The 144,179-nt window shown below is 43.4% G+C and overlaps 7 protein-coding genes across 7 annotated transcripts; all 7 read left to right on the top strand.

Moving 5' to 3' along the window:
* Nucleotides 1–30,645: 30,645 nt before the first annotated feature.
* Nucleotides 30,646–54,894, top strand: LOC124044402 (collagen alpha-3(VI) chain). Its single transcript, XM_046364051.1, has 8 exons — nt 30,646–30,866; nt 39,666–39,780; nt 42,713–43,309; nt 47,603–48,196; nt 48,506–49,141; nt 49,279–49,869; nt 50,294–50,623; nt 54,890–54,894. The coding sequence occupies exons 3-8, from the start codon at nt 42,799–42,801 to the stop codon at nt 54,892–54,894; spliced, it is 2,667 nt and encodes an 888-aa protein (XP_046220007.1). The 5' UTR covers nt 30,646–30,866; nt 39,666–39,780; nt 42,713–42,798.
* A 5,587-nt stretch (nt 54,895–60,481) lies between these two features.
* LOC124043754 (collagen alpha-3(VI) chain-like) lies at nt 60,482–68,957 on the top strand. The gene is made up of 12 exons (XM_046362681.1): nt 60,482–60,555; nt 60,867–61,466; nt 61,603–62,199; nt 62,309–62,920; nt 63,232–63,831; nt 63,968–64,564; nt 64,674–65,285; nt 65,597–66,196; nt 66,333–66,928; nt 67,038–67,649; nt 67,961–68,560; nt 68,697–68,957. The coding sequence occupies exons 1-9, from the start codon at nt 60,495–60,497 to the stop codon at nt 66,734–66,736; spliced, it is 4,683 nt and encodes a 1,560-aa protein (XP_046218637.1). The 5' UTR covers nt 60,482–60,494; the 3' UTR covers nt 66,737–66,928; nt 67,038–67,649; nt 67,961–68,560; nt 68,697–68,957.
* Nucleotides 68,958–69,652: 695 nt separating this feature from the next.
* LOC124043755 (collagen alpha-3(VI) chain-like) lies at nt 69,653–77,555 on the top strand. Its single transcript, XM_046362682.1, has 11 exons — nt 69,653–70,012; nt 70,323–70,922; nt 71,059–71,654; nt 71,764–72,375; nt 72,687–73,286; nt 73,423–74,019; nt 74,129–74,740; nt 75,052–75,651; nt 75,788–76,384; nt 76,494–77,104; nt 77,415–77,555. Exons 4-10 carry the CDS (start codon nt 71,841–71,843, stop codon nt 77,075–77,077), a joined length of 4,125 nt encoding a protein of 1,374 aa, XP_046218638.1. The 5' UTR covers nt 69,653–70,012; nt 70,323–70,922; nt 71,059–71,654; nt 71,764–71,840; the 3' UTR covers nt 77,078–77,104; nt 77,415–77,555.
* Nucleotides 77,416–86,191, top strand: LOC124043757 (collagen alpha-3(VI) chain-like). The gene is made up of 12 exons (XM_046362684.1): nt 77,416–78,014; nt 78,151–78,747; nt 78,857–79,468; nt 79,779–80,378; nt 80,515–81,110; nt 81,220–81,831; nt 82,144–82,743; nt 82,880–83,475; nt 83,585–84,196; nt 84,507–85,106; nt 85,243–85,838; nt 85,948–86,191. The coding sequence occupies exons 1-5, from the start codon at nt 77,492–77,494 to the stop codon at nt 80,916–80,918; spliced, it is 2,736 nt and encodes a 911-aa protein (XP_046218640.1). The 5' UTR covers nt 77,416–77,491; the 3' UTR covers nt 80,919–81,110; nt 81,220–81,831; nt 82,144–82,743; nt 82,880–83,475; nt 83,585–84,196; nt 84,507–85,106; nt 85,243–85,838; nt 85,948–86,191.
* Nucleotides 86,192–90,924: 4,733 nt separating this feature from the next.
* LOC124043756 (collagen alpha-3(VI) chain-like) lies at nt 90,925–95,291 on the top strand. Its single transcript, XM_046362683.1, has 6 exons — nt 90,925–91,284; nt 91,596–92,195; nt 92,332–92,928; nt 93,038–93,649; nt 93,960–94,559; nt 94,696–95,291. Exons 1-6 carry the CDS (start codon nt 91,224–91,226, stop codon nt 95,097–95,099), a joined length of 2,874 nt encoding a protein of 957 aa, XP_046218639.1. The 5' UTR covers nt 90,925–91,223; the 3' UTR covers nt 95,100–95,291.
* Nucleotides 95,292–98,765: 3,474 nt separating this feature from the next.
* LOC124044400 (collagen alpha-3(VI) chain-like) lies at nt 98,766–103,479 on the top strand. The gene is given in 8 exon segments (XM_046364050.1): nt 98,766–99,288; nt 99,685–100,020; nt 100,130–100,741; nt 101,052–101,651; nt 101,788–102,144; nt 102,147–102,383; nt 102,493–103,103; nt 103,415–103,479. Coding segments are annotated over 7 exon segments (3,249 nt in total). The 3' UTR covers nt 103,077–103,103; nt 103,415–103,479.
* Nucleotides 103,480–103,484: 5 nt separating this feature from the next.
* On the top strand, nt 103,485–143,837 carry col6a3 (collagen, type VI, alpha 3). The gene is given in 41 exon segments (XM_046362680.1): nt 103,485–104,013; nt 104,150–104,746; nt 104,856–105,317; nt 105,320–105,466; nt 105,777–106,376; nt 111,742–112,368; nt 112,579–113,175; nt 113,357–113,968; nt 114,197–114,531; nt 114,713–114,791; nt 114,903–115,048; nt 116,017–116,109; nt 116,272–116,325; nt 116,719–116,790; nt 116,918–116,944; nt 117,866–117,910; nt 118,209–118,262; nt 118,390–118,452; nt 118,712–118,777; nt 118,989–119,042; nt 121,899–121,934; nt 122,576–122,638; nt 122,974–123,036; nt 125,464–125,526; nt 125,929–125,991; nt 128,118–128,168; nt 128,440–128,475; nt 128,830–128,892; nt 129,150–129,212; nt 129,737–129,769; nt 129,893–129,929; nt 130,154–130,659; nt 130,943–131,051; nt 131,384–132,085; nt 132,325–132,433; nt 132,569–132,612; nt 132,795–133,061; nt 136,806–136,889; nt 142,186–142,242; nt 142,674–142,790; nt 143,042–143,837. Coding segments are annotated over 41 exon segments (7,860 nt in total). The 5' UTR covers nt 103,485–103,490; the 3' UTR covers nt 143,083–143,837.
* Nucleotides 143,838–144,179: the final 342 nt, after the last annotated feature.

The following is a 144,179-nucleotide window of genomic DNA, read 5'->3' as shown; positions in this document are numbered from 1 at the left end:
CTGCTCATCATGCAGGGGTTGTGTGTGGGGGAGGTGCAGTCATGCTCCCCATTGATGTCACACAGGAAGAGGTGTAATAGAGCCTGAGATTGGTCATGCATGGGAAAACTCAGAGGAATATTCCAGAAACTGCCTTCATTCCGAAAGGATATGAAAATGTGTCGATCACGTGTTTGGCTGTGTTAGTAAGCTTTTTCATTGAAGTGGGTTTTCACCAAAGAAACACTAAATCCAACTGAATTCATTTCAAAGAGAAATAATTGAATAATGATTCTTGGACTAAACTGGCATGTTCCTTGACATTTGTCTGTTTGTGTTTTCTAACGCATAAGTAATACTTGCATTCATATATAAAGTACATCAAAATAAACAACATCAGTTTAGACTGATTTTATATTACCCTATCCTATTTAAAGTACTATATGTGTTGTATCATTCTACTTAAATATTATTATGATGGTTATCACTCATGTAGATCATGCAATTACCGTATAGCACGTCCATAATTCTTGATAAAGATGAGCAAAAAAGACTGTAAATAAATAATACAGCTATATTGTAAGCTCAAATACACTCGCTCATAGAAAGATATTTTGTTTAATAAGTAATACAACAAATCTAAAAAAGATAGGGGTCAAAACTATTGGCAGTGAGATGAACATTGCAAAATCTGGATTTTGTGGTGAATGAACCATTTCTTTATGGAGTTTGGTGTGTACTTGGTCTTACTGTCTTGCTGGAAGATTCACTTGCGGCCAAGTGTCAGCCTCCTGGCAAAGTCAACCAGGTTGAGCTCTCAAGGTAAGAATATCACTGTACTGTTTTACACCTGTTGTATCCTGTGCACATGGCTAATAACCTGTCTAAAATATCCTGGTACTTGGTAGAGTTCATGATGTCGTTGACCTTAACAAGTGCATCAGGACCAGTGGAAGCAAAACAAACCCATATGGTAAGGTCAACGGCATCATGAACTTTACCCAGTACCAGGACATGAAACACATATGGAATCATGTAGTAACCAAAAAAGTGTTTACATTTTTTTATTTTATATTTGAGATTCTTCAAAGTAACCACCATTTGCCTTGATGACAACTTTGCACACTCTTAGCATTCTCTCAAACAACTTCATGAGGTACTCACTTGGAATGCATTTCAATTAACAAGTGTGCCTTGTTAAAAGTACATTTGTGGAATTTCTTTCCTTCTTAATGTGTTTGAGCCAATCAGTTGTGTTGTGACAAGGTAGGGTTTGTATACAGAAGATAGACTTATTTGGTAAAAGACGAAGTCCATATTATGGCAAGAACAGCTCAAATAAACAAAGATAAATGACAGTCCATCCTTACTTGAATTAAGACACGAAGGACAGCCAATCCGGAAAATGTCAAAAACTTTGAAAGTTTCTTCAATTGCAGTTGCAAAAACCATTAAAAACGTGATTCCATGTGTGTTATTTCATAGTTTTGAAATCTTCATTATTATTCTACAATGTAGAACATTTTTTAAATAAAGAAGAACCCTTGTATGAGTAGGTGTACAAACTTTTGATTGGTACTGTACATACCGTAGAATGACATTGTCAGATGTTTATTTATATGCATTTGGTACAGAGTATAATGTATGATTTGACAAAGTGACAACCTTATTCTATCCGGCTCATCAAAACAATGTGCAAGAAGTTGGGCTATTGTATTAGTAGCTAGCAAGTGTGCATCACTGATACAGGGAATAGTTGCTTTCCTTGGCTCCCTACAGAAAGCTTTAGAGCCAACTGTTATGTTGGTTGTCTATTAACCAGCTAGATGGGATACTTGTAATCATTACAGCTAGGTTGGTCCAGCTGCTTTTTGGTGTGATTACAATTCGCAGAGTGTGGGCTGTGCCAGAGACCGTATGGGCCGTGCACATGGAGGAAGGTGGAGATGTGAATATGTCGGTATTCGAAGGGTGTAACTGAATTAGCATTTCTGCACTAGGACAGGAATTAAGTCAAAATAGTGACAGCATCTTCCTCTGGGGTGGCCCTTTAATGTGATTTCCAATCTTCTTAATTAATGGTTCAGCTAAGAGATGTTTGTGCTTATTCAACATTTGGAACCATGCGGGCAGCATGTTGTTGAAATGTGTTTGCAAAAATGAGTGGGTGTGTCAGTTCCAGAACATACAGTAGCTAGCTACATTAGTGAATAATGGGGAAACGCTAGCTAGCTTTACCACCCTGTGTTAGTATGTTTTACTAACTAAAAGGGTGACTGCTTTGAGTCTGAAATTGGGAATTGAATTTGAATGGTTTGAATATGATTATTTGTCAAATCCATTAAAGAAAAGCCAAACAGAAAAATGTTCCTCTGTGTCACGACTTCCGCCGAAGTTGGCTCCCCTGCCTGTTCGGGCGGTGCTCGGCGGTCGTCGTCACCGTCCTACTAGCCACTACCGACCCCTTTTTCGTTTGTCTGTTGGTTTTGTCTTATTAGTTTCACCTGTGTGTATTTTAGTTTAATGAGCGCCCTTATATTTAGTAGGTTGTCCCGCCCTTGTTTTGTGGGGGATTGTTTTTTGTATTCATGTTATTTGGTGGTGTTCATGTGTTTTATTCTCCGGATTATTTTGGTTCTGTGTTTGGGCTAGAATATTTATTCACCCTGTGTGTTGGGTTGACCGTCGTTTTGTGCGCCGGAGAATAAACTGTCTATAACTGAAACCTGCTCTCTGTGTCTGATTCCACCCACCTTAGTAATTCGTGACACTCTGTCTACTTATTTCTCCTGGTTTGCCAATTATCTGCAAAGGTTGTTACATTGTAATTACGAAATAATAAAAAAAATGTCACTAAAGGTAGACTCAGCTAAATAGCGTTGCCACGAGTAGCACCACATATATTGAGATGAGTGAGATGCAAGACTTAGCTCTCACACAGTCACACACAGTATCTGTGCTGTTGCACCAAAACAGCTGAGTTAGTTGCTGCGGAAATTGGCCTACTATGCTGTTAACTTTATGTATCTGCTTTCTACTGGGTAAGTACATTGCAAATATACACTGAGTGTACAAAACATTAGGAAAACATTTTTCCATTACATAAACTGACCAGGTGAATCCAGATGAAATCTATGGTCCCTTATTCATGTAGTCATACATGAGTAAAAGTAAAGATACCTTAACAGAAAATGACACAAGTCAAAGTGAAAGTTACCCAGTAAAACACTACTTGAGTAAAAGCCTGAAAGTATCTGATTTTAAATGTACTTAAGTACAGTGGTAGAAAAACTATTTAATTGTCATAATTGAGTAAAAGTTTGAAGTGAAAGTAAATGCTATATATCAAATTCCTTATGTTAAGCAAACCAGATGTCACGATTTTCATATTATTTTTAATTATGGACCGACGGGCACACTCCAACACTCAGACATTACCAAACACAATATTTGTGTTTCGTGAGTCCGCCAGATCAGAGGCAGTAGGGTTGACAAAGAGTTATATTCATAGATGCTATAATTCTGTCCTGCTTGAGCATTCTAAATGTAATGAGTACTTTTAGGTGTCAGGGAAAATGTTTGGAGTAAAAATAACATAATTTTCTTCAGGAATGTAGTGGAGTAAAAGTAAAAGTTGTAAAAAATATAAAAGTAAAGTACAGATACCCCAAAAAACTACTTAAGTAGTACTTAAAAGTATTTCAGTACTTTACATCATTTTCATGCTCATTAAACCATTCAGTGACTCTTCGTGCATTATCACCTTATGGGGGCATAGCCAAAGTAGCTAAAATAATGGTTAAAATAGCCTGTCCAGCATTTTACATGACCCTAAGCATGATGGGATGTAACTCAGGAACCACACCTCTGTTTAAGCACCTGCTTTCAAAATACTTTGTATCCCTCATTTACTCAAGTGTTAGAAATTACATACCCAAATCTTCTATCTCAGGACCTGAAGCAAGGACATGCATTTTCTTGATACCATTTGAAAGGAAACACTTTCATGTTTGTGGAAATGTGAAAGTAATGTAGGAGATTACAACACATTAGATCTGGTAAAAGATAATACAAACCAAAAAATATGCATTTTTTATTTTTTGTAAAAATGTCATCACATTTGAAATGCAAGACAAAGGCCATACTTTCAGATTGGAGTCTAGGTGTAATTTAGATTTCGTCCACCAGATGGCAGCAGTTTGTGTTCAACGTTTCAGACTGATCCAGTGAAGAATTAAATTACTGCACAATTTTTGTATCAAGTCTGCCAGGAGTTTTCCCAAATGTGCCAAATTGGTCAATTGATACATTTTCAAGTACATAACTATATAAAACATACAAAAATGCTATGGTAATAAAATATTAAAGTTTACACACTCAAAGGAATGTCATACATGATGGACCATTAACTTATACACTAACTTTCACACATCTAGATGGCCGGGCGGAGTGGGTGTGGAGCCAGAGACAGCAGTGGGGTCAAACTGTAGATCCCCCAGTTCCTGCATTTGAACATAAAATTGATTTTATCCAACAAAACTATGCTACATTTTTATCTCTGGGACCTTCAGGATGACAAATCAGAGCAAGATTACTGAATTTCCGGTCACAACTTGCAGGCTTGTTTTCAAATTGCTGTGCGTTTTGTTGCCAACCTATTTTGCTACCTGACAACTTTACGGGTTTCACTTTTTAATTACCGTTCATATATTTATTTTTTCCTCGACTTTTTCACTCCGGACGCTTTATCTGGACACGATTCGTCAGGACCTCCAACAGCCGAAGCTAAGTAGTAACATTAACATGATGCCTTCTAATTGCAGCCGCTGTGCTCGCCTTACGGCGAGGATAGCTGTACTGCAAGCCCAGCTTCAGACGCAATCGTTAGGCAAGGGTAATTTCAGTGTAGGAAAGGATGAAACAGCGTCTGTGCCACCAGTAAGTACAGATAGTAGTATAAATCCCCTGGCACAGTCCCCGCAGCCGGACAACTTTCTCACGGTTTCTGGAAGGAAATGCTGTAGGAACGCTCAACCGGTGTCGATCATTCAGCAGACAGAAACTTTCAACCGGTTCTCCCCATTAAGCAGCGGGTCGGTGTCAGAGGCCGAGTCTTCTCTGGTCTCTACTCCTCCCGTTACGGGGTCTGAGACGCCGAAGCTTCCCACCATTAGCTCTGACAAATTGAAAACTCTAGTCATTGGCGACTCCATTACCCGCAGTATTAGACTTAAAGCGAATCATCCAGCGATCATACACTGTTTACCCGGGGCAGGGCTACCGACGTTAAGGCTAATCTGAAGATGGTGCTGGCTAAAGCTAAAACTGGCGAGTGTAGAGAGTATAGAGATATTGTTATCCACGTCGGCACCAACGATGTTAGGATGAAACAGTCAGAGATCACCAAGCGCAACATAGCTTCTGCGTGCATATCAGCTAGAAAGATGTGTCGGCATCGAGTAATTGTCTCTGGCCCCCTCCCAGTTAGGGGGAGTGATGAGCTCTACAGCAGAGTCTCACAACTCAATCGCTGGTTGAAAACTGTTTTCTGCCCCTCCCAAAAGATAGAATTTGTAGATAATTGGCCCTCTTTCTGGGACTCGCCCACAAACAGGACCAAGCCTGACCTGCTGAGGAGTGACGGACTCCATCCTAGCTGGAGGGGTGCTCTCATCTTATCTGCCAACATAGACAGGGCTCTAACTCCTCTAGCTCCACAATGTGTCATGCGGGTGAAAGAGGACCCAAACGCGACTTAACAGAAACAGAGTTTATTAAAGTCCAAAACGGAATAACAGAAATCCTCTAGACTCGTAGAGGGGAAACAACTGGAGAAGCGGCCACAGACTGCAGGTCGCTTCGGGTAGGCGCAGGCCGTAGTCGACTGAGACACCTGCTCACACGCAGCATCTGATGAAGGCACAAAACACGACAGGACAGGGTGATACACAATCACGGCAAAAAACACGACAGGACAGGGCGAAACGCAATCACAGCATGGTGAATACAATACAAGGAACCGACGGAACAGGAACGGATCACAAAGGAATAAATAGGGACTCTAATCAGGGGAAAGGATCGGGAACAGGTGTGGGAAGACTAAATGATGATTAGGGGAATAGGAACAGCTGGGAGCAGGAACGAACGACAGAGAGAAGAGAGAGCGAGAGAGTGAGAGAGGGAGGGGAGAGAGAGGGATAGAAGGAGGGAAAGAACCAAACAAGACCAGCAGAGGGAAACGAATAGCATGGGGAGCACAGGGACAAGACATGACAATAAATGACAAACATGACAGTACCCCCCACTCACCGAGCGCCTCCTGGCGCACTCGAGGAGGAATCCTGGCGGCAACGGAGGAAATCATCGATGAGCGAACGGTCCAGCACGTCCCCGAGACGGAACCCAACTCCTCTCCTCAGGACCGTAACCCTCCCAATCCACTAGGTATTGGTGACCCCGTCCCCGAGAACGCATGTCCATAATCTTATGTACCTTGTAAATAGGTGCGCTCGACAAGGACGGGAGGGGGGAGGGAAGACGAACGGGGTGCGAAGAAAGGGCTTAACACAGGAGACATGGAAGACAGGATGGACGCGACGAAGATGTCGCGGAAGAAGCAGTTGCACAGCGACAGGATTGATAATCGACCTGGGAGACACGGAACGGACCAATGAACCGCGGAGTCAACTTACGAGAAGCTGTCGTAAGAGGAAGGTTGCGAGTGGAAAGCCACACTTTCTGGCCGCAACAATACCTTGGACTCTTAATCCTGCGTTTATTGGCGGCTCTCACCGTCTGTGCCCTGTAACGGCAAAGTGCAGACCTCACCCTCCTCCAGGTGCGCTCACAACGTTGGACAAACGCTTGAGCGGAGGGAACGCTGGACTCGGCAAGCTGGGATGAGAACAGAGGAGGCTGGTAACCCAGACTACTCTGAAACGGAGATAACCCGGTAGCAGACGAAGGAAGCGAATTGTGAGCGTATTCTGCCCAGGGAGCTGTTCTGCCCAAGACGCCAGGGTTTCTGAAAGAAAGGCTGCGTAGTATGCGACCAATCGTCTGATTGGCCCTCTGCTTGACCGTTAGACTGGGGATGAAACCCGGAAGAGAGACTGACGGACGCACCAATCAAACGACAGAACTCCCTCCAAAACTGTGACGTGAATTGCGGGCCTCTGTCTGAAACGGCGTCTAACGGGAGGCCATGAATTCTGAATACATTCTCAATAATGATTTGTGCCGTCTCCTTAGCGGAAGGAAGTTTAGCGAGGGAATGAAATGTGCCGCCTTAGAGAACCTATCGACAACCGTCAGAATCACAGTCTTCCCCGTGCAGACAAAGGCAGACCGGTAATGAAGTCTAAGGCAATGTGAGACCATGGTCGAGAAGGAATGGGGAGCGGTCTGAGACGACCGGCAGGAGGAGAGTTACCCGACTTAGTCTGCGCGCAGTCCGAACAAGCAGCCACGAAACGGCGCGTGTCACGCTCCTGAGTCGGCCACCAAAAGCGCTGGCGAATAGACGCAAGAGTGCCTCGAACACCGGGATGACCCGCTAACTTGGCAGAGTGAGCCCACTGAAGAACAGCCAGACGAGTGGAAACAGGAACGAAAAGGAGGTTACTAGGACAAGCGCGCGGCGACGCAGAAGAGAGGAGGGGATGTGCGTGAGTGCTTGCTTAACCTGTCTTTCAATTCCCCAGACTGTTAACCCGACAACACGCCCATAAGGAAGAATCCCTCGGGATCAGTAGAAGCCACAGAAGAACTAAACAGACGGGATAAGGCATCAGGCTTGGTGTTCTTGCTACCCGGACGGTAAGAAATCACAAACTCAAACGAGCGAAAAACAACGCCCAACGAGCTTGACGGGCATTAAGTCGTTTGGCAGAACGGATGTACTCAAGGTTCTTATGGTCTGTCCAAACGACAAAAGGAACGGTCGCCCTCCAACCACTGTCGCCATTCGCCTAGGGCTAAGCGGATGGCGAGCAGTTCACGGTTACCCACATCATAGTTGCGCTCAGATGGCGACAGGCGATGAGAAAAATAAGCGCAAGGATGAACCTTATCGTCAGACTGGAAGCGCTGGGATAGAATGGCTCCCACGCCTACCTCTGAAGCGTCGACAATGAATTGTCTAGTGACGTCAGGAGTAACGAGGATAGGAGCGGACGTAAAACGTTCTTTTAGAAGATCAAAAGCTCCCTGGGCGGAACCGGACCACTTAAAACACGTCTTGACAGAAGTAAGAGCTGTGAGAGGGGCAGCAACTTGACCGAAATTACGAATGAAACGCCGATAGAAATTAGCGAAACCTAAAAAGCGCTGCAACTCGACACGTGACCTTGGAACGGGCCAATCACTGACAGCTTGGACCTTAGCGGAATCCATCTGAATGCCTTCAGCGGAAATAACGGAACCGAGAAAAGTAACGGAGGAGACATGAAAAGAGCACTTCTCAGCCTTTACGTAGAGACAATTCTCCTAAAAGGCGCTGAACACGTCGAACGTGCTGAACATGAATCTCGAGTGACGGAGAAAAAATCAGGATATCGTCAAGATAGACAAAAACAAAAATGTTCAGCATGTCTCTCAGAACATCATTAACTAATGCCTGAAAAACAGCTGGCGCATTGGCGAGACCGAACGGCAGAACCCGGTACTCAAAATGCCCTAACGGAGTATTAAACGCCGTTTTCCACTCGTCCCCATCTCTGATGCGCACGAGATGGTAAGCGTTACGAAGGTCCAACTTAGTAAAGCACCTGGCTCCCTGCAGAATCTCGAAGGCTGATGACATAAGGGGAAGCGGATAACGATTCTTAACCGTTATGTCATTCAGCCCTCGATAATCACGCAGGGGGCGCAGAGTACCGTCCTTCTTCTTAACAAAAAGAACCCCGCCCCGGCCGGAGAGGAAGAAGGCACTATGGTACCGGGAGGCAAGAGACACAGACAAATAATCCTCGAGAGCCTTACGTTCGGGAGCCGACAGAGAGTATAGTCTACCTCGAGGAGGAGTGGTCCCCGGAAGGAGATCAATACTACAATCATACGACCGGTGAGGAGGAAGGGAGTTGGCTCGGGACCGACTGAAGACCGTGCGCAGATCATGATATTCCTCCGGCACTCCTGTCAAATCGCCAGGTTCCTCCTGAGAAGTAGGGACAGAAGAAACGGGAGGGATGGCAGACATTAAACACTTCACATGACAAGAAACGTTCCAGGATAGGATAGAATTACTAGACCAATTAATAGAAGGATTATGACATACTAGCCAGGGATGACCCAAAACAACAGGTGTAAACGGTGAACGGAAAATCAAAAAAGAAATAGTCTCACTGTGGTTACCAGATACTGTGAGGGTTAAAGGTAGTGTCTCAAATCTGATACTGGGAAGATGACTACCATCTAAGGCGAACATGGGCGTAGGCTTATCTAACTCTCTGAAAGGAATGTCATGTTTCCGAACCCATGCTTCGTCCATGAAACAACCCTCAGCCCCAGAGTCTATCAAGGCACTACATGTAGCACCCGAACCGGTCCAAGACGTTTTCGTCTTTTGAGCTTCTAGTCATGAAATCTATGCAGCCTACTCAATCACTTTTTATAGCTACTGTTTACAGGCCTCCTGGGCCATATACAGCGTTTCTCACTGAGTTCCCTGAATTCCTATCAGACCTTGTAGTCATTGCAGATAATATTCTAATCTTTGGTGACTTTAATATTCACATGGAAAAGTCCACAGACCCACTCCAAAAGGCTTTTGGAGCCATCATCGACTCAGTGGGTTTTGTCCAACATGTCTCTGGACCCACTCACTCTCACAGTCATACGCTGGACCTAGTTTTGTCCCATGGAATAAATGTTGTGGATCTTAATGTTTTTCCTCATAATCCTGGACTATCAGACCACCATTTTATTACGTTTGCAATTGCAACAAATAATCTGCTCAGACCCCAACCAAGGAACATCAAAAGTCGTGCTATAAATTCACAGACAACACAAAGATTCCTTGATGCCCTTCCAGACTCCCTCTGCCTACCCAAGGACGCCAGAGGACAAAAATCCGTTAACCACCTAACTGAGGATCTCAATTTAACCTTGCGCAATACCCTAGATGCAGTTGCACCCCTAAAAACTAAAAAAATGTCTCATAAGAAACTAGCTCCATGGTACACAGAAAATACCCGAGCTCTGAAGCAAGCTTCCAGAAAATTGGAACGGAAATGGCGCCACACCAAACTGGAAGTCTTCCGACTAGCTTGGAAGGATGATACCGTGCAGTACCGAAGAGCCCTTACTGCTGCTCGATCGTCCTATTTTTCTAACTTAATTGAGGAAAATAAGAACAATCCGAAATTCCTTTTTGATACTGTGGCAAAGCTAACTAAAAAGCAGCATTCCCCAAGAGAGGATGACTTGCACTTTAGCAGTGATAAATTCATGAACTTCTTTGAGGAAAAGATTATGATTATTAGAAAGCAAATTACGGACTCCTCTTTAAACCTGCGTATTCCTCCAAACCTCAGTTGTCCTGAGTCTGCACAACTCTGCCAGGACCTAGGATCAAGAGAGACGCTCAAGTGTTTTAGTACTATATCTCTTGACACAATGATGAAAATAATCATGGCCTCTAAACCTTCAAGCTGTATACTGGACCCTATTCCAACTAAACTACTGAAAGAGCTGCTTCCTGTGCTTGGCCCTCCTATGTTGAACATAATAAACGGCTCTCTATCCACTGGATGTGTACCAAACTCACTAAAAGTGGCAGTAATAAAGCCTCTCTTGAAAAAGCCAAACCTTGACCCAGAAAATATAAAAAACTATCGGCCTATATCGAATCTTCCATTCCTCTCAAAGATTTTAGAGAAGGCTGTTGCGCAGCAACTCACTGCCTTCCTGAAGACAAACAATGTATACGAAATGCTTCAGTCTGGTTTTAGACCCCATCATAGCACTGAGACGGCACTTGTGAAGGTGGTAAATGACATTTTGATGGCATCGGACCGAGGCTCTGCATCTGTCCTCGTGCTCCTAGACCTTAGTGCTGCTTTTGATACCATCGATCACCACATTCTTTTGGAGAGATTGGAAACCCAAATTGGTCTACACGGACATGTTCTGGCCTGGTTTAGGTCTTATCTGTCGGAAAGATATCAGTTTGTCTCTGTGAATGGTTTGTCCTCTGACAAATCAACTGTACATTTCGGTGTTCCTCAAGGTTCTGTTTTAGGACCACTATTGTTTTCACTATATATTTTACCTCTTGGGGATGTTATTCGAAAACATAATGTAAACTTTCACTGCTATGCGGATGACACACAGCTGTACATTTCAATGAAACATGGTGAAGCACCAAAATTGCCCTCGCTAGAAGCATGTGTTTCAGACATAAGGAAGTGGATGGCTGCAAACTTTCTACTATTAAACTCGGACAAAACAGAGATGCTTGTTCTAGGTCCCAAGAAACAAAGAGATCTTCTGTTGAATCTGACAATTAATCTTAATGGTTGTACAGTCGTCTCAAATAAAACTGTGAAGGACCTCGGCGTTACTCTGGACCCTGATCTCTCTTTTGAAGAACATATCAAAACCATTTCGAGGACAGCTTTTTTCCATCTACGTAACATTGCAAAAATCAGAAACTTTCTGTCCAAAAATGATGCAGAAAAATTAATCCATGCTTTTGTCACTTCTAGGTTAGACTACTGCAATGCTCTATTTTCCGGCTACCCGGATAAAGCACTAAATAAACTTCAGTTAGTGCTAAATACGGCTGCTAGAATCCTGACTAGAACCAAAAAATTTGATCATATTACTCCAGTGCTAGCCTCTCTACACTGGCTTCCTGTCAAAGCAAGGGCTGATTTCAAGGTTTTACTGCTAACCTACAAAGCATTACATGGGCTTGCTCCTATCTACCTCTCTGATTTGGTCCTGCCGTACATACCTATACGTACGCTACGGTCACAAGACGCAGGCCTCCTAATTGTCCCTAGAATTTCTAAGCAAACAGCTGGAGGCAGGGCTTTCTCCTATAGAGCTCCATTTTTATGGAACGGTCTGCCTACCCATGTCAGAGACACAAACTCGGTCTCAACCTTTAAGTCTTTACTGAAGACTCATCTCTTCAGTGGGTCATATGATTGAGTGTAGTCTGGCCCAGGAGTGGGAAGGTGAACGGAAAGGCTCTGGAGCAACGAACCGCCCTTGCTGTCTCTGCCTGGCCGGTTCCCCTTTTTCCACTGGGATTCTCTGCCTCTAACCCTGTTACGGGGGCTGAGTCACTGGCTTGCTGGGGCTCTCTCGTGCCGTCCCTGGGGGGGATGCGTCACCTGGGTGGGTTGATTCACTGTTGTGGTCGGCCTGTCTGGGTTCCCCCCACCCCTTGGGTTGTACCGTGTCGGAGATCTTTGTGGGCTATACTCGGCCTTGTCTCAGGATGGTAAGTTGGTGGTTGAAGATTTCCCTCTAGTGGTGTGGGGGCTGTGCTTTGGCAAAGTGGGTGGGGTTATATCCTTCCTGTTTGGCCCTGTCCGGGGTGTCCTCGGATGGGGCCACAGTGTCTCCTGACCCCTCCTGTCTCAGCCTCCAGTATTTATGCTGCAGTAGTTTATGTGTCGGGGGGCTAGGGTCAGTTTGTTTATCTGGAGTACTTCTCCTGTCCTATTCGGTGTCCTGTGTAAATCTAAGTGTGCGTTCTCTAATTCTCTCCTTCTCTCTTTCTTTCTCTCTCTCGGAGGACCTGAGCCCTAGAACCATGCCCCAGGACTACCTGACATGATGACTCCTTGCTGTCCCCAGTCCACCTGGCCATGCTGCTGCTCCAGTTTCAACTGGCCTGGGCCCTAGGACCATGTCCCAGGACTACCTGACATGAGGACTCCTTGCTGTCCCCAGTCCACCTGGCCATGCTCCTGCTCCAGTTTCAACTGTTCTGCCTTACTATTATTCAACCATGCTGGTCATTTATGAACATTTGAACATCTTGGCCACGTTCTGTTATAATCTCCACCTGGCACAGCCAGAAGAGGACTGGCCACCCCACATATGCTCTCTCTAATTCTCTCTTTCTTTCTCTCTCTCGGAGGACCTGAGCCCTAGGACCGTGCCCCAGGACTACCTGACATGATGGCTCCTTGCTGTCCCCAGTCCATCTGACTGTGCTGCTGCTCCAGTTTCAACTGTTCTGCCTTATTATTATTTGACCATGCTGGTCATTTATGAACATTTGAACATCTTGGTCATGTTCTGTTATAATCTCTACCCGGCACAGCCAGAAGAGGACTGGCCACCCCACATAGCCCGGTTCCTCTCTAGGTTTCTTCCTAGGTTTTGGCCTTTCTAGGGAGTTTTTCCTAGCCACCGTGCTTTTACACCTGCATTGTTTGCTGTTTGGGGTTTTAGGCTGGGTTTCTGTACAGCACTTTGAGATATCAGCTGATGTACGAAGGGCTATATAAATAAATTTGATTTGATTTGATTTGATTTGAATGTACACTACCGTTCAAAAGTTTAGGATCACTTAGAAATGTCCTTGTTTTTGAATGAAAAGCAACCTTTTTTTGTCCATTAAAATAGCATCAAATTGATCAGAAATACAGTGTAGACATTGTTAATGTTGTAAATGACTATTGTGGCTGGAAACAGCAGATTTTTTTATGGAATATCTACATAGGCGCACAGAGGCCAATTATCAGCAACCATCACTCCTGTGTTCAAATGGCACGTTTTGTTAGCCTTTTAAAATGATAAACTTGGATTAGCTAACTGATCATTAGAAAACCTTTTTTGCAATTGTTAGCACAGCTGAAAAATGTTGTTTTGATTAAAAAAGCAATACAACTGGCCTTCTTTAGACTAGTTGAGTTTCAGTAACATCAGCATTTGTGGGTTCGATTACAGGCTCAAAAACAGAGAACTTTCTTCTGAAACTGATCAATCTATTCTTGTTTTGAGAAACGGAAGATCTCGGTCAACGCTGGGTACTACTCCCTTCACAGAACAGTGCAAACTGGCCCTAACCAGAATAGAAAGAGGATTGGGAGGTCCCGGTGCACAACTGAGCAAGAGGACAAGTACATTTGTAACGTCGTTCGTCTGTTGTTTGAAGAGAGTCAGACCGAAATGCACCGTGTAGGTTACTCATGACTTTAATGAAATATATCGTGGTACATGAAAATAACTGATATAAGAAAAACAACAAACGGAACGTGAACTAATTACAGCCTATCTGGTGACTAACACAAAGATAGGTACAAACACCCACAAAATACAACGCGAACTCAGGCTGCCGAAATACGGTTCCCAATCAGAGACAACGATAAGCAGCTGACTCCAATTGAGAATCGCCTCAGGCAGCCAAGCCTAACTAGACACACCCCTAATCAACACAATCCCAATACTACAAACCCTAATACGAAAACACAACATATAAACCCATGTCACACCCTGGCTTACCCAAACATATACCAAAAACACAAAATATAATGACCAAGGCGTGACAGAAACCCCCCCCTAAGGTGCGGACTCCCGGACGCACCTCAAGAGCATAGGGAGGGTCCGGGTGGGCGTCTGTCCATGGTGGCGGTTCTGGCTCGGGACGTGGACCCCACTCCATTAATGTCCTATTTCCTCTCCTTCGCGTCCTGGGATAAGGGGCAGCTCGGGACCGAGGGGCAGCTCGGGACCGAGGGGCAGCTCGGGACAGAGGGGCAGCTCGGGACAGCTCGGGACAGAGGGGCAGCTCGGGACAGAGGGGCAGCTCGGGACAGAGGGGCATCTCAGGACAGAGGGGCATCTCAGGACAGAGAGGCAGCTCAGGACAGAGGGGCATCTCGGGACAGAGGGGCAGCCCGGGACTGAGGGGCAGCTCGGGACAGAAGCAGCCCGGTACTGAGAGGAAGCCTATTACTGAGAGGAAGCTCAGTACTGATAGGAAGCTCAGGCAGGTAGTAGGCTCCGGTAAATCCTGGCTGGCTGGTGGAACTGGAAGATTCAGGTTGTCTGGCCGATCTAGAAGATCTTGGCAGACTGGCACTTCTGGCGGATCCTGGCAGACTGGCACTTCTGGCGGATCCTGGCAGACTGGCGACGCTGGGCCGACTGGCGGTGCTGGGCAGACTGGGAGCACTGGGCAGACTGGGAGCACTGGGCAGACTGAGAGCACTGGGCAGACTGGGAGCACTGGGCAGACTGGGAGCACTGGGAGCACTGGGCAGCCTGGGCAGACTGGAGACTCCGGCAGCGCAGGAGAGGAGAAAGGCTCTGGCTGTGCTAAACAGGCGGGGGACTCCAACAGCGCAGGAGAGGAGAAAAGCTCTGGCTGCGCTAAACAGGCGAGGCGCACTGGACGCGCTGGGCCGACTGGGAGCACTGGCGGCGCTGGACAGACAGGAGACTCCGGCAGTGCAGGAGAGGAGAAAGGCTCTGGCTGCGCTAAACAGGCGGGAGACTCCGATAGCGCAGGAGAGGAGAACAGCTCTGGCTGCGCTAAACAGGCGAGGCGCACTGGAGGCCTGGTGCGTGCTGCTGGAACTGGTGGTACTGGATCTAGGACACGCACAGGAAGCCTGGTGCGGGGAGCTGCTACCGGAGGACTGGTGTGTAGAGGTGGCTCTTGATAGACCGGACCGTGCAGGCGCACTGGAGCTCTTGAGCACCGAGCCTGCCCAAGCTTACCTGGCTCGATGCCCACTCTAGCCCGGCCAATAGGAAGGGCTGGTATGTGTTGCAGCTGGCTCTGCACCCGCACTGGAAACACTGTGCGCTCCATAGCATAACACGGTGCCTGCCCGGTCTCTCTAGCCCAACGGTGAGCACAGGGAGTATGCGCAGGTCTCCTACCTGGCATAACTATTCTCCCCTCTAGCCCCCCCCCCAATACATTTTTTGGGGTGACTTTCCGGTTTCCAACCACGTCGCCGTGCTGCCTCCTCATACCTGCGCCTCTCCGCTTTAGCTGCTTCTATTTCCTCCTTGGGACGGCGATATTCTCCCGGCTGCGCCCAGGGTCCTTTTCCGTCTAATTCCTCCTCCCATGTCCAAATCTCCAAATGGTGCAGTCTCTCCCACTGCAACTGCTGAAGCGAATCCCAGGCGGGCTCCTGCACTCGCTCTGGGTCGGCCGCCCACCTGTCGATTTCTTCCCACGTCATATAATCCATGCTTCTGCTGTCCATAACATCCTCCTTCAGATCCTGCCAGTTCACACGCTGCTCGGTCTGTGAGTGGTGGGTGTTTCTGTACCATCGTTAGTCTGTTGTTTGAAGAGAGTCAGACCGAAATGCAGCGTGTAGGTTACTCATGACTTTAATGAAATATATCGCGGTACATGAAAATAACTGATATAAGAAAAACAACAAATGGAACGTGAACTAATTACAGCCTATCTGGTGACTAACACAAAGACAGGTACAAACACCCACAAAATACAACGCGAACTCAGGCTGCCTAAATACGGTTCCCAATCAGAGACAACAATAAGCAGCTGACTCCAATTGAGAATCGCCTCAGGCAGCCAAGCCTAACTAGACACACCCCTAATCAACACAATCCCAATACTACAAACCCCAATACGAAAACACAACATATGTCACACCCTGGCTTACCCAAAAATATACCAAAAACACAAAATATAATGACCAAGGCGTGACAACATTAGAGTGTCTAGCTTAGAAACAGATGCCTCACAAGTCCTCAACTGGCAGCTTCATTAAATTGTTCCCGAAAAACACCAGTCTCAATGTCAACAGTGAAAAGGCGACTGCGGGATGCTGGCCTACCAGGCAGAGTTTCTCTGTTCAGTGTCTGTGTTATTTTCCCCATCTTAATCTTTTATTTTTATTGGCCAGTCTGAGATATGGATTTTCTTTGCAACTCTGCCTCGTTTCTAAGTGACCCAAAACGTTTGAACGGTAGTGTAAGTACATTCAATCCACAATGTAACTAAAATGGTTATACCTAATGTCCTCCTGTCTCCTAATTTATACTGCTTAGCCCGTTGTCTGAAAAGGTTTTACATTGTAACTACATAGTAATTGTAAAGGTTATACCCTACTGGGTTTCACTTTACATTAAGTTGCTTGCTCCTGGGTAGACACATGATAATTACAAGTATATCCTATGTAAATGCATTGTTGTTATATTACACTTGATTCGGTATAGCCTTTGAGGTCATAACAGAAATAAAAGAATTAAAAATAACCGGTAGTTTGGGCCTCCTGAGTGTCACAGCGGTCTAAGACACTGCAGTGCTTGAGGCGTCACTACAGATCCGGGTTTGATCCCGGGCTGTGTCACAGCCGGCTGCGACTGGGAGACTCATGAGGCGACGCACAATTGGCCCAGCATCGTCCGGGATAGGGGAGGATTTGGGCGGCCAAGATGTCCTTATCCCATCGTGCTCTAGCGACTCCTGTGTCGGGCCAGGTGCATGCATGCTGACATGGTCACCAGTTGTACAGTGTTTCCTCCGACACATGGCTTCCAGGTGTGTGTCAAGAAGCAGTGCGGCTTGGCATGGTCTTGTTTCGGAGGACGCATGGCTCTCGACCTTCGCCTCTCCTGAGTCCATACATGAGTTGCAGCAATGGGACAAGACTATAACTACCAATTGGACATCATGAAATTGTGGAGAAATAATAAAAATGACCGGAGTTAATGACAGGGGGACACCTTGTTACAATTGTTGTTACCAGGTCCTAGACTATTTATCAACCCTGGTTTTACATGAGTATTTGATGGTAGATGCACCTTGTACTTTACATGCAATAAGGTCAGGTTTTGGTTAGAGTTCTTTACATGGTAATTCACAGGTGACTTTCAAGCATGTAACTACAAAACATTAGATACATAGTGGAACAAGAAGGTGTAATAACATTTGTAATTACAAGTAGAATAACCTTCATCTAGTGGATGTGTAATTACACATTCCTTGTTTAATAACTTAAAGTGCTGCAAATGTATTACTATGTAGTTACATAATAACTGCTATTTTGTTACCTCAGTTATTACGTTGTTCCCCCTTAATGTAAAGTGTTATCCTTTGAAGAATTTGGCATTATGACCTTAAAGGGTAGTACATCTCAACATACAACAGGAGGGTTTTAATGTTCAAAATCTGAAAACATACCTGGATCATGAGTATGAAGCATGTTTTCAATTCCTGCTCTCTATATATAAAATCGGATGTCTGTAATTGGGACCAGATTGCACCCATCTGTTGTGTGCGTGCATGTGTGTGTGAGTGCATGCATATGTGTGTACGCATGTTTGTGGATGTGGGTGTGTTAGTGCGTACATGCATACAAGCTTGCACATGTGTGAGTTTATCAAAACACATTGTGATCCCCTTTGCTGGGATGATTAAATGGTGTAACTTTCAATAAAACACACATGATGATGCTTCAGGTTCATATGGCCACTAGTGACGTAACACTGTTCGAGTTGGCTCTCGGCAACTATGACTAAAGAGATGGTTTATTTTAGAAAAAGGCCTTGGATGTTTTTATTTGTGGGCCACCCTCGCTTCATGTAAGGTGAGGGCTGGATCTTGATTATTTTGTCTGCCACTATTGCTCCCGACTTGTACTGTTTAACCATCACAACTAAACTGAAAGTTCCATTTTGAACGGATGCCAACTGCCGGCTGGATGCAAGGCATTGCTACGAACATCTATTATCAGTGGACCATTGGATACAGACCATGGGTGAAAGTAAGGCAGTAGGATCTGGTACGGCATCCTGGCAAAGTAAATAGTGGGGTTACACTGGTAAAACATGAACCTATCGCAATAATCAAAACAAATTGTAGGCTATTACACCATTATTTCTCATTACTGCTTGTCGGAGGCATGAACATTGAGCGAACAGACTTGAAAATGGGTGGTATAGTCTACGCTCCAAAATACGCTGTGGATCGACGAGAATACTGACATTTTGCCAAGGGAACGATGAGTAGCCGACACCAAGACCCGCTTGGGGACACATACATTCTGGTCAATTAACAACCGCCCAATGTCATTACGCGTACCGGGAAGAAATCGGGAAGAAATCTACTTTCACCCCTAATACAGAATGTAACCTAGCAGATGGTGGAAGGTATTCTTAGGACTTCTGCAGCTAAATTGCTCATGCAAACCCTTGAACTATACAGAAAAACTCTTGAAACAATACGGGTGGTACTGACAGTCGTCCAGAATCAAGCATTAGTGACATTAGTAGGGAAAAAGATTGAGCCACAGTGAAATACAGTACATTCCCATTGAGATCAACAGGTTTCACTCTTCTTTCGATTAACCCCCATAAACTGGTGATTTTCACTGTGTCCTGGATTCAGTTAACTTAGGGCTGAAATTCCGTTAACGGGGTCGACATGACAACAGCCAGTGAAAGTGCAGGGCGCCAAATTCAAAACAGAAATCTGATAATCAAAATTCCTCAAACATACATGTATCTTATACCGTTTTAAAGGTAATCTTGTTGTTAATCCCACCACAGTGTCCAATGTCAAATAGGCTTTACAGTGAAAGCACCACAAACAATTATGTTAGGTCACCACCAAGCCAAAGAAAAACTCACTTTTCCAGCCAAAAGGAGGAGTCACAAAAAGCACAAATAGAGATAAAATGAATCACTAACCTTTGATAATCTTCATCAGATGACACTCATAGGACTTCATGTTACACAATACATGTATGTTTTGTTTGATAAAGTTCATATTTATATAACAATATCTGAGTTTACATTGGCGCGTTACATTTACTAGTTACAAAAACATCCAGTGATATTGCAGAGAGCCACATAATTTTACAGAAATACTTATTATAAATGTTGATGAAAATTCAAGTGTTAGACATGGAAATATAGATATACCTCTCCTTAATGTAACTGCTGTGTCAGATGTAAAAAAAACTTTACTGAAAAAGCAAACCATGCAATAATCCAAGACGGCACTAAGAAAACAAATAACATTTTCCGCCATGTTGGAGTGAACAGAAATCAGAAATTACATTATAAATATTCCCTTACCTTTGATGATCTTCATTGTTAGGGCGTTAGTACACATATCCAAACGCTCGTGCAGGTCATGCATAACTTCGGACAAAAACTTCAAAAAGTTATATTACAGGTCTTAGAAACATTTCAAACTAAGTATAGAATCAATCTTTAGGATGTTTTTATCATAAATCTTCAATAAAGTTCCAACCGGAGAATTCCTTTATGTGTAGAGTAGCCATGGAAAGCAGGTCGATATCATGTGAAATGTGCAAGACCAGGAAATGGCTCTCTGCCAGTAACCTGACTCATTCCTCTCTCATTCAGCCACACAACACAGTAGAAGCCTCATTCAAGTTTATAAAGATGGTTGACATCTACTGGAAGCCCTAGGAAGTGCAACTTCATCCATATCCCATATCCCTGGGTTGAAAATCGACCAACCTCAGATTTCTCACTTCCTGTTTGGATTTCTTCTCAGGTTTTTGCCTGCCATATGAGTTCTGTTCTACTCACAGACATCATTCAAACAGTTTTAGAAACTTCGGAGTGTTTGTATCCAATACTAATAATAATATGCATATATTAGCAACTGGGAATGAGGAGCAGGTCATTTACTCTGGGCACCTCTGGGCACCTTTCATTCAAGCTACTCAATACTGCCCCTGCAGCCATAAGACATTTTCACAAGAAATTTGTGGTGTGGTTTTAATGACTCCAACCTAAGTGTATGTAAACTTCCTACTTCAACTGTACATTTCAAAACATTAACATGTGGTGTTTAGGTGTGTATCTATCAGTTACACATACAGTAGATCACATGGGGGAGAGGCATTGTGCCATGAGGTGTTGCTATATATTTTTTTGATACCAGTTTTGCAGTTTTGAGTTCCATTCACTCATGGCTCTGTATAATACTGTACGTTTCCTTGAATTTGTTCTGGATCTGGAGACTGTGAAATGACCTCTGCTGGCATGTCTGGTGGGGTACGTGTGTTTCTCAGTAATATGGGTAAAGTATCTTAGTGGTGCAGCGGTCTAAGGCACTGCATCGCAGTGTTGCAGCGTCACTACAGCCTGGGGTTTGATCCCAGAACCTGTCACAACTGGCCGTGACTGGGAGTCCCATAGGGCGGTGCACAATTGGCCCAGCATCGTCCGGGGTAGTTGAGGGTTTGACTGGGGGGGGCTCTTTTTGGCTCATCACGCTCTAGCGACTCCTTGTGGCAGGCCGGGCGTCTGCAGGCTGAGTATAGACGTCAGTTGAATGGTGTTTCCTCCGACACATTGGTGCAGCTGGCTTCCGGGTTAAGTGAACGGGTGTTAAAAAGCGTGGTTTGACGGGTTATGTTATGGAGGACGCATGACTCGACCTTCCCCTCTCCCAAGCCCTTTGGGGAGTTGCAGTGATGAGACAAGATTGTAATTGGATCTAAATAGGGAAGAAAACAGGGGTAAAATAACAATAAATACATAAATGACGCAGTCAGTCTTTCACCAACTCTTAGCCAAGAGAGACTGGCATGCATAGGATTCATATTAGCCCTCTGATTACAATGAAGAGTACGACATGCCGCTCTTTTCTGGGCCAGCTGCAGCCTAACTAGATATTTCATTGCAGCACTTGACCATGCGATTGTAAAATAATCACAATAAAATAAAACTAGAACCTGCAGGACTTGCTTTGTGGAGTGTGGTGTGATAAAAGCAGAACATCTCTTTATTATAATTTATTATTATTATTTATTAAGTCCCAAACTTATCTCAGCTTGCTGGTCACCATTGCAGCACCCACCCTCTCTGGTCACCCCCAAAACCAATTCTTCCTTTGGCCTCCTCTCCTTCCAGTTCTCTGCTGCCAATGACTGGAACGAACTACATCAATCTCTGAAACTGGAAACACTTATCTCCCTCACTAGCTTTAAGCACCAGCTGTCAGAGCAGCTCACAGATTACTGCAGCTGTACATAACCCATCTATAATTTACCCAAACAACTACCTCTCCCCCTACTGTATTTATGTATTTGTTTTGCTCCTTTGCACCCCATTATTTCTATCTCTACTTTGCACTTTCTTCCACTGCAAATCTACCATTCCAGTGTTTTACTTGCTATATTGTATTTACTTCGCCACCATGGCTTTTTTTGACTTTACCTCCCTTATTTCACCTCATTTATACTATTATAGCTGGAAACGGCTGATCTAAATATTCATACAGAGGCCCATTATCAGCAACCATCATTCCTGTGTTCAGATGGGCGGGGTGGAAATATTTGAGTTATTAAGTTTGAGTTTAATTAAAATTAAAAACATGGTCCAAAGTGCTAATTTCAGGCACAGCGGATGGGGATAATATGATATATTGCTTATACAATATGCTCAGCTATATATATATATATCAGTGTGATGTTATTTTGTTTCTGTATCCATTTACCAAACTAAAATATAACATTGGATATATATAAAAAAGTAGATATATAGTATATATTGGTCAGTAAAGATATAAGACCAACCAAAAGTAAAAATAGCTCAAATATTTCTGACACACCCCTGAACCTATAACGCTGCCTCCTGCACTTAGATTTACTGTTGCGTTAGGTTTATTAAAATAGAGCCCATAGTGTAATTAGGAGTTGCTCTCATTGCAACCCCTTTTAACGCATGGCATTTACCGTAAGTGCTCTTGTGTTGGGTCTGGTGTGAGATCCATTGGCCACGTCACTCGTCTGTCCAATGAATGAATAGTATTTTTAATACAAACACAAAACCCTTTAACCACGGATCATCTGGAGGGCCTGGTGTCTTTCCAGAATGTCAATGTTTAATCCTTTTAAAAATGAGGGGAATCAAAGGAAATGGGTTCACTAAGAGATGGATTGCAGTTGTGCCTGTGCTCCCCATGTGCACAGCACATTTCAAGCTTATTCGTCGTCAACAGGAAACTCCATCAAAGATCTTGGGCCCGAGCAGCATTTTTTCCAGCCTTCTATTTTTTTACTTGGACGGCTGTCGGGATGTCTGCTTCCCATTTAACCATTGTCTTTTAAATATTTCTTTATTTTTTGGGGGATCATAGAGATGAGAGGATGCCATCAATAAGAGCAAACCAGTCAGTTTCACCGACACTAAGCTCTGTAGCATTTACTCCCCCAATCTAAGATACATTTTGGAGAATAAGAGCTCTTACTGACATCATTTTTATTTGCTTAGAGACGTCTCACGTATATGATGGACTAGCTTTTGTTTTCCTTCAGTCAAATTTACAACCGTTGGATATCTGAAGGGCTTTGAACGAAATAAGAGAGGATAAAGTGGACGGCACATGTCAAACGTTTGATTTATGACCCTATGTCCGGATGACGTGTGCATGCCCATATTTGGGCATCCTGTCAGGACATCCTGGCGGGAAGTGATCACGTGCTCTAGGGAGTGCCTATATTTGGGCATCCTTTCAGGACATCCTGGCGGGAACTTATCACGTGCTTATGCCCATACAGTGGGGCAAAAAAGTATTTAGTCAGCCACCAATTGTGCAAGTTCTCCCACTTAAAAAGATGAGAGAGGCCTGTAATTTTCATCATAGGTACACTTCAACTATGACAGACAAAATGAGAAAAGAAATCCAGAAATTCACATTGTAGGATTTTTAATGAATTTATTTGCAAATTATGGTGGAAAATAAGTACGCTCTGTCAAATTGAACAGGCCCTGAGCGGTACAACTCTCCCCGGATATGCAATAGTAGAACTGGTCTGCGGACGCAGTGATCTGAAGGCCATAAGAATAGCTTCAATGGCATATAGCCTTGACTCCAAAGTGAGAATTTTAGCATGTGAACAATTTGATAGTGCAAATGCGACAAAATCTGTCAGTTCATATGTATTTTCCAAAGCATGCAAGGATGTAAACTTTTTATGCTGGTGTTTAGCTTTAAATTGATTGATTATCCCGTATTCATAAACCTTATGAATAAGCTGGACAGTCTTTTCCAAAATCGTGAACAATTACGGTGCTGGCCGCGTCTATCCTTAAGACATTCCCAGGACCCACATGCCCGACGGCGGATCTTTCCCTGGAGTGAAAACTTACGGAGCTTTGATGGAGTGTGCTAGAGAGCCAGGCTTGGCGTTGGATGCAGGTCAGAGCTAACCAGGCCCTATATCTGTAAGAAAGGAATACTAAAATTGGTTATTTAATTATAACGGTTTTTAAACTGAATGTACTAAATATTTTGAATTAAATAAATGTTCAAATCCGAATTTCTCACCCCAGAGGATGTGGGGCTAAAAAGTCAAACACCCCAGAAAGAATAGAATATGTCAAGACCAACCCTTCCCCTACCCCGGTCTATAAATTTACATCGGACACCCCACCAAGCTGCTACCCCTGAGGTGCTATGAAACATAAATGCAATACCTGCAAACATAATGTCTCAATATCACCACCTGTAATTCACGGTCTTTGTTCTCTAAAACATTCTGGGGGTACTCCAGACCCATTTTATGGCATACCGGATATCGTCCGAAAAAACGTCACCCCATGCTCTGTAAGCACATTCCGTACTATCTCTCATTAGGAACACGACCGTGGAACGAGTCTATGGAAAACAGATACTTTCCACTCTGTTTACACGGCCGTACCCTAACTCCACACACCCGACCAACAGTCCAGGACAGATAAAATCCCTCTTAATGGCGCTTTCTGAAGGTGAGTTCATGAAAATAATATATTTTAAGATCTGGAGTCGGGGAATTGTTTGAATATTATTGATATTATTGGAATATTAAACTGAAGGTATATGTGTTTTAAACCGGGGACACCGATTTTTAATGTCAAATGCACGTATTCTTATAAAATAAAATAAATGAAATTGTGATATAAAATTATATATATATATATATATATATAGTCAGAAGTTTACACACTTAGGTTGGAATCATTAAAACTATATATATGTGTGTATATATATGTGTGTATATATATATATATATATATATATATATATATATATATATATATATATATATATATATATGCGTGAAGTTTACACACTTAGGTGTATAAAACTATATATATGTGTGTATATATATACACACATATATATATATATATATATATATATATATATATGTTTTAATGTTTTAATGATTCCAACCTAAGTGTGTAAACTTCTGACTATATATATATATATATATATATAATTTTATTTTATAAGAATACGTGCATTTGACATTAAAAATCGGTGTCCCCGGTTTAAAACACATATACCTTCAGTTTAATATTCCAATAATATCAATAATATTCAAACAATTCCCCAACTCCAGATCTTAAAATATATTATTTTCATGAACTCACCTTGCAATACCGTGTATGCGTATATATATATATACATACATATATATATACACTCACACACACACACCACCATTCAAAAGTTTGGGGTCACTTAGAAATGTCCTTGTTTTAGAATGAAAAGCTATTTTTTTGTTCTTTAAAATAGTATCAAATTGATCAGAAATACAGTGTAGACATTGTTAATGTTGTAAGTGACTATTGTAGCTGGAAACGGCAGATTTGTTTATGGAATATCTACATAGGCATACAGAGACCCATTATCAGCAACCATCACTCCTGTGTTTCAAGGGCACGTTGTATTAGCTAATCCAAGTTTATAATTTCAGAAGGCTAATTGATCATTAGAAAACCCTTTTGCAATTATGTTAGCACAGCTGATGTCCTGATTAAAGAAGCAATACAACTGGCCTTCTTTAGACTAGTTGAGTGTCTGGAGCATCACCATATATGGGTTCGATTACAGGCTCAAAATTGCCAGAAACAAAACCCTTTCTTCTGAAACTCGTTAGTCTATTCTTGATCTGAGGAATGATGGTTATTCCATTCGAAAAATTGCAAAGAAACAAAAGATCTCATACCACGCTGTGTACTACTCCTTTCACAGAACAGCACAAACTGGTTTTAACCAGAATAGAAAGAGGAGTGGGAGGCCTCGGTGCTCAAATGAGCAAGAGGACAACGGCTGAATGCCCCCTTTGGTTCTCTAGAACAATTCCCATTCCAGCTCACACCACCCTCATCCAGCCATCAAGATGAGAAGTGAGCATCTTAAGCACTTTTTGGCACACTCCTATTCCCAATAAATGACAATATGAGAGGTGAGCTTCTTAAGCACTTTTTGGCACACTCCAATTCCCTATAAATGAAACTCCTAATCTACTGGTTTATAGAGGCAACGGTACAAATGGAACTGAATCCTACCGCAGTGAACAATATTCATGCGGAAGCGCAGCTGTCCAGATATCAGAAGCCTGTCCAGATGCATTTTCGCCATTTAGTTAGGAGATTTGGTGGATTTCAGAAAATGAACAGTAGCAAGGGAGGGTTTGTGATATTCCCACCTGGGCTTCAAAATAGTGTCCAAAGAATTGGGTGACATAACGTGCTGCCCCTCCTTATGTTACACATTAGAGCTGTCTATCATGTTATGCTCTCTTATATGATGCAAACACATTAGTGTGATTTTCCAGCTCAATGCCGTCTTCGGTCAGTTGACTAGTGGGTTTTATGTGGACTGATATGTTTGTCTTTGGCTATACAATTACAGTATACATTAACTATTCAGTATCTGTGATTTGTGTTCATTACAATAACTATTTTTTGTTCAATAAACATACAAATTCTAATTTGATATTGGAGTGGCATATTTTCCAGGCTGTATCACAAAAATACTCCGATTGGGAGTCCCATAGGGTGGCGCACAATTGGCCCAGCGTCGTCCGGGTTTGGCCAGGGTACGCCGTAATGGTATATATGAATTTGTTCTTAACTGACTTGCCTAGTTAAATAAAGGTTAAATACATATTGTTTTTAACAATACATTCAATTAAACTTGGGTTGGTCCCCCCAAGGCTTCTCTGACTCACAGGCATTTTATCAGTTAGTGATTATGGAAACAACAAGACATGTCTTTCTAAAGTATAGTAACCGACAAGGAACAAACCACAATCCACAGAAATTAATTGATGATCATTTTACTGCTGTGCATGGGAGCGCTTCAAATTCACATTGGTGGTCTCTCCACAGCAAGGAAAACTGTGCTAATTAACCCATTAGAGTTTTACCACCATAAACAACTCATCATTAAATGTAAATGTATCATTTGACCGGAGCGAGTCTATCACGTTTTCTTACAAAATGCTCTCTAGTTGTTTCTCTCACAATCCGTGTCTCTTGCATTTCTCTCTATCTCACTCCATGAATCCAAAACAAAATGTCTTTCTGCTTATCTTTCTTTCTCCTGAGAGCTTATCCTTCTCTCCTCCGAACTGCTCTGGAGAGGTTGAGGGAGGAATATATCAAATGATTTCTGAGTTCATCTGTTTTTGTTTTTAAGAGGGAGATGGGGGAAGCCAGGTTTTCAGAATGTGGCATTGAACTTGGTTTTTGAGCAGAGAGTTGAGAGCTGTTTATGTATCCCGGGAGAATCCATCTGTAGAGGCCATACTGAGCCTTGTCCCTCTGGTCCAGTTGGGGCCTCAAGGCTCAGAAGAGCCCTAAAAGCAGGGTGTGAATTATGGAGGAGCCAAGGGGCTCAGCTCCTCTCAATGAGACATTAGCTCCCCTACATGCAACAAAAGTGGGGGGGGTCTCTAAATAATATTAATTTAACCAATCTCCTTGTTTAAAATGTAGTGGTAAATGGTTTATAGGGGTACATTTTACAATAAAAGCTTCCAAATGAAACAGACAACCTCACCTCTCTGTCATTGTTTAAACCATTTATTTCTATGTGGCTGCTCAAACTGTCTCCCTGTTCACTCAGTAGTGCTTCATTTTGGCCTCAGCTGAGCTCCTTTTAAATTCATAGATTTTCCTTTATACTTCCATTTTTTTTAACATGAATTCTTGATAAAAGAAAGCCTTTATTCCAATGCGTTATAGATTTATCAGTTGATTTACCATTGTTTGCTTTTGTCAGTCAGCTGTTTCGAGCGCTCTTTGTTTTGTTTTTCAGGTGCGTGCGCGGGTATTGGTGTTCTCCATGCCATCCGTGGCCAGAAGAAGTAGACCATGTGTGTTAGGGTGACCATCCCATTTTTCCAGGAACGAGTTCAGCCCCATTTCAGGTGTCCTGACTTATCAGGCTACGAAAAAATGTTTGTCAGCAAGGCGCATTGATTAATGCAGGCCTAATCAATGGCAATCGCAAAATGTCATAAAGCACAGTGTTTGGTGTTTTGTAAACAGAACAGGCTATTTTCATTCATCAAATGGTCCGAGTGTATATGTACATCCTAGTATTTGGGAGTGGACGAACATACAGAGGTAGCCTACTTTTTGAAGTGATTTGTTTGACAAATGTGTTCATGCCACATTAAAATGTTGTAATGGGTCCATGTCTTTGAACCACAGCACAGGCTGAAATGTAATGTGACATCTGATCTGTTCTACCTATATTTATATGTCCCTGCTGGAGTTGGCCTATAGAGATGGCCCCTACTTTTTGTCCTCGGCGGCTTGATGAAATGGCCACCGGTGAGGCGAAAGCTATAGAAGACCATGGAAAGGTCGTACATTTGTCCTAAGAAGAGGTCAGATTAGTTCAAACTAATTATTAAGGGTCAATTTGGTTGATTCGTGAGAGGTTCAACGGCAAGATACAGTACTTGCAGAATGGGCCCTTTAACACATGCTGACTTAGCCCTAGACAGCACGAATACAAGGTCTCAGGTAAGGCCAAACTTGAGGAAGATCATGGGACAGTTGTACATTTCCCCCTGAGATCCACAGCAGAGTTAAAAAACAGTCCAAGCTTTTTAAGGGTCATTTTTGTTGATTCATGAGAGACTGCCGCTTGGCTCAGCAGATTGTGAAGAAACAGCAATATCTCAATTCGACACAGCATGAAGGCACAAAGTCAACACATATCAATCAATTAAAAGGCCATAATTACCCTTAACGTTGACATTGCATACATTGTTTTGATGTGGTGCCAGAACGACCCATAATGTACTAGCCCAGTCATATTTTGAAGGCCTTTTCTGAGTATGGCAATGTTGCTTGTTGTGGAGGAACTGTGGTTTTACAGGGACCACAATGCGAGAGGATGCATGTTTATTAACTACAACTATTAAATCTGAAGTGAAAAGCTTGCACAACTGCTGAGTGAAAACGTAGTTAGCCTACATCTGTTTGAAATGTAGGGCCACTGTATCTACACAGATTAAAAATATAAACACAACATGTAAAGTTGGGCCCCATGTCGCAAGGATTTGTACACACTTCCTGGAAGCTGAAAATGTCCCAGTTCTTCCATGGCCTGCCACTCACCAGACATGTCATCCCATTGAGCATGTCTGAGATGCTCCATATCGACTTGTATGGCAGCGTTGTCTTGATTCCGCCGATATCGAATAATATCGCACAGCCATTGAAGAGGTGTGGGAAACCATTACGCAGGCCACAATCAACAGCCTGATTGTAACGAGTGCGCTGAGAGTCTGGAAGCAAGTTCAGGGACTGAGTGTTTTAATGACAAAAATGTAACATTATACAAAATAAGAAAACATGCAGAAAACTGAAGAGCTCTCCAGTAGGTGTACCAAAATATTCAAGGGCTATTTTCTCAAAAGTGGCATTACAATTTTATTAACCTTCAATGATAATTACTTTCCCATTGTTCCTCAACTGTAGGTTGGTATACCATTTTCTATCTCTGGGTCTCTACTTTTATACATTGTAAAAAAACACAATTTCAAATTTTACTACGAGACCGAATCAAGCCGGTCGACCACATTTTCGAAAACTTTTACTTCACTACATTCCTAAAGAAAATAACACACTTTTTACTCCATACATTTTGAATGCTTAGCAGGACAGGAAATTGGTCCAATTCACGCACTTAAGAGAACATCCCTGGTCATCCCGGCTGCCTCTGATCTGATCTGATCTGGCAGACTCAATAAACAACAAATACTTTATTTGCAAATAATGTCTGAGTGTTGGAGTGTACGCCTGGCTATCACAAACAAATAAAAACCTAGAAAAGTGTTCCATCTTGTTTGCTTAATATAAGGAATTTTAAATGATTTATACTTTTTTCTACCACTGACCACCACATGCCAGTTACTTATCTGAAACTGCTTGCAGACTTTACTCAACTGTGACATCGCAAACAAAAACAGAGTAAAGAGTGATGGAATAAAGACTGTGGAATAAAGATAGTTCAGCTCAGGGTAAGTTTGAAACTCTCTCGGACTGTTTTAAAAGGTACTTTTCTCACGCTGTTTATGTGTTGTTGTTTATCCAGATCTCTGAATAGCCAGATTATCCAATAAGGGTCCTTTAGAGACGGAGGAAGAAGCGGAAGGAGGGAGGTGAGAAGAGAATCTCACTCCAGGTTTGTGACATCATATTCCCCACTGCTTCCATCCAGACCAAACAGGGCTGTGCATCTGTTTTTTATTTTATTTTAAGACCCCCCCCCCCCCCCCCCAATATTTCCCTGTTTCCCCTCTTTGGAGAACGTGGGAGGAGGAAAAGAGGAGTGGCAGTGCTCCAGAAGCTTGGGAGTTTGTCCCGTCTCAGCCTTAGTCAGAGCCACAGATCCTCTGCAGAGCGATCGAGAGGGTGGCAGTCTGTCTCTGAGTGCTTCGTTTCATTGTGTGCCATTGTTCCCAATAACAGCGGATCCTCTGCAATCATCCCCATCTCCACCTCGCTCATCTGCCTTCCTTCGGGAGGAGCTGGAGAAGCCAGCTGCACAGAGGGGAAATACCTGGAGGATAATGACCTAAAGGCCTTTGTCATTTTGCAGAATTTGTTTTACCAAAGACTGTGCAATAAAGATAGTTCAGCTCAGGGTAAGTGTTAAACTCTCTCGGACTGTTTAAACGTGACTTTTCGAAAGTAGTGAACGTTGGGAGTTGTTGTTTACTGGTGAGAGCATGTTTTTGCTAGTTTTTGCACAATGGATCAAGCACACTTGATATGTTATTTTTGTTCTAATTTCTTTGCATATTTTCAAGCATTAAATTTGACTTGTATGTGTCTGAAACTGGCCATGGTATGGCATCTCATAAATGTGAGCATGCAAGCCCATAATCATAGTTTTCTTCTGACATGTTACCTTTAAGCTCATAAATATCAGACACCAAGTGTTTGAAGGCAGAGTGATACCTATACTTAGAGGGTGAGAGGAGTGGAAGAGTTAGAGGTGAGACATAGTTACAGTGGGGGGGGGGAGTAGGAGTGCTTTAGCGATGCAATGCCACAGGACATGTGGAGAGCAGTACAAAGAGGTGACAAGGCGTGTGTCTGCTCTCTATCTTTACTGGATCAGAAAAAGCTGCACTTCTGCATCTAAAATACATGATCTCTGCAACTCTGCATTGAGTGCTTGTTTTAAATTAGTTGGGATGTGAGGGTAGTTTGCTCACTGTGGAAACTCAAAGTGAGATCCAAGTGGAGATAATTTATCTGACCAGAGTTGTGAACATATAAGGTACTGCATTCCACAAAGTGGTGCAGCCACGCTCCCCTCCACAGACATGTGGTGCACAGGTTTTTGTATTAATTCCGATGTAGCATTAATTTAAGGCAGGGGGGTCAAACTCATTCTATGGAGGCCCTAGTGTCTGCAGGTTTTTCTTTTCAATTAGACAAACAGGTATGGGGAGGTCCTTACTAATTAGTGACCTTAAGTAATAAATCAAGTTCAAGGGAGAAGCAAAAACCTGCAGCCGCCCGGCCCGCCGAGGAAAGCGTTTGACACCTGTGATTTAATTTAAGGCTTAACCTTTTCTACAGGCACATCAAAACAGCAGCATGGACTGAAATGTGTGTTCTTCAAGAAGCTCATGTCAATGTGTCCCAGAGTCACTTGTTCCTTAATTGTTGATGTTAATGCGCATGTTGTCTTTTTAGCATTTGGGCTTTTAGCATAACATAAGTGGCCCCCAATAGCTGTTTGTTGAAATAAATATGTTCCTGAGTGATAGAAATGGCTCGACATAGACTTATGATTCCAGCGTGCTAAGTGTGTCCCTACATTGGCGTTTGAGCACCACCAATCGGTGGTGGTTGAGTGTAGCGATGTTTTCAGCTCGGTCTCAGCTATAAACCACACCCTCTGGAGTGAATGGGAGAGTGGAGAGTGTGACGAGGGAGTGTTTTCCACACCCCCGGCCAGATGGACTGTGGGAGTTTGGTCCTTCAATATGAAATCCAGAGTCAGGGAAAACCAGGTGGGCATCATTAACCTTTACCCTCACCCTCAAGAGTGAAATTATACATGAGTATTTTTGTGTGTGCTCAATCTTTACCATTTCACTCCAGAAAATGTACTCCCATCACAGTTGTACTCCCACAGGCATTTAGGGAAGCTCTTATCATAAGACACCAGCAGAGCAGCATAAGGAAAATTCGCAGTGAAGGAGTTGTTTTGTGAATCAGCCTAGCTAACCTTTATTGCTCTATGCTCTCCAGCAAAGTCACTGTTTTTTAGACACTGCAGCACATAGACCTTTGGGGGTTTTGCGGTCATTTTATAAGGCCCACCTGAAAGAGTTGTCCCCAAGGTAATGTATTTCAGAATGAACATTTGCGCCAAGTTTCACGACTTCATGATTCACTTCAACTGATGCCATTACTCTTTTGAATGATGAATGTCTAGATGAACTATAGATTGTTGTTCCAGGCTACGTGTGCCATTTAAAAATTGATGCAGTTCTGTACTTGAGCTGTTCTTGTCTAATTTATTTTAAATGTAACCTTTATTTATCTAGGCAAGTTAGTTAATAACAAATTCTTATTTACAGTGAAGGCCTACACCAGCCAAACCCGGACGACGTTGGGCCAATTGTGCGATGCCCTATGGGACTCCCAATCACGGCCGGTTGTGATACAGCCTATAATCAAACCAGGGTGTCTGTAGTGGCGCCTCAAGCTCTGAGATGCAGTGCCTTAGACCGATGCACCATTGAGGAGTAAAAAAATTGTAATATTATGTTCTGAATTGTGTCATGTTTTGTGTAGATCCCAGGAAAAGTAGTTGCTGCTTTTGCAACAGCTAATGGGGATCCTAATAAAATACCAATTAGATGATAACATGTATTCCAATGAAAAAATAGGTAATGTGCTGTAGAAAGGAGTTACATTGTAACATTTAATTCATAAAGCCTTGCAGTCATCACAAAATCTTGAGAGGCCATATGACAGGCCTCGTATTCACAAAAAAACTCAGAGTAAAAGTGTTGATCAAGGATGCTCTCTAAAAGGCATGACTGGTTCTAGATCAGCTCTCCTACTCTGAGACGTTTTGTGAATAAGGGCCCAGATTTTGACAATGTGCGAAGAACATCAACCTTGTTGGTGATTATCACCTACTTACAATGCAGCCAGCCTGAAGCATTAGGACTGTTGCCTGTCCACCTGTCCTCTTTAACCTTTATCATTGATCCTATCATATTCTTCCAGGCGGTGGTAGGGGCGTTTTGGCCCGTGTGGCCCAATATGGCCCTAAGATTGGTTAATTCAGAGGACAGACATCAGGGCTGCGTTCAGTACCTTTTATGTTCTGGAATGTTCAATTGAATGGTAACGGTGTTGTACTGAATGACCTGTTGAAAAAATGGGGAGGGGACGGGGAGTTATGGGTTGGGGAATGCTGTCAGCAAGGCCACTGTCCTTTAAATATGTCACTCATTGCAACAAGCTACACCTTACCATACCCACCAAACAAGTGCAAACACACCTCAGACTGTTTAAGAACATACAAGAACGTATTGGGAAAATGTGTTGTTCAGTACAAACCATTCTGCAACGTAAAAAATGTTGAAGCCAAACTGAGCGCACCTCAAGTGTTCTTAGTTGGCACAGTTGAGGGTAACATTGAGAAATGGAATACACAAGCAGACATTTCATAGGGGAAATAGCAATATCAATTCTAGACCTTCAATTTCTATCTGAAACTTTTCATCTCTTAGTTTTCTGTTGTGCAAGCAGAGTACACCTCGTGACTCATTGTAGCAGAGAGGCTTGATGAAAGACAGGGCTCCCTCTTAGAGTTGTAGGTTCTATACAGTAAGATAATGTTTGGGGAGCTGCTGGTGTAGTGCTAATGTGTGAACCCTACGTTACAGCATAATTTGTGGGTATGCTATGCACACAGATGTTTGCACACTGGAAGAGAGCATGGGGTTTGTGTGTTTAATGTCTTTGTTTATTGGATCTGTTTAGTGTCGGCCAACATGATATCATTGAAAAGCGTCAATCTGATATGTTTGCAAAAATATATTATTCAAGAAACATGAAGTTCATGTGAATACATTGCATTTAATGGGGAAGATCAGCGTCACAATCTTAAAACCTACAGATAGGCATCACAGACATGATACTTAAGTTAATACATTGTATTCAAATTGGGTGTCACGTTCTGACCTTTATTTCCGTTGTCTTGTCATTATTTAGTATGGTCAGGGCGTGAGTTGGGGTTGGCAGTCTATGTTTGTTTTTCTATGATTTTGGGATTTGTATATTTCAGCCTTGTATGGTTCTCAATCAGAGGCAGGTGTCATTAGTTGTCTCTGATTGAGAATCAGACTTAGGTAGCCTGGGTTTCACTGTTTGTTTGTGGGCGATAAATACAGGGAAATTCTTGAGGGAAACTTGTTTCAGTCTTCCAGAGTTTTGAGACTGGGACGAAGGTTCACCTTCCAGCAGGACAATGACCCTAAGCATACTGCTAAAGCAACAATCGAGTGATTTAAAGGGAAACATTTAAATGTCTTGGAATGGCCCAGTCAAAGCCCAGACCTCAATCCAATTAAGAATCTGTGGTATGACTTAAAGTTTGTTGTACACCAGCAGAACCTATCCAACTTGAAGGAGCTGGAGCAGTTTTGCTTTGAAGAAATGGCAAAAACTCCAGCGGCTGGATGTGCCAAACTTATAGAGACATATCCCAAGAGACTTGCAGCTGTAAATGCTGTAAAAGGTGGCTCTACAAAGTATTGACTTTGGGGGGGGGGGGGTTGTAAGGCAACAAAATAAGAAAAATGGGGGTGAATAGTTTCGCAATCCACTGTATATAAAGCATATGTCAAATGTTTGGACACACCTACTCATTCCATTTTTCTTTATTTCGACTATTTTCTACATTGTAGAATAATAGTGAAGACATAAAAACTATGAAATAATACATATAATACAAAAAAGTGCAAAACAAATCAAAATATATTTGAGATTTGAGATCCTTCAAAGTAGCCACCCTTTGCCTGGAAGACAGCTTTGCACACTCCTGGCATTCTCTCATCGAGCTTCACAAGGAATGCTTTTCCAACAGTCTTGAAGGAGTTCCCACATATGCTGAGCACTTGTTGGCTGCTTTTCCTTCACTCTGTGGTCCAACTCATCCCAAACCATCTCAATTAGTGATTGTGATTGTGGAGGCCAGCTCATCTGATGCAGCACTCCATCACTCTCCTTCTTGGTCAAATAGCCCTTACACAGCCTGGAGGTTTGTTGGGTCATTGTCCTGTTAAAAAACAAATGATAGTCCCAATGAGTGCAACCAGATTGAATGTCGAATCGCTGCGTAATGTTGTGGTAGCCATTCTGGTTAAGTGTGCCTTGAATAAAAAATACAAAATAAGGCTCGCTGTCAACTGCTTTTATAGTAAGCCTTGAGATGGTACCATCCAGGACATCTAGAAGGGAGTGTATTTTATACCGAACCCCTCCCTTGAGATGTCGTAGAGGCTTCTCAGGGTGCCTCTACATCACAATTTCAATTGGTAGAGTTTAAACGCTCAGGGCAAAAAGAGTTCGATTTACTATACCGAACAAAAATATAATTGCAACATACAACAATTTCAACAATTTTACTGAGTTATAGTTCATATAAGGAAATCAGTCAATTGAAATGAATTAATTAGGCCCTATTTTATGGATTTCACATGGCTGGGCAGGGGTGCAGTCATGGGTGGGCCTGGGAGGGCATACGTCCACCCACTTGGGAGTCAGACCCACCCACTGCGGAGCCAGGCCCAGTCAATCAGGCCCAGACAGTTTTTTCCCCACAAAAGGCGTTCGTTACAGACAGAAATACTCCTCAGGTTCATCATCTTTCCAGGTGGCTGGGCTGGTGTTGTTCACACGTGGTCTACAGTTGTGAGGCCGGTTTGACATACTATCAACATTTTCTAAAATGGAGGCAGCTTATGGTAGAGAAATAAACATAAAATTCTCTGCCAACAATTCTGGTGGATATTACTGCAGTCAGCATGCCAATTGCGCGCTCCCTTAAAACTTGAGACATCTGTGTTATTGTGTTGTTTGACAAAACTGTACATTTTAGAATGGCCTTTTATTGCCCCCAGCACAAGGTGCACCTGTGTAAGGATCATGCTGTTTAATTAGCTTCTTGATATGTCACACCTGTCAGGTAGATAGATGTATTATTATTAAGGAAAAAGGCTCATTAACAGGGACGTAAACAAATTTGTGCAGCACATTTGAAATAAGCTTTTTGTTCGTATGGAAAAATTCTGGGATCTTTTATTTCAGTTCATGAAACATGAGACCAACACTTTACATATTGCATTCATATTTTTGTTCAGTATATATACACTGAGACCAATAAATTAATGACGTTCTCTCTTATGTAACCATACCAAACGGAACATATCATACAAATATGAGTATCCCAGATTTACATTGCTGAGTTAAATAAAGGTTTAAAAAAATAATAATAATAAAAAAAAACATTTACTATATTACATACATTCTATAAGACCAGGCTGTTGCAACGAACTGGCAAAATAAAGACCAGAATTGACGTGTTTCACTATAACTAAGCCGAGAAAATGAAAGTTACTCTTTAAATTACTTATCTATGTGAATAGATCTGAGGGTGAGTAAAACATGTCACATTTGCTCCCATGATACAGTACCTGAATTTTACCCATTAGCATGTAACTTCCCAATTTTTCCTTCTTCTCCATTAACTTTCAATAGTTCTTTATATCATCACACACACTTTCCTCACCATAATCTGTGCGTCATTGAGCTGCCCTCCACTGTGATTTGGCTGGAGTAGATGCCAGAGCACTGTGTGAGTGCACTTAGATCGTAAAATGAACTCCCCTGGGGCTCAACTATGGGCATATGGCTGCGCTCACCTTCATCATTATGTTAATAGTGGATACCTTCCCAGTCATGGGCCATGTATGCCTGCCAAAGATATTACATTTTTTTGTCCCCTTTCCTTTGGTGACAGCGTTTATTTGTCTATGCAAGAAAATTCCTCATTGCCGAACAGCTCAGTTGCCAGTTGGAATTGTAAATATGGGTTTACGGTGAAAGAGAGCTGAGGTTGGGCATTGTGTCACGCAGAAAACAGCAAAGTCAGCACATGGTGCTGTATTTAGCTCTTTCTGCACAGAAATGTCCGCAGCATGACATTATCAACAGAAATTCCATAGTTTAGAATACCTATTGGGTGTGCTAAGGTTTCCACCATACAGTATCTATGCAGGCTTACTATTACATTTGAACTCTGTGTACATTAATGGGTCTACAACAGCAGCTCTGTGTGAATGGTGCTAATATGGGACCCTAACGGGGAAGTGCTCCGGCAAGTTACCCACTACTTTATGGGGATCTAGTGATGCTGCACTGGTGTGTGTGTGTGTGTGTGTGTGTGTGTGTGTGTGTGTGTGTGTGTGTGTGTGTGTGTGTGTGTGTGTGTGTGTGTGTGTGTGTGTGTGTGTGTGTGTGTGTGTGTGTGTGTGTGTGTGTGTGTGTGTGTGTGTGTGTGTGTGTGTGTGCGTGTGCGTGTGCGTGCGCGTGCGACTTGTTTAAGAATGTGAATCTCAGCTTGGTCAGCAGCGTACAAGGCATTTGATTACTGTTTTTTGTAAACATTTTCAGAGGTCCAATAAATTCCTGAGCTCAGCCAATTTGGCGTATGTCCTTCAGTCATGGCATACTATATCTGTTTTCGGGGCTCTAAATTAAACATTTAATTGGTAGCACTGGTGCACCTAACTTAGAAAAGTTAGGAGCACACATAAAATGTGTATATATTTTTTTTTATGTATAGCCTACATTTGGCCTATATGAATCATATTTATTCTCCAGAAGAAGATACCACTTTTGATTTATTTCTGTGCCACCAAATGTTTGCATTATACTGGTAAAGTTATTAGGTTGATAGTCGGGCTACATGATATGGACAACAAATCGTATTGTGATTTGATTTGCGATATAGGAATCATAGTATAGAATGATTATTCAAATTCTATGGTTGGTGTTGTTTGGCATGACAACAGATGAACAAGCCAGGTAGGAGTTATGACAAGGTAGGAACCAAAGTTCATTTTTTGAATTGTGGCTTGGAATATCCGATTCCATATGCTTTATGGCTGTTCAGACTGCTGGAAAAATAAGAAATTCTATTTGAGTTTGCAAACAAAATGGGATGAGTCACTTCAAACTGCCAATGTGAACAAGGCTTTATTGTGTAGTCTATTTGAAACTCTCTCTGGGTTTGGCCTTAATCTTACTTTGGCAAAACAATCCACAACTGTTGCACACACTCTTTCCTATGAACATTTGATCGGAACAAAGTTTGTCTGCTTGATCTTTCTCTGGACTTTTTAATTTCCCTCGACGACACTTAACATCACAATAAGGGGAAGCTGGACTAAATATAGAACACACAAACCTCACCGTGAAACTGGACTCTCCAGTCCAACAACCATCCTAAGAACACAACTTTTATAAGATGGAAAATATCCTCCTCGCCAACAGTAGATAATTAGCAAAGTAGACTGGCTGTTTGAATAGGTGGTTTTGATCATGCCATTAGGCTCTACAAGTCCAAGTTCTAGCTCCAGTTCGAGCTCAATATCACCTATGCTGCTACTTATTTGGACAGAGAAATGAGCCACCAATGATAGCACTCTAAGAGAGACATAAACTAACCGGAGTGTGGCTGTTGTTTTGAACCCTTAACTGGAGGTATTTGCTGGCAAGTGCCTGTTGTTGGTGTGGATAAGGGAGAAATGCATTGAAAACCCCTTTCTTAGACAGCTTTGCAGGATTGGCTAGTCCAAGCTGACGTCGTGGTAGCAGTGGATCCCATATTTCTGCACATAGTTCCATGTGATGGTAGTATGAGGTCTTTTTTTCTCCAATGGTGTGTTGAAGAGTAAAACATAACTGTAAATATGTTGTTGACATTAGGTATTTGCTTTCACCGTGTGATGACCGTGGAACATTGAGGCAACCAAAAGCAACAACTTAATGTAGTGTTCCGCTAGGCTTCATAATGTCCCTGTCAGAATGACAAAAACTCAGTCTTGTAAGTTTTTCTATTTTGAAATATTTGCTCATTTTACGATGTTGATGGATTATTGTGTTGTATTGTACTTAAATAATTAATACTCAGATTATAAAGCATTGGTGATGGCAATGTTAAAGGTAAACTGACACACTTAGGACTACTTCACAAAAATGCAACATTCAAGTCTTCTATTACTTTACCTACTATGATGTCTTTTTTTTTCAATTATACCTGCCATAGAGACTGTTACCTGCTGTGATGCTGAAAAGAACAACAACCTTCCATGACACTTCCTGTTCTATTTCATTTGCAGGTGTTACTTTTGGTGTTGGGTAGAAGATGAGGAAACACCGGATGTTAGCGCTGTGCGCTCTTCTGGGGCGTACTTTCTGCAGGACTGCTGCCCAAACTTGACGCTCAAGAGGAAGGTAAAGCTTGGCTAGGTTTCTATTCTCAGTTTAACTTGTGTTGCCCTGTCTTAGGCCCCTATCACTTCACATACCCATTGATCTTAGTAGCACCTCGAAGCCTCATTTGTAACTGTGACTTATTCAGGTTATGGATAAATCGGTGGATCTGTGCAAGTGCTGTTGAGGATGGTTCTTGTTATTTTCAGCACAAATTAGTCAATTGGCCAAAATGTTAGACATTTAAGAAAAAATGAGGAATGACAATGATGACATTTCTGAGCACTGCTTTTAAACTGGAGTTGGATTGATATGTATGGGTTGAGGTTCCCCCTTTCTTGAAACAAGAAAAGTTTGGGTACAAACTCAAAGCTGTCTAGTTCCCAGCAGGAGGTCAAAGGTAGAGTGATTCCTGAGTAGACCTCATGTTGAGCTTTTCTCATGGTGTGAATGAGAAAAGCTCAACATGAGGTCTACTCAGGAGTCACTGTAGCCTTAGAGTCCTGTGTCATGTTTTGGATCCCTGGCCTTGCAGTTCCGCCTCTTTTATGATAGCCTTCTGGCAGGTGAGGTGAGCTAAGGTGTACTGCCTTAATATTTTAGCACCAGTTTATAGCCTATTTTACATGGTACATTAACAGGGTCGTGATTGCAGTCATACCACTGGACTTGGCCTCTTTTACAGCTCGGTGAGAGTCCTCAAAACCGCGTTTCTTCTTTTGAAGATTGCGCACAAGGGCTGGCCGCCGATATATACTTTCTAGTGGATTCGTCCTGGATCATGGGACAAGAGAACTTTCAGTACGTCCGACAGTTTCTGTAAAGTGTTGTTAAAGCTCTGCATGAGGATGGCGGTTTTCCCTCGTCCAGTACAGTGGTTCGCCCAAAACCGAGTTCCAGCCGATCAGGTACCCATCTCCGCTGGGGGCCCTGGCCCACATCCGGGCCATAGCCTACTGGGGAGGTGACACCCACACGGTAGCGGGCAGCCGTACAGGCGAGGGCGTGACCCATGTGGTGGTGGTCTTGACAGACGGTCGCTCCCAAGATGCAGGTACTGTGGCTGGCCCGTGTGAAGGTGTTTGCGGTGGGGGTGCAGGACACGGTGGACTGGGAACTCAGGGAGATGGCTAGTGCGCTGCAGGACACACACGTGTTCAGCGTAGACTCTTTCCTGGCCCTGCGGGGGGTAATCCAGGATTTAGTGGTGGTGTGCTTGTGCGGCGCAGTGACCCAGGCCGGGGGATGCCCCTGTGGTTGTCGAAGCCAAAGGAATGCCTCGAGATGTGACGGGTACCAACAAGTGGCTTGTGTCACTACCATACTAATGCCTACATTATCATTAAAAAAGAAAGCAGCTGCGAATGTGTGGCCATATCTGGATGGAGTCCTGTAATTAACACGATTAAGGGGTATTTAACACAATAACCCTCATTCCACCGTCCGGCACCCATTAACATCACTGTTTCTCATCACGTTTAATTTGCCTGTAATACTTTAAGATCACCACCCAGGTTTGCAGGTGATTGACACTGCTAATACTTTTCAGAAGAGGGCTTTTGATGGCACTGGTGGCTGCTATACCTCTTACAAGCCAGATCAACCAATTTATAAAGCTTGTGCATGAACTGAGAACAGGCCATCTCAGTCATTTGGAATACCCAGCGCCTTTTTTATATGGTAAAGACAAATCACCATTAGTTTGACGTTTTAATTCGCTACAACAGCATTGACTATGTAAAAGTTACAAGTAGGATCTTCAAACAATTCGACATTCGTGGCAGACTGTTACAGGCGGACAATAATCTATTCACATTATACAGTAACAGGGTATAAACTTCAATAATCTCTTTCTTTGTCGCTCTCTCTCTCTTTTTCTCTCTATCATCTAACATGCATAGACATTTAGAACACATTCAGTCCACGATCTTTGCTCTACAGAAATCATGTAGCTTCTTTTGCCTCATTGAGAACAAATCTCCATATATTAGGCCCTTACGGCGTAGACCTTTGAAAAAGTGAATGAAGAGCAGTGACAAATAGCCTCCCAAATCACGGAGAGCAGCTTTTAACGATGGCTGACCATCCACCCACTGCTTGTGTGTCTTGTTTTTTGTTGTTGTTGTGTGCGTTTAGGCTATGTTTTATCAGTTACTGTCTTCATAACTGTGTAAAATATGTGCATAATATTCTACACTTGGAACAGTAATGAACCTGGCCTGGACTCATCCTTGACTTGCAGCAGAGCCTCGTTTTAATCCAGTATAATATTGACAGGGCAAATGTAGTGTGATATCAACTGAGCAAGTAACATGTAACAGCTTGGCACAATGCACAATCAAATGTTATAGAATAGTTATTTATTCTCTTGATTAACAGTAGAGGCTCTTAAGCATCGAGGATGGGCCACAGGGTCATGACTGGTACCCAGTATATCTGAGGTCTGTAACATGAGTCTGCATGGGGTACCTGAACTCAATGGAGTCATTTTTGGTGCATTATCACAGAACCCGAGCTGATATAAGACAGATAAAAAGGAGAAACGGAGCCCTTTGACAGTACTATGAAATTATGAGTATTATGAGTGTATAATGAGTACAGTGCTTCAAAGCTATTTTGTAATGTTCTGTTGATGTCGCACTGCCCTAAACATTTTGGGAAATTATCATAAACAAGCAAAAAAATACATTAATGGAGTATTATATAGCAAGCTTTGGGGGTCATCCTCAGACTAATTTGCAACCATTATCACTTAAGGTTAACATGTATTCACTCTTTGGTTCAGCCTACATGCAGTATAATGTGCTTTTGTGATGTTTTTTAATGATTGATTGTGTTCACCATGAATGTTACATTCAATGATGTACCAGCACATTATCCTTCTCCCTCTTTCTCTGTTTTAATGCTTTCACGTTGCATTTTTCCCCTGTTTTATCTCTCTCTCCCTTTTAAGCACAAGAGTCAGCTGACCTTGTACTCTTAATTGACGGATCTGAGAATGTTGGAGCGGCCAACTTCCCCCGTGTGCGCGATTTGGCTATGAAAGTCATTGAGGGCCTTGATGTGGGCAGGGACACAATTCGGGTGGCCGTGGCTCTGTACAGCGCGGACCCCGAGGTTCAGTTCTTTCTAAATACCTATGAGAACAAAGCCGCTGTCCTGGATGCAGTGAAGGCCATTCAGTTCACAGGCAACAATGAGGCTAACCTTGGAGCCGCCTTGGAGAAAGTCGCTGAGAGCCTGTTGAGTCCGGCATCAGGGGGCAGGGCAGAGGAGGGGGTGCCCCAAGCTCTGGTGGTTATCAGTGCTGGACCGTCCAATGACGATTTCAGTGCGGGTGACCGGGCTCTTAAGGCAGCAAGCGTTATCACGTTTGGCGTAGTGGTCGGCGGCACGGCCACCGCCGAGCTGGAGACTATCGCCACAGACAAGAGCTTTGTTCTATCGGCCCCCGATTTCAGGGCAGTGGCAAGCATGGGTGACCAGCTGCTACCATACATTAACGGGGTGGCCCAGGGTACCATTGTCGTTCTGAATGAATTCACAGAAGGTAGGTAACTTCCATGCAAGGTGGGAGTGGGTTGAGGGTGCATGGAACATTTTTATTGTGTGTGTGTTGTAGCTGATTGCATACTTTAGGTACTTTAAGAATGATAAATTGCTAACACTTTACATGAAATCAAATCAAAGTGTATTTGTTATACTCAGTTTTGCAGACGTTATCGCAGGTGCGATAACAATCCAACAGTAAAACAAATTGCAACAAATTAACATATCAGAACGAGGAATATCAGAACGAGCAATGTCAGAGTCCGGAATATAAATATGTACACTATATAAATAGCCATGACTAGAATAAAAGATATACCATATAAAGAGGGTAAAACAGTATTTAAACATTATTAAAGTGACCAGTGTTCAATGCCCAGATACATAGGGCAGCAGTCTCCAAGGTGCAGGGTACAGTACCAAGTGGTAGCCGGCTAGTGACAGTGTCTACGGTTCAGGGCAGGGTACTGGGTGGAGGCAAGCTAGTGATGACTGTTTATCAGACTCTCTGGCCCAGCTGTGATGCATATGTACAATCTCCGCCTTCTAGATGGTAGCAGGGTGAACAGACCGTGGCTCGGGTGGCTGAGGTCCTTGATGATTTTCTTGGCCTTGATATTCTTGAAGGGGGTATACATAATGCTGTCATGACACCTTACCTGCATAAGCGTTGCAATAACACTTTATTCAACATTATTCAAGAATAATTCCCTAATAAGTCCCTTAGAATAGCTTTTAAGTTTGTTCATTCGTAAAATGGAAACCTGTATACGCAGGACCCAACCCCCTGACACACCACAGGGTTAGCCTAAGAGCATTAGCTACCCGTTGCTTATGCTTTGCTCAAGACCACAAATGGCAACACAACAACAAGTAATTTAAAGACCCAATATGTAGACATTATTCTAAATGCCTCACATATTAATCGTAATAAGACTATGCAATTAACCAATTAAATTAATTATCCGACTCCATAAGATAAATAGCAATTTGCAAGAACACCATAGTTAAGTTACAGTAATAGGCCATAAAGAAATGTCTGAGAGTGGAATTCTAAGTACAAATGTATTTAATTACTTTGCAAAATGAGTGGATTCACATACGGAAGAATGTACTCTGGTCAGATGAGACCTAAATGTAGCTGTTTGGCCATCAAGGAAAATGCCATGTCTGGTGCAATCCCAATACCTCTCATCACCCCGAGAAAACCATCTCCACAGTGAAGGATGTTGGTGGCAGCATCATGCTGTGTGGATGTTTTTCATCGGCAGGGACTGGGAAACTAGTCAGAATTGAAGGAATGATGGATGGTGCTAAATACAGGGAAATTCGTGAGGGAAACCTGTTTCAGTCTTCCAGAGATTTGAGACTGGGAAGGAGGTTCACCTTCCAGCAAGACAATGACCCTAAGCATACTGCTAAAGCAACACTCGAGTGGTTTAAGGGAAAACATTTAAATGTCTTGGGATGGCCTAGTCAAAGCCCAGACCTCAATCCAATTGAGAATGTGTGGTATGATTTAAAGATCGCTGTACACCAGCGGAACCCATCCAACTTGAAGGAGCTGGAGCAGCTTTGCCTTGAAAAATGTGCATAAACCCCAGTGGCTAGATGTGCCAAGCTTATAGAGACATACCCCGAGAGACTTGTAGCTGTACTTGCTGCAAAAGGAGGCTCTACAAAGTATTGACTTATTTTGGAGGGGGGGTGAATAGTTATGCACACTCACATTTTGATACAAGGTTGTAAGGCAACAAAATAGGAAAATTCCAAGGGTTCTGAATACTTTGTACAAGGCATTATTCCAAGCATTATCAGAGAAAGAGACAAAGAGAGACAAAGAAACCATGGCTTGTGCCATGGCCAATAGTTCATTGGAGGAAAGAAAGAAAAACAAAAATAATCTCACCACAGTAGGTCAGAAACGAAATAACAATTAATTTAAGAGCCTTTTACAATCATCTGAGTTGTTTGGATTCAAAATCTGAGTTGTTGACCAATAGCATTACTGTAAAGTTAATCTCCAATCACATATCAAACCTACAGAATGTCACTGTTTCTCAGAGGTGAGAAAAGGGGGGTTGGTAAGATCAACACAGAGAAGGCTGAATTCCTGAGAAGACAATCAAACTTTTTGCATAGACTGTTGACAGATAAGAAGAGTAAATTTGGGGGCTGCCCTATATATGTAATTGTGAGACAGCAGGTGCTTGAAATTTGGGGTTTGAGGGTACACTCCTTACTTATCTCAATTGAATATATTAATCAAATTTTTATATTGAAATAGTGGTAGATAACATTTCACAAATAGGACAATGCATTGTAATGAAATGTATGACAAAAAAACAGATAGGTTAGCATCCTGACTTGATTTCTAACTTAAGCCAGATTGATAATAAAAAAACAAACCTAACAAGTGCACAAGCATTACAAAACGTAGTTTTAACTGAATACTGAAATACCGCAGTTTAGCCAATTTGGCTATTTAGATCATGTGTAATCAAACTAGCTGACCTACAAAAGAGCAACATGATAACGTAGGTTTTGTATAGTTTAGTTACTGTAGTTGGTTAGATAAGCTTGTTGTCCCACTTGGATATAACAGTAGATGTCCGCGTATATACGGTTAACTGGATCTTTACTTTACTGACTTTATTGTCCCCATGGTGAAATGTTGTTGCAGTATCATGTACATGTTAAACGTGGTGTTAACATACTGTAGAGAACAAATTGGCAATACAAAATTCATAACAGTTACATACAGTATATTGTATACCAATGAAAGAGACTTCCCTGATGGCCTTACTGGGTGGATAGGAACATTAGCCTGAGCTCTTTAGGAGAGATATGACACCTGACAAAATGTATTGTCTAATTCTGTTTTTCCTGCTGCGGGGGGTGTGCCCTATACCTACACCCAGAGTGGAGTAGTTCAGTCCAGGTACAGGGGGTGAGTTGGGTGTAAAATTATTTTGTGAGCCTTGATGGGGAGCCTGACCTCATCCAAGCCTGTCTGTTTGAATCTCAGCATATTTTTCTGTCTGACGGTGGCTTTGCCAAACCAACAAACATTACACAAAAATGGTAAATGCTCTCAATGAAGATTTGGTAAACAGAGTCATTATAGTACAGTCAACATTAAAAAACTTTTGTGAAAGTACAGATCTACTGCAAATCTTTTCACCTCTTCCTGTGAAGAAATAACATTTTATTAGTATTACACAATTACACTCTTCTCCTAAACTAGTTTCATACACTGGTGGAAAAAGTACCCAATTGTCATACTTTAGTAAAGGTTAAGATACCTTAATAGAAAATGACTCAAGTAAAAGTGAATGTCACCCAGTAAAATACGACTTGACTAAAAGTCTAAAAATATTTGGTTTAAATATACTTAAGTTTTAAAAGTAAATGTAATTGTTAAAATGTCCTTAAGTTTCAAAAGTAAAAGTATAAATAATTTCTAATTTATTGTTTGTTTTTTTACATTTACGGATAGGAGCACACTCCAACAGGGTAGCCTAGTGGTTAGCGTGTTGAACTAGTAACCGGAAGGTTGCAAGTTCAAACCCCCGAGCTGACAAGGTACAAGTCTGTCGTTCTGCCCCTGAACAGGCAGTTAACCCACTGTTCCCAGGCCGTCATTGAAAATAAGAATTTGTTCTAAACTGACTTGCCTAGTAAAATTAAAATAAATAAAATAAAAAACACTCAGATTTAATTTACAAACAAGCATTTGTGTTTAGTGAGTCCACCAGATCAGAGGCAGTAGGGATGACCAGGGATTTTATTTTGGACAATTTTCCTGTCGTACTAACCATTAAAATTTAACGAGTACTTTTGGGTGTCAAGGAAAATGTTATTGCATAAAAAGTACATTATCTTCTTTAGGACTGTATTGAAATTAAATTTGCCAAAAATATGAATAGTAAAGTACAGATATCCCAAAAAACGACTTCAAATAAGTTTTACTTAAGTGCTTTACACCACTGGTAGCACACCATAAAATTAATCTAGAACACCTCCAAAATGGTACCATTCTGTAATTCCCAGAATGCTGTGCAGCTATGTTTACACAGATGTTACACCTTTATTAATACAGTATGAATTCTACAATCCATTTTTTGTGTGCCTTTCTTAAACATGGCATGCTTTGTGAATGCATTCATTCATGTTAACTATGGCATTAATTCATTAATCACATCTGTACTTAGGCTACCATTATTAAGTTAGCATAATAGTTAGCTTTTATCAGGGCTTTCTCTAACATGTGTAATTGTATTTTCTCTTTCAGCCTTGGAAGTGGGAAAAAGGGACATCATTTTTCTCATTGACAGCACTATGGGTGCCACAACGATCAACTCTCTTCGAGAGTTTATCAAAAGGTTTGTTGACACCATGCCAATCGGACCGGACCAGGTGCAAGTAGGTGTGGCCCAGTTCAGCAACGCTGCCAGACTGGAGATAGACCTGAACTCATATGGATCCAAGGAGGACCTGAATGCGGCTCTGGGAAGACTCAAGCCAAGACCGGGACAAGTGGTGAACATCGGGGTGGCCCTGGACTTTGTGAGGACCAACATGCTGAGGGCTGAAAAGGGGAGTCGTATTCAGCAGGGTGTGCCCCAGCTGGTGCTGTTGATGACCAGTAAAAAGTCCAGTGACAGTGTGGGGCAGGCTGCTGAGGCACTGCAGCGCATGGGGGTTCTGACCCTGGCCGCTGGCTCTAAGACTGCCGATGAGCAGGAGCTGAAGCAGATTGCCATTGATGAGAATTTGGTGTTCATGCTGAAGGACTTCCGCATATTGCTTCGCAACCCAAGGATGATTGTCTCTCTCCTCTCCACTCTATCTGGGGTTGTGGTGACTGAGGAACCCACAGAGCCAGGTAATGCTCCTCTCCTATTGTTACTAGGATTCATACTAGCTACTTACAAAAAATGTATACCTCACATGTCCGGTGGCATTTTCTTACCCCAAGACTCTAAAAGGCACAGGTATTAAACTCATTCCATGGAGGGCCGAGATTCTGCAGTTTTTCACTCCTCCATTGTATTTGATTGATCAATTAAGGTCACTGATTAGTTAGGAACTCCCCTCACCTAGGGCTTTATTCAAAATCACTGACATCTAATAGTTGTAACTTGAATATTAGAATAGATGTAATGATAGTTTTTTCCTCCCCTTTTTTCCCCAGTGGTTGATATTACAACAGTGCAGACCCAGCGAGTAGTCAGAGACATCGTCTTTATGGTGGATGGCTCTAGCTACATTGGGGGTGCCAATCTTCCATATGTGCGGGATTTCATTGTCGGCGTGGTAAACCTGCTGGACGTGCGGCCCGACAGGGTGCGCATTGGGCTTATGCAGTTTGCAGAGAACCCAAAGATCGAATTCTACCTGAACACACACAAAACAAAGCAAGATGTGCTGGCTAGAGTTGATCAGCTCAGGCTAATGGAAGGATCTGCTTTGAACACTGGAGCGGCTATGGATTATGCCCTCACCAACATGTTCCAGGCCTCGACTGGGTCACGTAAGAGGCAGGGTGTCCAACAGGTTCTTCTCCTGATCACTGGTGGGCCATCCCAGGATGAGGTTAAGAAGATTGCAGACAAAGTGGCTGTGGCGGGTGTACTGACCTTCACAGTCAGTGCCGGCCAGGCAGATGAGGCCTACTTGAAGACGGTCGCTTTCGTCCCAAACTTGGCTTACCATGAAAGCAGATTTTCTAGCCTACCAAGTGTTGTTGAACAGATCATGACTCCTTTGATTACTGTGGTCGGCGACACCGACATCTCAGTAACAGACATCGAAATAACCAAGGAACCTGGTAAGCTTTATGTTGTATTTGAGCTTTTATCAGTACATTTTGGATTTAACAGTGGATATTAAATATTTAAACATTTAAAAATGTATTAAAGACATAGAACAAACTGAAAAGTGATGCCATTGACTCTTTTATTACAGCAGTTGTTGGAGGTGAGAGGGATGTTGCATTCCTGATTGATGGCTCGGATAATGTCCGAGCAGATTTCCCCTACATCCGGGACTTTATCATCAAAGTCATTGAGCCTCTTGATATTGGACAAGATAGAGTACGGATTTCAGTTGTCCAACATAGTGAGAGGCCAGCTCCCAACTTCTACCTGAATACATATAAGAATAAGGCTGAAGTGTTAAGGGCTGTTAATGATCTAAGACTGGCCGGCGGAAGGAGTCTAAACACCGGAATGGCCTTGAAATTAATGAAGGACACTATCCTGTCCCCGGTTCATGGTAGCCGTGCGGCCCAAAATGTCCCCCAGTTTTTGATAGTTTTGACTGGAGGCAAGTCAAAGGATAGTGTGAAGGAATCTGCTAGCGCTTTAAAGACCGATGGAGTGGTACTGTTTGGCGTTGGTGTCAAGGATGCAGACCCTAAGCAAATCGAGGCCATATCTCACAACCCATCCTTTGCTTTCAATGTGAAGGAATTCAGCCAGCTCAATATGGTACAACAAAGGCTCAATAGCTATGTGAGCCTTCCAAAGGAAGAGCTGAAGGTCATTCTGGACCAAGGTAAGCAAAAGGTTTTGTCATGTTCTGTGTTGATGATGCTCTTTGTGCTGTGATGTATTTTTCTTCTAAACGTGCCTTGTTTGTTGTGTCTTAGCCTCGGTTCATGCTTATGCTATCTCAGTTCATACTGATGCTGTGAAAAGAGATATTGTATTCCTGCTGGATGGTTCTGATGGCACAAGGAGTGGATTCCCAGCAGTGCGAGATTTTATTCAAAGTATAGTGGGTAAACTATCTGTGGAGGAGAACAGAGACAGAGTTTCTGTGGTTCAGTACGCTGACAAACCAGAGGCCCATTTCTATCTAAACTCTCACAAAACAAAGGATGCCATTATTAATGCCATAAGTAAAATGAGGCACAAGGGTGGAAGGAGCCTAAACACTGGGGCAGCTCTCCAGTTTGTAAGACACCGTGTCTTTACAGCCTCCTCTGGCAGTAGACGACTGGAAGGTGTGCCCCAGATTCTGATCCTTTTGACTAGCAAGAAATCCAGAGATGATGTTAAGGGTCCTGCTGTAGCTCTTAAAGATCTGGAAATTGTGTCATTGGGGGTCGGAGTTGGGGACGCCAATGTCCGTGAATTGGAAATGATTTCCTTCCAACCTGGTTTCACATACCAGGTCACCGAGTTCTCTGAGCTGCCCACAATCCAGCCACAGCTTGTTGCTGCGCTTAAAAGCCTGTCGAAAGACACCGAAGAATCAGTAGCTCCTGGGATTCCTGATGTGACACCTGGGATTCCTGATTTAGTAGGTAAGAACTTCAGCTTGGATCTGAGTATGCTAAGTACAAGATACAGTGCCTTGCGAAAGTATTCGGCCCCCTTGAACTTTGCGACCTTTTGCCACATTTCAGGATTCAAACATAAAGATATAAAACTGTCTTTTTTTGTGAAGACTCAACAACAAGTGGGACACAATCATGAAGTGGAACGATATTTATTGGATATTTCAAACTTTTTTAACAAATCAAAAACTGAAAAATTGGGCGTGCAAAATTATTCAGCCCCTTTACTTTCAGTGCAGCAAACTCTCTCCAGAAGTTCAGTGAGGATCTCTGAATGATCCAATGTTGACCTAAATGACTAATGATGATAAATTACAATCCACCTGTGTGTAATCAAGTCTCCGTATAAATGCACCTGCACTGTGATAGTCTCAGAGGTCCGTTAAAAGCGCAGAGAGCATCATGAAGAACAAGGAACACACCAGGCAGATCAGAGATACTGCTGTGAAGAAGTTTAAAGCCGGATTTGGATACAAAAAGATTTCCCAAGCTTTAAACATCCCAAGGAGCACTGTGTAAGCGATAATATTGAAATGGAAGGAGTATCAGACCACTGCAAATCTACCAAGACCTGGCCGTCCCTCTAAACTTTCAGCTCAAACAAGGAGAGGACTGATCAGAGATGCAGCCAGGAGGCCCATGATCACTCTGGATGAACTGCAGAGATCTACAGCTGAGGTGGGAGACTCTGTCCATAGGACAATAATCAGTCGTATATTGCACTGGCCTTTATGTAAGAGTGGCAAGAATCAAGCCATTTCTTAAAGATATCCATAAAAAGTGTAGTTTAAAGTTTGCCACAAGCCACCTGGGAGACACACCAAACATGTGGAAGAAGGTGCACTGGTCAGATGAAACCAAAATTTTATTTAACATTTTGGCAACAATGCAAAAACGTTATGTTTGGCGTAAAATCAACACAGCCCATCACCCTGAACACACCATCCCCACTGTCAAACATGGTGGTGGAAGCATCATGGTTTGGGCCCGCTTTTCTTCAGCAGGGACAGGGAAGATGGTTAAAATTGATGGGAAGATGGATGGAGCCAAATACAGGACCATTCTGGAAGAAAACCTGATGGAGTCTGCAAAAGACCTGAGACTGGGACGGAGATTTGTCTTCCAACAAGACAATGATCCAAAACATAAAGCAAAATCTACAATGGAATGGTTCAAAAATAAACATATCCAGGTGTTAGAATGGCCAAGTCAAAGTCCAGACCTGAATCCAATCGAGAATCTGTGGAAAGAACTGAAAACTGCTGTTCACAAATGCTCTCCATCCAACCTCACTGAGCTCGAGCTGTTTTGCAAGGAGGAATGGGAAAAAATGTCAGTCTCTCGATGTGCAAAACTGATAGAGACATACCCCAAGCGACTTACAGCTGTAATCGCAGCAAAAGGTGGTGCTACAAAGAATCAACTTAAGGGGGCTGATTAATTTTGCACGCCCAATTTTTCAGTTTTTGATTTGTTAAAAAAGTTTGAAATTTCCAATAAATGTCGTTCCACTTCATGATTGTGTCCCACTTGTTGTTGATTCTTCACAAAAAAATACAGTTTTATATCTTTATGTTTGAAGCCTGAAATGTGGCAAAAGGTCGCAAAGTTCAAGGGGGCCGAATACTTTCGCAAGGCACTGTATATACCATATTCTTTATCTTTGGAACAATGCTGAAGTTGAAGCATTGTAACTACATAGATACCTAAGCCTTTCGTAAACATAGTCTCAGTAGAGTATTTCCTGCTATGTCGATACATGTTATGCATTTTGATGAAAGATGCTAGTATTTGGTTGCATGATTGAAAAAATAGTATTTTAAAATGTCTTTATTCAGAGTATTTATTGGCTTTTTATTCTCTTAAACCAAAACAATTTCCCCCCATTTCACTCTGTTCTCTCTCTTTATCTCTTACCTCAACCAAGTATGGAGAAACTATACCAACTTTTCGTTTCTTTTTGAAAAGATTATTCCTTGTTGTTCTGCTTGTGATGATACCTTTCAGAACAGTAGTTTAGTGCTCCCAAAACCTGCATACACTACTCCAGATTATCATACACCCTTGCAAATATGCATGTGAATGTGTATTGAGACAGACAACTAACCACAACTGTAATTTTGCAGTCATTTCTTGTCAGTGATATTTTTCCACTGATATGCCTGGTGTTCAGATTCAGCTTCAAACATTCCTAACAATGTTTAATTTTCTTAAACATTTACTTGCCTTTTAATTTTTTTTCAACCTTTATTTAACTAGGCAAGTCCGTTAAGAACAAAATCTTACTTACAATGGCGGCCTACATGCCTTTTCTATAATATATTTATTAGTCAATGTATTCCATTTGTATCTATCTTCACTACCTACTTGATACAGAGAACATCAAAAGGGATATAGTGTTTCTCCTTGACAGTTCAGATGACACCAGAAATGGATTGCCTGCCATTAGAGAGTCTATACGAAGAATGGCCAATGAACTTGACATTGATGGGGACAATGTTCGAGTTCCTGTTGTGTAATACAGTGACGATGCTCTGGATTACTTCCGCCTTAAAGCTCACAAAACCAAAAGGGCTGCACTGTTAGAAGCCTAAGGCATAAAGGAGGAAGACCCCGCAACACTGGATCAGCTCTTCAGTTTGTTAAGGACAGTGTTTTCACTGCCTCGTCCGGGAGTCGGCATCTGGAAGAGGTTCCCCAGATTTTGTTTTTGTTAACTGCTGGAGAGTCTAATGATGACTTCACAGCTGCTGCATCTGATCTGAAACATCTTGGGGTTCTTTCTTTTGCCATTCGGATGAAACATCTAAGGCAAGAGGAGCTTCGATGCATTGCCTACTCTTCCAGATTTCTTTTCAACCTACCCGTCTTTGGTGAACTTTTGTCCATACAGCTGGAGATCCTTGCCTTTGTCCAATTTGTCCAATATACACCTACTCATAATTATACAAACACAACATCAGAGATGGTGCTGGGAGGGTTACTGTTTTGCAAAGACATTTCTATTGGCATACAAATTCCAAATCTCCGCTTTCTTGTTCCACATTCCAGAAACATCATGCTTTTCTTGATTGTTTAAAATCAGGAAACTGTGCTTTTCTGGTCCTTTCTGTTTAAGCTCTCTCTTGAACCAATTATACAGTATATCATTGTCTAGTTGATTTACACCAGTTTAGATTATCCGCTGTTTTAAGCATACAATCTTCGTCTTCCTTCATGGAAGGAGTGTTCGATTTCACATCTTGACATATTTTTCCTGAAACTGAAAATCTCGCTCTACAAACCTTCTCAAATATTTTGTCATTTGAGACCTTCTTAAATCCCTTTAATTTCACATCCTATTTATTTGTATTGTTGCATTGATGAACATGGTTACAAGGCTTGGCAATATTTATAGAGCTTATGTAATGACCTGAAAGTCATCATAGTTCAAATACATATAATGGATAATATTTCTGACCATGTGTTTACTACATTCTATTGATATGCCGTCCTTGTGCATGTATATCTGCCTGGCCTAGTATCTGTCATGGTTTTATTATTAAATTATTATTAAATAGGTCATTCAATGTTCTCTTTTGTTGAATTAGATGCTGCACAGAGAGACATAGTGTTCCTTTTGGATGGATCTGATGATACTAGGAGTGGATTTCCAGCCATGCTTGGCTTTGTTCAAAGAGTAGTGGAAAATGTCAATGTTGGAGAGAACAAAGATCGAGTTTCTGTGGTCCAGTACAGCCGAAATCCAGAGGCCCATTTCTTACTGAACACATATCCAGAAAAACAAAGTGTTCTAAGTTCTATTCGAAGCCTAAAGCACAAAGGGGGTCGACCACTCAACACTGGGGCAGCCCTCCAATATGTAAAGGACAACGTCTTTACTTCCTCCTCTGGAAGCAGAGGCCAAGAAGGAGTCCCTCAGATACTGATACTGCTGAGTGGTGGCAGATCTCAAGATGATGTTGGAGGTGCTGCTGTTGCTTTGAAACAGAACCGAATTGTACCATTCTGTATTGGTACAAGGAATGCAGACATATTAGAGCTCCAAATAATAGCTCGTTTCCCCTCCTATGCTCTTTCTATCCCTTGGTTCGATGGCCTTGAAAGTATTGAACAGCAGCTTTTGTCACTTGTAAAAAGGGTCCCTCGTCAGCCAAGAGTTTATCAACAAACGGTAGTAGGTAAGTTAGTTATTTCTCTACCTCTCTTCATTTTTAATCTGTCACATTTCAGGTTGATACCTTCTTGCTGAAAATAGCTGGATGTGTTACCCAGTACATTCATAATACTATTTTAAGCATGCCTGGTGAAAAATGTAGCTATCACTTTCTAGTCACAAATATACATTTCCATGATCTTTCTTTATCATTTTACCTGCAAATGACATTGTATTCATATGAATCTCTAGATAAAACTGAATCCAAACAACGGGATGTTGTTTTTTTACTGGATGGCTCTGATGAAACTCTAAATGGATTTGAGGCTATGCGTGACTTTGTGCAAAGACTCGTGGAGAAACTCACTGTGGAGGAGAACAAAGATCGAGTCTCCGTTGTCCAGTACAGCAGAGAACCAGAGGCCCAATTCTATCTGAATACTTACACAACAAAGGAAGACGTTGTTGACACTGTAAGAGGCCTGAGGCACAAAGGAGGGAGACCCCTCAACACTGGGGCAGCTCTCCAGTATGTCAGGGACAATGTCTTTATTGCCTCCTCCGGAAGCAGACGCCAAGAGGCCATCCCTCAAATTCTGGTTCTATTGAGTGGGGGAAGGTCCAATGATGATGTTAGAAATGCAGTTACAAACTTGAAAGAAATTGGTGTCATGGCAATAGTGGTTGGAATGAGGAATGCCGATATACTTGAGCTTCAAACAATTTCATATGAACCTAGCTATGCTTTCTCTGCTACACATTACAACGATCTCCCAAACATTCAACAGCAAGTCATATCTGCTGTTGAGAGAGTTGAAATGACCGCTACTAAGTTGCCAACAACATTAATAGGTAAGACTGCAATAATCAGTTATGCTGTAGTTGGTCAATTCAGTTAGTATAATATTGATGTATTTAATTTAAAAGTTTATTGAATTCCCTAAATGTATATGCAAAATGTTATTAACCAATTTTGTAAATGCTTATAGATGCATCAAATGATACCAGGAGGGACATTGTATTTTTACTTGATGGTTCGGATGATTCCCGAAGAAGATTTACAGATATTCAAGACTTTATTCAGAGAGTTGTGGAAAAACTCAATGTAGATGGGAACAAAGATCATGTGTCTGTGGTTCAATATAGTGACACAGCAGAGGTCAATTTCAAGTTGGGTATGCATTCAAAAAAATATTCTGTTCTTGATGCCGTAAGAGGTCTGAGGCACAAAGGAGGAAGTCCTCTAAATACTGGAACAGCTCTCCAGTACGTGAGGAGCAATGTCTTTACTGCCTCCAATGGAAGTAGAAGCCTGCAAGGTGTTCCACAGATACTGATACTGCTGAGTGGTGGAAGATCGAGAGATGATATCAGAACCCCTGTCACAAAGCTCAAAGAAATGGGAGTAATTTCAATTTGTATTGGCACAGGAGATGCCGATACCCTTGAACTACAAACGATATCTCATGAACCTAATTACGCCCTTTCCATTACTGATTTCGAAGACCTTCCCACAATTCAGGGAGAATTGTTGTCATTGTTAACAGAAGCATCCCATCAACTAGTGCCAACCGTCCCTACCATACATTTTGGTAAGCTGTAGCCATTTCTATTTTTCTGTAATGGCATGTGTTCTCTGTATTCTGGTAAAGGATCGTATCTATGTTATTACATGTCCTTTGAGGAAAATATAGATGTGTGTCTAAGGTGTTTCTCCTTAAAATAATAAGGTTATGCTAGCAATGACCTTGCTTCTTTGCCCTGTCAGAAAAGTGGCTTTCCTTTCTCTCTGCAACCATTCTTTATCTTCATTTCAGAATCTGACAAAAAGGATGTTGTATTTCTCATTGACGGATCTGACGACTCTAGAACTGGCTTTGCTGGGATTCGCCGCTTTGCAGAGAAAGTAGTGGAGAGTCTTAATGTGGAGGAAAATGGCGACCGGGTGGCCCTTGTTCAGTACAGTCGGGATGCCACACCCAATTTCTATCTGAATTCATACTCTTCTAAAAATGATGTGCTTAATTCAATAAGATCCATGAGGCACAAAGTTGGAAGACTCCTCAACACTGGCACAGCACTGCAGTTTGTGAGAGACACTGTCTTTACTGCTTCAGCTGGAGGCAGACGTGCAGAGGGTGTGCCTCAATATCTATTTGTTTTCAGTGGTGGGAGATCTAGTAATGACTTAAGGGGACCTGCGCAGTCATTGAGAGGGGATGGAGTAAGAACATTTAGCTTCGGAACAAGGAATGCTGATACATTGGAGTTACAAAGCATATCTTTTACACCAGCACACTCTTTTTCTGTTGCCAATTTTAACAAGCTTGACGGGATACACTCTTCCGTGGCTGCTGTAATGAGTGGTGTTAAGGAAACACCTGATATTTCAACTGGCATTGGTAAGATTATTAAGATACGCTACCGTTCAAGTTTGGGGTAAGTTAGAAATGTCCTTGTTTTTGAAAGAAAAGCTTTCCCCCCCCCATTAAAATAACATATAATTGATCAGAAATACAGTGTAGACATTGTAAAGCCCATTATAAGCAACCATCACTCCTGCACATTGTGTTAGCTAATCCAAGTGCAAACTGGCTCTATCCAGAATAGAAAGAGGAGTGGGAGGCCCCGGGGCACAACTGAGCAAGAGGACAATTAGAGTGTCTAGTTTGAGAAACAGATGCCTCACAAGTCCTCAACTGGCAGCTTCATTTAATAGTACCCGCAAAACACCAGTCTCAACGTCAACAGTGACGAGGCGACCCCGGGATGCTGGCCTTCTAGACACTCTAATGTACTTGTCCTCTTGCTCAGTTGTGCCCCAGGGCCTCCCACTCCTCTTTCTATTCTGGTTATAGCCAGTTTGTGCTGTTCTGTGAAGGGAGTAGTACACAGCATTGTACCAATTGGCAATTTCTCGCATGGAATAGCCTTCATTTCTCAGAACACAAATAGACTGATGAGTATCAGAAGAAAGGTCTTTGTTTCTAGCCATTTTGAGCCTGTACTCAAACCCACAAATGCTGATGCTCCAGATACTCAACTAGTCTAAGGAAGGCCAGTTGTAATTGCTTCTTTAATCAGCATAACAATATTCAGCTGTGCTAACATAATTGCAAAAGGGTTTTCTAATGATCAATTAGCCTTTTAATATGATCAACTTGGATTAGCTATGACAATGTGCCATTGGAACACAGGTGTGAAGGTTGCTGATAATGGGCCGCTGTACGCCTATGTAGATTTTCCATTTTTAAAAATCTACCGTTTCCTGCTACAATTGTCATTTAAAACATTAACAAAGTCTACACTGTATTTCTGATCAATTTGATGTTATTTTAATGGACAAAAATTGTGCTTTTCTTTCAAAAACAAGGATATTTATAATTGACCACAAACTTTTGAACGGTAGTGTATATTTCATTGTCACTTAAGGCTTTTTAAATCAAAGATTGTAATACATTTACAGTAGTTTACTGAGAATGTATTTTAAATCACAGTATTAGAGAGCAGCATTGACATACTATTGAATACAAAACGATTTGATTTCAGAACAGATGTGCAGTATATATGGACCTAATTATTATTTTTGCTCATTTTAGACAATTCAACTTTGTTGACATCAGATATCCAGTTGGTGGATGGGGTCGATGTTGTATTTTTACTTGATGGATCTGATAAGATGCGAGAAAGTGTCCAATCAATACGTGATTTTCTTGGGCAATTTGTTGAACATTTCGAAATCGGGCCTGACAAAACACATGTTGCTGTGATCCAGTACAGTGACAAACCCACCACTAATTTCCTATTGAACACATACTCATCTAAGAGTGATATCATGGCAAAAGTACGCAATATCAATATTGAAGGAGGAAGGTCCCTCAACACTGGGGAAGCTCTTGATTTTGTTAAAAACAATATATTTACTGCCTCCTCTGGAAGCAGACTCCAAGAGGGCATTCCTCAGATCCTGATACTGCTAAGTGGGGAGAAATCTCAGGATGATGTTCTGGTTCCATCGGAGAGTCTGAAGGCAGATGGGATTGTGCTTTTGACTGTTGGGGTCAAAGACGCAGATGGAGCGGAGATGCAGAGCATTGCATACAGTCCTAATCAGGCATATCTTCTGAGAGAGTTTTCTGACCTCGCTCTTGTTAGACAACAGTTACTCTCAGCAATTGTCTCTCACAAAGATGCAGCAAGACCAGGTTTAGGTAAGTGAAACGGAGTACAATATCAAGCAATTTCTTTGAAAACATTTATAAAATAAGTTGTTTTTCAATCATTTTCAAAATATAGTATGTAGCTTATACTGTAGCATGAAATGTATATTATGTACTGTGCACAATTAGCTGATTTTGGTTCATTTTCATTCTAGTTCAAGGCACCAGTGTGAAAAGAGACATTGTTTTCCTCCTTGATGGATCTGATGATGTTAGGAGCAGATTCACAGAAATACGAGAGTTTGTTGCGAAAGTGGTGGAAAAGTTTGATGTGGACCAAGGAAAAGATCAAGTTGCTGTTGTTCAGTACAGCAACAGTGCAGCAGTGAACTTTAACCTGAATTCTTACAAGACAAGAGATGATGTGCTTACAGCAGTCAGAAATCTAAGACCAAAAGGCGGGAGGCCTCAATATACTGGCACAGCCCTCCAGTTTGTGAAGGACAATGTCTTTACTAATAATGCTGGAAGTAGACGTCACAAGGGTGCTCAACAGATCCTAGTGCTACTGACTGGTGGCAGATCTAGAGATTCTCCTCGAGGTCCTTCCAGGGCACTCAAGACTTTGGGGGTTGTAACATTTGCGATTGGATCAAGGATGACTGATTTGGTTGAAATGCAATCAATATCATCTCTTCCAAATTATTCTTATTCAGTCCCTGATTTTGCAAACCTTCAAAACATCCAGAAAAATTTGGAGACACATCTTGCTCAAGTGAGACCACAAGAGGAAACGAGAGTTGGTAAGAAATATTAAACTGTACTGGTGACTTACTGTAGATGTTGAATATCTTTATTTGATTTTTGAAAAGAACAACATCAATTATTTAAATTTTAAACAGGTCATATGTTTTTTATTGAATTGTTTTATGTATTGCATTAATTTATGGTTTATTGGACAGTGGAAACAGTGGGAAATGACGGAAATAGGAGAGATATTGTGTTTCTTCTGGATGGATCAGATAACACCAGAAAAGAATTCCCAGCAATTCGTGATTTCCTCCACAAATTCATTGAAAATCTCAACGTGGAAGAAAACAATGACAGAGTGGCTGTGGTACAATTTAGTAACTTGGCAGTGGCACATTTTTATTTGAATTCATTTCTGAGAAAGGAAGACATGTTGAAATCTGTGAGAGGGCTCTCACATAAAGGAGGAAGGCCCCTTAATACTGGAGCAGCTCTGAAGTTTGTGAAAGAAAATGTCTTTACAAGCTCCTCTGGGAGTAGATACTTGGAGGGGGTGAAACAAATACTCATTCTGATAAGTAGTGGACGGTCAAGAGACAATGTGGAGGCACCAGCCTCTGCTCTCAAGGAACATGGGGTCTTGGTGTTTGGAATTGGAACCCGGAGCTCCGATAGCAGAGAATTACAGAATATATCCTATGACCCCAGTTATGCTCTCTCAGTGTCTGAATTTACTGACCTCCCCAACATCCATCAGCAGCTTCTTTCTGCTATGAGCACTGTCATTGTACAGGTCACAACCATGACACCAACAGTAATACCAACAATTCTAGGTAAGAAACATATGGTTTTGATCAGTTCCATTTGCACACTTACATCAGGATTTGAGTATTTGATAGCTTTGACATTTTAGGTAGATGCCTCCCGAGGCCTTTCATGTTGGATTTATTTCATACCTCTGTAGGAATGTTCTCTATGATAGCACTCAGTCCAATGCACACATTGACACTTTCTTTGAATTGTTGTTTGAGATTAGGGAAAAGGATGACCGACATGTGAAGGAAGCAGCTTTGTCCTGTTTTTCCCTTACCTATCTATGCATCATGTAATAAAACTATTTTTTCTCAACATTCACATTCTCTAGTTGAGAGTCAGGCTCCCAGGAGGGATGTCGTGTTCTTGCTGGATGGATCTGATGGCACTAGGAGTGGATTCCCAGCAATGCGGGACTTTGTTCAAAGAGTAGTGGAGACACTCGGTGTGGATGAGAACAAAGATCGCGTGGCTGTGGTCCAGTACAGTAGAGATCCAGCCGCCCAATTCTATCTGAACACATACACAACAAAAGGAGAGATTCTCAACACTGTAAGAGGTCTGAGACACAAAGGTGGGAGACCTCTCAACACTGGAGCAGCTCTCCAGTATGTGAGAGACAATGTCTTGACTGCCTTCTCCGGAAGTCGACGCACTGAAGGTGTTCCACAGTTACTGATTCTGCTGAGTGGTGGAAGGTCCTTTGACAATGTTGACACTCCAGCTTCTGCTCTGAAGGAGCTTGGGGTCTTGATCTTTGGAATTGGAACAAGGAGCTCTGATAGCAGAGAATTGCAGAGGATATCACATGATCCCAGTTACGCTCTGTCTGTCTCTGACTTCACTGACCTTCCAAACATCCAGCAGCAACTTCTGTCCTCGGTGGAGTCAGTTGTTATTGACGTTACGCCAGAATCGACAACAGATTTAGGTATGTGTCATCACTGTTAATTGAGAGTCAGGAAGTGTTAGTAAAATGTCAGCTGAGTCTTAGAAACAACGGTATCATTTGACCACAAGCCCCACATTTCAACTGTCTGATTGACATAATCTATTTATTTTCTCAGTTGATCATGACACCTCCAGAAAGGATGTGGTATTCCTTGTGGATGGTTCTGATGGCACAAGGAATGGATTCCCAGCAATGCGTGATTTTGTTCAGCGAGTAGTGGGGAAACTCAATGTGGGAGGAGACAAAGACCGCGTTTCTGTTGTCCAGTACGGTAGAGATCAAGAAGTTCATTTCTATCTGAACACATACACCACAAAGGAGGACATTCTTAACACTGTGAGAAGTCTGAGGCACAGAGGAGGTAGACCCCTTAACACTGGGGCAGCCCTCCAATACGTAAGGGACAACGTCCTTACTGCCTCCTCTGGAAGCAGAAGCCAAGAGGGCGTCCCTCAGATGCTGATACTGCTGAGTGGGGGAAGGTCCAGTGATAATGTTGACATACCAGCTTCTGCCCTGAAAGACAGTGGGGTCTTGATCTTTGGGATTGGAACCAGAAATTCCAGCAGAGAGGTTCAAGGGATTGCCACTGATCCTAGTTTTTCCCAGTCTGTTTCTGAATTCACTGACCTCCCCAGCATCCAGGAGCAGTTTTTCTCCACACTCATAACTGTACAAGTTGAGGCCACACCCAAAACCCCAACAGTCATAGGTAAGAACGGATGCGTTATCTAGGACAACTAAAACAACACACATATTTCAGTCTCAGGTTCATTGAAGCAATGCTAACATATTTTCTGTTTTGTTTCTGAAACTCTTAGTGGACCAAAGCATTGCCAGAAAGGATGTAGTATTCCTGCTGGATGGTTCTGATGGCACTAGGAATGGCTTTCCAGCAATGCGTGACTTTGTTCAAAGAGTGGTAGAGAAACTCACTGTGGAGGAGAACAGAGATCGAGTCTCTGTGGTCCAGTATAGCAAAGAATCAGAGGCCCACTTCTATTTGAACACTTACACAACAAAGGAAGACGTTGTGGACACCGTAAGAGGCCTGAGGCACAAAGGAGGGAGACCCCTCAACACTGGGGCAGCTCTCCAGTATGTCAGGGACAATGTCTTTATTGCCTCCTCCGGAAGTAGGCGCCTTGAAGGTGTTCCACAGATTCTGATACTGCTGAATGGTGGAAGGTCCTTTGACAATGTAGATACACCAGCGTCTGCTCTCAAGGAGCTTGGTGTCTTGGTGTTTGGAATTGGAACAAGGAGCTCTGATAGCAGAGAATTACAAAAAATATCCTATGACCCCAGTTATGCTCTTTCCGTGTCTGAATTTACTGACCTCCCCAACGTCCAACAGCAGCTTCTTTCTGCTATGGGCACTGTCATTGTACAGGTCACAACCATGACACCAACAGTAAAACCAACAATCCTAGGTAAGATAAATATGGTTGTGATCAGTTCCATTTTCACTCTTACATCAGGATTTCAGTATTTGATAGCTTTGACATTTTAGGTAGATACCTCCCGAGGCCTTTCATGTTGGATTTATTTCATACCTCTGTAGGAATGTTCTCTATGATAGCACTCAGTCCAATGCACACATTGACACTTTCTTTGAATGGTTGTTTGAGATTAGGGAAAAGGATGACTGACATGTGAAGGAAGCAGCTTTGTCCTGTTTTGCCCTTACCTATCTATGCATCATTTAATAAAACTCTTTTTTCTCAACATTCACATTCTCTAGTTGAGAGTCAGGCTCCCAGGAGGGATGTCGTGTTCTTGCTGGATGGATCTGATGGCACTAGGAGTGGATTCCCAGCAATGCGGGACTTTGTTCAAAGAGTAGTGGAGACACTCGGTGTGGATGAGAACAAAGATCGCGTGGCTGTGGTCCAGTACAGTAGAGATCCAGCCGCCCAATTCTATCTGAACACATACACAACAAAAGGAGAGATTCTCAACACTGTAAGAGGTCTGAGACACAAAGGTGGGAGACCTCTCAACACTGGAGCAGCTCTCCAGTATGTGAGAGACAATGTCTTGACTGCCTCCTCCGGAAGTCGACGCACTGAAGGTGTTCCACAGTTACTGATTCTGCTGAGTGGTGGAAGGTCCTTTGACAATGTTGACACTCCAGCTTCTGCTCTGAAGGAGCTTGGGGTCTTGATCTTTGGAATTGGAACAAGGAGCTCTGATAGCAGAGAATTGCAGAGGATATCACATGATCCCAGTTACGCTCTGTCTGTCTCTGACTTCACTGACCTTCCAAACATCCAGCAGCAACTTCTGTCCTCGGTGGAGTCAGTTGTTATTGACGTTACGCCAGAATCGACAACAGATTTAGGTATGTGTCATCACTGTTAATTGAGAGTCAGGAAGTGTTAGTAAAATGTCAGCTGAGTCTTAGAAACAACGGTATAATTTGACCACAAGCCCCACATTTCAACTGTCTGATTGACATAATCTTTTTATTTTCTCAGTTGATCATGACACCTCCAGAAAGGATGTGGTATTCCTTGTGGATGGTTCTGATGGCACAAGGAATGGATTCCCAGCAATGCGTGATTTTGTTCAGCGAGTAGTGGGGAAACTCAATGTGGGAGGAGACAAAGACCGCATTTCTGTTGTCCAGTACGGTAGAGATCAAGAAGTTCATTTCTATCTGAACACATACACCACAAAGGAGGACATTCTTAACACTGTGAGAAGTCTGAGGCACAGAGGAGGTAGACCCCTTAACACTGGGGCAGCCCTCCAATACGTAAGGGACAACGTCCTTACTGCCTCCTCTGGAAGCAGAAGCCAAGAGGGCGTCCCTCAGATGCTGATACTGCTGAGCGGGGGAAGGTCCAGTGATAATGTTGACATACCAGCTTCTGCCCTGAAAGACAGCGGGGTCTTGATCTTTGGCATTGGAACCAGAAATTCCAGCAGAGAGGTTCAAGGGATTGCCACTGATCCTAGTTTTTCCCAGTCTGTTTCTGAATTCACTGACCTCCCCAGCATCCAGGAGCAGTTTTTCTCCACACTCATAACTGTACAAGTTGAGGCCACACCCAAAACCCCAACAGTCATAGGTAAGAACGGATGCGTTATCTAGGACAACTAAAACAACACACATATTTCAGTCTCAGGTTCATTGAAGCAATGCTAACATATTTTCTGTTTTGTTTCTGAAACTCTTAGTGGACCAAAGCATTGCCAGAAAGGATGTAGTATTCCTGCTGGATGGTTCTGATGGCACTAGGAATGGCTTTCCAGCAATGCGTGACTTTGTTCAAAGAGTGGTAGAGAAACTCACTGTGGAGGAGAACAGAGATCGAGTCTCTGTGGTCCAGTATAGCAAAGAATCAGAGGCCCACTTCTATTTGAACACTTACACAACAAAGGAAGACGTTGTGGACACCGTAAGAGGCCTGAGGCACAAAGGAGGGAGACCCCTCAACACTGGGGCAGCTCTCCAGTATGTCAGGGACAATGTCTTTATTGCCTCCTCCGGAAGTAGGCGCCTTGAAGGTGTTCCACAGATTCTGATACTGCTGAATGGTGGAAGGTCCTTTGACAATGTAGATACACCAGCGTCTGCTCTCAAGGAGCTTGGTGTCTTGGTGTTTGGAATTGGAACAAGGAGCTCTGATAGCAGAGAATTACAAAAAATATCCTATGACCCCAGTTATGCTCTTTCCGTGTCTGAATTTACTGACCTCCCCAACGTCCAACAGCAGCTTCTTTCTGCTATGGGCACTGTCATTGTACAGGTCACAACCATGACACCAACAGTAAAACCAACAATCCTAGGTAAGATAAATATGGTTGTGATCAGTTCCATTTTCACTCTTACATCAGGATTTCAGTATTTGATAGCTTTGACATTTTAGGTAGATACCTCCCGAGGCCTTTCATGTTGGATTTATTTCATACCTCTGTAGGAATATTCTCTATGATAGCACTCAGTCCAATGCACACATTGACACTTTCTTTGAATGGTTGTTTGAGATTAGGGAAAAGGATGACTGACATGTGAAGGAAGCAGCTTTGTCCTGTTTTTCCCTTACCTATCTATGCATCATTTAATAAAACTCTTTTTTCTCAACATTCACATTCTCTAGTTGAGAGTCAGGCTCCCAGGAGGGATGTCGTGTTCTTGCTGGATGGATCTGATGGCACTAGGAGTGGATTCCCAGCAATGCGGGACTTTGTTCAAAGAGTAGTGGAGACACTCGGTGTGGATGAGAACAAAGATCGCGTGGCTGTGGTCCAGTACAGTAGAGATCCAGCCGCCCAATTCTATCTGAACACATACACAACAAAAGGAGAGATTCTCAACACTGTAAGAGGTCTGAGACACAAAGGTGGGAGACCTCTCAACACTGGAGCAGCTCTCCAGTATGTGAGAGACAATGTCTTGACTGCCTCCTCCGGAAGTCGACGCACTGAAGGTGTTCCACAGTTACTGATTCTGCTGAGTGGTGGAAGGTCCTTTGACAATGTTGACACTCCAGCTTCTGCTCTGAAGGAGCTTGGGGTCTTGATCTTTGGAATTGGAACAAGGAGCTCTGATAGCAGAGAATTGCAGAGGATATCACATGATCCCAGTTACGCTCTGTCTGTCTCTGACTTCACTGACCTTCCAAACATCCAGCAGCAACTTCTGTCCTCGGTGGAGTCAGTTGTTATTGACGTTACGCCAGAATCGACAACAGATTTAGGTATGTGTCATCACTGTTAATTGAGAGTCAGGAAGTGTTAGTAAAATGTCAGCTGAGTCTTAGAAACAACGGTATAATTTGACCACAAGCCCCACATTTCAACTGTCTGATTGACATAATCTTTTTATTTTCTCAGTTGATCATGACACCTCCAGAAAGGATGTGGTATTCCTTGTGGATGGTTCTGATGGCACAAGGAATGGATTCCCAGCAATGCGTGATTTTGTTCAGCGAGTAGTGGGGAAACTCAATGTGGGAGGAGACAAAGACCGCATTTCTGTTGTCCAGTACGGTAGAGATCAAGAAGTTCATTTCTATCTGAACACATACACCACAAAGGAGGACATTCTTAACACTGTGAGAAGTCTGAGGCACAGAGGAGGTAGACCCCTTAACACTGGGGCAGCCCTCCAATACGTAAGGGACAACGTCCTTACTGCCTCCTCTGGAAGCAGAAGCCAAGAGGGCGTCCCTCAGATGCTGATACTGCTGAGTGGGGAAGGTCCAGTGATAATGTTGACATACCAGCTTCTGCCCTGAAAGACAGCGGGGTCTTGATCTTTGGCATTGGAACCAGAAATTCCAGCAGAGAGGTTCAAGGGATTGCCACTGATCCTAGTTTTTCCCAGTCTGTTTCTGAATTCACTGACCTCCCCAGCATCCAGGAGCAGTTTTTCTCCACACTCATAACTGTACAAGTTGAGGCCACACCCAAAACCCCAACAGTCATAGGTAAGAACGGATGCGTTATCTAGGACAACTAAAACAACACACATATTTCAGTCTCAGGTTCATTGAAGCAATGCTAACATATTTTCTGTTTTGTTTCTGAAACTCTTAGTGGACCAAAGCATTGCCAGAAAGGATGTAGTATTCCTGCTGGATGGTTCTGATGGCACTAGGAATGGCTTTCCAGCAATGCGTGACTTTGTTCAAAGAGTGGTAGAGAAACTCACTGTGGAGGAGAACAGAGATCGAGTCTCTGTGGTCCAGTATAGCAAAGAATCAGAGGCCCACTTCTATTTGAACACTTACACAACAAAGGAAGACGTTGTGGACACCGTAAGAGGCCTGAGGCACAAAGGAGGGAGACCCCTCAACACTGGGGCAGCTCTCCAGTATGTCAGGGACAATGTCTTTATTGCCTCCTCCGGAAGTAGGCGCCTTGAAGGTGTTCCACAGATTCTGATACTGCTGAATGGTGGAAGGTCCTTTGACAATGTAGATACACCAGCGTCTGCTCTCAAGGAGCTTGGTGTCTTGGTGTTTGGAATTGGAACAAGGAGCTCTGATAGCAGAGAATTACAAAAAATATCCTATGACCCCAGTTATGCTCTTTCCGTGTCTGAATTTACTGACCTCCCCAACGTCCAACAGCAGCTTCTTTCTGCTATGGGCACTGTCATTGTACAGGTCACAACCATGACACCAACAGTAAAACCAACAATCCTAGGTAAGATAAATATGGTTGTGATCAGTTCCATTTTCACTCTTACATCAGGATTTCAGTATTTGATAGCTTTGACATTTTAGGTAGATACCTCCCGAGGCCTTTCATGTTGGATTTATTTCATACCTCTGTAGGAATGTTCTCTATGATAGCACTCAGTCCAATGCACACATTGACACTTTCTTTGAATGGTTGTTTGAGATTAGGGAAAAGGATGACTGACATGTGAAGGAAGCAGCTTTGTCCTGTTTTTCCCTTACCTATCTATGCATCATTTAATAAAACTCTTTTTTCTCAACATTCACATTCTCTAGTTGAGAGTCAGGCTCCCAGGAGGGATGTCGTGTTCTTGCTGGATGGATCTGATGGCACTAGGAGTGGATTCCCAGCAATGCGGGACTTTGTTCAAAGAGTAGTGGAGACACTCGGTGTGGATGAGAACAAAGATCGCGTGGCTGTGGTCCAGTACAGTAGAGATCCAGCCGCCCAATTCTATCTGAACACATACACAACAAAAGGAGAGATTCTCAACACTGTAAGAGGTCTGAGACACAAAGGTGGGAGACCTCTCAACACTGGAGCAGCTCTCCAGTATGTGAGAGACAATGTCTTGACTGCCTCCTCCGGAAGTCGACGCACTGAAGGTGTTCCACAGTTACTGATTCTGCTGAGTGGTGGAAGGTCCTTTGACAATGTTGACACTCCAGCTTCTGCTCTGAAGGAGCTTGGGGTCTTGATCTTTGGAATTGGAACAAGGAGCTCTGATAGCAGAGAATTGCAGAGGATATCACATGATCCCAGTTACGCTCTGTCTGTCTCTGACTTCACTGACCTTCCAAACATCCAGCAGCAACTTCTGTCCTTGGTGGAGTCAGTTGTTATTGACGTTACGCCAGAATCGACAACAGATTTAGGTATGTGTCATCACTGTTAATTGAGAGTCAGGAAGTGTTAGTAAAATGTCAGCTGAGTCTTAGAAACAACGGTATAATTTGACCACAAGCCCCACATTTCAACTGTCTGATTGACATAATCTTTTTATTTTCTCAGTTGATCATGACACCTCCAGAAAGGATGTGGTATTCCTTGTGGATGGTTCTGATGGCACAAGGAATGGATTCCCAGCAATGCGTGATTTTGTTCAGCGAGTAGTGGGGAAACTCAATGTGGGAGGAGACAAAGACCGCATTTCTGTTGTCCAGTACGGTAGAGATCAAGAAGTTCATTTCTATCTGAACACATACACCACAAAGGAGGACATTCTTAACACTGTGAGAAGTCTGAGGCACAGAGGAGGTAGACCCCTTAACACTGGGGCAGCCCTCCAATACGTAAGGGTCAACGTCCTTACTGCCTCCTCTGGAAGCAGAAGCCAAGAGGGCGTCCCTCAGATGCTGATACTGCTGAGTGGGGAAGGTCCAGTGATAATGTTGACATACCAGCTTCTGCCCTGAAAGACAGCGGGGTCTTGATCTTTGGCATTGGAACCAGAAATTCCAGCAGAGAGGTTCAAGGGATTGCCACTGATCCTAGTTTTTCCCAGTCTGTTTCTGAATTCACTGACCTCCCCAGCATCCAGGAGCAGTTTTTCTCCACACTCATAACTGTACAAGTTGAGGCCACACCCAAAACCCCAACAGTCATAGGTAAGAACGGATGCGTTATCTAGGACAACTAAAACAACACACATATTTCAGTCTCAGGTTCATTGAAGCAATGCTAACATATTTTCTGTTTTGTTTCTGAAACTCTTAGTGGACCAAAGCATTGCCAGAAAGGATGTAGTATTCCTGCTGGATGGTTCTGATGGCACTAGGAATGGCTTTCCAGCAATGCGTGACTTTGTTCAAAGAGTGGTAGAGAAACTCACTGTGGAGGAGAACAGAGATCGAGTCTCTGTGGTCCAGTATAGCAAAGAATCAGAGGCCCACTTCTATTTGAACACTTACACAACAAAGGAAGACGTTGTGGACACCGTAAGAGGCCTGAGGCACAAAGGAGGAGACCCCTCAACACTGGGGCAGCTCTCCAGTATGTCAGGGACAATGTCTTTATTGCCTCCTCCGGAAGTAGGCGCCTTGAAGGTGTTCCACAGATTCTGATACTGCTGAATGGTGGAAGGTCCTTTGACAATGTAGATACACCAGCGTCTGCTCTCAAGGAGCTTGGTGTCTTGGTGTTTGGAATTGGAACAAGGAGCTCTGATAGCAGAGAATTACAAAAAATATCCTATGACCCCAGTTATGCTCTTTCCGTGTCTGAATTTATTGACCTCCCCAACGTCCAACAGCAGCTTCTTTCTGCTATGGGCACTGTCATTGTACAGGTCACAACCATGACACCAACAGTAAAACCAACAATTCTAGGTAAGATAAATATGGTTGTGATCAGTTCCATTTTCACTCTTACATCAGGATTTCAGTATTTGATAGCTTTGACATTTTAGGTAGATACCTCCCGAGGCCTTTCATGTTGGATTTATTTCATACCTCTGTAGGAATGTTCTCTATGATAGCACTCAGTCCAATGCACACATTGACACTTTCTTTGAATGGTTGTTTGAGATTAGGGAAAAGGATGACTGACATGTGAAGGAAGCAGCTTTGTCCTGTTTTGCCCTTACCTATCTATGCATCATTTAATAAAACTCTTTTTCTCAACATTCACATTCTCTAGTTGAGAGTCAGGCTCCCAGGAGGGATGTCGTGTTCTTGCTGGATGGATCTGATGGCACTAGGAGTGGATTCCCAGCAATGCGGGACTTTGTTCAAAGAGTAGTGGAGACACTCGGTGTGGATGAGAACAAAGATCGCGTGGCTGTGGTCCAGTACAGTAGAGATCCAGCCGCCCAATTCTATCTGAACACATACACAACAAAAGGAGAGATTCTCAACACTGTAAGAGGTCTGAGACACAAAGGTGGGAGACCTCTCAACACTGGAGCAGCTCTCCAGTATGTGAGAGACAATGTCTTGACTGCCTCCTCCGGAAGTCGACGCACTGAAGGTGTTCCACAGTTACTGATTCTGCTGAGTGGTGGAAGGTCCTTTGACAATGTTGACACTCCAGCTTCTGCTCTGAAGGAGCTTGGGGTCTTGATCTTTGGAATTGGAACAAGGAGCTCTGATAGCAGAGAATTGCAGAGGATATCACATGATCCCAGTTACGCTCTGTCTGTCTCTGACTTCACTGACCTTCCAAACATCCAGCAGCAACTTCTGTCCTCGGTGGAGTCAGTTGTTATTGACGTTACGCCAGAATCGACAACAGATTTAGGTATGTGTCATCACTGTTAATTGAGAGTCAGGAAGTGTTAGTAAAATGTCAGCTGAGTCTTAGAAACAACGGTATAATTTGACCACAAGCCCCACATTTCAACTGTCTGATTGACATAATCTTTTTATTTTCTCAGTTGATCATGACACCTCCAGAAAGGATGTGGTATTCCTTGTGGATGGTTCTGATGGCACAAGGAATGGATTCCCAGCAATGCGTGATTTTGTTCAGCGAGTAGTGGGGAAACTCAATGTGGGAGGAGACAAAGACCGCATTTCTGTTGTCCAGTACGGTAGAGATCAAGAAGTTCATTTCTATCTGAACACATACACCACAAAGGAGGACATTCTTAACACTGTGAGAAGTCTGAGGCACAGAGGAGGTAGACCCCTTAACACTGGGGCAGCCCTCCAATACGTAAGGGACAACGTCCTTACTGCCTCCTCTGGAAGCAGAAGCCAAGAGGGCGTCCCTCAGATGCTGATACTGCTGAGTGGGGAAGGTCCAGTGATAATGTTGACATACCAGCTTCTGCCCTGAAAGACAGCGGGGTCTTGATCTTTGGCATTGGAACCAGAAATTCCAGCAGAGAGGTTCAAGGGATTGCCACTGATCCTAGTTTTTCCCAGTCTGTTTCTGAATTCACTGACCTCCCCAGCATCCAGGAGCAGTTTTTCTCCACACTCATAACTGTACAAGTTGAGGCCACACCCAAAACCCCAACAGTCATAGGTAAGAACGGATGCGTTATCTAGGACAACTAAAACAACACACATATTTCAGTCTCAGGTTCATTGAAGCAATGCTAACATATTTTCTGTTTTGTTTCTGAAACTCTTAGTGGACCAAAGCATTGCCAGAAAGGATGTAGTATTCCTGCTGGATGGTTCTGATGGCACTAGGAATGGCTTTCCAGCAATGCGTGACTTTGTTCAAAGAGTGGTAGAGAAACTCACTGTGGAGGAGAACAGAGATCGAGTCTCTGTGGTCCAGTATAGCAAAGAATCAGAGGCCCACTTCTATTTGAACACTTACACAACAAAGGAAGACGTTGTGGACACCGTAAGAGGCCTGAGGCACAAAGGAGGGAGACCCCTCAACACTGGGGCAGCTCTCCAGTATGTCAGGGACAATGTCTTTATTGCCTCCTCCGGAAGTAGGCGCCTTGAAGGTGTTCCACAGATTCTGATACTGCTGAATGGTGGAAGGTCCTTTGACAATGTAGATACACCAGCGTCTGCTCTCAAGGAGCTTGGTGTCTTGGTGTTTGGAATTGGAACAAGGAGCTCTGATAGCAGAGAATTACAAAAAATATCCTATGACCCCAGTTATGCTCTTTCCGTGTCTGAATTTACTGACCTCCCCAACGTCCAACAGCAGCTTCTTTCTGCTATGGGCACTGTCATTGTACAGGTCACAACCATGACACCAACAGTAAAACCAACAATCCTAGGTAAGATAAATATGGTTGTGATCAGTTCCATTTTCACTCTTACATCAGGATTTCAGTATTTGATAGCTTTGACATTTTAGGTAGATACCTCCCGAGGCCTTTCATGTTGGATTTATTTCATACCTCTGTAGGAATGTTCTCTATGATAGCACTCAGTCCAATGCACACATTGACACTTTCTTTGAATGGTTGTTTGAGATTAGGGAAAAGGATGACTGACATGTGAAGGAAGCAGCTTTGTCCTGTTTTGCCCTTACCTATCTATGCATCATTTAATAAAACTCTTTTTTCTCAACATTCACATTCTCTAGTTGAGAGTCAGGCTCCCAGGAGGGATGTCGTGTTCTTGCTGGATGGATCTGATGGCACGAGGAGTGGATTCCCAGCAATGCGGGACTTTGTTCAAAGAGTAGTGGAGACACTCGGTGTGGATGAGAACAAAGATCGCGTGGCTGTGGTCCAGTACAGTAGAGATCCAGCCGCCCAATTCTATCTGAACACATACACAACAAAAGGAGAGATTCTCAACACTGTAAGAGGTCTGAGACACAAAGGTGGGAGACCTCTCAACACTGGAGCAGCTCTCCAGTATGTGAGAGACAATGTCTTGACTGCCTCCTCCGGAAGTCGACGCACTGAAGGTGTTCCACAGTTACTGATTCTGCTGAGTGGTGGAAGGTCCTTTGACAATGTTGACACTCCAGCTTCTGCTCTGAAGGAGCTTGGGGTCTTGATCTTTGGAATTGGAACAAGGAGCTCTGATAGCAGAGAATTGCAGAGGATATCACATGATCCCAGTTACGCTCTGTCTGTCTCTGACTTCACTGACCTTCCAAACATCCAGCAGCAACTTCTGTCCTCGGTGGAGTCAGTTGTTATTGACGTTACGCCAGAATCGACAACAGATTTAGGTATGTGTCATCACTGTTAATTGAGAGTCAGGAAGTGTTAGTAAAATGTCAGCTGAGTCTTAGAAACAACGGTATAATTTGACCACAAGCCCCACATTTCAACTGTCTGATTGACATAATCTTTTTATTTTCTCAGTTGATCATGACACCTCCAGAAAGGATGTGGTATTCCTTGTGGATGGTTCTGATGGCACAAGGAATGGATTCCCAGCAATGCGTGATTTTGTTCAGCGAGTAGTGGGGAAACTCAATGTGGGAGGAGACAAAGACCGCATTTCTGTTGTCCAGTACGGTAGAGATCAAGAAGTTCATTTCTATCTGAACACATACACCACAAAGGAGGACATTCTTAACACTGTGAGAAGTCTGAGGCACAGAGGAGGTAGACCCCTTAACACTGGGGCAGCCCTCCAATACGTAAGGGACAACGTCCTTACTGCCTCCTCTGGAAGCAGAAGCCAAGAGGGCGTCCCTCAGATGCTGATACTGCTGAGTGGGGGAAGGTCCAGTGATAATGTTGACATACCAGCTTCTGCCCTGAAAGACAGCGGGGTCTTGATCTTTGGCATTGGAACCAGAAATTCCAGCAGAGAGGTTCAAGGGATTGCCACTGATCCTAGTTTTTCCCAGTCTGTTTCTGAATTCACTGACCTCCCCAGCATCCAGGAGCAGTTTTTCTCCACACTCATAACTGTACAAGTTGAGGCCACACCCAAAACCCCAACAGTCATAGGTAAGAACGGATGCGTTATCTAGGACAACTAAAACAACACACATATTTCAGTCTCAGGTTCATTGAAGCAATGCTAACATATTTTCTGTTTTGTTTCTGAAACTCTTAGTGGACCAAAGCATTGCCAGAAAGGATGTAGTATTCCTGCTGGATGGTTCTGATGGCACTAGGAATGGCTTTCCAGCAATGCGTGACTTTGTTCAAAGAGTGGTAGAGAAACTCACTGTGGAGGAGAACAGAGATCGAGTCTCTGTGGTCCAGTATAGCAAAGAATCAGAGGCCCACTTCTATTTGAACACTTACACAACAAAGGAAGACGTTGTGGACACCGTAAGAGGCCTGAGGCACAAAGGAGGGAGACCCCTCAACACTGGGGCAGCTCTCCAGTATGTCAGGGACAATGTCTTTATTGCCTCCTCCGGAAGTAGGCGCCTTGAAGGTGTTCCACAGATTCTGATACTGCTGAATGGTGGAAGGTCCTTTGACAATGTAGATACACCAGCGTCTGCTCTCAAGGAGCTTGGTGTCTTGGTGTTTGGAATTGGAACAAGGAGCTCTGATAGCAGAGAATTACAAAAAATATCCTATGACCCCAGTTATGCTCTTTCCGTGTCTGAATTTACTGACCTCCCCAACGTCCAACAGCAGCTTCTTTCTGCTATGGGCACTGTCATTGTACAGGTCACAACCATGACACCAACAGTAAAACCAACAATCCTAGGTAAGATAAATATGGTTGTGATCAGTTCCATTTTCACTCTTACATCAGGATTTCAGTATTTGATAGCTTTGACATTTTAGGTAGATACCTCCCGAGGCCTTTCATGTTGGATTTATTTCATACCTCTGTAGGAATGTTCTCTATGATAGCACTCAGTCCAATGCACACATTGACACTTTCTTTGAATGGTTGTTTGAGATTAGGGAAAAGGATGACTGACATGTGAAGGAAGCAGCTTTGTCCTGTTTTGCCCTTACCTATCTATGCATCATTTAATAAAACTCTTTTTTCTCAACATTCACATTCTCTAGTTGAGAGTCAGGCTCCCAGGAGGGATGTCGTGTTCTTGCTGGATGGATCTGATGGCACGAGGAGTGGATTCCCAGCAATGCGGGACTTTGTTCAAAGAGTAGTGGAGACACTCGGTGTGGATGAGAACAAAGATCGCGTGGCTGTGGTCCAGTACAGTAGAGATCCAGCCGCCCAATTCTATCTGAACACATACACAACAAAAGGAGAGATTCTCAACACTGTAAGAGGTCTGAGACACAAAGGTGGGAGACCTCTCAACACTGGAGCAGCTCTCCAGTATGTGAGAGACAATGTCTTGACTGCCTCCTCCGGAAGTCGACGCACTGAAGGTGTTCCACAGTTACTGATTCTGCTGAGTGGTGGAAGGTCCTTTGACAATGTTGACACTCCAGCTTCTGCTCTGAAGGAGCTTGGGGTCTTGATCTTTGGAATTGGAACAAGGAGCTCTGATAGCAGAGAATTGCAGAGGATATCACATGATCCCAGTTACGCTCTGTCTGTCTCTGACTTCACTGACCTTCCAAACATCCAGCAGCAACTTCTGTCCTCGGTGGAGTCAGTTGTTATTGACGTTACGCCAGAATCGACAACAGATTTAGGTATGTGTCATCACTGTTAATTGAGAGTCAGGAAGTGTTAGTAAAATGTCAGCTGAGTCTTAGAAACAACGGTATAATTTGACCACAAGCCCCACATTTCAACTGTCTGATTGACATAATCTTTTTATTTTCTCAGTTGATCATGACACCTCCAGAAAGGATGTGGTATTCCTTGTGGATGGTTCTGATGGCACAAGGAATGGATTCCCAGCAATGCGTGATTTTGTTCAGCGAGTAGTGGGGAAACTCAATGTGGGAGGAGACAAAGACCGCATTTCTGTTGTCCAGTACGGTAGAGATCAAGAAGTTCATTTCTATCTGAACACATACACCACAAAGGAGGACATTCTTAACACTGTGAGAAGTCTGAGGCACAGAGGAGGTAGACCCCTTAACACTGGGGCAGCCCTCCAATACGTAAGGGACAACGTCCTTACTGCCTCCTCTGGAAGCAGAAGCCAAGAGGGCGTCCCTCAGATGCTGATACTGCTGAGTGGGGGAAGGTCCAGTGATAATGTTGACATACCAGCTTCTGCCCTGAAAGACAGCGGGGTCTTGATCTTTGGCATTGGAACCAGAAATTCCAGCAGAGAGGTTCAAGGGATTGCCACTGATCCTAGTTTTTCCCAGTCTGTTTCTGAATTCACTGACCTCCCCAGCATCCAGGAGCAGTTTTTCTCCACACTCATAACTGTACAAGTTGAGGCCACACCCAAAACCCCAACAGTCATAGGTAAGAACGGATGCGTTATCTAGGACAACTAAAACAACACACATATTTCAGTCTCAGGTTCATTGAAGCAATGCTAACATATTTTCTGTTTTGTTTCTGAAACTCTTAGTGGACCAAAGCATTGCCAGAAAGGATGTAGTATTCCTGCTGGATGGTTCTGATGGCACTAGGAATGGCTTTCCAGCAATGCGTGACTTTGTTCAAAGAGTGGTAGAGAAACTCACTGTGGAGGAGAACAGAGATCGAGTCTCTGTGGTCCAGTATAGCAAAGAATCAGAGGCCCACTTCTATTTGAACACTTACACAACAAAGGAAGACGTTGTGGACACCGTAAGAGGCCTGAGGCACAAAGGAGGGAGACCCCTCAACACTGGGGCAGCTCTCCAGTATGTCAGGGACAATGTCTTTATTGCCTCCTCCGGAAGTAGGCGCCTTGAAGGTGTTCCACAGATTCTGATACTGCTGAATGGTGGAAGGTCCTTTGACAATGTAGATACACCAGCGTCTGCTCTCAAGGAGCTTGGTGTCTTGGTGTTTGGAATTGGAACAAGGAGCTCTGATAGCAGAGAATTACAAAAATATCCTATGACCCCAGTTATGCTCTTTCCGTGTCTGAATTTACTGACCTCCCCAACGTCCAACAGCAGCTTCTTTCTGCTATGGGCACTGTCATTGTACAGGTCACAACCATGACACCAACAGTAAAACCAACAATCCTAGGTAAGATAAATATGGTTGTGATCAGTTCCATTTTCACTCTTACATCAGGATTTCAGTATTTGATAGCTTTGACATTTTAGGTAGATACCTCCCGAGGCCTTTCATGTTGGATTTATTTCATACCTCTGTAGGAATGTTCTCTATGATAGCACTCAGTCCAATGCACACATTGACACTTTCTTTGAATGGTTGTTTGAGATTAGGGAAAAGGATGACTGACATGTGAAGGAAGCAGCTTTGTCCTGTTTTGCCCTTACCTATCTATGCATCATTTAATAAAACTCTTTTTTTCAACATTCACATTCTCTAGTTGAGAGTCAGGCTCCCAGGAGGGATGTCGTGTTCTTGCTGGATGGATCTGATGGCACGAGGAGTGGATTCCCAGCAATGCGGGACTTTGTTCAAAGAGTAGTGGAGACACTCGGTGTGGATGAGAACAAAGATCGCGTGGCTGTGGTCCAGTACAGTAGAGATCCAGCCGCCCAATTCTATCTGAACACATACACAACAAAAGGAGAGATTCTCAACACTGTAAGAGGTCTGAGACACAAAGGTGGGAGACCTCTCAACACTGGAGCAGCTCTCCAGTATGTGAGAGACAATGTCTTGACTGCCTCCTCCGGAAGTCGACGCACTGAAGGTGTTCCACAGTTACTGATTCTGCTGAGTGGTGGAAGGTCCTTTGACAATGTTGACACTCCAGCTTCTGCTCTGAAGGAGCTTGGGGTCTTGATCTTTGGAATTGGAACAAGGAGCTCTGATAGCAGAGAATTGCAGAGGATATCACATGATCCCAGTTACGCTCTGTCTGTCTCTGACTTCACTGACCTTCCAAACATCCAGCAGCAACTTCTGTCCTCGGTGGAGTCAGTTGTTATTGACGTTACGCCAGAATCGACAACAGATTTAGGTATGTGTCATCACTGTTAATTGAGAGTCAGGAAGTGTTAGTAAAATGTCAGCTGAGTCTTAGAAACAACGGTATAATTTGACCACAAGCCCCACATTTCAACTGTCTGATTGACATAATCTTTTTATTTTCTCAGTTGATCATGACACCTCCAGAAAGGATGTGGTATTCCTTGTGGATGGTTCTGATGGCACAAGGAATGGATTCCCAGCAATGCGTGATTTTGTTCAGCGAGTAGTGGGGAAACTCAATGTGGGAGGAGACAAAGACCGCGTTTCTGTTGTCCAGTACGGTAGAGATCAAGAAGTTCATTTCTATCTGAACACATACACCACAAAGGAGGACATTCTTAACACTGTGAGAAGTCTGAGGCACAGAGGAGGTAGACCCCTTAACACTGGGGCAGCCCTCCAATACGTAAGGGACAACGTCCTTACTGCCTCCTCTGGAAGCAGAAGCCAAGAGGGCGTCCCTCAGATGCTGATACTGCTGAGTGGGGGAAGGTCCAGTGATAATGTTGACATACCAGCTTCTGCCCTGAAAGACAGTGGGGTCTTGATCTTTGGCATTGGAACCAGAAATTCCAGCAGAGAGGTTCAAGGGATTGCCACTGATCCTAGTTTTTCCCAGTCTGTTTCTGAATTCACTGACCTCCCCAGCATCCAGGAGCAGTTTTTCTCCACACTCATAACTGTACAAGTTGAGGCCACACCCAAAACCCCAACAGTCATAGGTAAGAACGGATGCGTTATCTAGGACAACTAAAACAACACACATATTTCAGTCTCAGGTTCATTGAAGCAATGCTAACATATTTTCTGTTTTGTTTCTGAAACTCTTAGTGGACCAAAGCATTGCCAGAAAGGATGTAGTATTCCTGCTGGATGGTTCTGATGGCACTAGGAATGGCTTTCCAGCAATGCGTGACTTTGTTCAAAGAGTGGTAGAGAAACTCACTGTGGAGGAGAACAGAGATCGAGTCTCTGTGGTCCAGTATAGCAAAGAATCAGAGGCCCACTTCTATTTGAACACTTACACAACAAAGGAAGACGTTGTGGACACCGTAAGAGGCCTGAGGCACAAAGGAGGGAGACCCCTCAACACTGGGGCAGCTCTCCAGTATGTCAGGGACAATGTCTTTATTGCCTCCTCCGGAAGTAGGCGCCTTGAAGGTGTTCCACAGATTCTGATACTGCTGAATGGTGGAAGGTCCTTTGACAATGTAGATACACCAGCGTCTGCTCTCAAGGAGCTTGGTGTCTTGGTGTTTGGAATTGGAACAAGGAGCTCTGATAGCAGAGAATTACAAAAAATATCCTATGACCCCAGTTATGCTCTTTCCGTGTCTGAATTTACTGACCTCCCCAACGTCCAACAGCAGCTTCTTTCTGCTATGGGCACTGTCATTGTACAGGTCACAACCATGACACCAACAGTAAAACCAACAATCCTAGGTAAGATAAATATGGTTGTGATCAGTTCCATTTTCACTCTTACATCAGGATTTCAGTATTTGATAGCTTTGACATTTTAGGTAGATACCTCCCGAGGCCTTTCATGTTGGATTTATTTCATACCTCTGTAGGAATGTTCTCTATGATAGCACTCAGTCCAATGCACACATTGACACTTTCTTTGAATGGTTGTTTGAGATTAGGGAAAAGGATGACTGACATGTGAAGGAAGCAGCTTTGTCCTGTTTTGCCCTTACCTATCTATGCATCATTTAATAAAACTCTTTTTCTCAACATTCACATTCTCTAGTTGAGAGTCAGGCTCCCAGGAGGGATGTCGTGTTCTTGCTGGATGGATCTGATGGCACGAGGAGTGGATTCCCAGCAATGCGGGACTTTGTTCAAAGAGTAGTGGAGACACTCGGTGTGGATGAGAACAAAGATCGCGTGGCTGTGGTCCAGTACAGTAGAGATCCAGCCGCCCAATTCTATCTGAACACATACACAACAAAAGGAGAGATTCTCAACACTGTAAGAGGTCTGAGACACAAAGGTGGGAGACCTCTCAACACTGGAGCAGCTCTCCAGTATGTGAGAGACAATGTCTTGACTGCCTCCTCCGGAAGTCGACGCACTGAAGGTGTTCCACAGTTACTGATTCTGCTGAGTGGTGGAAGGTCCTTTGACAATGTTGACACTCCAGCTTCTGCTCTGAAGGAGCTTGGGGTCTTGATCTTTGGAATTGGAACAAGGAGCTCTGATAGCAGAGAATTGCAGAGGATATCACATGATCCCAGTTACGCTCTGTCTGTCTCTGACTTCACTGACCTTCCAAACATCCAGCAGCAACTTCTGTCCTCGGTGGAGTCAGTTGTTATTGACGTTACGCCAGAATCGACAACAGATTTAGGTATGTGTCATCACTGTTAATTGAGAGTCAGGAAGTGTTAGTAAAATGTCAGCTGAGTCTTAGAAACAACGGTATAATTTGACCACAAGCCCCACATTTCAACTGTCTGATTGACATAATCTTTTTATTTTCTCAGTTGATCATGACACCTCCAGAAAGGATGTGGTATTCCTTGTGGATGGTTCTGATGGCACAAGGAATGGATTCCCAGCAATGCGTGATTTTGTTCAGCGAGTAGTGGGGAAACTCAATGTGGGAGGAGACAAAGACCGCGTTTCTGTTGTCCAGTACGGTAGAGATCAAGAAGTTCATTTCTATCTGAACACATACACCACAAAGGAGGACATTCTTAACACTGTGAGAAGTCTGAGGCACAGAGGAGGTAGACCCCTTAACACTGGGGCAGCCCTCCAATACGTAAGGGACAACGTCCTTACTGCCTCCTCTGGAAGCAGAAGCCAAGAGGGCGTCCCTCAGATGCTGATACTGCTGAGTGGGGAAGGTCCAGTGATAATGTTGACATACCAGCTTCTGCCCTGAAAGACAGTGGGGTCTTGATCTTTGGCATTGGAACCAGAAATTCCAGCAGAGAGGTTCAAGGGATTGCCACTGATCCTAGTTTTTCCCAGTCTGTTTCTGAATTCACTGACCTCCCCAGCATCCAGGAGCAGTTTTTCTCCACACTCATAACTGTACAAGTTGAGGCCACACCCAAAACCCCAACAGTCATAGGTAAGAACGGATGCGTTATCTAGGACAACTAAAACAACACACATATTTCAGTCTCAGGTTCATTGAAGCAATGCTAACATATTTTCTGTTTTGTTTCTGAAACTCTTAGTGGACCAAAGCATTGCCAGAAAGGATGTAGTATTCCTGCTGGATGGTTCTGATGGCACTAGGAATGGCTTTCCAGCAATGCGTGACTTTGTTCAAAGAGTGGTAGAGAAACTCACTGTGGAGGAGAACAGAGATCGAGTCTCTGTGGTCCAGTATAGCAAAGAATCAGAGGCCCACTTCTATTTGAACACTTACACAACAAAGGAAGACGTTGTGGACACCGTAAGAGGCCTGAGGCACAAAGGAGGGAGACCCCTCAACACTGGGGCAGCTCTCCAGTATGTCAGGGACAATGTCTTTATTGCCTCCTCCGGAAGTAGGCGCCTTGAAGGTGTTCCACAGATTCTGATACTGCTGAATGGTGGAAGGTCCTTTGACAATGTAGATACACCAGCGTCTGCTCTCAAGGAGCTTGGTGTCTTGGTGTTTGGAATTGGAACAAGGAGCTCTGATAGCAGAGAATTACAAAAAATATCCTATGACCCCAGTTATGCTCTTTCCGTGTCTGAATTTACTGACCTCCCCAACGTCCAACAGCAGCTTCTTTCTGCTATGGGCACTGTCATTGTACAGGTCACAACCATGACACCAACAGTAAAACCAACAATCCTAGGTAAGATAAATATGGTTGTGATCAGTTCCATTTTCACTCTTACATCAGGATTTCAGTATTTGATAGCTTTGACATTTTAGGTAGATACCTCCCGAGGCCTTTCATGTTGGATTTATTTCATACCTCTGTAGGAATGTTCTCTATGATAGCACTCAGTCCAATGCACACATTGACACTTTCTTTGAATGGTTGTTTGAGATTAGGGAAAAGGATGACTGACATGTGAAGGAAGCAGCTTTGTCCTGTTTTGCCCTTACCTATCTATGCATCATTTAATAAAACTCTTTTTTTCTCAACATTCACATTCTCTAGTTGAGAGTCAGGCTCCCAGGAGGGATGTCGTGTTCTTGCTGGATGGATCTGATGGCACGAGGAGTGGATTCCCAGCAATGCGGGACTTTGTTCAAAGAGTAGTGGAGACACTCGGTGTGGATGAGAACAAAGATCGCGTGGCTGTGGTCCAGTACAGTAGAGATCCAGCCGCCCAATTCTATCTGAACACATACACAACAAAAGGAGAGATTCTCAACACTGTAAGAGGTCTGAGACACAAAGGTGGGAGACCTCTCAACACTGGAGCAGCTCTCCAGTATGTGAGAGACAATGTCTTGACTGCCTCCTCCGGAAGTCGACGCACTGAAGGTGTTCCACAGTTACTGATTCTGCTGAGTGGTGGAAGGTCCTTTGACAATGTTGACACTCCAGCTTCTGCTCTGAAGGAGCTTGGGGTCTTGATCTTTGGAATTGGAACAAGGAGCTCTGATAGCAGAGAATTGCAGAGGATATCACATGATCCCAGTTACGCTCTGTCTGTCTCTGACTTCACTGACCTTCCAAACATCCAGCAGCAACTTCTGTCCTCGGTGGAGTCAGTTGTTATTGACGTTACGCCAGAATCGACAACAGATTTAGGTATGTGTCATCACTGTTAATTGAGAGTCAGGAAGTGTTAGTAAAATGTCAGCTGAGTCTTAGAAACAACGGTATAATTTGACCACAAGCCCCACATTTCAACTGTCTGATTGACATAATCTTTTTATTTTCTCAGTTGATCATGACACCTCCAGAAAGGATGTGGTATTCCTTGTGGATGGTTCTGATGGCACAAGGAATGGATTCCCAGCAATGCGTGATTTTGTTCAGCGAGTAGTGGGGAAACTCAATGTGGGAGGAGACAAAGACCGCGTTTCTGTTGTCCAGTACGGTAGAGATCAAGAAGTTCATTTCTATCTGAACACATACACCACAAAGGAGGACATTCTTAACACTGTGAGAAGTCTGAGGCACAGAGGAGGTAGACCCCTTAACACTGGGGCAGCCCTCCAATACGTAAGGGACAACGTCCTTACTGCCTCCTCTGGAAGCAGAAGCCAAGAGGGCGTCCCTCAGATGCTGATACTGCTGAGTGGGGAAGGTCCAGTGATAATGTTGACATACCAGCTTCTGCCCTGAAAGACAGTGGGGTCTTGATCTTTGGCATTGGAACCAGAAATTCCAGCAGAGAGGTTCAAGGGATTGCCACTGATCCTAGTTTTTCCCAGTCTGTTTCTGAATTCACTGACCTCCCCAGCATCCAGGAGCAGTTTTTCTCCACACTCATAACTGTACAAGTTGAGGCCACACCCAAAACCCCAACAGTCATAGGTAAGAACGGATGCGTTATCTAGGACAACTAAAACAACACACATATTTCAGTCTCAGGTTCATTGAAGCAATGCTAACATATTTTCTGTTTTGTTTCTGAAACTCTTAGTGGACCAAAGCATTGCCAGAAAGGATGTAGTATTCCTGCTGGATGGTTCTGATGGCACTAGGAATGGCTTTCCAGCAATGCGTGACTTTGTTCAAAGAGTGGTAGAGAAACTCACTGTGGAGGAGAACAGAGATCGAGTCTCTGTGGTCCAGTATAGCAAAGAATCAGAGGCCCACTTCTATTTGAACACTTACACAACAAAGGAAGACGTTGTGGACACCGTAAGAGGCCTGAGGCACAAAGGAGGGAGACCCCTCAACACTGGGGCAGCTCTCCAGTATGTCAGGGACAATGTCTTTATTGCCTCCTCCGGAAGTAGGCGCCTTGAAGGTGTTCCACAGATTCTGATACTGCTGAATGGTGGAAGGTCCTTTGACAATGTAGATACACCAGCGTCTGCTCTCAAGGAGCTTGGTGTCTTGGTGTTTGGAATTGGAACAAGGAGCTCTGATAGCAGAGAATTACAAAAAATATCCTATGACCCCAGTTATGCTCTTTCCGTGTCTGAATTTACTGACCTCCCCAACGTCCAACAGCAGCTTCTTTCTGCTATGGGCACTGTCATTGTACAGGTCACAACCATGACACCAACAGTAAAACCAACAATCCTAGGTAAGATAAATATGGTTGTGATCAGTTCCATTTTCACTCTTACATCAGGATTTCAGTATTTGATAGCTTTGACATTTTAGGTAGATACCTCCCGAGGCCTTTCATGTTGGATTTATTTCATACCTCTGTAGGAATGTTCTCTATGATAGCACTCAGTCCAATGCACACATTGACACTTTCTTTGAATGGTTGTTTGAGATTAGGGAAAAGGATGACTGACATGTGAAGGAAGCAGCTTTGTCCTGTTTTGCCCTTACCTATCTATGCATCATTTAATAAAACTCTTTTTCTCAACATTCACATTCTCTAGTTGAGAGTCAGGCTCCCAGGAGGGATGTCGTGTTCTTGCTGGATGGATCTGATGGCACGAGGAGTGGATTCCCAGCAATGCGGGACTTTGTTCAAAGAGTAGTGGAGACACTCGGTGTGGATGAGAACAAAGATCGCGTGGCTGTGGTCCAGTACAGTAGAGATCCAGCCGCCCAATTCTATCTGAACACATACACAACAAAAGGAGAGATTCTCAACACTGTAAGAGGTCTGAGACACAAAGGTGGGAGACCTCTCAACACTGGAGCAGCTCTCCAGTATGTGAGAGACAATGTCTTGACTGCCTCCTCCGGAAGTCGACGCACTGAAGGTGTTCCACAGTTACTGATTCTGCTGAGTGGTGGAAGGTCCTTTGACAATGTTGACACTCCAGCTTCTGCTCTGAAGGAGCTTGGGGTCTTGATCTTTGGAATTGGAACAAGGAGCTCTGATAGCAGAGAATTGCAGAGGATATCACATGATCCCAGTTACGCTCTGTCTGTCTCTGACTTCACTGACCTTCCAAACATCCAGCAGCAACTTCTGTCCTCGGTGGAGTCAGTTGTTATTGACGTTACGCCAGAATCGACAACAGATTTAGGTATGTGTCATCACTGTTAATTGAGAGTCAGGAAGTGTTAGTAAAATGTCAGCTGAGTCTTAGAAACAACGGTATAATTTGACCACAAGCCCCACATTTCAACTGTCTGATTGACATAATCTTTTTATTTTCTCAGTTGATCATGACACCTCCAGAAAGGATGTGGTATTCCTTGTGGATGGTTCTGATGGCACAAGGAATGGATTCCCAGCAATGCGTGATTTTGTTCAGCGAGTAGTGGGGAAACTCAATGTGGGAGGAGACAAAGACCGCGTTTCTGTTGTCCAGTACGGTAGAGATCAAGAAGTTCATTTCTATCTGAACACATACACCACAAAGGAGGACATTCTTAACACTGTGAGAAGTCTGAGGCACAGAGGAGGTAGACCCCTTAACACTGGGGCAGCCCTCCAATACGTAAGGGACAACGTCCTTACTGCCTCCTCTGGAAGCAGAAGCCAAGAGGGCGTCCCTCAGATGCTGATACTGCTGAGTGGGGAAGGTCCAGTGATAATGTTGACATACCAGCTTCTGCCCTGAAAGACAGTGGGGTCTTGATCTTTGGCATTGGAACCAGAAATTCCAGCAGAGAGGTTCAAGGGATTGCCACTGATCCTAGTTTTTCCCAGTCTGTTTCTGAATTCACTGACCTCCCCAGCATCCAGGAGCAGTTTTTCTCCACACTCATAACTGTACAAGTTGAGGCCACACCCAAAACCCCAACAGTCATAGGTAAGAACGGATGCGTTATCTAGGACAACTAAAACAACACACATATTTCAGTCTCAGGTTCATTGAAGCAATGCTAACATATTTTCTGTTTTGTTTCTGAAACTCTTAGTGGACCAAAGCATTGCCAGAAAGGATGTAGTATTCCTGCTGGATGGTTCTGATGGCACTAGGAATGGCTTTCCAGCAATGCGTGACTTTGTTCAAAGAGTGGTAGAGAAACTCACTGTGGAGGAGAACAGAGATCGAGTCTCTGTGGTCCAGTATAGCAAAGAATCAGAGGCCCACTTCTATTTGAACACTTACACAACAAAGGAAGACGTTGTGGACACCGTAAGAGGCCTGAGGCACAAAGGAGGAGACCCCTCAACACTGGGGCAGCTCTCCAGTATGTCAGGGACAATGTCTTTATTGCCTCCTCCGGAAGTAGGCGCCTTGAAGGTGTTCCACAGATTCTGATACTGCTGAATGGTGGAAGGTCCTTTGACAATGTAGATACACCAGCGTCTGCTCTCAAGGAGCTTGGTGTCTTGGTGTTTGGAATTGGAACAAGGAGCTCTGATAGCAGAGAATTACAAAAAATATCCTATGACCCCAGTTATGCTCTTTCCGTGTCTGAATTTACTGACCTCCCCAACGTCCAACAGCAGCTTCTTTCTGCTATGGGCACTGTCATTGTACAGGTCACAACCATGACACCAACAGTAAAACCAACAATCCTAGGTAAGATAAATATGGTTGTGATCAGTTCCATTTTCACTCTTACATCAGGATTTCAGTATTTGATAGCTTTGACATTTTAGGTAGATACCTCCCGAGGCCTTTCATGTTGGATTTATTTCATACCTCTGTAGGAATGTTCTCTATGATAGCACTCAGTCCAATGCACACATTGACACTTTCTTTGAATGGTTGTTTGAGATTAGGGAAAAGGATGACTGACATGTGAAGGAAGCAGCTTTGTCCTGTTTTGCCCTTACCTATCTATGCATCATTTAATAAAACTCTTTTTTCTCAACATTCACATTCTCTAGTTGAGAGTCAGGCTCCCAGGAGGGATGTCGTGTTCTTGCTGGATGGATCTGATGGCACGAGGAGTGGATTCCCAGCAATGCGGGACTTTGTTCAAAGAGTAGTGGAGACACTCGGTGTGGATGAGAACAAAGATCGCGTGGCTGTGGTCCAGTACAGTAGAGATCCAGCCGCCCAATTCTATCTGAACACATACACAACAAAAGGAGAGATTCTCAACACTGTAAGAGGTCTGAGACACAAAGGTGGGAGACCTCTCAACACTGGAGCAGCTCTCCAGTATGTGAGAGACAATGTCTTGACTGCCTCCTCCGGAAGTCGACGCACTGAAGGTGTTCCACAGTTACTGATTCTGCTGAGTGGTGGAAGGTCCTTTGACAATGTTGACACTCCAGCTTCTGCTCTGAAGGAGCTTGGGGTCTTGATCTTTGGAATTGGAACAAGGAGCTCTGATAGCAGAGAATTGCAGAGGATATCACATGATCCCAGTTACGCTCTGTCTGTCTCTGACTTCACTGACCTTCCAAACATCCAGCAGCAACTTCTGTCCTCGGTGGAGTCAGTTGTTATTGACGTTACGCCAGAATCGACAACAGATTTAGGTATGTGTCATCACTGTTAATTGAGAGTCAGGAAGTGTTAGTAAAATGTCAGCTGAGTCTTAGAAACAACGGTATAATTTGACCACAAGCCCCACATTTCAACTGTCTGATTGACATAATCTTTTTATTTTCTCAGTTGATCATGACACCTCCAGAAAGGATGTGGTATTCCTTGTGGATGGTTCTGATGGCACAAGGAATGGATTCCCAGCAATGCGTGATTTTGTTCAGCGAGTAGTGGGGAAACTCAATGTGGGAGGAGACAAAGACCGCGTTTCTGTTGTCCAGTACGGTAGAGATCAAGAAGTTCATTTCTATCTGAACACATACACCACAAAGGAGGACATTCTTAACACTGTGAGAAGTCTGAGGCACAGAGGAGGTAGACCCCTTAACACTGGGGCAGCCCTCCAATACGTAAGGGACAACGTCCTTACTGCCTCCTCTGGAAGCAGAAGCCAAGAGGGCGTCCCTCAGATGCTGATACTGCTGAGTGGGGGAAGGTCCAGTGATAATGTTGACATACCAGCTTCTGCCCTGAAAGACAGTGGGGTCTTGATCTTTGGCATTGGAACCAGAAATTCCAGCAGAGAGGTTCAAGGGATTGCCACTGATCCTAGTTTTTCCCAGTCTGTTTCTGAATTCACTGACCTCCCCAGCATCCAGGAGCAGTTTTTCTCCACACTCATAACTGTACAAGTTGAGGCCACACCCAAAACCCCAACAGTCATAGGTAAGAACGGATGCGTTATCTAGGACAACTAAAACAACACACATATTTCAGTCTCAGGTTCATTGAAGCAATGCTAACATATTTTCTGTTTTGTTTCTGAAACTCTTAGTGGACCAAAGCATTGCCAGAAAGGATGTAGTATTCCTGCTGGATGGTTCTGATGGCACTAGGAATGGCTTTCCAGCAATGCGTGACTTTGTTCAAAGAGTGGTAGAGAAACTCACTGTGGAGGAGAACAGAGATCGAGTCTCTGTGGTCCAGTATAGCAAAGAATCAGAGGCCCACTTCTATTTGAACACTTACACAACAAAGGAAGACGTTGTGGACACCGTAAGAGGCCTGAGGCACAAAGGAGGGAGACCCCTCAACACTGGGGCAGCTCTCCAGTATGTCAGGGACAATGTCTTTATTGCCTCCTCCGGAAGTAGGCGCCTTGAAGGTGTTCCACAGATTCTGATACTGCTGAATGGTGGAAGGTCCTTTGACAATGTAGATACACCAGCGTCTGCTCTCAAGGAGCTTGGTGTCTTGGTGTTTGGAATTGGAACAAGGAGCTCTGATAGCAGAGAATTACAAAAATATCCTATGACCCCAGTTATGCTCTTTCCGTGTCTGAATTTACTGACCTCCCCAACGTCCAACAGCAGCTTCTTTCTGCTATGGGCACTGTCATTGTACAGGTCACAACCATGACACCAACAGTAAAACCAACAATCCTAGGTAAGATAAATATGGTTGTGATCAGTTCCATTTTCACTCTTACATCAGGATTTCAGTATTTGATAGCTTTGACATTTTAGGTAGATACCTCCCGAGGCCTTTCATGTTGGATTTATTTCATACCTCTGTAGGAATGTTCTCTATGATAGCACTCAGTCCAATGCACACATTGACACTTTCTTTGAATGGTTGTTTGAGATTAGGGAAAAGGATGACTGACATGTGAAGGAAGCAGCTTTGTCCTGTTTTGCCCTTACCTATCTATGCATCATTTAATAAAACTCTTTTTCTCAACATTCACATTCTCTAGTTGAGAGTCAGGCTCCCAGGAGGGATGTCGTGTTCTTGCTGGATGGATCTGATGGCACGAGGAGTGGATTCCCAGCAATGCGGGACTTTGTTCAAAGAGTAGTGGAGACACTCGGTGTGGATGAGAACAAAGATCGCGTGGCTGTGGTCCAGTACAGTAGAGATCCAGCCGCCCAATTCTATCTGAACACATACACAACAAAAGGAGAGATTCTCAACACTGTAAGAGGTCTGAGACACAAAGGTGGGAGACCTCTCAACACTGGAGCAGCTCTCCAGTATGTGAGAGACAATGTCTTGACTGCCTCCTCCGGAAGTCGACGCACTGAAGGTGTTCCACAGTTACTGATTCTGCTGAGTGGTGGAAGGTCCTTTGACAATGTTGACACTCCAGCTTCTGCTCTGAAGGAGCTTGGGGTCTTGATCTTTGGAATTGGAACAAGGAGCTCTGATAGCAGAGAATTGCAGAGGATATCACATGATCCCAGTTACGCTCTGTCTGTCTCTGACTTCACTGACCTTCCAAACATCCAGCAGCAACTTCTGTCCTCGGTGGAGTCAGTTGTTATTGACGTTACGCCAGAATCGACAACAGATTTAGGTATGTGTCATCACTGTTAATTGAGAGTCAGGAAGTGTTAGTAAAATGTCAGCTGAGTCTTAGAAACAACGGTATAATTTGACCACAAGCCCCACATTTCAACTGTCTGATTGACATAATCTTTTTATTTTCTCAGTTGATCATGACACCTCCAGAAAGGATGTGGTATTCCTTGTGGATGGTTCTGATGGCACAAGGAATGGATTCCCAGCAATGCGTGATTTTGTTCAGCGAGTAGTGGGGAAACTCAATGTGGGAGGAGACAAAGACCGCGTTTCTGTTGTCCAGTACGGTAGAGATCAAGAAGTTCATTTCTATCTGAACACATACACCACAAAGGAGGACATTCTTAACACTGTGAGAAGTCTGAGGCACAGAGGAGGTAGACCCCTTAACACTGGGGCAGCCCTCCAATACGTAAGGGACAACGTCCTTACTGCCTCCTCTGGAAGCAGAAGCCAAGAGGGCGTCCCTCAGATGCTGATACTGCTGAGTGGGGAAGGTCCAGTGATAATGTTGACATACCAGCTTCTGCCCTGAAAGACAGTGGGGTCTTGATCTTTGGCATTGGAACCAGAAATTCCAGCAGAGAGGTTCAAGGGATTGCCACTGATCCTAGTTTTTCCCAGTCTGTTTCTGAATTCACTGACCTCCCCAGCATCCAGGAGCAGTTTTTCTCCACACTCATAACTGTACAAGTTGAGGCCACACCCAAAACCCCAACAGTCATAGGTAAGAACGGATGCGTTATCTAGGACAACTAAAACAACACACATATTTCAGTCTCAGGTTCATTGAAGCAATGCTAACATATTTTCTGTTTTGTTTCTGAAACTCTTAGTGGACCAAAGCATTGCCAGAAAGGATGTAGTATTCCTGCTGGATGGTTCTGATGGCACTAGGAATGGCTTTCCAGCAATGCGTGACTTTGTTCAAAGAGTGGTAGAGAAACTCACTGTGGAGGAGAACAGAGATCGAGTCTCTGTGGTCCAGTATAGCAAAGAATCAGAGGCCCACTTCTATTTGAACACTTACACAACAAAGGAAGACGTTGTGGACACCGTAAGAGGCCTGAGGCACAAAGGAGGAGACCCCTCAACACTGGGGCAGCTCTCCAGTATGTCAGGGACAATGTCTTTATTGCCTCCTCCGGAAGTAGGCGCCTTGAAGGTGTTCCACAGATTCTGATACTGCTGAATGGTGGAAGGTCCTTTGACAATGTAGATACACCAGCGTCTGCTCTCAAGGAGCTTGGTGTCTTGGTGTTTGGAATTGGAACAAGGAGCTCTGATAGCAGAGAATTACAAAAAATATCCTATGACCCCAGTTATGCTCTTTCCGTGTCTGAATTTACTGACCTCCCCAACGTCCAACAGCAGCTTCTTTCTGCTATGGGCACTGTCATTGTACAGGTCACAACCATGACACCAACAGTAAAACCAACAATCCTAGGTAAGATAAATATGGTTGTGATCAGTTCCATTTTCACTCTTACATCAGGATTTCAGTATTTGATAGCTTTGACATTTTAGGTAGATACCTCCCGAGGCCTTTCATGTTGGATTTATTTCATACCTCTGTAGGAATGTTCTCTATGATAGCACTCAGTCCAATGCACACATTGACACTTTCTTTGAATGGTTGTTTGAGATTAGGGAAAAGGATGACTGACATGTGAAGGAAGCAGCTTTGTCCTGTTTTGCCCTTACCTATCTATGCATCATTTAATAAAACTCTTTTTTCTCAACATTCACATTCTCTAGTTGAGAGTCAGGCTCCCAGGAGGGATGTCGTGTTCTTGCTGGATGGATCTGATGGCACGAGGAGTGGATTCCCAGCAATGCGGGACTTTGTTCAAAGAGTAGTGGAGACACTCGGTGTGGATGAGAACAAAGATCGCGTGGCTGTGGTCCAGTACAGTAGAGATCCAGCCGCCCAATTCTATCTGAACACATACACAACAAAAGGAGAGATTCTCAACACTGTAAGAGGTCTGAGACACAAAGGTGGGAGACCTCTCAACACTGGAGCAGCTCTCCAGTATGTGAGAGACAATGTCTTGACTGCCTCCTCCGGAAGTCGACGCACTGAAGGTGTTCCACAGTTACTGATTCTGCTGAGTGGTGGAAGGTCCTTTGACAATGTTGACACTCCAGCTTCTGCTCTGAAGGAGCTTGGGGTCTTGATCTTTGGAATTGGAACAAGGAGCTCTGATAGCAGAGAATTGCAGAGGATATCACATGATCCCAGTTACGCTCTGTCTGTCTCTGACTTCACTGACCTTCCAAACATCCAGCAGCAACTTCTGTCCTCGGTGGAGTCAGTTGTTATTGACGTTACGCCAGAATCGACAACAGATTTAGGTATGTGTCATCACTGTTAATTGAGAGTCAGGAAGTGTTAGTAAAATGTCAGCTGAGTCTTAGAAACAACGGTATAATTTGACCACAAGCCCCACATTTCAACTGTCTGATTGACATAATCTTTTTATTTTCTCAGTTGATCATGACACCTCCAGAAAGGATGTGGTATTCCTTGTGGATGGTTCTGATGGCACAAGGAATGGATTCCCAGCAATGCGTGATTTTGTTCAGCGAGTAGTGGGGAAACTCAATGTGGGAGGAGACAAAGACCGCGTTTCTGTTGTCCAGTACGGTAGAGATCAAGAAGTTCATTTCTATCTGAACACATACACCACAAAGGAGGACATTCTTAACACTGTGAGAAGTCTGAGGCACAGAGGAGGTAGACCCCTTAACACTGGGGCAGCCCTCCAATACGTAAGGGACAACGTCCTTACTGCCTCCTCTGGAAGCAGAAGCCAAGAGGGCGTCCCTCAGATGCTGATACTGCTGAGTGGGGGAAGGTCCAGTGATAATGTTGACATACCAGCTTCTGCCCTGAAAGACAGTGGGGTCTTGATCTTTGGCATTGGAACCAGAAATTCCAGCAGAGAGGTTCAAGGGATTGCCACTGATCCTAGTTTTTCCCAGTCTGTTTCTGAATTCACTGACCTCCCCAGCATCCAGGAGCAGTTTTTCTCCACACTCATAACTGTACAAGTTGAGGCCACACCCAAAACCCCAACAGTCATAGGTAAGAACGGATGCGTTATCTAGGACAACTAAAACAACACACATATTTCAGTCTCAGGTTCATTGAAGCAATGCTAACATATTTTCTGTTTTGTTTCTGAAACTCTTAGTGGACCAAAGCATTGCCAGAAAGGATGTAGTATTCCTGCTGGATGGTTCTGATGGCACTAGGAATGGCTTTCCAGCAATGCGTGACTTTGTTCAAAGAGTGGTAGAGAAACTCACTGTGGAGGAGAACAGAGATCGAGTCTCTGTGGTCCAGTATAGCAAAGAATCAGAGGCCCACTTCTATTTGAACACTTACACAACAAAGGAAGACGTTGTGGACACCGTAAGAGGCCTGAGGCACAAAGGAGGGAGACCCCTCAACACTGGGGCAGCTCTCCAGTATGTCAGGGACAATGTCTTTATTGCCTCCTCCGGAAGTAGGCGCCTTGAAGGTGTTCCACAGATTCTGATACTGCTGAATGGTGGAAGGTCCTTTGACAATGTAGATACACCAGCGTCTGCTCTCAAGGAGCTTGGTGTCTTGGTGTTTGGAATTGGAACAAGGAGCTCTGATAGCAGAGAATTACAAAAAATATCCTATGACCCCAGTTATGCTCTTTCCGTGTCTGAATTTACTGACCTCCCCAACGTCCAACAGCAGCTTCTTTCTGCTATGGGCACTGTCATTGTACAGGTCACAACCATGACACCAACAGTAAAACCAACAATCCTAGGTAAGATAAATATGGTTGTGATCAGTTCCATTTTCACTCTTACATCAGGATTTCAGTATTTGATAGCTTTGACATTTTAGGTAGATACCTCCCGAGGCCTTTCATGTTGGATTTATTTCATACCTCTGTAGGAATGTTCTCTATGATAGCACTCAGTCCAATGCACACATTGACACTTTCTTTGAATGGTTGTTTGAGATTAGGGAAAAGGATGACTGACATGTGAAGGAAGCAGCTTTGTCCTGTTTTGCCCTTACCTATCTATGCATCATTTAATAAAACTCTTTTTCTCAACATTCACATTCTCTAGTTGAGAGTCAGGCTCCCAGGAGGGATGTCGTGTTCTTGCTGGATGGATCTGATGGCACGAGGAGTGGATTCCCAGCAATGCGGGACTTTGTTCAAAGAGTAGTGGAGACACTCGGTGTGGATGAGAACAAAGATCGCGTGGCTGTGGTCCAGTACAGTAGAGATCCAGCCGCCCAATTCTATCTGAACACATACACAACAAAAGGAGAGATTCTCAACACTGTAAGAGGTCTGAGACACAAAGGTGGGAGACCTCTCAACACTGGAGCAGCTCTCCAGTATGTGAGAGACAATGTCTTGACTGCCTCCTCCGGAAGTCGACGCACTGAAGGTGTTCCACAGTTACTGATTCTGCTGAGTGGTGGAAGGTCCTTTGACAATGTTGACACTCCAGCTTCTGCTCTGAAGGAGCTTGGGGTCTTGATCTTTGGAATTGGAACAAGGAGCTCTGATAGCAGAGAATTGCAGAGGATATCACATGATCCCAGTTACGCTCTGTCTGTCTCTGACTTCACTGACCTTCCAAACATCCAGCAGCAACTTCTGTCCTCGGTGGAGTCAGTTGTTATTGACGTTACGCCAGAATCGACAACAGATTTAGGTATGTGTCATCACTGTTAATTGAGAGTCAGGAAGTGTTAGTAAAATGTCAGCTGAGTCTTAGAAACAACGGTATAATTTGACCACAAGCCCCACATTTCAACTGTCTGATTGACATAATCTTTTTATTTTCTCAGTTGATCATGACACCTCCAGAAAGGATGTGGTATTCCTTGTGGATGGTTCTGATGGCACAAGGAATGGATTCCCAGCAATGCGTGATTTTGTTCAGCGAGTAGTGGGGAAACTCAATGTGGGAGGAGACAAAGACCGCGTTTCTGTTGTCCAGTACGGTAGAGATCAAGAAGTTCATTTCTATCTGAACACATACACCACAAAGGAGGACATTCTTAACACTGTGAGAAGTCTGAGGCACAGAGGAGGTAGACCCCTTAACACTGGGGCAGCCCTCCAATACGTAAGGGACAACGTCCTTACTGCCTCCTCTGGAAGCAGAAGCCAAGAGGGCGTCCCTCAGATGCTGATACTGCTGAGTGGGGAAGGTCCAGTGATAATGTTGACATACCAGCTTCTGCCCTGAAAGACAGTGGGGTCTTGATCTTTGGCATTGGAACCAGAAATTCCAGCAGAGAGGTTCAAGGGATTGCCACTGATCCTAGTTTTTCCCAGTCTGTTTCTGAATTCACTGACCTCCCCAGCATCCAGGAGCAGTTTTTCTCCACACTCATAACTGTACAAGTTGAGGCCACACCCAAAACCCCAACAGTCATAGGTAAGAACGGATGCGTTATCTAGGACAACTAAAACAACACACATATTTCAGTCTCAGGTTCATTGAAGCAATGCTAACATATTTTCTGTTTTGTTTCTGAAACTCTTAGTGGACCAAAGCATTGCCAGAAAGGATGTAGTATTCCTGCTGGATGGTTCTGATGGCACTAGGAATGGCTTTCCAGCAATGCGTGACTTTGTTCAAAGAGTGGTAGAGAAACTCACTGTGGAGGAGAACAGAGATCGAGTCTCTGTGGTCCAGTATAGCAAAGAATCAGAGGCCCACTTCTATTTGAACACTTACACAACAAAGGAAGACGTTGTGGACACCGTAAGAGGCCTGAGGCACAAAGGAGGGAGACCCCTCAACACTGGGGCAGCTCTCCAGTATGTCAGGGACAATGTCTTTATTGCCTCCTCCGGAAGTAGGCGCCTTGAAGGTGTTCCACAGATTCTGATACTGCTGAATGGTGGAAGGTCCTTTGACAATGTAGATACACCAGCGTCTGCTCTCAAGGAGCTTGGTGTCTTGGTGTTTGGAATTGGAACAAGGAGCTCTGATAGCAGAGAATTACAAAAAATATCCTATGACCCCAGTTATGCTCTTTCCGTGTCTGAATTTACTGACCTCCCCAACGTCCAACAGCAGCTTCTTTCTGCTATGGGCACTGTCATTGTACAGGTCACAACCATGACACCAACAGTAAAACCAACAATCCTAGGTAAGATAAATATGGTTGTGATCAGTTCCATTTTCACTCTTACATCAGGATTTCAGTATTTGATAGCTTTGACATTTTAGGTAGATACCTCCCGAGGCCTTTCATGTTGGATTTATTTCATACCTCTGTAGGAATGTTCTCTATGATAGCACTCAGTCCAATGCACACATTGACACTTTCTTTGAATGGTTGTTTGAGATTAGGGAAAAGGATGACTGACATGTGAAGGAAGCAGCTTTGTCCTGTTTTGCCCTTACCTATCTATGCATCATTTAATAAAACTCTTTTTCTCAACATTCACATTCTCTAGTTGAGAGTCAGGCTCCCAGGAGGGATGTCGTGTTCTTGCTGGATGGATCTGATGGCACGAGGAGTGGATTCCCAGCAATGCGGGACTTTGTTCAAAGAGTAGTGGAGACACTCGGTGTGGATGAGAACAAAGATCGCGTGGCTGTGGTCCAGTACAGTAGAGATCCAGCCGCCCAATTCTATCTGAACACATACACAACAAAAGGAGAGATTCTCAACACTGTAAGAGGTCTGAGACACAAAGGTGGGAGACCTCTCAACACTGGAGCAGCTCTCCAGTATGTGAGAGACAATGTCTTGACTGCCTCCTCCGGAAGTCGACGCACTGAAGGTGTTCCACAGTTACTGATTCTGCTGAGTGGTGGAAGGTCCTTTGACAATGTTGACACTCCAGCTTCTGCTCTGAAGGAGCTTGGGGTCTTGATCTTTGGAATTGGAACAAGGAGCTCTGATAGCAGAGAATTGCAGAGGATATCACATGATCCCAGTTACGCTCTGTCTGTCTCTGACTTCACTGACCTTCCAAACATCCAGCAGCAACTTCTGTCCTCGGTGGAGTCAGTTGTTGTTATTGACGTTACGCCAGAATCGACAACAGATTTAGGTATGTGTCATCACTGTTAATTGAGAGTCAGGAAGTGTTAGTAAAATGTCAGCTGAGTCTTAGAAACAACGGTATAATTTGACCACAAGCCCCACATTTCAACTGTCTGATTGACATAATCTTTTTATTTTCTCAGTTGATCATGACACCTCCAGAAAGGATGTGGTATTCCTTGTGGATGGTTCTGATGGCACAAGGAATGGATTCCCAGCAATGCGTGATTTTGTTCAGCGAGTAGTGGGGAAACTCAATGTGGGAGGAGACAAAGACCGCGTTTCTGTTGTCCAGTACGGTAGAGATCAAGAAGTTCATTTCTATCTGAACACATACACCACAAAGGAGGACATTCTTAACACTGTGAGAAGTCTGAGGCACAGAGGAGGTAGACCCCTTAACACTGGGGCAGCCCTCCAATACGTAAGGGACAACGTCCTTACTGCCTCCTCTGGAAGCAGAAGCCAAGAGGGCGTCCCTCAGATGCTGATACTGCTGAGTGGGGGAAGGTCCAGTGATAATGTTGACATACCAGCTTCTGCCCTGAAAGACAGTGGGGTCTTGATCTTTGGCATTGGAACCAGAAATTCCAGCAGAGAGGTTCAAGGGATTGCCACTGATCCTAGTTTTTCCCAGTCTGTTTCTGAATTCACTGACCTCCCCAGCATCCAGGAGCAGTTTTTCTCCACACTCATAACTGTACAAGTTGAGGCCACACCCAAAACCCCAACAGTCATAGGTAAGAACGGATGCGTTATCTAGGACAACTAAAACAACACACATATTTCAGTCTCAGGTTCATTGAAGCAATGCTAACATATTTTCTGTTTTGTTTCTGAAACTCTTAGTGGACCAAAGCATTGCCAGAAAGGATGTAGTATTCCTGCTGGATGGTTCTGATGGCACTAGGAATGGCTTTCCAGCAATGCGTGACTTTGTTCAAAGAGTGGTAGAGAAACTCACTGTGGAGGAGAACAGAGATCGAGTCTCTGTGGTCCAGTATAGCAAAGAATCAGAGGCCCACTTCTATTTGAACACTTACACAACAAAGGAAGACGTTGTGGACACCGTAAGAGGCCTGAGGCACAAAGGAGGGAGACCCCTCAACACTGGGGCAGCTCTCCAGTATGTCAGGGACAATGTCTTTATTGCCTCCTCCGGAAGTAGGCGCCTTGAAGGTGTTCCACAGATTCTGATACTGCTGAATGGTGGAAGGTCCTTTGACAATGTAGATACACCAGCGTCTGCTCTCAAGGAGCTTGGTGTCTTGGTGTTTGGAATTGGAACAAGGAGCTCTGATAGCAGAGAATTACAAAAATATCCTATGACCCCAGTTATGCTCTTTCCGTGTCTGAATTTACTGACCTCCCCAACGTCCAACAGCAGCTTCTTTCTGCTATGGGCACTGTCATTGTACAGGTCACAACCATGACACCAACAGTAAAACCAACAATCCTAGGTAAGATAAATATGGTTGTGATCAGTTCCATTTTCACTCTTACATCAGGATTTCAGTATTTGATAGCTTTGACATTTTAGGTAGATACCTCCCGAGGCCTTTCATGTTGGATTTATTTCATACCTCTGTAGGAATGTTCTCTATGATAGCACTCAGTCCAATGCACACATTGACACTTTCTTTGAATGGTTGTTTGAGATTAGGGAAAAGGATGACTGACATGTGAAGGAAGCAGCTTTGTCCTGTTTTGCCCTTACCTATCTATGCATCATTTAATAAAACTCTTTTTCTCAACATTCACATTCTCTAGTTGAGAGTCAGGCTCCCAGGAGGGATGTCGTGTTCTTGCTGGATGGATCTGATGGCACGAGGAGTGGATTCCCAGCAATGCGGGACTTTGTTCAAAGAGTAGTGGAGACACTCGGTGTGGATGAGAACAAAGATCGCGTGGCTGTGGTCCAGTACAGTAGAGATCCAGCCGCCCAATTCTATCTGAACACATACACAACAAAAGGAGAGATTCTCAACACTGTAAGAGGTCTGAGACACAAAGGTGGGAGACCTCTCAACACTGGAGCAGCTCTCCAGTATGTGAGAGACAATGTCTTGACTGCCTCCTCCGGAAGTCGACGCACTGAAGGTGTTCCACAGTTACTGATTCTGCTGAGTGGTGGAAGGTCCTTTGACAATGTTGACACTCCAGCTTCTGCTCTGAAGGAGCTTGGGGTCTTGATCTTTGGAATTGGAACAAGGAGCTCTGATAGCAGAGAATTGCAGAGGATATCACATGATCCCAGTTACGCTCTGTCTGTCTCTGACTTCACTGACCTTCCAAACATCCAGCAGCAACTTCTGTCCTCGGTGGAGTCAGTTGTTATTGACGTTACGCCAGAATCGACAACAGATTTAGGTATGTGTCATCACTGTTAATTGAGAGTCAGGAAGTGTTAGTAAAATGTCAGCTGAGTCTTAGAAACAACGGTATAATTTGACCACAAGCCCCACATTTCAACTGTCTGATTGACATAATCTTTTTATTTTCTCAGTTGATCATGACACCTCCAGAAAGGATGTGGTATTCCTTGTGGATGGTTCTGATGGCACAAGGAATGGATTCCCAGCAATGCGTGATTTTGTTCAGCGAGTAGTGGGGAAACTCAATGTGGGAGGAGACAAAGACCGCGTTTCTGTTGTCCAGTACGGTAGAGATCAAGAAGTTCATTTCTATCTGAACACATACACCACAAAGGAGGACATTCTTAACACTGTGAGAAGTCTGAGGCACAGAGGAGGTAGACCCCTTAACACTGGGGCAGCCCTCCAATACGTAAGGGACAACGTCCTTACTGCCTCCTCTGGAAGCAGAAGCCAAGAGGGCGTCCCTCAGATGCTGATACTGCTGAGTGGGGAAGGTCCAGTGATAATGTTGACATACCAGCTTCTGCCCTGAAAGACAGTGGGGTCTTGATCTTTGGCATTGGAACCAGAAATTCCAGCAGAGAGGTTCAAGGGATTGCCACTGATCCTAGTTTTTCCCAGTCTGTTTCTGAATTCACTGACCTCCCCAGCATCCAGGAGCAGTTTTTCTCCACACTCATAACTGTACAAGTTGAGGCCACACCCAAAACCCCAACAGTCATAGGTAAGAACGGATGCGTTATCTAGGACAACTAAAACAACACACATATTTCAGTCTCAGGTTCATTGAAGCAATGCTAACATATTTTCTGTTTTGTTTCTGAAACTCTTAGTGGACCAAAGCATTGCCAGAAAGGATGTAGTATTCCTGCTGGATGGTTCTGATGGCACTAGGAATGGCTTTCCAGCAATGCGTGACTTTGTTCAAAGAGTGGTAGAGAAACTCACTGTGGAGGAGAACAGAGATCGAGTCTCTGTGGTCCAGTATAGCAAAGAATCAGAGGCCCACTTCTATTTGAACACTTACACAACAAAGGAAGACGTTGTGGACACCGTAAGAGGCCTGAGGCACAAAGGAGGGAGACCCCTCAACACTGGGGCAGCTCTCCAGTATGTCAGGGACAATGTCTTTATTGCCTCCTCCGGAAGTAGGCGCCTTGAAGGTGTTCCACAGATTCTGATACTGCTGAATGGTGGAAGGTCCTTTGACAATGTAGATACACCAGCGTCTGCTCTCAAGGAGCTTGGTGTCTTGGTGTTTGGAATTGGAACAAGGAGCTCTGATAGCAGAGAATTACAAAAAATATCCTATGACCCCAGTTATGCTCTTTCCGTGTCTGAATTTACTGACCTCCCCAACGTCCAACAGCAGCTTCTTTCTGCTATGGGCACTGTCATTGTACAGGTCACAACCATGACACCAACAGTAAAACCAACAATCCTAGGTAAGATAAATATGGTTGTGATCAGTTCCATTTTCACTCTTACATCAGGATTTCAGTATTTGATAGCTTTGACATTTTAGGTAGATACCTCCCGAGGCCTTTCATGTTGGATTTATTTCATACCTCTGTAGGAATGTTCTCTATGATAGCACTCAGTCCAATGCACACATTGACACTTTCTTTGAATGGTTGTTTGAGATTAGGGAAAAGGATGACTGACATGTGAAGGAAGCAGCTTTGTCCTGTTTTGCCCTTACCTATCTATGCATCATTTAATAAAACTCTTTTTCTCAACATTCACATTCTCTAGTTGAGAGTCAGGCTCCCAGGAGGGATGTCGTGTTCTTGCTGGATGGATCTGATGGCACGAGGAGTGGATTCCCAGCAATGCGGGACTTTGTTCAAAGAGTAGTGGAGACACTCGGTGTGGATGAGAACAAAGATCGCGTGGCTGTGGTCCAGTACAGTAGAGATCCAGCCGCCCAATTCTATCTGAACACATACACAACAAAAGGAGAGATTCTCAACACTGTAAGAGGTCTGAGACACAAAGGTGGGAGACCTCTCAACACTGGAGCAGCTCTCCAGTATGTGAGAGACAATGTCTTGACTGCCTCCTCCGGAAGTCGACGCACTGAAGGTGTTCCACAGTTACTGATTCTGCTGAGTGGTGGAAGGTCCTTTGACAATGTTGACACTCCAGCTTCTGCTCTGAAGGAGCTTGGGGTCTTGATCTTTGGAATTGGAACAAGGAGCTCTGATAGCAGAGAATTGCAGAGGATATCACATGATCCCAGTTACGCTCTGTCTGTCTCTGACTTCACTGACCTTCCAAACATCCAGCAGCAACTTCTGTCCTCGGTGGAGTCAGTTGTTATTGACGTTACGCCAGAATCGACAACAGATTTAGGTATGTGTCATCACTGTTAATTGAGAGTCAGGAAGTGTTAGTAAAATGTCAGCTGAGTCTTAGAAACAACGGTATAATTTGACCACAAGCCCCACATTTCAACTGTCTGATTGACATAATCTTTTTATTTTCTCAGTTGATCATGACACCTCCAGAAAGGATGTGGTATTCCTTGTGGATGGTTCTGATGGCACAAGGAATGGATTCCCAGCAATGCGTGATTTTGTTCAGCGAGTAGTGGGGAAACTCAATGTGGGAGGAGACAAAGACCGCGTTTCTGTTGTCCAGTACGGTAGAGATCAAGAAGTTCATTTCTATCTGAACACATACACCACAAAGGAGGACATTCTTAACACTGTGAGAAGTCTGAGGCACAGAGGAGGTAGACCCCTTAACACTGGGGCAGCCCTCCAATACGTAAGGGACAACGTCCTTACTGCCTCCTCTGGAAGCAGAAGCCAAGAGGGCGTCCCTCAGATGCTGATACTGCTGAGTGGGGAAGGTCCAGTGATAATGTTGACATACCAGCTTCTGCCCTGAAAGACAGTGGGGTCTTGATCTTTGGCATTGGAACCAGAAATTCCAGCAGAGAGGTTCAAGGGATTGCCACTGATCCTAGTTTTTCCCAGTCTGTTTCTGAATTCACTGACCTCCCCAGCATCCAGGAGCAGTTTTTCTCCACACTCATAACTGTACAAGTTGAGGCCACACCCAAAACCCCAACAGTCATAGGTAAGAACGGATGCGTTATCTAGGACAACTAAAACAACACACATATTTCAGTCTCAGGTTCATTGAAGCAATGCTAACATATTTTCTGTTTTGTTTCTGAAACTCTTAGTGGACCAAAGCATTGCCAGAAAGGATGTAGTATTCCTGCTGGATGGTTCTGATGGCACTAGGAATGGCTTTCCAGCAATGCGTGACTTTGTTCAAAGAGTGGTAGAGAAACTCACTGTGGAGGAGAACAGAGATCGAGTCTCTGTGGTCCAGTATAGCAAAGAATCAGAGGCCCACTTCTATTTGAACACTTACACAACAAAGGAAGACGTTGTGGACACCGTAAGAGGCCTGAGGCACAAAGGAGGGAGACCCCTCAACACTGGGGCAGCTCTCCAGTATGTCAGGGACAATGTCTTTATTGCCTCCTCCGGAAGTAGGCGCCTTGAAGGTGTTCCACAGATTCTGATACTGCTGAATGGTGGAAGGTCCTTTGACAATGTAGATACACCAGCGTCTGCTCTCAAGGAGCTTGGTGTCTTGGTGTTTGGAATTGGAACAAGGAGCTCTGATAGCAGAGAATTACAAAAATATCCTATGACCCCAGTTATGCTCTTTCCGTGTCTGAATTTACTGACCTCCCCAACGTCCAACAGCAGCTTCTTTCTGCTATGGGCACTGTCATTGTACAGGTCACAACCATGACACCAACAGTAAAACCAACAATCCTAGGTAAGATAAATATGGTTGTGATCAGTTCCATTTTCACTCTTACATCAGGATTTCAGTATTTGATAGCTTTGACATTTTAGGTAGATACCTCCCGAGGCCTTTCATGTTGGATTTATTTCATACCTCTGTAGGAATGTTCTCTATGATAGCACTCAGTCCAATGCACACATTGACACTTTCTTTGAATGGTTGTTTGAGATTAGGGAAAAGGATGACTGACATGTGAAGGAAGCAGCTTTGTCCTGTTTTGCCCTTACCTATCTATGCATCATTTAATAAAACTCTTTTTTCTCAACATTCACATTCTCTAGTTGAGAGTCAGGCTCCCAGGAGGGATGTCGTGTTCTTGCTGGATGGATCTGATGGCACGAGGAGGGATTCCCAGCAATGCGGGACTTTGTTCAAAGAGTAGTGGAGACACTCGGTGTGGATGAGAACAAAGATCGCGTGGCTGTGGTCCAGTACAGTAGAGATCCAGCCGCCCAATTCTATCTGAACACATACACAACAAAAGGAGAGATTCTCAACACTGTAAGAGGTCTGAGACACAAAGGTGGGAGACCTCTCAACACTGGAGCAGCTCTCCAGTATGTGAGAGACAATGTCTTGACTGCCTCCTCCGGAAGTCGACGCACTGAAGGTGTTCCACAGTTACTGATTCTGCTGAGTGGTGGAAGGTCCTTTGACAATGTTGACACTCCAGCTTCTGCTCTGAAGGAGCTTGGGGTCTTGATCTTTGGAATTGGAACAAGGAGCTCTGATAGCAGAGAATTGCAGAGGATATCACATGATCCCAGTTACGCTCTGTCTGTCTCTGACTTCACTGACCTTCCAAACATCCAGCAGCAACTTCTGTCCTCGGTGGAGTCAGTTGTTATTGACGTTACGCCAGAATCGACAACAGATTTAGGTATGTGTCATCACTGTTAATTGAGAGTCAGGAAGTGTTAGTAAAATGTCAGCTGAGTCTTAGAAACAACGGTATAATTTGACCACAAGCCCCACATTTCAACTGTCTGATTGACATAATCTTTTTATTTTCTCAGTTGATCATGACACCTCCAGAAAGGATGTGGTATTCCTTGTGGATGGTTCTGATGGCACAAGGAATGGATTCCCAGCAATGCGTGATTTTGTTCAGCGAGTAGTGGGGAAACTCAATGTGGGAGGAGACAAAGACCGCGTTTCTGTTGTCCAGTACGGTAGAGATCAAGAAGTTCATTTCTATCTGAACACATACACCACAAAGGAGGACATTCTTAACACTGTGAGAAGTCTGAGGCACAGAGGAGGTAGACCCCTTAACACTGGGGCAGCCCTCCAATACGTAAGGGACAACGTCCTTACTGCCTCCTCTGGAAGCAGAAGCCAAGAGGGCGTCCCTCAGATGCTGATACTGCTGAGTGGGGGAAGGTCCAGTGATAATGTTGACATACCAGCTTCTGCCCTGAAAGACAGTGGGGTCTTGATCTTTGGCATTGGAACCAGAAATTCCAGCAGAGAGGTTCAAGGGATTGCCACTGATCCTAGTTTTTCCCAGTCTGTTTCTGAATTCACTGACCTCCCCAGCATCCAGGAGCAGTTTTTCTCCACACTCATAACTGTACAAGTTGAGGCCACACCCAAAACCCCAACAGTCATAGGTAAGAACGGATGCGTTATCTAGGACAACTAAAACAACACACATATTTCAGTCTCAGGTTCATTGAAGCAATGCTAACATATTTTCTGTTTTGTTTCTGAAACTCTTAGTGGACCAAAGCATTGCCAGAAAGGATGTAGTATTCCTGCTGGATGGTTCTGATGGCACTAGGAATGGCTTTCCAGCAATGCGTGACTTTGTTCAAAGAGTGGTAGAGAAACTCACTGTGGAGGAGAACAGAGATCGAGTCTCTGTGGTCCAGTATAGCAAAGAATCAGAGGCCCACTTCTATTTGAACACTTACACAACAAAGGAAGACGTTGTGGGCACCGTAAGAGGCCTGAGGCACAAAGGAGGGAGACCCCTCAACACTGGGGCAGCTCTCCAGTATGTCAGGGACAATGTCTTTATTGCCTCCTCCGGAAGTAGGCGCCTTGAAGGTGTTCCACAGATTCTGATACTGCTGAATGGTGGAAGGTCCTTTGACAATGTAGATACACCAGCGTCTGCTCTCAAGGAGCTTGGTGTCTTGGTGTTTGGAATTGGAACAAGGAGCTCTGATAGCAGAGAATTACAAAAATATCCTATGACCCCAGTTATGCTCTTTCCGTGTCTGAATTTACTGACCTCCCCAACGTCCAACAGCAGCTTCTTTCTGCTATGGGCACTGTCATTGTACAGGTCACAACCATGACACCAACAGTAAAACCAACAATCCTAGGTAAGATAAATATGGTTGTGATCAGTTCCATTTTCACTCTTACATCAGGATTTCAGTATTTGATAGCTTTGACATTTTAGGTAGATACCTCCCGAGGCCTTTCATGTTGGATTTATTTCATACCTCTGTAGGAATGTTCTCTATGATAGCACTCAGTCCAATGCACACATTGACACTTTCTTTGAATGGTTGTTTGAGATTAGGGAAAAGGATGACTGACATGTGAAGGAAGCAGCTTTGTCCTGTTTTGCCCTTACCTATCTATGCATCATTTAATAAAACTCTTTTTCTCAACATTCACATTCTCTAGTTGAGAGTCAGGCTCCCAGGAGGGATGTCGTGTTCTTGCTGGATGGATCTGATGGCACGAGGAGTGGATTCCCAGCAATGCGGGACTTTGTTCAAAGAGTAGTGGAGACACTCGGTGTGGATGAGAACAAAGATCGCGTGGCTGTGGTCCAGTACAGTAGAGATCCAGCCGCCCAATTCTATCTGAACACATACACAACAAAAGGAGAGATTCTCAACACTGTAAGAGGTCTGAGACACAAAGGTGGGAGACCTCTCAACACTGGAGCAGCTCTCCAGTATGTGAGAGACAATGTCTTGACTGCCTCCTCCGGAAGTCGACGCACTGAAGGTGTTCCACAGTTACTGATTCTGCTGAGTGGTGGAAGGTCCTTTGACAATGTTGACACTCCAGCTTCTGCTCTGAAGGAGCTTGGGGTCTTGATCTTTGGAATTGGAACAAGGAGCTCTGATAGCAGAGAATTGCAGAGGATATCACATGATCCCAGTTACGCTCTGTCTGTCTCTGACTTCACTGACCTTCCAAACATCCAGCAGCAACTTCTGTCCTCGGTGGAGTCAGTTGTTATTGACGTTACGCCAGAATCGACAACAGATTTAGGTATGTGTCATCACTGTTAATTGAGAGTCAGGAAGTGTTAGTAAAATGTCAGCTGAGTCTTAGAAACAACGGTATAATTTGACCACAAGCCCCACATTTCAACTGTCTGATTGACATAATCTTTTTATTTTCTCAGTTGATCATGACACCTCCAGAAAGGATGTGGTATTCCTTGTGGATGGTTCTGATGGCACAAGGAATGGATTCCCAGCAATGCGTGATTTTGTTCAGCGAGTAGTGGGGAAACTCAATGTGGGAGGAGACAAAGACCGCGTTTCTGTTGTCCAGTACGGTAGAGATCAAGAAGTTCATTTCTATCTGAACACATACACCACAAAGGAGGACATTCTTAACACTGTGAGAAGTCTGAGGCACAGAGGAGGTAGACCCCTTAACACTGGGGCAGCCCTCCAATACGTAAGGGACAACGTCCTTACTGCCTCCTCTGGAAGCAGAAGCCAAGAGGGCGTCCCTCAGATGCTGATACTGCTGAGTGGGGGAAGGTCCAGTGATAATGTTGACATACCAGCTTCTGCCCTGAAAGACAGTGGGGTCTTGATCTTTGGCATTGGAACCAGAAATTCCAGCAGAGAGGTTCAAGGGATTGCCACTGATCCTAGTTTTTCCCAGTCTGTTTCTGAATTCACTGACCTCCCCAGCATCCAGGAGCAGTTTTTCTCCACACTCATAACTGTACAAGTTGAGGCCACACCCAAAACCCCAACAGTCATAGGTAAGAACGGATGCGTTATCTAGGACAACTAAAACAACACACATATTTCAGTCTCAGGTTCATTGAAGCAATGCTAACATATTTTCTGTTTTGTTTCTGAAACTCTTAGTGGACCAAAGCATTGCCAGAAAGGATGTAGTATTCCTGCTGGATGGTTCTGATGGCACTAGGAATGGCTTTCCAGCAATGCGTGACTTTGTTCAAAGAGTGGTAGAGAAACTCACTGTGGAGGAGAACAGAGATCGAGTCTCTGTGGTCCAGTATAGCAAAGAATCAGAGGCCCACTTCTATTTGAACACTTACACAACAAAGGAAGACGTTGTGGACACCGTAAGAGGCCTGAGGCACAAAGGAGGGAGACCCCTCAACACTGGGGCAGCTCTCCAGTATGTCAGGGACAATGTCTTTATTGCCTCCTCCGGAAGTAGGCGCCTTGAAGGTGTTCCACAGATTCTGATACTGCTGAATGGTGGAAGGTCCTTTGACAATGTAGATACACCAGCGTCTGCTCTCAAGGAGCTTGGTGTCTTGGTGTTTGGAATTGGAACAAGGAGCTCTGATAGCAGAGAATTACAAAAATATCCTATGACCCCAGTTATGCTCTTTCCGTGTCTGAATTTACTGACCTCCCCAACGTCCAACAGCAGCTTCTTTCTGCTATGGGCACTGTCATTGTACAGGTCACAACCATGACACCAACAGTAAAACCAACAATCCTAGGTAAGATAAATATGGTTGTGATCAGTTCCATTTTCACTCTTACATCAGGATTTCAGTATTTGATAGCTTTGACATTTTAGGTAGATAACTCCCGAGGCCTTTCATGTTGGATTTATTTCATACCTCTGTAGGAATGTTCTCTATGATAGCACTCAGTCCAATGCACACATTGACACTTTCTTTGAATGGTTGTTTGAGATTAGGGAAAAGGATGACTGACATGTGAAGGAAGCAGCTTTGTCCTGTTTTGCCCTTACCTATCTATGCATCATTTAATAAAACTCTTTTTTCTCAACATTCACATTCTCTAGTTGAGAGTCAGGCTCCCAGGAAGGATGTCGTGTTCTTGCTGGATGGATCTGATGGCACGAGGAGTGGATTCCCAGCAATGCAGGACTTTGTTCAAAGAGTAGTGGAGACACTCGGTGTGGATGAGAACAAAGATCGCGTGGCTGTGGTCCAGTACAGTAGAGATCCAGCCGCCCAATTCTATCTGAACACATACACAACAAAAGGAGAGATTCTCAACACTGTAAGAGGTCTGAGACACAAAGGTGGGAGACCTCTCAACACTGGAGCAGCTCTCCAGTATGTGAGAGACAATGTCTTGACTGCCTCCTCCGGAAGTCGACGCACTGAAGGTGTTCCACAGTTACTGATTCTGCTGAGTGGTGGAAGGTCCTTTGACAATGTTGACACTCCAGCTTCTGCTCTGAAGGAGCTTGGGGTCTTGATCTTTGGAATTGGAACAAGGAGCTCTGATAGCAGAGAATTGCAGAGGATATCACATGATCCCAGTTACGCTCTGTCTGTCTCTGACTTCACTGACCTTCCAAACATCCAGCAGCAACTTCTGTCCTCGGTGGAGTCAGTTGTTATTGACGTTACGCCAGAAACAACAACAGATTTAGGTATGTGTCATCACTGTTAATTTACTTCTTATGGGCAGGTGGGACGGTAGCGTCCAACCTGGCCAACATCCGGTGAAATTGCGGAGCGCGAAATTCATCCTACAGAATTATAAATATTTAACTTTCATAAAATCACAAGCTTGATACATCAAAATAATGCTTAACTTCTTGTTATTCCAGCCGCTGTGTCAGATTTCAAATAGTATTTTTGGCGATAGCACACCATGTGGTTATCTGAGGACATCGCCCTGCATACAAAAGCATGAAAAACATATTTCAACCAGGCAGGTGCACTACATATTTCAGAAATAGCGATATAATTAATGCCTTACCTTTGACGATCTTCTTTTGTTGGAACTCCAAAAGATCACAGATACATCACAAATGTTCCTTTTGTTTGATAATGTCCTTCTTTTTATCCATAAAAACTCAGTTTAGCTGGCTCTCTTCAGTCAATAATCCACCCAGTTTTCCTCCATAAAAATGCATACAAAATGAATCCCAAATGTTACTAATAAACTTTTCCATACAAGTCAAACAATGTTTATAATCAAAACTTAAATACCCTAATACGTAAATAAACAATAAAATTTAAGACGGAGAATCGTTATTGTCTTTACCGGGGATAAATACAAAAGAACGTTCTCTCTTCCACTCGCTTGGAAACACTTCAGCCAAAATTGGAGCCATTGCACTGAGAAAATACTAAAGGCTGATCCGGGAGTACCATGTAGAAGGGGCACAAGTAGAGAGCTAAAGGTGCCAGTGTCCGGCAAGAATGTCTTCAGATCAGGTTTATTGTAGATAATGATTCACCACACCACACCCCTCTGTATTGACAGTACTCACAGTGGAAATAAGCATATATAACAAAAGTGGTTCTACAAGGCATTTCTGGAATGGCAGTAAAGAGGCTAGATGGAATGTACATACACATACTGCACACTGACGTATGAATGCTAGGGATAGCATATACCGGGTAGGATACAGTAATAACATAATATCTATGCATTGCTATAAACACGATAATGACCAGACAGTAATAACATAGTTAAATGACTAAACACAATCATGTAGTATACAGGTAAATAATGCACACAACAGAGAATGACCTATGATACGCATAGGCCAGACCTACACCAATCTAATGACATTTAGAGTAGCTGGACTAGCAACTGAAATTTGATTGCAATGTCAAACACGGGATAGTTGCTGCACCACGAGGAAGGCACAGCCTAAATCAGGCTATAAATACAGTGCACATAGCATGAGACTACACAAACATTGGAAATGTCCATAAACATAACGATATGCATACACAGAAAATAAGAATAGAAGAATCATATCCGAGGTATGTGGTACAGCGCATAAATGAGGTAGCATGACTGGCTTGCACCTGGGCTAGCTTGCTAGAAGTAGCATGATGAAAATGGTAAAGGAATAATGAACCTTATAAACCTAGTAAATGACTCAACTACCTTAGCAACACCCAACGAAGCAATGATCTAAAGAAGAAATATTTTGTGTTGCCCATTCACCCTCTGGGCCCTGTGCTTTGAATGAGTGCAACTTTTCTCCAATGATTAGTAGCGGTACTACACCCCAAAATGAGGTGTCATCGTCAATGTTATATTTTCATTGGCTCGTGAGATTTAAACGGTCCTACACGGACTTCCACATTACTTACCCCAGTATATTTGGTACCTATGGTTTAGTCTTAAGCATCGGATAACAAATAACACATTTTCTAAATATGTATGTGATTGTCTGGTTTGGATAGAGCATATACCAAACAAATGGGCTGCTCACTACGCGTTGTTTGGTGTGGTGTAGTTCGTCTGTGTTTGACAGAGGGGGCCAACTCCACAGTGAAATTCATGTATGGAGTTGTATAAAAATTGTGCAATTTCCTCCTGTTACTTATAACGTCATAATACAGTTGAACAGCAACTGTCATGCCCCCTCAATTTGAAACAATATTTGAAACTGTTTCAGAAGGTGAAAAGGTCAGTTCATTCACGTTTAAAAATATCAATACATTTTTTATTTGATACTCAAAAGTTTTGTACAAATAATCATATTTTTTTAATGCATTTGAGCATGTGCTCTGCTAATTGACTACGTCTTACACAAATACTTTATATACCGGTCCAATATATTCTACAGTGTTGCAGTTGTCTGTGGAATAAGTGTTTACTACTCTATCCTTCATGGCCCTCTCCATATTGACTTTTAAACGGGCATAGCAAATATAGACGAACAATCGCTCCAAGGTGGTCAGCGGAAGATGTTTTACATTTTTGCATGGGAAAATATGAAATCACCAATTATTGCACGTAGTGCCACTTTGTATTGAACAGGATAAGCATCCGGCTCATGGGTGCACCTTTGAAGTATTAGCAGGGGCACAAAAATAATGCTTTAATAGCTAACACACAAGCTCAACCAAACGAAGTGCTGGTACAATACCATTTCTATTTCTTCAAATCCAGTGACACAAGAGACTAAAAACAAAGATTATGTGTGTTTACAGTTTTGATTGATTGATGTTAGCTAGCTGTGGGTTAAGCAGGAAAACTACAAGTTTGCTTACATGGGAGTTTGTCAAAGCAGCACTACAGACAGAGCACAATCGCTACCACCTGACACATGCTCAATTGTTGTATCGTTAGTTGAGATGAACACCCCAACAACGTCTATTAGAAACAGTCTTTTGCACTTTCGAGAGTGACCGCTGGGGTGTTGTTCTTATGGTTTAACTTTTAACTGGGTTTCAGTACTTTGCATCATCACCTGTGATTGTGCAATGCTGTAGTCTAGTTGAATATCGATTTCCTTTTAAATATTCTGCTCAAATGTTCATTACAAAAATGTATTCTCAATAATAATGATATATTATATTTAGTGTCCTCTATTTCCCTAATGGGTGGGCCACCATTGACATTGCAGCTCAACTTGTGTTGTCAATAAACACATTTGATGTGCCTGTCTTCTCTCACAGTCACCACAACCGTAGTATTCACTGGCGGAGAAAAGAGGGACGTGGTTTTCCTCATTGACGGCACAACAGCAGTGCGCAGCGAGTTCCCCGCCATCCGTGACATGATCGGGAGGGTCGTGGAAAATCTGGACGTGGGTCTGGATCGGGTGAGGGTGTCAGTGGTGCAGTACAGCGACGGTGCCACGGTGGAGTTCCTCTTGAACGAGCACTCCACCAAAGACGAGGTCCGCCAGGCCACGAGGAAGCTTCAGAGCAGCGGTGGGAACCGTCGGAACACTGGCCGTGCCCTTGAATGGATCTCCAAGAACATCTACCAGAAATCAGCAGGTAGCCGCATTGAGGAGGGAGTTCCTCAGTTCCTCATTCTAGTCACAGGGGGAAAGTCCAACGATGACGTCTCTGGACCGGTTAATCAGCTGAAGACCAACCTGGTTGCCCCTTTAGCCATCGGCACAAAGAATGCCGACCCCAATGAACTGAGGCAGATCGCCCTAAAGCCAGAACTTGCCTACTCCATTAACAACTTCGGGCAGCTTCCAACAGTGGAGCAGCAGCTTATTGCTTCAGTCAACACCATGACCACCACAGACATCTCCGGCAGTTTTGTTCCCTCAGTTTTGGATATTGGTAAGACATACTAGATTATTTAACCCAACGTAATTCTAAATAGTGCTTACCAATCAAAAATATTTTTGAATATGATGGCAATTTATGTTATGTTTTGTATGATATTGGCTCAACTGTTATGATCCCCTTGTTGACTTTTTTAAAGATATTTTGCCAACAAGAAAAGTGAAACACCACCTGCTTTACTTTTTCTTGTGTCTTACTTCTCAGCTAACCTCAACATGGGGCGGAAAGATATCATCTTTCTCATCGATGGCTCGGACACCACAGGCTCCAATGGCATCGCCCACATCCGTGACTTCATCCTCAACATCGTTCAGCAGCTAGATGTGCAACTTGACCAGGTCCGGGTCGCTGTCGTCCAATATTCCGACAAGGTCAAGACAGAGTTCTCTCTCAACTCCCACAACACAAAAACAGCTGTGCTCTCAGCCATCAAAAAACTACGCCAGCAGGGTGGAAGATCATCCGATCTTGCCAACGCCATCGAGTATGTGACCAGGAATGAGCTGAAAGCCTCGGCGGGTGTCCGGCTTGCGCAGGCCTCCCAGCATCTAGTGGTCCTTACCGGCAGAAGGTCCTCCACTGACGTGTCCGTGTACGGCCCTCTGCTTAAAGGCTCCCGGGTTAACTGCATCGGCATCGGGGCTGGTGCAGACTACAGGGAGCTCAACCAGATTGCCACCAGCTCTGCCGATGTTCTCCAGGTACCCGCTTTCCCCGGCTTGCCTGTCATTAAGGAGAGGTTTATTGCCAGGCTGAACGGAACAATGCCTGATGAGGCACCACCAGATTTTGTCGACCCAAGTAAGTGAAACCACGCAGAAATGCATTCTCACCTTATTCTGTATAAGAAATGTATTGATAAATACAAAATAAAATTGAAATAAATACTGTAGATAGGATTCAACATGGCACCCCTCTCTTTCCCTCTATCCCACTCTCTCGCTCTCTCACTCACTCTCTCTGTTCTCTCTCTCTGCATCAGGCCTCCCTAAAGCCAAGGTTGCTGATATTGTATTCTTGGTGGACGGCTCCATCAACCTGGGTAAGGACAACTTCAAGGAGGTGATGGGGTTCATCCAGAACCTCATCGACCTCTTCTTCACTGAGCGTGACAACCTGCAGATTGGGCTGGCGAGCTACACCACCGACGTCACCGACGTGTTCTACCTCAACACCTACAAGAACAAGGACGACATAATTGATGCCATCAGCCGCACCGAGTACAAGGGAGGCCGCAGGATCAATACAGGTACCGCCATCCACCACGTACAGGAGAACCACTTCATCAAAGATAAAGGCAGCAGGAAGGATGAGGGAATCGCCCAGATCCTGATGATCATCACCGGCGGAAGGTCGGCCAGCGACAGCAAGACCGCAGCTCTGGCGTTAAAGGCCACCGGTGTGCGCATCTACGCTGTCGGCGTGGGTGACATTGAGGATGAGTTGAACAACCTGGCGAGTGAGGCCTCCACAGTGGCCAGGGCAAGCACGTTTGTGGAGCTCTCTGAGCTCAACGAGCAAATCCTTGAGACATTGGATGACGAGGTGAAGGGAATCAAGCTCTGCACTGGCGTGAGCCAGGAGCCCTCAAAAAGTGAGAACCATTTTCATTTTTCTTCCTTAGTGTTGGTATCAGGGGGACATAAAATGGCATGTCTATTTAACTTCCTGATGATTGTTTTACTTACATTCACTTTCATATAGAACATTGATAAAATAAATGACAAAAAACATCTACAGTATATTAAAAGTTGTGGTACAAAGAAGCTCCAAAAACCAACAACAAGCCAACCTCACCGTATCTCCTCTCTCTCTCTTTCAGCCTGCAGTCTGGAGGTGTTGGTAGGCTTTGATGTGTCCTCACCAAACATCTTCCAGGCCCAGAGGATCCTGGAGTCCAAGATGGGTGCCATCCTCCAAAGGATCACCATGATGACCGGCATCAGTTGCTCGTCGGGCCAGATCCCATTGATCCAGGTGGGCATCCTGGCCATGGATGCCGCCTCAGAACCCGTCCACCTGGAGTTCACGGACAACGCCGACATGCTGTTCGAGGCATTCCGAGCACTGCGCGCCCGCGGACCCTACTTCCTCAATGCCAAGACCATTGCCGCATATGGGTCCAGGTTCAAAAGCCGAGCAGCAGATGCGGTCAAGGTGTGTCTGTTTGTCTCTTTTTATTTTTTACTTAATCTAATTATCTTCATAAACATGTAACTGTGTGAGAGCAGATTTGAAGTCTGCCATTTTAAGTTTGACTTGAGAGTAAAGCAAACCAATTTAAACAAATGCCATTCATGATTAATGAAATTAAATGATTTTCCACCCCCCCGCACAGGTTGTGATCCATCTGACTGATGGTCTGGATGGCCAGTATAGTGAAATTAAGAGACAGGTTGAAGAACTTAAGATTTCAGGTGAGGAGAATTATTATGTCTGGATAATAAGCGATTGAAACGGCATTAACTGAGAAACATGCTGGACAAAGGGAATAGAATCTGAGTCTTATGTGTGTTGTGCCATGCTAGGTGTGAACAGCTTTATCCTCGTGGGTCTGGAGCGGGTACCCAGGTTTGAGGAGGCCGTGCTCCTGGAGTTTGGCCGCGGCTTCAGGTACACCAGACCCCTCAGAGTTAATGTCATGGACTTGGACTACGAGCTTCTGGAGGAACTGGTGAGTTGTGTCTAGGGTTGCAAAGCTACATGTAATTTATCAAAGTTACCAGAATCTTCTGTAATTAACAGGTAATCTATGGCAATCTATGATACATTTTGTAATTTATACTTGAATAACTTTTAAAAAATGTATTCATATATAATATTACCTGTTTTATATCTGTGTCCAAATAATGCATTTGTTTCTGGTGAATAGACCATATGGTTCAAGAGAAAATAGCCTTATTAATGAAAAAAGCATCTAATCCAAAATCGAATGAAAAATTCTTCCAACTATTGTCTTTTTCACAACTGCCATCAGTTTTGCCCCAACAAAGACCTATTGACATGGTATTATATATTAATGTGATTAAAGAAAAATATAAAGGATATTTCATGCTGATTCCCTCATATTAAACACCATTGGTATTCATTAAGTCGATGGTTTATATTTAGGATAATGTTTTACAGCGTTGTCATTCTCTTCTTATTTTAAAATAATGGTAATCATTTTTTAGTTGATTTTTTAAAATATATTTTACATGTGATAAGGCTACACTGAGGGCCAGAGATAATGACAGACACTTGTGGTAAAATGAAGTAACCAAAAATGCCACTAGATGTATTTGATAAAATTCTATATCCTTGAAAGTGTCCAAAAATCTGGTAGTTTACTGGTAAAATTTCAACCCTAGTGATTGCAACCCTAGTGGTGTTACAGTCACTCACTACTGAAATGTTACCTGTTTTTGTACTTGTACCTATACTGTACCATATAAACGCTTTGAGGAAAGAACCTGGAGAAAGACTAAGGACTAAGCTATAGTATGACCACATTGAACATCTTAAAGGAAGATCATTTAAGTCCCAGTCAAGTCACAGAGATGCACAATTTGATTGAGTGGATAATCAACAAATTATCTTGGCTGTGCACAATTGTTTTTGTTCCGTCTTCAACTCCAACTTTGTAAACTTTGCAATTTACAGGACAACATTGCTGAGAGGGAGTGTTGCGCGGTGCCATGCAAATGCACCGGCAGAAGGGGAGACAGAGGAGCAGTCGGACTTGGAGGACTGAAGGTTACTAATGTTCTTTATTATTATTACTTGAACTTAAGTATGCTAATATTAAGTGTATAAATTAAAAAATGACTAGGAAAATGTTTCTGTAAAAATGTTTCTGCTTTACTATTGTGATGAGTACAGTGTGGATTTATGCATAATATACTTCTTATCTTGCAGGGTGGTCCAGGCGGAGCAGGTGGAGCAGGACATCCCGGAGATGAGGGTGGATCCGTAAGTCAGATTTATGTTCATACTTTATCTGAAACCTTATTAATAACCCCACAAATACATGTTCAGCTTTCTTTCTGTCTTCTTTAGTAAGACTGTGCCCTCAGTCCACACTATACACCTGCTCTGAAGTTTAATAGTAATAATTCCAGATGCTCAAAGTGCAATCAAATCAAATTGTATTTGTTGCGTGCACAGGATACAACAGGCGTAAAACAGTACAGTGAAATGCTTCCTTACAAGCTCTTCCACAACGATGCAGAGAATACTAGGTCACAAATGTGTAGGACCCTAGGGTGATGCACGGCAACCATCGTCAATCTCAATGTTATTCGATACAGTGTACTTACGCTATGTTTTTTTACATGAAATCTCTTACTTCTCGTCCTGTGACAGGGAGACAGAGGTCCTCCTGGTGTCAACGGAACTCAAGGTTTCCAGGGATGTCCTGGACAGAGGGGCATCAAGGTAAGTACCCAGTTAGCACCACTGTATCAATCATCAGGTTAATTGATGTGAAATCATAATGGAATGTAGTACTTTTTTTGCATAAAATATTTAACAACAGATATCTCTTTTTCTCTCTCTTGATCAGGGTGGTCGTGGGTACTCTGGAGAAAAGGTGAGTTTTTGAAATTGAGAAATTGCCTTCAGGAAGTATTCACACCCCTTGACTTAAAAATAAATATAACGAATAAGACAGTAATATATCTTGATTAAATAAGTATTCAATTACATGTTAGAATCATGTTTGGCAGTGATTACAGTTGTGAGTCTTTCTGGGTAAGTCTCTAAGAGTTTTGCCACCTGGATTGTATAATATTTGCACATTATTCTTTTTTTTTAATTCTTCAAGCTCTGTCAAGTTGGTTGTTGATCGATGCTATACAGACATTTCATGTCTTGCCATAGATTTGCAAGCCGATTTAAGTCAAATTTGTAACTAGGCCACTCAGGAACATTCAATGTCATATTGGTAAGCAACTCCAGTGTATATTTGACCTTGTGTGTTTGGTCATTGTCCTGCTGAAAGGTGAATTTGTCTCCCAGTGTCTGTTGGAAAGCAGACTGACCCAGGTTTTTCTCTACTGAGGGACCTTGCAGATAATTGTATATGTTGGGTACAGAGATGAGGTAGTCAGTTATTGCACACAGAGTTAGTACATGTAACTTATTATGTGACTTGTTTAGCACATTTTTACTCCTGAGCATATTTCGGCTTGCAATAACACATGGGTTGAAAACTTATTGTCTCAAGACATTTCAACTTTTCATTTTTTATAAATGTTTTAAAATGTCTGGGAACATAATTCCACTTTGACATGGGGTATTGTGTGTAGGCCAGTGACATAAATGTTAATGTAATCTATTTTAAATTTAGGCTGTAAAACAACAAAATGTTGAAGTCAAGGCATGTGAATACTTTCTGAAGGCACTGTATATTCAAATGATAATCGATACAGTATATTGATCACATAATACTGATGATTGTTTGAATGTTAATGATGAGTATCAACCCCCAACAACCCTTGTCTTCTATCAGGGTGAATTTGGAGAGATTGGCCTGGATGGCATCAATGGAGAAGAGGTAAGAAAAACATAACTTTAAGATATTTTAAACTATGGCATGGACTGTCATACCGAACTTCAAGGGAACAGTTACAGCTTTTAAAATATTGGTCACATGCCAGAAGGGCTTTTGAAATCCACTCTATAATCCACCATCTTACATAGCAAAATGTACCGTAAATCCAACTTTGAGTGCTTTTGCTTGAAGTTGTTCCCACAAATCAGACCCACAGTAGTAGAGACTAATATGATGACTTATGATTAACGTTTAGACCACACTGTAATGTGTGGCTGACTGATTTATTGCCTTCCACTAGGGCAAGAGTGGAGTCGCTGGACCCCCAGGAGACAGAGGAAACCCTGGGAGAAGGGTGAGTCCTCGTATGGTCATTGCAACCTCACAAATATAATGTTTTGATACTTTTCCATGCATTCATTAATTTTCATGATTCTGATATGGTTATCACTCACAGATACTTCTGTGTTCTTTGTGTTCAGGGACCCAAAGGAACTAAAGGACATGCAGGAGACATCGGGGATACCGGAATCCGAGGAGATCCTGTGAGTATCCTCTGACCACTTTATTCCAGATCAGAGCTTTTCTTTAATGATTTTATTCAGGGCCAGGGATGGGTAAATTGATCCTGGTTCAATCATCATTTGGTATTACCTTATAATGATATCATGACAAGTAATGATTGGGATTCTTATGGTAAATATAACAGAGAAACAAACCAAACTAGTCAGCCAAGTATTTCTACCACATCATTAAGAGCCAAACTGATTCTGAATCTGATTCCATTTGCTTTATGTTTCCTAGGGAACCACAGGGCGAGATAACAACGTGGCTGGACCTAAAGGAGACCCAGGCGATGTCGGCCCAGTGGTAATGTCTTCCTGACTCTCTTCCTCTCGCCAAGCTATAATGTGAACTGCTTTGGAGATTAGAATGTTTTGTATAGGAAATTAACTATCCAGTATCCAGGTATTTTTGCAATTGCACAGTGAGTACGAGTGAGCATGTTCATCACTCATTTCCTGTTTAAATAGTAACTTAAATAGTTTCTCTCACTGATGGACTTTGTCTTGAATCGTAGGGAGAGCCAGGGGACGATGGTAAGATGGGAGGCCCCGGTGAACCAGGCAGGACGGTAGGACCACTCTCTCTCTTCTTCTCTATTACTAAAAGCTCTTGTCTGATATTTGGCTTAATGTTTCATTAAACACAATAGTTGGGTCGTTCCACCAATTTGGTGCCTTTTGAGTGTAACTTGGTAAAAAAAAAAATTTGATTTCACCTCATTTTAATATTTTGTCATAAAGAATACATTTTAATCAAATTTAAGTTTTCCCATTTCAAGAGGTTAAATAAATAAATGGCTATAGTAAGTGCCTGTTAAGTGACAAATAAAGTAACAGGGTTGACTGTAACAGGGTTAACCGTAACAGGTTTGACAATTTTAACATTTTAACATTTGTCATAAAGAAGACATTTGAATAAAATTGAAGTTTTCCCATCTCAAGAGGTAAAATAAATAAATGGCTATAGTAAGTGCCTATTAAGTGACAAATAAAGTAACAGGGTTGACTGTTACAGGGTTAACCGTCACAGGGTTGACAATTTATTCTTAAATCAGCCATGAATCCCCTTGTGACATTGGGAATGGATGCTTGTTGTGTGCAACAGGGAGTGGCAATCGCAAGCTTCACAAAATAATAACATTATTCAAACATTTCTAGCCCGTCAATATATGTGACCGACCGGCTCGATTCAGTCTTCTGTAGCAGAATTGGATTATTATTATTTTTTTTACGTTGGATAAAAGTAGAGGCGCAGAGCACTTGAATATTTTGGTATACCTACTGGAGGGCTTTTCTTTGTCTACACCCATTCAGCATCATTCAGACCCTCTTAAGCCTTAGCCCCACCCATCTCTTTAAGGATTCCCATGTGAGGCCATGTGTTAAAAATAATGAATACGGTAGTGTACTAAACATCCTCAAGATTTTAAGACTAAGTTGGTTTATACTACGTTTATATTATATGTTTATTAACATGTTTGTTGACATTTGTGACAGGGACATCCAACATCAAACAAGTATAAACAAAAGTATAAACACAAACACTACAGGCTGCATGACATCAGCAGCCTGGTAGTCCAAAATGACATAACTTGTGTATTTTAAAACCAATAAACCCATTTGTTTAAAAATGTATTTAGTATAGGTCAATCTAGCAAACCAGGCAACTAAAACCAACTTTCTGAACAATGTTTTGGTTAGTTTCTAGCTTGTTAGCTAGCTAGCTAATGTGAAGTTAGCTGGCTAGCCAGTTCAAATAATGACCATATCATATAGTTGACAACGTGTTAACTTCAGCTAATTTGTATGAATTATTAAAGGAAAATAAACTCACAACAAGATCATTGTTTACAAGTTCATGGCGAGCCAATTACAGAAAATAGCTTACGGTTGTGAGTGTGATGAAATAAAAGCTGAGCATTCTACCAGAGAATGTTTGAACTTGGACACTGTCTCGTTGGCCTAATGTTATATCTTAATTTGACTTTGGAGCAGGTCATATTGTTCTTCACATTACCGTCTCTGGTAAACACACACTATATAAAATAAAATCAAAGTGTATTTGTCACATGCGCAGGATACAGAATGTGTAAATGGTATAGTGAAATGGTTATAGTGGAGTCTTTTGTTTAGACCTGTAACTAACATGTAGCTAGCTAAACAATGAACCCTAATCCCAACTACTAACATTACTACACTGCAAACTAGGTTCAATGTTAGCTAGCTAACTAACATTAGGCTATAACTAGCAATGCAAATGGCTCTGCGATATGAATAATATTACTACACAGATCATACACGTAACAGTAGCTAGCAAGCCAGTCAGATAACATTCGCTAACAGTACGCTTTAACTTGCAATAAAAATGACTTTCTGACAAAATTTGAAACGTATCATATCTGAAAATGTAGCTAGCTAGACTCCGTTACCTGTATACATGGATGAACGCTTCTCCCTCTCTGTCATGGATGCCATGGTTGCCCTTACTTTAAAGCTGTAATCTGGAGACAGGTGTTTTATACAACAGCCTTCTACGTGTTCTGTTTTTGACTCACTCCGTATATTTTCAATCAAACGCCTGAATTTTCTCCATCTCCTTAGCTTCCACCTGGCATTCCACTGATTTCAAAACTTGGTTATCCAGAAAGTGGAGAGTTTTAGCAAAATTGTTGCAGTTCTTTGTGATATCTTAAAAAAAAAAAAAGCTGCTATAAAAATGATTACGTACACATACTAAGCAGCTCATATTACAGACAAAAGCGTGCTACATGGCAGACCAATCCGAACTCATCTCTTGGCATATCCAGCCCATCCAGCCCAATATCCAGCCCAACCATAGCCAAAAAATAATAAAACCGTCTCACTTCACCTGCCGTACTGTATGATTTGATGTTCGGTGTTTCTTTCAATTTTTTTTAAAAATAAACAGTTTCACTATATTAAAACTAGAGTTCAGTTCACATAACAGGGTTGGCCTTAAAACGAGTTACAGAATTAATCACTAATCACATTAAATAAATAATAATCTTCGAAAATGACTTTGTCAAAGCAACAAAATAACTAGGGCTTTACAGTGATGGTGAAACTGGAGAGATTTTGTGATTAAGTGGGTTAAAATCTTCCTAGAAGTGACACAGGGTTGACGGAGGGAAATGTCAAAATGCTGAATTTGGCACTGTAGCAAGTCTTTATCAAAAATGGGATATATTGAATAATAAATTGGATATATTGAATAATCCATGAGATCTAAATGAAAGGGCACTTCATTTAATATAACAGACTTTTAAAATTAAAATGTTCTACTTAAAATGTCAAAATGCACTCATTTTGTGGAACTACCCAGTTTACTTACTAACACATTATGAGGTAACTCAGTAATAACAGTGGCTGTTTCATTTGTTTCTTTCCTGTTTGGATTATAATAGGGTTCTGATGGTCGAAGAGGCCCAGCCGGACAAGCTGTAAGTGAACCCTGAACCTGACCACTTGATGCATTGCTTAAGAAAGCCTAATGTTTCTTAACCCAAGCTACATTACTGTATCTGCCATCAGGCAAACCAGCACCCTCAATCCCCATTACCCGTTGCTATCTGCATATCTACGACACTTCACATGCACTCGTCAGACTTATGACCACACTACATAAACCCACACTGTATACGTAATGTACATGCTAGCACGTGTGTAGAATTTGCAGTAGCATATATGTAGCATATAGCATAATAACATTACCCACACTTAGCAAACATCCATTTCTTTTGATGATCAAACTTAGCATATCAGGCTAGCAGCTGTCCTTACTTACATTGGGCTGACTTTCCTTAGTGTTAGCTACTCAATAATCTACAATAAACCCACTTCATCTAATTTCAACAAACTGATCATGTTTACTGAGGTCCACTCTCTGTGGGGTCATAGGAAAGCGGATGTTTCTGGTTTTCAGGGATACAGTATTTTCAACGGAATTTCCGTTTCCCCTGAAAAATGGAAGTGAGGACCCCGCTTTTTAGGCTATTTATGCCTGCTAAAAAGATGGTTACCTGAGGTCTAATCATACACTGAACTTAATTGAGACGAGACATGGGTTTCTCTTATGTTATAGGGAGAACCTGGCAAACCCGGAGGTAACGGTGTGCAGGGAGAGCCAGGTATCGGAGGATCCAGGGTAAGTGCATCCGTCCACTCTGTGTTTTTTGTTGTTGATAGGACATTGTGTAGCTTAAGCTGTGCATGTATATCCTCCCATGCTAGATTTGATCAATTACTTTCATCACACTTTTATTGGTATCAGTCATTATGTGGGCTTTCATAGTAGCCATGTCTATACTGGAGCTAGGTGGCTGAACTAAGTCCAACAGGCAATTGTCCTTCAGATTCAAATCACACTCACTTTGTAACTAAACACAATTTTTTTATCCACCAAATCCATTGATCACTTTGATTCAACAGGAGACCAGTTTCTGATTTAGATGCGTGTGTGTAATGCTTTGTCCTATTTAGGGCCAAGCTGGACCAATTGGTGCACGTGGTACCAGAGGTGAGGACGGGAACCCTGGACCAAGGGTAAGGAAACTACCAGAGCCATTTTAAATATGACACACCTCTGATATTGGCATGTCAGGTTCTGCAGTATGTTAAGACCTTAGTCTCTACTGTGTATCAAAACATAACGCTTATAAAAGGAATGGTGCCGAAAACGTTGGTTCTAATTAATGTAGATTGTATATCTATCTACCCATTCATCTTTGACCTAATTGTTTCAAAATGTCCTCCCAAGTGGAGCAGCAGTCTAAGGCACTGCATCACAGTACTTGAGGCGTCACTACAGACCCAGGTTCGATCCCGGGCTGTGTCGCAGCCGGCAGCGACCGGGAGACCCATGATGCGGCACACAATTGGACCAGAGGCGTCCGGGTTAGGGGAGGGTTTAGCCGGCTGGGATGTCCTTGTCCCATCGTGCTCTAGCGACTCATGTGTGTACAGTGTTTCCTATGACACATCGGTGCGGGTTAAGCGAGCAGTGTGTCAAGAAGCAGTGTGGCTTGGCAAGGTCGTGTTTTGGAGAACACATGGCTCTCGACCTTCACCTCTCCCGGGTCCGTACGGGAGTTGCAGCGATGGAACAAGACTGAAACTACCAATTGGATACAACGAAATTGGGGAGAAAAAAGGAGTCAAAAAATATATGTTTCAATGTGCCACAGAGTGATGAATTACCATAGGTTTTTTTTTATATAAGAAGTTTGTATGTTGACACATTTTAAGTGTGGACTTTGAGCTGTACTGCACATCAACATATGACTTGATGAAAAGGCATCTAATTGTGTATAATAGTAAACACAAACAACTTGCGGTCGGAAAGAAGCAACACATGTTCTCTAGGAAACACAGACAAAATGAATACCTCCCAGCTGGCACACATTTCACATGTGCAGTGCATTTGGAACGTATGCAGACCCCTTGATTTTTTTCACATTTTGTTACGTTACGGCCTTGATCTAAAAATGATTCAAACATTCTTTCCCTCATAAATCTACACACAATGCCCCGTAATGACAAAGCAAAAACAGGCTGTTATAAATGTCTGCGCATGTATAAAAAAATGTATTCAGATCCTTTACTCAGTACTTAGTTGAAGCACCTTTGACAGCAATTACAGCCTCAAGTCTTCTTGGGTATGACGCTACAAGCTATGCACACCTGTATTTGTCGAGTTTCTCTCATTCTTCTCTGCAGATCCTCTCAAGCTCTGTCAGGTTGGATGGGGAGCGTTACTGCACAGCTATTTTCATGTCTCTCCAGAGATGTTAGATCGGGTTCAAATCCAGGCTTTGGCTGGGCCCGTAAAGGAAACTGAGACTTTTCCTGAAGCCGCTCCTGCATTGTCTTGGCTGTGTGTTTAGGGTCATTGTCCTGTTGACAACCTTCGTCCAAGTCTGAGCAGGTTTTCATCAAGGATCTTTCTATACTTTTCTCCGTGCATCTTTGCCTCAATCCTAACTAGTCTCTCAGTTCATGCCACTAAAAATCATCCCCACAGCAGGATGCTGCCACCACCATGCTTCACTGTAGGGATGGTGGCAGGTTTCCTCCAGACGTGACACTAGGCATTCAGGCCAAAGAGTTCAGAGAATCTTGTTCCTCATGGTCTGAGAGTCTTTAAGTGCATTTTGGCACTCCAAGCGGTCTGTCATGTGCCTTTTACTAAGGAGTGGCTTACGTCTGGCCACTCTACCATGAAGGCCTGATTGGTGGAGTGCTGCAGAGATGGTTGTCCTTCTGAAAGTTTCTCCCATCTCCACAAATGAACTCTAGAGCTCTGTCAGTGACCATCGGGTTCTTGGTCTTGGTGGTTTCAAACTTCTTCCATTTAAGAATGATGGAAGGCCACTGTGTTCTTGGAGACCTTCAATGCTGCATACATTTTTTGGTTCCCTTACCCAGATATGTGCCTCAACACAATCTTGTCTTTGAGCTATATGGACAATTCCTTCAACCTCATAGCTTGGCTTTTGCTCTTGCATGCACTGTCAACTGTGAGACCTTATATAGACAGATGCGTGCCTTTCCAAATCATGTCTATTCAATTGAATTTACCACAGGTGGACTCCAATCAAGTTGTATAAACATCTCAAGGATGGTCAATGGAAACAGGATGCACCTGAGCTCAATTTCGAGTCTCATAGCGAAGGGTCTGAATATGTGATATTTCATTTTTTTTTTAATACATTTGCTAAAATGTCTAAAAACCTCTTTTCACTTTGTCATTATGGGGTTTTGTGTGTAGATTGTTGAGAAGTTTTTTCCATTCAACTTTAGAATAACCCTGTAACATAACAAATTGTGGAAAAAGTCAAAGGGCTTGAATACTTTTTGAGGGCACTGCACAACAACAGGCATTGTTTCAGCATTGATGTAACTTCTTAGATGACTGTGTCATGAGTGTCAATGGTGATAAGATTTCTCTGATTTTTAAATGTTTTATTCCAGGGCCCAGGAGGAGCCCAGGGACCCCCCGGAAACAATGGCAGGAGAGGACCTCTCGGTCGCAAGGTACTGAACTTAACTGATCATCATTGGCCTCGCTCTAGTCTAGCTAATGCTTCAGTCATCCCAGGCCTTGTTTAGGTTACAGTATAATCACATTGGCCTAAGCCTCCCACTCTCCTGTTACTGGACACACATACACAGCCTATTAGAGTCAACATAGAATGCTCCCTAACAAAACATCCAAGCCCGTGTCACATATATTTCAAATAAAAGGGGTGAATGCATGTAAATCTAGATGAAATCTCTTCACAATTCAGAAGGAATGTGCTCTCTCTCTTTTTCTCTCTCTTTCTCTGCCTCTCTCTTCCCTCTCTCCTCTCTCTTTCCTTTTATATCTCTCCCTGTGTACCATCTCTACTATCTCTCTCTCTCTCTCTGGCTGTATCTCTGTATCTTTCGTTATAGGGTGAGCCAGGAGAGCCCGGACCCAAAGGCATCGTGGGACCTCTGGGACCTCGTGGTGAACCTGTAAGTTAATACATCACATCCTGTCAGCTCAACACAACTGGAACCTAGGGAAGGTTAACCAACTGACTATTAATCAGATTGTAGATTACATGAGATCAACATACATTGAGATGGATACAATAAAAATACACAAGTGTAATAAATCATATTGATGTTATTGCAGTTGGAATTATCTTCTTACACTTCTTATCCTATGAAATTGATATGTTTATGAGTTTAATTGTTTCATTTGTAGCCCTATGGAATGGTGTTCATATGAATTCCGCCAAATTCTCTACCTTTCTCCTGAAGTGTGCACTTGCACTCACCCAACCATAGATTTAAGCATTGGATTGGCGTAAGCAATAAGCATTGGCAGGAGGGAGTTTCCACCAATGGCAAAGGGATAGTTCCCCCAAATTCCAAATGTACAGTACTTTCTGAAAGTACTCAGACCCTTTGACTTTTCCCAAATTTTGTTACGATACAGCCTTATTCTGAAATGGATTACATTAGATTTTCTTCCTCTTCAATCTACACACAATACCCCATAACGGCAAAGCAAAAACAGCAACAACATTTTTGCCAATGTAATAAAAATAAAACCTGAAATATCACATTTACATAAGTATTCAGACACTTTACTCAGTACTTTGTTGAAGCAACTTTGGCAGCGGTTACAGCGTCGAGTCTTGGGTATGATGCTACAAGGTTGGCACACCTGTATTTGGCGACTTTCATTCTTCTCTGCAGATCCTCTCAAGCTCTGTCAGGTTGGATGCGGAAAACCACTGCACAGCTATTTTTAGGTCTCTCCAGAGATGTTAGATTGGGTTGAAGTCTGGGCTCTGGCTGGGCCACTAAAGGACATTCAGAGACTGGTGCCGAAGCCACCTCATGGCTGGGTTTTTGCTCTGACATGCACTGTCAACTGTGGGACCGTATATAGACAGGTGTATGGCCTTCCAAATCATGTCCAATCAATTGAATTTACCACAGGTGGACTCCAATCAAGTTGTTGAAACATCTCAAGGATGATCAATGGAAACAGGATGCACCTGAGCTAAATTTCGAGTCTCATAGCAAAGGGTCTGAATACTTATGTAAAAAACGCATTTCTGTTTTTTATAAATTTGCTTAAAAATTTTTTTCGCTTTGTCATTATGGTGTATTGTGTGTAGATTGATGAGGAAATATTTGTATTTAAACCATTTTAGAATAAGGCTGTGATGTAACAAAATGTGGAAAAAGTCAAGGGGTCTGAATGCTTTCTGAATGCACTGTATATAACGTTTTTCTTACCCTATAAGCAGGTAAGACAGAAATCCATACTTCAATGTTAAATCCATATGAGGATGTGTGTAAGTACACACTTCAGGAGACGGGTAGAGAATCTGGACTCAACCTTAGATGTGCTCCAGGCTCCTAGGCCTCCTGATGGTAATCTGGATTTCACAGGCATGGCCAGTCCAAGGAGCAGCAGGATTTATGTCTCTGAGCTCCTCTCACTCCTCAGAACCTAATACCAAACATTCTATCTCGCTTCATTGGCTTCTTACGTGATCTGTCCCCATTCTGTGAGTTAGTCCCTGGTACAAGTACAGGGCTCTCCAACCCTGTTCCTGGAGCGTTACCCTTCTGTAGGTTTTCTATCCAACCCTAGTTGTAACTAACCTGATTCAGCTTATCAACCAGCTAATTATTAGAATCAGGTACGGACGATTAGGGTTGGAGAGCCCTGTATTTGTACATACTATCCTTGTACTCTAATGATCAGTTTAGATAAGTGCATACAGGTTTCTCCTCAACCATTACCTCAGGCTGTATATTAGACCTGGGTTTAAAAAGTATTTGAAACTGGGCAAATACTTTGAGTGTTTTCTTGTGCCTGCCTGGGGTGCCATATGGGCAGGGTAGGCACTTTTGGGACCATTTCATTACTTATGTTGCCCCTGGCAGGCTCAATCAAGCACAGTGAAAGTATTTGATGATTTCGAATACTATTTGAACCCCGGTCAGCTGCACTTACAGCGACATTGTTCGGTGTTAGTTTAACTCACATGGTACTTTTAACTATAAGATTGGGTCAGTAGACAATACTGTGCCATCTGTCAAATTGCAGTAAGCACAGTATCCTCTTCTTACAGGGCGAAGATGGTCGAGATGGATTTGGAATCGCAGGGCCCAAAGGAAGAAAGGTAAATAATCAAACCTTTGACAAAATGCGATTTGCAACTGTTTGTACTGTACGCACAATATATTCATCTGTTCAGTCCAAGCTGTCCAATCTGCATCAAAATTATTCATCGAATCATGTTGTGTGTAATGTTGTCTGGAGCAGCCTACTACTTTTAAATATCCAACAAAATCAATCAGTCAATCAAACAATGTTCTATGTTATAGTGAGCTTCCATGATATCTGAAATTGCCTTGTATGCTCAAATGAACAGACAAGTGTCTTCCTTACAGGGTGATGAGGGCTTCCCAGGATTCCCAGGACCAAAGGTAGTGTCAAGGACATAATCACTGTCACATTTCATTCAGTTAAACTCAAGAATTGTTCAAATTAAGAAGAGAGCTCATTTTCACTCAAACAATCTCAGGTTGTAATATGACCTGTAATATGGGCTCTCTTGAATTAGTCACTTTTGACACAAGGGTTGTGTTCACTAGGGCACACCGTAGCAAAATGTTTCGCACTGGAAAATGATAACAATCATTTCCTATTAGACAGGTTCACATGGTACCCTCCCGTTTCAAGCCATTTACTTCAGTTTCTTGCCAAATTAACATGACCAAGGTTTCTGTCTTATTGTTCCCTGTGACGGTTCCCACACTGATGTTTCTGTCACCATACAGGGAGCGGCAGGTGATGGAGGAACCAATGGCGGACCAGGACCCATAGGAAACCGTGGCCAGAGGGTGAATGTTTTAGCTGGGGTGGGAGACTGGGATAAGGAGTGCTGTGTGCTCTGGGAGTTTCTTAACTGCCATTATAACTAAAACAACCACTGATATGTGTTTGTTTTACCTACCTTAGTTGACTTCACAGACTGTAAGTTGCTCTGGATATCAGGGTAGAGTGTACAGTATGGATAAATTATGTGTATGTTTGGAATGTCATCATACACAATGATGTTTTAAATCTAACGTTTTATGCTGTTGTATTGCTTTTATAGGGTGTTTCAGGAGAAATTGGTACTCCAGGACAGAAGGGAGAGGTTGGATACCCGGGACCTTATGTAAGCACTGACTTAACTGTACATCATGGATCCCTTTCCCGTACCCAGATTAATCCTGGTCCTGGACTGAAATGCACGTTCAATCGACATTCTCCATTTAGAATTATTTTTAGTCCAATACTAGGCTTAATCTGGGTCCAGGAAACCAGCCCCATGTGTTTACAACCCAATAATTTCTGAAAACCTGTTTTTGCTTTGTCATTATGAGGTATTTTGTTTAGATTGATGAGGATTTTTTCTTCTTCATTTAATCCATTTTAGAATAAGGCTGTAATGTAACAAATGTGGAAAAGGGGTAGCAGTCTGAATACTTTCTGAATGCACTGTACAGCATGTCACATTGTAAAATTATAGAATATGTATTGTTTATAACGTCAACACAATCCATTCATCGTTTATGTAATTCACACAAATAATGGTGTTGTTATCTAGAGTGGTGTCAGTCCTGAGAGTGTGTCCTGTTGCTTTGTTTCCTTCCAGCTGTGTCCGTCTGTTGTTCAACTCTGCTGTTTGTCTTCCCACAGGGCCAGAAAGGACCGAGAGGACCTGGCGTTGTGGTGGGAGTCCATTTATCAGACAGAAAATATTTTGTATAGGAAATTTGACCAAAATAAGTTTACATGTGTGGAATATGTATAATTGTCTTAACATCAGTTTTAAATGGTTCCTTTTCTCTTCAGCAATGTGACTTGGTGAAGAAAATCAGAGACAACTGTCGTAAGTAAAAAAACTGCTTACACTGATTAGTATGTAATATACCTTATTTAACTGATTCATTGGTGCCGAAAAGGGATGCCAGGACCCCCCATCCTTAACGTCGTGTAAACCCACCTTAGATGCACACTGCATAACCCACCTCACTCTCCTGCTCTGGCACTCATATACTTGACATAGGAGTATTAATGCCCCAAAACCTGTTTTCTTTTTCGTTTTATTCTTAGCTTGCTGCTATGGTCAGCAGGAGTGCCCACTCTACCCTACCGAGCTGGCCTTCGCACTGGACACCTCCGAAAACGTGGGTAGGCCTGCCTTCAACAACATGCGCGACACCGTGCTCCGCCTGGTTGGCAACATCACCATTGCCGAGAGCAACTGCCCTCGCGGCGCCCGAGTGGCCCTCACCCTCTACAACAATGAAGTGACCACCGAAATCCGCTTTGCAGACGGGCTGAAGCGGCGTGCACTGGTGCAGCGTGTGGAGGGCCTCCAGGCATTACAGACGCGCAAACAGCGTAGCCTGGAGACGGCCATGAACTTCCTGGCGCAGAACACCTTCAAGAGGGTGCGCAGCGGCTTCCTCATGAGGAAGGTGGCCATCTTCTTTGTTAATGGGCCAGTGAAGGATCAGCGGGCGGTAAGCGCAGCCGCCCTACGCCTCTATGACTCCGGCATCGCATCAGTGTTCCTGACCAATAAAGAGGATGGCCAGCTCACCAGAGCTCTGAAGGTAACGTAAAGCGCGTTTAAGGAGCAGACAAGAGGCAGAAAAATAGGCTCTGTCACCAAAACACAGAGCATGTTTATAATTTTGGCTCTAAAGTCTGCACCAGCATACTGTAGAATGAGGCAATGTATTCTGCATGCAATGTGGTAGTATAGATATTGAAATGTAGTTATTGTTCTGGTACCTGAAAGTAGTATACAACACTTAAACATGAATTTACAGAGATGTCTTGTCAGCTGACCTGAACATGTTTTTTACATGTTGTTACCTCCTCTCTTTGTGTCAGATGAACAGCACTGGGTCAGCACTGGGTCAGGTGATTGTGCTGCCCAATCCCGGAAGTGCACAGTACATCTCAGCTATCCAAAAGGTCATGAACTGCCACATCTGCCTGGGTAAGAGCTTTTCTCATATCCTTAGAGACTAACCTCACACAAATTCTGCAATTAACTTTTATTTGAATTTCTATGCAACAACCAATACGTACATTGTGCATTCTTGTGTTCTACATTTTGTTATGGAACACTATTTATTTTTAATGGTGTTACGGATTTTCCCACACTTTCCTTCTGATCACAGTAGTTCTATTGTAAGCTAATTGGATGCACATTGCCTGCCATTGACAGTTGCAGAAAAATAGCTTTCTAAACGAAATCCAGTGGGACATAATGAAAACCATAACAAGCCAAAATGCCTGAGCCCATTTATGTGTTCCTTTGTTCTCCAGACTCCTGCGCCCCGGACCAAATGTGTGACTATGCCCCCCCTCAGCAGTCAAGAGACAGGAGGGCCTCCACCACTGATGTGGACATTGACATGGCCTTTGTCATGGATAGCTCCGAGACCACCTACCCCACCGTCTTCACTGAGATGAAACGCTACGTTGCACACATCGTAGAGCAGCTGGAGGTCTCGTCGGACCCTGTGGCATCCATTCACCACGCCCGCGTGGCTGTAATCCAGCATGCTCCCTACGAGTTCCTGCGCAACAGCAGCGGCTCACCCATCCTTGTGGATGTGGGCCTGACTGACCACCGCTCGGCCCAGGACATCCGCAATTTCCTACTTGAGAAGACGCCCCAACTGGAGGGTGGGCGGGCCCTGGCAGTGGCCATCGAGCACACGGTGGAGCAGGTGTTTGAGAAAGCACCCCACCAGCGAGACCTCAAGGTTCTGATGTTGTTTGTGACCGGCCCTGTGGAGCAGGATGAGGAGCGGCTGGTTGCTGTGGCCACCGAGGCCAAGTGTAAGGGCTATTTCTTGGTCATCCTGGGTGTAGGCGAGAACCTGGGTGCTGGGGACACCCGCGTGCTGACGCGCATGGCCAGCGAGCCATCCGATGTCTTCTTCAAGAGGCTGACCAGCACCACGCACTTCTACGACATGCACATTCAGAACTTTGGCCGACTGCTGCCCAAGTATCTCAGCAGTGAGTGCATTATTTTACACTGTTGCTGTCTATTGAGTATCTGTTTGATTTATGTATTCACTGAAAACAGGTTTTTCATAGACAAAGCAAATTCAATAATAAGATTGAAATCACATACTTGTGGACACATTGATTGTCGTTCTGGTTTTAATTGTGGAAACCACTTAGAAACCTTTAATGGCCTTTTTGTCAGTTTTATACTGTATGTGAATATTGTCCTTTTCCTCCCGTGTCTGCAGTTGAGAACGTTTTCTACATGTCCCCTGAAGTCTCCAAAAACTGTCACTGGTACCAGAGTGACCAGTCATTCCCCAAGTTCCCCTTCCCCAAGTCACACCACAGCCAAGAGTGAGTATTCAGATCATGTTTATCACGTGTATAGTTACTAAATTGTTTGTTATGTTTGTCATGTAAATCGCTATATAGATATCTTTATGTATTGGTAGAATCCTATATAACTTGTCAATAATCCACTCTGCGTAGGAAACACGAAAACCACCAGGCAGTCCATCCAAGAAAGCACAACGGTACATTAAATAAAATACAATTGTAGGGTTTACCACCAGTTCAATAAATCAACACCAGTCATGCTTTGTCTCCCGTGGTGGTTCAAAGACTGATCATTTGTGAACGTGTATGTTTTTATCTGTGTATGTTATGTGTGTGTGTGTGTTCTATGTCTGCGTGTGTCAATACGTTTTATCCCTAGACCAAGACTCAGACGAGTTGCACGTAGCCAACGTCACTTCCAGCAGCCTGACTCTGCGCTGGGCCAGCCCGGACCCCAAGTACATGGCCTACTTTAAGGTGGTGGTGACGCGCCTGCGTGACAACACACTGGTGTTGAGGAGAAATGTGACGGGCACGGAGCTCACTGTTGGCGACCTGGAGAGTGCCCAGACCTACCACGCCGTGGTAACCATGCACACCGCCCAGGGCCACGTTGCGGCCACCCACAAAGGCATTATTACCACCAGTAAGTCCATGATACACACCACAGCGATTGTCTGGTCTGCTTAGGTTTCCCCCGTTTTTCCCCTGCAATGGTACACTCAACGGAACGACTTGATTAGTGTAGTGTCAACAACGCAGCCACTGCCAGCTAGCCTACAAAGTCAACAACGCAGCCACTGCCAGCTAGCCTACTTCAGCAGTACTGTATCATTTGAATCATTTTAGTCAATAAGATTCTTGCTAAGTAAGCTTAACTTTCTGAACATTCGAGACGTGTAGTCCACTTGTCATTCCAATCTCCTTGCATTAGCGTAGCCTCTTCTGTAGCCTGTCAACTATGTGTCTGTCTATCCCTGTTCTCTCCTCTCTGCACAGACCATACAAACGCTCCACACCGCGTGGCCGCTGCCACCCTAATCTGGTGGTCCCAGCGCGCACGACCCACGTGGAGTTCAGGTCTCCGGTAGCCTCTGGAACTGCCGATCTGCAGCCAACAAGGCAGAGTTCATCTCAGCCTATGCCTCCCTCCAGTCCCTCGACTTCTTGGCACTGACAGAAACATGGATCACCACAGATAACACTGCTACTCCTACTGCTCTCTTCGTCCGCCCACGTGTTCTCGCACACCCCGAGAGCTTCTGGTCAGCGGGGTGGTGGCATCGGGATCCTTATCTCTCCCAAGTGGTCATTCTCTCTTTCTCCCCTTACCCATCTGTCTATCGACTCCTTTGAATTTCATGCTGTCACAGTTACCAGCCCTTTCAAGCTTAACATCCTTATCATTTATCGCCCTCCAGGTCCCCTCGGAGAGTTCATCAATGAGCTTGATGCCTTGATAAGCTCCTTTCCTGAGGACGGCTCACCTCTCACAGTTCTGGGCGACTTTAACCTCCCCACGTCTACCTTTGACTCATTCCTCTCTGCCTCCTTCTTTCCACTCCTCTCCTCTTTTGACCTCACCCTCTCACCTTCCCCCCCTACTCACAAGGCAGGCAATACGCTCGACCTCATCTTTACTAGATGCTGTTTTTCCACTAACCTCATTGCAACTCCCCTCCAAGTCTCCGACCACTACCTTGTATCCTTTTCCCTCTCGCTCTCATCCAACACTTCCCACACTGCCCCTACTCGGATGGTATCGCGCCGTCCCAACCTTCGCTCTCTCTCCCCCGCTACTCTTTCCTCTTCCATCCTATCATCTCTTCCCTCTGCTCAAACCTTCTCCAACCTATCTCCTGATTCTGCCTCCTCAACCCTCCTCTCCTCCCTTTATGCATCCTTTGACTCTCTATGTCCCCTATCTTCCAGGCCGGCTCGGTCCTCCCCTCCCGCTCCGTGGCTTGACGACTCATTGCGAGCTCACAGAACAGGGCTCCGGGCAGCCGAGCGGAAATGGAGGAAAACTCGCCTCCCTGCGGACCTGGCATCCTTTCACTCCCTCCTCTCTACATTTTCCTCCTCTGTCTCTGCTGCTAAAGACACTTTCTACCACTCTAAATTCCAAGCATCTGCCTCTAACCCTAGGAAGCTCTTTGCCACCTTCTCCTCCCTCCTGAATCCTCCCCCCCCCTCCTCCCTCTCTGCAGATGACTTCGTCAACCATTTTGAAAAGAAGGTCGACGACATCCGATCCTCGTTTGCTAAGTAAAACGACACCGCTGGTTCTGCTCACACTACCCTACCCTGTGCTCTGACCTCTTTCTCCCCTCTCTCTCCAGATGAAATCTCGCGTCTTGTGACAGCCGGCCGCCCAACAACCTGCCCGCTCGACCCTATCCCCTCCTCTCTTCTCCAGACCATTTCCGGAGACCTTCTCCCTTACCTCACCCATCAACTTTATCCCTGACCGCTGGCTACGTCCCTTCCGTCTTCAAGAGAGCGAGAGTTTCACCCCTTCTGAAAAAACCTACACTCGATCCCTCCGATGTCAACAACTACAGACCAGTATCCCTTCTTTCTTTTCTCTCCAAAACTCTTGAACGTGCCGTCCTTGGTCAGCTCTCCCGCTATCTCTCTCAGAATGACCTTCTTGATCCAAATCAGTCAGGTTTCAAGACTAGTCATTCAACTGAGACTGCTCTTCTCTGTATCACGTAGGCGCTCCGCACCGCTAAAGCTAACTCTCTCTCCTCTGCTCTCATCCTTCTAGACCTATCGGCTGCCTTCGATACTGTGAACCATCAGATCCTCCTCTCCACCCTCTCCGAGTTGGGCATCTCCGGCGCGGCCCACGCTTGGATTGCGTCCTACCTGACAGGTCGCTCCTACCAGGTGGCGTGGCGAGAATCTGTCTCCTCACCACGCGCTCTCACCACTGGTGTCCCCCAGGGCTCTGTTCTAGGCCCTCTCCTATTCTCGCTATACACCAAGTCACTTGGCTCTGTCATAACCTCACATGGTCTCTCCTATCATTGCTATGCAGACGACACACAATTAATCTTCTCCTTTCCCCCTTCTGATGACCAGGTGGCGAATCGCATCTCTGCATGTCTGGCAGACATATCAGTGTGGATGACGGATCACCACCTCAAGCTGAACTTCGGCAAGACGGAGCTGCTCTTCCTCCCGGGGAAGGACTGCCCGTTCCATGATCTCGCCATCACGGTTGACAACTCCATTGTGTCCTCCTCCCAGAGCGCTAAGAACCTTGGCGTGATCCTGGACAACACCCTGTCGTTCTCAACTAACATCAAGGCGGTGGCCCGTTCCTCTAGGTTCATGCTCTACAACATCCGCAGAGTACGACCCTGCCTCACACAGGAAGCGGCGCAGGTCCTAATCCAGGCACTTGTCATCTCCCGTCTGGATTACTGCAACTCGCTGTTGGCTGAGCTCCCTGCCTGTGCCATTAAACCCCTACAACTCATCCAGAACGCCGCAGCCCGTCTAGTGTTCAACCTTCCCAAGTTCTCTCACGTCACCCCGCTCCTCCGCTCTCTCCACTGGCTTCCAGTTGAAGCTCGCATCCGCTACAAGACCATGGTACTTGCCTACGGAGCTGTGAGGGGAAAGGCACCTCAGTACCTCCAGGCTCTGATCAGGCCCTACACCCAAATAAGGGCACTGCGTTCATCCACCTCTGGCCTGCTCGCCTCCATACCACTGAGGAAGTACAGTTCCCGCTCAGCCCAGTCAAAACTGTTCGCTGCTCTGGCTCCCCAATGGTGGAACAAACTCCCTCACGACGCCAGGACAGCGGAGTCAATCACCACCTTCCGGAGACACCTGAAACCCCACCTCTTTAAGGAATACCTAGGATAGGATAAAGTAATCCTTCTCACCCCCCCCTTAAAATATTTAGATGCACTATTGTAAAGTGGCTGTTCCACTGGATGTCATAAGGTGAATGCACCAATTTGTAAGTCGCTCTGGATAAGAGCGTCTGCTAAATGACTTAAATGTAATGTAATGTAAATGTAATGTCAACCTGAAAATCATTGTTAATGACAGTTTTGCCTGAGCAATTGATAGAAATGTGTATACTGTACAGTAGGCATATTTCGGCATAATAAAATATCTAAAGTATTGTTATTGTGATAATTAAATTGGTATTGTGTTTCATGTTGTGGAACTTCCAAGCACTGATAAAGGTGGTTTTCCTGTTTCGGAAAAACATCTTTCTTTCTTTCATATATTTTATTGGAATGTTTTTTTGTGCAAGGCAAAACAAAACATGCCACCTGGTGGCAGACTAGCAACACAACACCCATAAATATCTGTATAACTGAATTCACTGACCATTATTATGTCATATCTGATTGGACAGAAGCAGCAGCAGAGCATAAGGTCACTGCCCCCATGGAGGTGACAGGTATCATGGCCACTACACCACTGGACAAACCAGAGATTGGTGAGTGACACCTGTCTCTGTGTGTGTGTGTGTGTGTGTGTGTGTGTGTGTGTGTGTGTGTGTGTGTGTGTGTGTGTGTGTGTGTGTGTGTGTGTGTGTGTGTGTGTGTGTGTGTGTGTGTGTGTGTGTGTGTGTGTGTGTGTGTGTGTGTGTGTGTGTGTGTGTGTGTGTGTGTGTGTGTGTGTGTGTGTGGTTTTACTATCCTTGTAGGGACTGAAGTCCTCATGGAAAATTCAGACAAGTGGGGACATTTCGCTGGTCTCCACAAGGAAAAAAGGCTATTTTAGGCTTAGGTTTAGGGTTAGAATTAGGGTTTAGGGATTAGGTTTAGGATTATGGGTTTGGGGCTAGGGGCTAGGGTTTAGGGAAAATCAATTGTTTTGTCCCCACAAGGACAGTAGAACAAACGTGTGTGTATATGTGCGTGCGTGTGCGTGTGTGTGTGCAAGGGGTGGCGAGGGTTGGCATGTGTGAGCGAGGGTTGGCATGATTTCAAACCATGTTTTCTTTAAAAAATTAGCATATTTATTAGGCATTGAGGCTAATTTGAATTGGCCCACTAGGAACTTTCCATTTGAACTCAAAAAGAGCCAGCTTTTACTTTTGAGAAGCCTCCCCTTGGCTTGCCTGATTCAGAAATTGCCTTTCCTCTCTAGCTAATGGTCTCTAATGGGATTCATGGGTGTTTGCGTTTGCATTGGCAGCATTGTTGTTACTCCAATAAATCCAACAGTATGGTTCAGAATCACTCTTCAACACACAAAAGCTTTTCACACATAATGCACAATGATTTTCAAGTTAAAAGCCCACTCGTAAATCATTTATTCAAATTAAAAAAACATGGCTGTAAATATCACAGAGTGGTCCTTTAATTAAAAAAAGGTGCCTTTTTAATCTATATTCAGAAGGGGCCGACTGGCCATCATGCTAAATGGGCTGGTGAGTGTTTTTGCCCAGTTGGTCCATCTAACTTTTTAGCACAAAATGCTCCTCATCTGGTTAATAATGGGGGCCTCAAGGAACAATAAATCTGGTCACAGTCCGCCCTTGCTAGAAGAAACCAAACCTACCATTACACTTGTTTACACTGAGTTGCACTGGGATCGGAACGCAATCATGGTTACACTAAGACACTGTGTAGTCATGATCGCTAGCAGTAGCCACAGCAGACATTTTGGAATGGCACGTCGCGTTGAACAAGAAAGGAGCTGATTGGCTGACACTGCCATTCCAAAATGGCTGCCGTGGCTACTGCTAGACAGCATGAGGAAGAAAAGGGCAGTTTTCTGTAAAAAAAAATTATAAACTAGCAGTATTTCTGCCCCAGATAGTAAGTTATGCTGCCAAAAATATTGGGCATGGAGGAAATTATGACTTAATAAACAACTGAACTGTTCACTGAAATACAATCTCTTAACTATTATTATAGCTCCTGTAGATTTTACAGTGAGAGAGAGAAAAAGTCTTTGTGGAAAATAACTCCATTGATGAAGATTTATTGCTCACATGTTGAGCCTTGGAGTGAGGCCACTGCACACTCTCCCTTATGGTAGAGAACGTACGGTGGGAATAGCTAAGAGATCTCCTGAACCAGCGAATCAGGGAGTTTTTGAGGGGGGCTGCCTCTGAGATTCAGATAACTCTGAGAACTCACAAACACACCTACTATAGTTGTCATAGTGACAAATGTTTTTTTTTCAATCATATACAGTTGAGGTCAGAAGTTTACATACGCCTAAGCCAAGTAGATTTAAACTCAGTTTTTCACAATTCCTGCATTTAATCCGAGTACAAAATCCCTTTTACGTCAGTTCGGATCACCACTTTATTTTATAATAGTAGGGAATGATTTATTTCAGCTTTTATATATTTCATCACATTCCCAGTGGGTCAGAAGTTTACAAACACTCAATTAGTATTTGTTAGTGTTGCCTTTAAATGGTTTAATTTGGTCAAACGTTTCAGGTAGCCTTCCACAAGCTTTCCACAAAACTTGGGTGAATATTGGCCCATTCCTCCTGACAGAGCTGGTGTAACTGAATCAGAGTTGTAGGCCTCCTTTAACGCTCACACTCTTTCAGCTTCTGCCCACATGTAATGATATTCGTCTGCTGTTTGAAGAGAGTCAGACCGAAAAGCAGCGTGTAGGTTACTCATGACTTTTAATGAAGCTAATGCAGTACATGAAATAACTGAAAAAATGAAAACAACAAACGAGTGAAACAAATACAGCCTATCTGGTGACTAACACTAAGACAGGTACAATCGCCCACGAAATACAACGTGCACTCAGGCTGCCTAAATACGGTTCCCAATCCGAGACAACGAGAATCAGCTGACTCCAATTAGGAATCGCCTCAGTCAGCCAAGCATAACTAAACACACCCCTACTAATACACACTCCTAATTAATACAAACCCCAATACGAAATACAACATATAAACCCATGTCACACCCTGGCCTACCCAAACATATAACAAAACACAAGATACAATGACCAAGGCGTGACACCACAAATGTGATTGAGGCCAGGGCTTTGTGATGGCCACTCCCATACCTTGACTTTGTTGTCCTTAAGCCATTTTGCCATAACTTTGCTTGGGGTCATTGTCCATTTGGAAGACCCATTTGCGACCAAGCTTTAACTTCCTGACTGATGTCTTGAGATATTGCTTCAAGATTTCCACATAATTTCCCTACCTCATGATGCCATCTATTTTGTGAAGTGCACCAGTTCCTCCTGCAGCAAAGCACCCCCACAACATGATGCTGCCACCCCCGTGCTTCACGGTTGGGAGGGTGTTCTTTGGCTTGCAAGCCTACCCCTTTTTCCTCCAAACATAATGACGGTCATTATGGCAAAACAGTTAAATTTTTGTTTCATAAAACCAGAGGACATTTCTCCAAAAAGTACGATCTTTGTCCCCATGTGCAGTTGAAAACAGTAGTCTGGCTTTTTTGTGGCGGTTTTGGAGCAGTGGCTTCTTCCTTGCTGAGCGGCGTTTCAGGTTATGTCGATATAGGACTCGTTTTACTGTGGATATAGGAACTTTTGTACCTGTTTCCTCCAGCATCTTCACACGGTCCTTTGTTATTGTTCTGGGATTGATTTGCACTTTTCGCACCAAAGTACGTTCATCTCTAGGAGACAGAACACGTCGCCTTCCTGAGCTGTATGACGGCTGCTTGGTCCCATGGTGTTTATACTTGCGTACTATTGTTTGTACAGATGAACGTGATACCTTCAGGCATTTGGAAATTGCTCCCAAGGATGAACCAGACATGTGGAGGTCTACAATGTTTTTCTGAGGTCTTCGCTAATTTCTTTTGATTTTCCCATGATGTCAAGCAAAGAGGCACTGAGTTTGAGGTTAGGGCTTGAAATACATCCACAGGTACACCCCCAATTGACTCAAATTATGTCAATTAGCCTATTAGAAGCTTATAAAGCCATGACATAATTTTCTGGAATTTTCCAAGCTGTTTAAAGGCACAGTCAACTTAGTATAGTAAACTTATGAACCACTGGAATTGTGATACAGTTAATTATACGTGAAATAATCTGTCTGTAAACAATTGTTGTAAAAATTACTTGTGTAATGCACAAAGTAGATGTCCCAAACGCAAAAACTATAGTTTGTTAACAAGACATTTGTGGAGTGGTTGAAAAACGAGTTTCAATGACTCCAACCTAAGTGTATGTAAACTTCCGACTTCAACTGTATATTTTCATGATATACTTACAGTATACTTACAGTATATGTACATATTATATTTACAGTATATATGATATACATACAGGTAACTGCTAAAATAAAGGAGACACTTGAGTAAATGAGGGTTCTGGTGGCTGTTATGGTGTCGGGGGCATATTCCTGGCATAGTTTAGATCCACTCAAACCCTTAGAGGGCAGGGTAAATGCCAATAAATACACAGCCATTCTTAGTAATCACCTTCAACCTATGGTGAATCATTTCTATTCTGATGGGAGTGGTCTCTTCCAGGATGCCAATGCCCCATTCACAGGGCACGAGTGGTCACAGAATGGTTTGATGAGCATGAAAATGATGTAAACCATATGCCATGGCCGTCTCAGTCACCAGATCAACCCAATTGAACACTTAGGCCTATGGGAGATTCTGGAGCGGTGCCTAAAACAGCGTTTTCCACCACACATCAACCAAATGATTGCATTTCTTGTTGAAGAATGGTGTCGCATCCGTCCAATAGAGTTTCAGAATTTATGCCAAGGCGCATTGAAGCTGTTCTGGCAGCTCGTAGTGGCCCAATGCCTATTAAGAGACTTTATGTTAGTGTTTCCTTTATTTTGACAGTCACCTGTATATACATAATTGGTCTTGATTGAAGCCCGTCATATTATTGCAATACTATGCAATGATAATGCTATTTTAATAAGATATACTATTACTGTGTAACGTGCAAAGCAGGAAGGACTTTGCAGTAGGGTGGCTTTGACGGGTGCGCTTGCGTCCAAGACTGTGGTTGAATTCATGTACTTTCTCAGCATTACCGAGAGGTACTTGTGGAGTTGGCTCACCGGGATTATGTACAGATGGTGGTTTCGCTGCAGAACATGGGGACCACACATCCACAGACCTACTCAATTACTAAAATGTACTAACATTAACATGTAATTAACTCTGATAGCAACATGGTTTAGGGAGAAGCAGCTGATTTCATATCAACAATTCACCAATACAAACCTATGCTACTTTACAGTCTATGCCTGTTCTACACTCCTTGTTCAAAACGACTCACATTGATAGATGTACAGCTACTATATGCAATAGTCCTACTAATAGATTTTTGCTCTGAGTTTAATTTATCCGGCAATGAGATACATTTGATTACCTTATCAAATGTTCTGTTTTCACATTTCACTTCCAAGCCAGGGTCAGGTGAGTGGTCCTTGTTGCCATGTTTTCCAAGAGCTTGCCGAGGATGTTTGCACCTGTCTGGTCTTATTTGACTAACTAACTAAATAGCCAATCATAGACCGTCATTCGCTTGATAACAGTTGTCGTAAGAAGCCCTGATAGCTAATGTCATGATACAGGATGCAATTTAGGTTACCTGGTTAGCTAGCTGATAAGCTAACCATGTTAAGCTTACATATTGTTACCTATCATGACTGTATATGGCATCTATTACATCACAGTATAAAAACAGCTCTATGACGGCACATACAATTAAAGTGTTAAGGATGTTGTAGATCCGTTTGTAAAAGGTTGTTGCTTGAGTTTAGGACCTCTTTTTTTCCCCCCTGTTTGACAGCAGAGCCTCAGCAACAAGTGGAGCAGCAGCCCGAGACGGAGATCCTTCCAGCTATTGGTAAATTCCCCTATTGGTAACACATTCTATGAAGTGCAGTATACAGCATTATACAGGGCAGTGCACAGACCTTTTGGGGGGCATGTGCTCAAACAAACAAAAAAGGACCCCCCCCCACACACACAAAAAAGGTATTTATATAGCAATATAGCTGTTTCGTTGTTACCCATCTGCTTTTAGTCAGAAACGTTTATTAGGACTTAACTAAGCATGGCAGGTTGCCAACAGTGGAACATAAATGGTTTTGCTTCCATATGGGTGGGTAAACAGAGGGTAATGTACAGTAGTATACACCTTATCAGAGGTGGATATTCCATCTGTCAATCCATCATCTAAAATAACATTTCTCAGGGACAGACAATATTGCAAATATTCTGTATGTGTAAATAAATGCTCATTGGAGTTTTCCTTCAATCTTGTCCTGAGGGCAGCTCTGCCTCGAGGCCAGAAGGCATGGGATTGGTTGGATGAAAGCCGTGCAAACAGCGGGCGGCGCTCACAGCGACGAGTGAGAATAAAAGGAAAGAGAAGAAAAGGCTCCCTAGGTGGTAGGTTGGTGGTATAAAGGGGGCGTAACAAAGTTACTTTGTATATGATTTGCCATATACAAAGTTGCTCTTTGGAATCTTACCATAACCCCTAACCAATTGGGATTACTTGTCACATTTCACGCCTAACCTTAACCAAACACATGTTTTTCTGCCGTTGAGGCAGACCTACCCTCAGAACAAGATAAATTAAATGTTATTGTTTTTGTTTAAAAATCATGTATGTCTTCTTTCCTGCTTTTCACTGACAGCACCTGTCAACCAAAGAGTCATTGCCGCAATAAAAACGTAGGAGGAAATTGATTCATTGTCAACATATACCTCTACTGAGGAGATTCTGAGGAAAATCAACAAAAATGACCAAAGAGAAGCTATACCAAAGGAGAGGTGGCTGCACTGGATTCCACAAACAGGATTTGATCAAAATGAGTATTGAAGTAGTCTATATTACAGAAAGAAAGAAAGCAAATCAATTTGCTGCATGATTTTTCCTACTGGTGCTACATAGTGTTTTTTGTGTGTTTTTTTTCTCTGGTTGAGTTGCGGAGAACATCCAGTGTTTGTAAGGTAACATTTCTGGAACAGTTACAGAATATGTTTTTCATTAAAAAGTTGAACTCGTCATTTTATTAAGTAATGTGTATGAATATCTTGGGACACAGATTTATCAATAAATCCTTATTTACATATGCACATGCACATACACTCACAAGTCCACAGTGACTTTGAAAGAGTCATCATACGTTTGTATTACGTCACTATATCCCCCAATACAGACATTCACTCACTTTGCTGATGTCTACACAAGTCAAGCTGGCAGTGTGTATGTAATGACAGTTAAACCAGTTTCTCAGCGAGGAAAGGAATTCATCATGTAATGTAAATTCACTTCTAGAACCACTGCCTCAAACACACATGTTCCAGTTTTTGAATATGGAATGTACTTATCAAGCTGTTAGTGATTTTTGTTGTTGTCTTGTTTTACTTAACTTTGTGTTTCATCTGGGAACGGGGGGGGAATAAACATTTATTAGTCTTTCTAATAAACTTGAGCAGTGGATTTCTTCTTTTTGGTACATGACTCAGTTTGAGAGCAAAGCTCTTTAACAGTACTGACTGGTCCCTGGAGACTGTGAAATGTTAGACTGACCAAAAAAGAGAGAGGCCAAAAGGACAAAAAACAAAGACCGAACAGAGTGAAAGATCCTGTGTGTGTGTGTGTGTGTGTGTGTGTGTGTGTGTGTGTGTGTGTGTGTGTGTGTGTGTGTGTGTGTGTGTGTGTGTGTGTGTGTGTGTGTGTGTGTGTGTGTGTGTGTGTGTGTGTGTGTGTGTGTGTGTGTGTGTGTGTGTGTGTGTACGCGTGCGCGCGTGCGATACTGACACAACATA

The sequence above is a fragment of the Oncorhynchus gorbuscha genome, linkage group LG09 (assembly GCF_021184085.1).
Source record: "Oncorhynchus gorbuscha isolate QuinsamMale2020 ecotype Even-year linkage group LG09, OgorEven_v1.0, whole genome shotgun sequence".
NCBI lineage: Eukaryota > Metazoa > Chordata > Actinopteri > Salmoniformes > Salmonidae > Oncorhynchus > Oncorhynchus gorbuscha.
This window is presented reverse-complemented; position numbering and strand designations above follow the sequence as displayed.

Coding starts and splice junctions, on each gene's coding strand:
- LOC124044402 (XM_046364051.1), top strand. CDS start 42,799: ATGAAAGTCATTGAGGGCCTTGATGTGGGCAGGGACACAATTCGGGTG. Junction 43,310..47,602: donor TCTGAATGAATTCACAGAAG/GTAGGTAACTTC, acceptor TTTCTCTTTCAG/CCTTGGAAGTGGGAAAAAGG. Junction 49,870..50,293: donor GAAGGTCATTCTGGACCAAG/GTAAGCAAAAGG, acceptor GTGTCTTTACAG/CCTCCTCTGGCAGTAGACGA.
- LOC124043755 (XM_046362682.1), top strand. CDS start 71,841: ATGCGTGACTTTGTTCAAAGAGTGGTAGAGAAACTCACTGTGGAGGAG. Junction 72,376..72,686: donor AGTAAAACCAACAATCCTAG/GTAAGATAAATA, acceptor CACATTCTCTAG/TTGAGAGTCAGGCTCCCAGG. Junction 75,652..75,787: donor AGAATCGACAACAGATTTAG/GTATGTGTCATC, acceptor TTATTTTCTCAG/TTGATCATGACACCTCCAGA.
- LOC124043756 (XM_046362683.1), top strand. CDS start 91,224: ATGGGCACTGTCATTGTACAGGTCACAACCATGACACCAACAGTAAAA. Junction 92,929..93,037: donor CAAAACCCCAACAGTCATAG/GTAAGAACGGAT, acceptor TGAAACTCTTAG/TGGACCAAAGCATTGCCAGA. Junction 93,650..93,959: donor AGTAAAACCAACAATCCTAG/GTAAGATAAATA, acceptor CACATTCTCTAG/TTGAGAGTCAGGCTCCCAGG.
- LOC124043757 (XM_046362684.1), top strand. CDS start 77,492: ATGCGGGACTTTGTTCAAAGAGTAGTGGAGACACTCGGTGTGGATGAG. Junction 78,748..78,856: donor CAAAACCCCAACAGTCATAG/GTAAGAACGGAT, acceptor TGAAACTCTTAG/TGGACCAAAGCATTGCCAGA. Junction 80,379..80,514: donor AGAATCGACAACAGATTTAG/GTATGTGTCATC, acceptor TTATTTTCTCAG/TTGATCATGACACCTCCAGA.
- LOC124043754 (XM_046362681.1), top strand. CDS start 60,495: ATGAGCACTGTCATTGTACAGGTCACAACCATGACACCAACAGTAATA. Junction 62,921..63,231: donor AGTAAAACCAACAATCCTAG/GTAAGATAAATA, acceptor CACATTCTCTAG/TTGAGAGTCAGGCTCCCAGG. Junction 65,286..65,596: donor AGTAAAACCAACAATCCTAG/GTAAGATAAATA, acceptor CACATTCTCTAG/TTGAGAGTCAGGCTCCCAGG.